The 144,179-nt window shown below is 34.9% G+C and overlaps 1 protein-coding gene and 1 long non-coding RNA gene across 51 annotated transcripts; one reads left to right on the forward strand and one right to left on the reverse strand.

Moving 5' to 3' along the window:
- Positions 1 to 14,314: 14,314 nt before the first annotated feature.
- On the reverse strand, positions 14,315 to 25,558 carry LOC144318068 (uncharacterized). Its single transcript, XR_013383923.1, has 4 exons — positions 25,353 to 25,558; positions 24,870 to 24,957; positions 15,513 to 15,597; positions 14,315 to 15,255 (listed from the first exon to the last, which is right to left on the reverse strand). It is a non-coding gene; the product is annotated as an uncharacterized LOC144318068 (long non-coding RNA).
- Positions 25,559 to 25,681: 123 nt separating this feature from the next.
- Positions 25,682 to 89,079, forward strand: LOC144318572 (uncharacterized). Of its 50 annotated transcripts, none has more exons than XR_013384582.1 (11): positions 25,682 to 25,849; positions 32,789 to 32,878; positions 34,716 to 34,943; positions 39,446 to 39,549; positions 40,524 to 40,620; positions 52,467 to 52,499; positions 56,794 to 56,837; positions 57,509 to 57,638; positions 63,402 to 63,508; positions 88,119 to 88,345; positions 88,701 to 88,813. XR_013384582.1 is itself a non-coding variant. In XM_077905657.1 (10 exons), exons 3-7 carry the CDS (start codon positions 34,738 to 34,740, stop codon positions 63,429 to 63,431), a joined length of 276 nt encoding a protein of 91 aa, XP_077761783.1. In that variant the 5' UTR covers positions 25,682 to 25,849; positions 32,789 to 32,878; positions 34,716 to 34,737; the 3' UTR covers positions 63,432 to 63,508; positions 65,754 to 65,930; positions 88,119 to 88,345; positions 88,701 to 89,079. The 50 variants fall into 50 exon arrangements, 6 of the variants coding, with proteins under 6 accessions (XP_077761783.1, XP_077761782.1, XP_077761781.1 ...); XR_013384577.1 differs by having other exon boundaries at positions 39,446 to 39,539; XR_013384578.1 differs by having other exon boundaries at positions 39,446 to 39,539; positions 57,513 to 57,638.
- The last annotated feature ends 55,100 nt before the right edge of the window (positions 89,080 to 144,179 follow it).

The following is a 144,179-nucleotide window of genomic DNA, read 5'->3' on the forward strand; positions in this document are numbered from 1 at the left end:
ATTATCCACATACTAACTGCCAGTGTAAGCACTGATAATTTACTAAAAATTTTATTATTTTATTCAGGATGTTACAATGGCATGCACAGATATATACATGTATACTTTACATGCACATATATTGGTATGTTATACTTAAAAATACTTAAACTATATTCAGTTCTATATCAACTTGTTTAGCTCTCCATGTTCCTTAAGGAGATGCTGTATTTCATTAAGTAGCCCCTCTGGGGCAGTCTATCCTTATATTTTTTCCTCGGAAGAATTGCAAGCCTGATAGCTCTGTAATAAGCGCAAGATGCTTCATATTATTTTAAATACTATCACAGGGAAGTACAACCTGTTCAAAATCCTTTGTGTCCTATTTCAGTCATTAATGAGGTTCTTTTTTAAAGAAACATTAAAACCAGAGGGAAAGAGTAGAAATACATTGACAGGGGAAATTTCTAAACTCTTAGGAATTTAGAGTTCGTTCTGTTTACACTAAAAGTCCATGAGTGTTATAAAAGCCTAGCTACCTTACAAAAAGTGTTTCATAACAGGCTATTTGAGATTTAAAGACCATAAAATAAAAAATGCAGAAGTTTTAAGTGACTTATAAATTTGACTCAACATATAGTGTTGTGTAGGCTACATCTGAAAGAAAAATAAAAAAAAGTATTTCTATGTTTGAATAAATTTGTAACACTCTCTGTGTCAAAAAAAATTCTAGATTCTATACAATGGGTTATTTAATATGCTATTTACCCCACTTGGGTTATAATGTCTCGTGGTATCTCGTGCTATTATTTAGTAGGTATAGGTAAAAGTGTTTTATTATAAATTTTCTTACACAAGCTGATGGCATTCCTATACTATATTTCATACTTTGCAAAATGTAAGCACATAAATAAATAAGCACCGTGATAAATCCTAAGTACTATATACAGAGGAAAACACACTTGAGAGGCAAAAGACAGATTATTAGTTACAAAAGGCCAAGAGGCTAACTCAGTTCATAACAGAAACAGTGCAAGTAACCAGTCATCATACCATAATTAAAGAAAATATAGCACATCATCAAGCTAGAAGGGAAAAAGGGATTGAAAACCAATCATGCTTGGCATTAATGGTTTCCATGCTCTCAAAGAGTATAAATCTCACTGCTGAAAATAAAAGATGCAACTTTAAACAAATAAATACTTAGGTGTGAGGTTGGGGTTGTTTTTTTCCTTTTGCCAAACATTTAGCCTCTTATTACTTAACGAATAAAACACACGTTTTTAAATCCTTGAACAGGATGATTGTAACATTGAAATTATTTTATAATAAGCTAATGCCAATAAGCAAATGACAAAAGAGAAATTTGCTTTTGATAAAATAATTAGTTTTGCTGGATTTTATAAAATATTTCTTTATGAAATGATGTCTACTGGAAAATGAATTCACTTAAGATTCAGAATTCTCTTAGTGTCAATGATCACATCACCAAATCTATCTTACATTCTGATATTTCTCCCAGTAGTCTGGCTTTCTCTACTACATTTTCAGTAAAATGGAGACCGCTCACAGTAAATGCTATAGAAACTTTTTCTACAAATGCTAATTTTGAAAGGGAAATTTAAAGACATATAAAACTATGAGGTGTTTAAAACCCATATTAAAAGTCAGATGCCACATTCAAGCTAAGTTATATTAATTTTCAGGATGCTTGCTTTATGGGAGGTGCAGGTTTGTAAGGGCTTGCCAGTCTAATCGAACTGTAGGAAAAAGAGCAACAATTGATATTTTTCTGAGAATGTGTCCATAAGCCTTACCAGAAAAAAGTATTTAGTAGAGTTGGATAAATATATTTAGTTATAAATTACCAATCTTTAATTATCTAATTCAATATTTTTATTTTCTCAAATATTCAAAATTGTGATACAAAGAATTATTTCAATAAAATATTTCTACTGAAATACACGGTCTCAATAAATAGGTGATGAAATTCCATCTATGATCAAAACAATAAATGTGCTTATTTGATAGTTATAGTCCAAGGACTGACCATGTGGTTCTAAAATCAGAGGTCTAACTTAACGGGATGAGCACTGGGTGATATGTTATATGTTGGCAAATTGAACTCCAATAAAAAAATAAAATAAAATAAAATAAAATCAGAGGTATTTTCTGAATAAGACTTTGTCAGTTTTAATTCATCATTAGAAACATAGTTTTGAATAACTTAGAATTTCAGAATGAATACTGTGTATAAAACATATTAAAATTTTCAAGCCTCACAACTAATTTGCTTCTTTATTTTGATACATTATAATGAAAGAAAGGCAATTTGGCTTATTTATTTAACAGGTGAAAAGTATGATTACCATGCATGCTAATTCCAGTTTTTCTGAATAGAGCTTTATCATTTATCTATCTATTAAAAGAATGTGTTGCAGATATTTTTGAGTGTTTGTTATTATGGAAGCAGTATGACCACACACACACACACACAAAAAGTGAAACTAGGGCTCAGATATAGTATTGTATGAATTCTGTATTTCCGAATGAGCTGATAGATGTCTGACATTAAGCAATATGCATCCACTAAAGCTAACATTTGTCTTAGTCACAAGGTCAAGAAGGATAGAAGCTTTATACATGGACTACAATAAACTATAACTCTAAGAAAGCATTGCTATGAAAGCATTAACAAAAAAGGAACCACTGAAAGGCATTCATGGTAAATTGGAATATATTGTCAAATATGTGGTTCTAATCCTGGTTGATTTCACATTTTCAATGCCGATCCATAAACTATTCTGACTGATTGCTTAACTGGTGTCTTCAATCATCACAATATTATTACCATATCTCCCCTAACTGAATACTGTCTTCCACAGTCTTCTTGGTGATGATTTCATGATGTTTCCATTATTATCCCATTCATCTGTTTTGTTTGAAACCAAAGATTGATAATTGATAATATAGTACAATTGGGACTCTGTACTATGCATAGCATTTTGTCATACTCTTTTCCTTTCTACTTCCTCAATCTACAAATGTCTTTCAATAGAGGAAATATGTTTTTTGCCATGATTACTCCACAGTGCCTATCAAAGTGCCTTGTATTATTAGGACAATAAAGATATGTCAAAAAAGATAACTAATGATTGTCCTAGAATATTTAGTGTGGATAGAAGTCATTTCTGCTTTCTTCCCTGTTTGTAATTGCTCATTTTAAACAAACTAGAATATCTTTTCAACATTAATATTCCAAACAAGAACAAGTAGGCCCTTGATGTTTTAAGTAATCACCACTCCAAGAGGTTGTATTAGCTAAAATAATAAATATTTTCAAGTAATGTTATACATTAGATGACTTATTGAAAAAAGTTGTAAGGTTTGCAAAATAGTTATCTAAGTATGAATTTGCTATAAAAATATCACTCCGAATAGGCTATGTTAAATCCATTGCAGACAATTGGATATTTGATGCTGCCATAACCTGAATTTAATAAATGCTATAGATTCTGGTCTCAGAATTAATATAAGAATATTAATTTCTAAGCTCAATAGTTAGTACTATTATTATGAAATCCACTGCTAGATTTCTATCGCACTACCACAGTATAAACAATGGCCACAGCAGGCAACTAATGACATTGAATGGGGACAGTACCTGGAATTAGGTAATTTGAGTCCACATCTAGTTCTACTGGCACTAGTTTGTTGTAACTGAAATTAATTTCTTTCTGTCTCTGTTTATTCATCTATAGAATGGCAGTTGTAATGCAACCTTTCTCCTCTCATCCCATAGAATTCCCATGAATTTTAAATTAAATAATTTTATGTGAAAACGTTTGGGATAATGCATAACAGATAACAAAAAATTACTGAATCTTGATTATGAACACTTCTCTTTATTTATTTTTAGCACATACATAAACTGGAAGTGGGGGGAACCCTGGGTGGCTCAACAGTTGAGTGCCTGCCTTTGACCCAGGGTGTGATCCTGTAGTCTTGGGATTGAGTCCCACATCAGGCTCCCTGCATGGAGCCTGCTTCTCCCTTTGCCTGTGTCTCTGACTCTCCTTCTGTGTCTCTCATGAATAAAAAAAAAATCTTTAAAAAAATAAACTGGAAGTGGATATCCTATTGTCACGTTACAAGTAAAGACTGATAATTCCCAAACCCCTATGTCAGTCTCTAAATTCTGGGTCCCAAACCCCTATGTCAGTCTCTAAGTTCTGGGCCTATCTATTCAACCACATATATCTTTACCTCCTTATATCCTACAGGCATTTCAAACTCAATATACCTAAATCGAATCCACCCTGTATTATCCACCATCTACTGGACATGTACGATGATCCTCCATTTGCAATCTGTCCTGTAAATGACGTCACCCTCTACTCATTTATTTGAGCCGGGTAATCATCCTTGATTTACCCTTTTCCATTATCTCTTACATCTCTATTTGATTGCTATTTTTAAGTTAATTTGCTTTGATTATTGCAATACTCTCTTAATTAACTACCTTGAGTCTAATATCCCTGCTTTTATACTTTCTACACAGTGCAACCAGAATAATCTTTCTTAACTTTACATCTGATTGTATCTCTTCCCCGATAAACTTTTATGTTTTCCCATTGTCTCCAAGATAAAATATAAATGGCTCAGCACAATATAAAAGAAACTTTCATGATTTTGAAGCATTTCCATTGTTACAGCTCTGCCATATTACAGTCACATAAATATTTTAAGTGCCTATGATTATTTTTGTCTTCTAGGTCTATTGTACATGTTTTTTTTTTCTAAATGAAATATTCTTTACCTCACTTATTTTCCCCATCTTTAAAGCTTTTACTAAGACTCAGTTCAAATATCAGCTTTGAAAAAGAAATGCTTATTGTCTCCAATTACCTCTCCCTCCTACTAACACTTGATTGATTAGGTATCTCTCCTCTTTGTTCCCAAAGCACTTCTATAATTTCCTTTAATTCTTATCTCTCTATATGGAAATCACTGATCTCCAGCATTAATCAATGACATCTTTGCATAGAACCATAATGTTTTCATATTTTCTTGTATTGCTGAATGATTAGAATGAATACATAAATAAATGTATCAAAGGGCAATACTTTAAAAATCTGAATTTCAGTCAGACCTATAAATAAATTGAGGGGTGAGCAATCAGAGTGCATTGGAATTTTAACACGGAACATGTAATAAGCATGTTCTTTGAATCTATTAATGTGCATTTATACATGCAAACAGAAGGAGTTGTCCTTTGTGGAGTGAAAATAAAGAGCAATTTGTGAATCTTTTTTTGCATACAATTAAGAAATAGGTGCATAAATGGAAGAATCAATCCTAACAATAATCCAAACTTGATTTGCCTTTGAACTTCATCTCCATTTGTGTGTTAATAGGTAATTCATACTTAACATGAATAGAAGAATTCTAGATTTTCTCTCAAAACTAGTAAGTTCATCTCTTAATTTCTCCTAACTCAGGAAATGGCACTATGACTCATTTAATTACTTAAGCAAAAGTACTGGCAGTTTTATAGGTAACTATTTTTTTCTTTAATCCCCATATGCAATTTCAATAAACAATTGTGGATTATGACCAATGTAACTTATCATGCTATGGCTGGAAATAGACAAAAAGATAAAATAACTCATCTAATATCAAGTTATTGGGTGCAGATGGCATGATAAGGATAAAGAGGAAGGTGCCAGGTGCTCCAGAAGTATAGAGGAAATCAAAGAATTGAATTGACGTGGTCAGATCCAATATGCATATTGCTTTGGAATGAATACAAACTAGAGAATGTAAAATTAGTGAGGAGCTAATCATAATTATTCAAGCGTGAGAGTAAAATAAATTAAGGAGGAAGGTCCTTTAAAATAGTTTGATTTAATGTCAAATTGAGACATTAGTCAATGCTAAGAAGATTTGTAATACTGAAGTAGAGTACCCATGTCCTTGAAGGTCTAGGTCAGGAAGACAAAAATCCTGAGCTGGACAACTCAAGTATTTTGTTTATTTAAGCAACCTAAAATAAACAGAATGCTGTGATTCTGAGTCTTCGGGGAAAGGGCCCAGGAATTCCCACTGAAGTCTAAGCTCTTTATGGTATACCAAAAAAAAAAAAAAAAAAGAGAGAGAGAGAGAGAAGAAAAACAAAACAAAACCAAACAAAAAGAATGCTCATCAGTCATGATTCAGGCCCTCTGATTAGAAAGAACAGAAGTTTGTATTATTATATACATAATCTACATACATATCATAAGTACCTATTGGGGCATACATAAGGGATCTTTGAATGTGCAGTGGATACAGTATAAATAATTAATAGGGGGCAGCCCCGGTGGCGCAGCGGTTTAGTACCGCCTGCAGCCCAGGGGATGATCCTGGAGACCCTGGATCAAGTCCCGCGTAGGGCTCTCTGCATGGAGCCTGCTTCTCCCTCTGCCTGTGTCTCTGCCTCTCTCTCTCTCTCTCTCTCTCTCTGTCTCTATGAATAAATAAATAAAATCTTAAAAAAATAATTAATAGGGAAGATATTCAAGCAACTGCTAACTTCACATGCTGGACTATGTTATTTGAGAAAAGATTACTATATTATGGAAAAAGTAAGATTCTGATTTCAAAGAATATGAGCACAGGTTAAATTTTTACTGCTCAACTTTACAAAACACAAAGGCAGGGTTTTAATTTCAATTCTGAATGAAAACATTCCAACTTCTTGCAGTGCATTGGATCTTTCCTTTGGAACTCTTTTATGATACATTACAGCTATACATTTTTACCAATTAGCTGAGATTCCTGGTTGACAGAAAGTTGATACACAGTTCTTTGAGTATGTATTTCATAATATGGGGCTAGCAGTTTCTACAAAATGGAGTTATTTAGGTCTGTGAGCATTTACATTGGCAATTTGCAGAAATTATATCATTGATCATGGAATAGACTTTTCCCATACCATCTGTTATTATTCAGAGAATTTAATTTCACAAATGAAAACTAGTTGATAAAATCATCAATGCTAAGACTGCTGAAAGGTATTTCTCCTCTAAACATTATGATTTATTTGCTTTCTCAACAATATGTTCTTGATTATCTCAGCTATAGAATAAGACACAATGTATTTTTCTGCCATTTCCTTACTGAGCCTAATTTACCATTTGCCATCACTTAGCAAAAAGGACATAACCAGCAAATCAACCTAATCGCTCACTAAGGAAATTTGCCTCATGGCACAGAAAGAAATGTCTTTCATTCCAATGATACAATAAGAAAGATAATTGTCATAAAACATACATAATGCAAGGAAAATGTACTCAAAATATTATTGGAAAAGATCCAGATTATATCTCTGAGTTGCTGCCAAATTGATTTTTTGCTATTTAATATTATTCCTCACTCATAATAACTCCTTTTATCATTATCAGTGTAATCAACTCTGTAGTTGATTTGATTCAAACACTAAGCCACACAAAGCAACAGATTGATGGTTCCTTTTGCAGTCGGTGTATTATGTCCTTTCAACATGGTTCTGATTGTATAATCATTTTCTTAGGGTGAAGAATTATTATTATTATTATTATTATTTAAAAATTTTATTTATTTTTTCATGAGAGACACACAGAGAGAGGCAGAGACACAGGCAGGGGGAGAAGCAGGCTCCCCACAGAGAACCCAATATGGCATTCAATCCCAGGACCCCAGTATCCTGCTGTCAGCCAAAGGCAGAAGTTCAACCACTGAGCCACCGAGGCGTCCCCCTAGGGTGTAGAATTAATACCCAGAGATAGAATGGTAGATTTTTAGTGAATGATTTAAGTACCATAGGTTATCTTGTCTATTTATTTTATATTGTGAGATGTAAAATGTCATAGTCAATATAACTTGGACTTTGAAATCAAATTGCTCTGCATACAAATCTGGATCCTATCACTAGTCAGAAGCTTTTTGAATCTTGGTGTCTTCATCTGTAAAATGGAGATAATAATCCCCATTTTCAGGGATATATTTTAAGATAAAGTGAAATAGCATCTGAAGAGTATTTCTTGCTAAAAGGATTACCCCAGCATCATGATTAAGAACTTGGTCCCCAGGGCACCTGTGTGGCTCATTGGTTGAGCATCTGGCTTTGGCTCAGGTCCTGATCCCAAGGTCCTGGGATTGAATTCCACATCAGGCTCCCTGGAGGGAGTCTGCTTCACTCTCTACCTGTGTCTCTGCCTTTCTCTTTATGCCTCTCATGAATAAATAAATAGAATATTTAAAAAAAAGAACTTGGTCTCCATAGACAAACAAGTTGTTTGTGTGCTTTGGCCAAATCAGTTTATACCATTAATCAAAAGTTTGCTCGTGTGCAAAATGAAAATTATTCCTTCAATATTTATTGGGCACTAGCAGTGCTCTCATGGAGTTTTTATTCTAGTAGGGACATAACAGTACCTAACATTTAGGGTTATTTTGAGTATTAAAAGAAATATACAATGCTTAGCCACTAATAATTATTTTATACAAATGTTGACTACTGTCATTATTATATGGGAGAGACCTTAATAGTGTGAAGATTTAAGAGATAAAAGTAGTGGATGAGAATTAGTGAAAGAAGATGCCTTAGTGAGGGAGGGAACTAGAAGACAAGGAAACAGGAGTGGGTAGGTCGTTGGGGTGTGATGGGTGATGTCTCTAATCGATTTCCTACAGCAGAAGGTCTGTGTAAGAAAGCAGTAAGGGAAAAAGTTTTGAAATATAGTGTGATTGCACTTTATGCAGGGTACTGAGGAGGTTATGCTTATTCTCTGGCCAACAGGAATTCCTGGTGCCTTCTGACGAGAACACTACTACTATGTGAAAAATAAAGTGAATGACCAGTGAGATTTCATTGCCCCCTTCCTATAGAATGTGAAATTCTTTAGACCCCATCAAGGACATATGATTGTAGGGGATCATATTTAAAAATATAACAAATTAGTCCTATAACCATGTTACATATTATAGATTTGTGGTCTTCTGATATATCCCTCTTAGAAGAAAATAGCCTTGAACAAAGTTAGACCCTTCCCGCATAGTAAACTGTTGTTTACTTCTCCCTGTCTCTTTTATCTTATCTGAAAATATAAAGCTGGAGCTTCAAAGTCATTAGGAATAGAGAGTCTGTCCTACACTTGAATATCCTTCATATGAAGTGCACTCCAGAGGAAGAATTTAATGATTATAGTAACAGACTGATGCTCTCAACACCCCTGAAATTCTGCAATGAAGGTCATTCTACAAGGAGTTCCTAGAAGCAGCAGCACACAGCTCTGCTCAAAACTCAGAGTAAGCTCCTCAATAGGTTACTTCCAGAGGTGAATCTGATCCTTAGTCTTCCTTCCTTGTCAGGCAAACATCTCCCTAGTTTTATTTTGAATTTAGGACTGTTGCAAACAACAAAAGAGAGACGTTTAGCTATAAACAATCTCTTCTTCCTAGAGGAAATACACCAAGGTTGCCTTACTGAGCTAGACACCAGATTTGTAATTTCAACCTAGCAACTAATTTGGGAAGTTAAATGCTCTCACCTCCATAAGTCACGTCCTTTTCTCCCCAGGGTAAGTACAAAAAAGCATAGTAACAGCTTACACAGAGGCATAGGATTAGTGCTTGTGTTGAAGACAAATATGTTCTTCCAAGCTTCACCAAAGACACAGTTATTATACTCTTATATTTTATACTTTCTCCTCAGACTACAAAGAGGCGATGAGTTGCCCTCTGGTATATTTTTTTAATCTTTCTAATAATAATGTTTTTAACCCATCATCTAACTCAGTTAAGTAGGAGAAGTATTCCCTTAGTGAAAAGAGATTAAAAAGAAATATGAGCATATTGGGAGACAAAGAATAGCAGACAATATTAATCAGGAGAGGCTAAATTTTACTGGAAAGATTAGAACACTATCCCAAGGTAGTCTGTGAATGATTTGAGGATATAAGAGTAAATATATCAAGAAAAATAAATCTTCCTAAAACCTGCCAACGTCAGTAACATTAAATTAATAACTACAAGAAAATTTGTAGTTTCGTGGTTTCATTCTGACTTGAAATGTTTGGATTTGTGAAGAACATACCCAGGTCCATAGTAAAGCAACTGTTAAATACTAGATACATAAGCTTCCAAAAAGTGGAATCTTTCCCAGTGTCTTCTGCAATGGACAATTACCCTGTAATTCTTTTCCTCAACCTGCATTTCAGCCTAAGTCATTACAGTTAGGCTCACAGAACTGGCTGGCCATGAAAATGGTAAGCTTAGGAGAGAATTTAACAAGGAAAACAATTCCATTTTCTTTCCAAAATATTATCTAGGTGATTTAGAAGGATATAGGAATCCATGTGTTAAAGCAGGAAATAGCCAAAATCCAATTTCTTCCCCATAATTATATACTAAAAATAGCAAGCAAATTTTTTTGTAATAAAAAAAAAACTGAGTGAATAATCTGAATCCTGGCTCTCAAAAATGTATAATAAATCAATGTACAAAAAAGGCTTATAAGATGTTAAATGGTATTTGAGAGGCATGCCTGGGTGGCTCAGCAGTTGAGCATCTGCCTTGGGCCCAGGGCATGATCCCGGAGTTCTGGGATCGAGTCCCATATCGGGCTCCCTGCATGGAGCCTGCTTCTCTCTCTGCCTGTGTCTCTGCCTCTCTTTCTCTGTGTCTCTCATGAATAAATAAATAAAATCTTTTAAAAAGTGGTATTTGAGAACATACATATATTTGGAGATGTGACAGGAACTATGTAATACCAGATTCAGCTAGTTGAGATCTTTAAGTGAGATCTTTGGATTTTGATTGCAAGAACACTACATACATTCACAATTCTTTTATATTTACTTCTATCCATTTGTTTTATAATCACTAATTAGCACCAAACCAGCTATTCCTGAACATTACTAATATGAGCATTTTTACTCAATCATTTAGCATTTTGCATATCCGTGTATTTACTGTGATCCTACTCTTCCCACTGACTCTGTCATTAAAATAAAAGCATGTAATCTCAGAATTTCCTGTACAGACTTCAACAACAAGGATACATTATTAATAAAATAAAAATGAGCTTACACACTTGTTTTTAGAGCCATTACCTGCTGGTCTTTACGACTATAATCATTTCTTTTAGCCTTTAAGCAGTGCTTGTTAACATTCAGGATGTCTGTAAACACACGTAAACATCTGCTTTTCAGGAGTCTGGAGTCTGTTTATTAATGAGTTAATCATCGAGACTTCAACTGAAATGAGATCATCTCTGTGTAATCTTTACCAAATTATTTTAACCTGCAAGAAACTCAGCTTCTTTATCTATAAAATGGAGAAATTGGTACTGATCTCTTAGGGAAAATCTGAGTATTTAATTGAGGTAATAAGCATGAGAAAAACTATTAGATTGCCAGCAAAGTAATAGGTGCTTAACAAATGCATATGTGTTTTCCGGAATTTACTTTTGTATCATTGTAGGTATGATCAACTTCCTTTAGTAGTGGTATATAGGGAGACGTTTCTAGTTCTGGTAGACTATGTCCATCAAAATATTATTTTTTTAAGATTTTATTTGTTTATTCATGAGAGACAGAGAGAGACAGTGAGAGAGAGAGAGAGAGAGAGAGGCAGAGACACAGGCAGAGGGAGAAGCAGATTCCCTGCAAGGAGCTCGATGTGGGACTCGATCCCGGATCCTTGGATCACACCCTGGGCTGAAGGCAGATGCTCAACCACTGAGCCACCCAAGCGTCCCATGTTCATCAAAATTTACCCATTGACTCCATTTTATCTTCTGCCATAGTTTATAAAACTATCTCTAAAGACTTATGTCAAAGCAGATTATATTTTACGTAGGTAATATAAAGTCATATATTACTCAATATTAATAGAGGAGAAAAGTATTTTACAAAGCCAGTAAAAGTTTGTATTTAAATAAAATTCTTTTTAGTCTCCTTAAAGGATAATCCTAAGCTCCCAGTTTTAAAATAGCTACCTATTTGTATTGTTGTTAAATGAGCTCTACTGGTGTCTTTAGATGATCTTGTGTTCAGAGTTTACATTGTAAGTTCCGATTAAGCAAAAATTCACTAAGAATACTCTTTATTGGGCAGCCTGGGTGGCTCAGCAGTTTGGCGCTGCCTGCAGCCCAGGGCCTGATCTTGGAGACCAGGGATCAAGTCCCACGTCAGGCTCCCTGCATGGAGCCTGCTTCTTCCTCTGCCTGTGTCTCTGCCTCTCTCTCTCTTTCTTTGTGTGTGTCTCTCATGAATAAATAAATAGAATCTTTTTTTTTTTTTATTATTTATTTATGATAGGCACACAGTGAGAGAGAGAGGCAGAGACACAGGCAGAGGGAGAAGCAGGCTCCATGCACCGGGAGCCCGACGTGGGACTCGATCCCGGGTCTCCAGGATCGCGCCCTGGGCCAAAGGCAGGCGCCAAACCGCTGCGCCACCCAGGGATCCCATAAATAGAATCTTTAAAAAAAGAATATTCTTTATTTTCTCTAATAGCTTACCTTGGCCTAGACACTAAAAACATGATTTCTGGGTCCAGACTTCCTGGTATGAATACTGGCATGGCCGATGCCTAGTTTCATGTTTCTGAGTAATTAATGTCCACCTTCCTTAATTTTTGTCTATTTAAAATAAAGATATTAATAACATGTACTGCATGAAATTATTTGAATATTAAATTATAAAATGTAATAAAATGCAATTAAATGATAAAATGTGTCATGGCAGTAAGCAAAATGTATTAGCTGCTATCATTATAGTTTTTCAGTGTCCAAAAGTGTCAAAAGAATCTTGAGAAAGTTCCAGCTTCTATTGTGTAATTTTATCCTGATCACTCTCACCCCCTAATTATGAAAAATTTATATATTTTATGCACTATTACTTAAGTATAAGTAATCAATAATATACAAATTATATATAAATATATAATAAATAAATAAATATATATATATATATATATATATATATATATATATATATATATAGAAGCAGCTCTTCATCAAAGGCTATCTAAGGGCATATCTTCTTGAGGGTTCTTTTTTTTTAATACTGATGAAAAGATTTTTGTTTTAATGAACACAAGTTAATAGACTTGGAATTTTGTTGGTTAAAACTCATCTCTGGCAACCAAATATATGGATTAGGATTAAATGATGCAAAAGGGTCCTGGCTCCTATCTTGGATGTAAGAGCCCTGAAAAGCTGTCACATCTAATCCAACAACAAGAACAAGTCAGAGGATATGCTAAATCATGAATCCAGAAAACAAGAGTCACAGAATAGCCAAGAAGACCAGAATTGAAAAAAAAAAAAAAAAAGAATAAAATTTCAAAGGAGATAAGGGATATTTAGCATTAACTACTCTGTGGCGATAGGAGGAATACAAAGACCTCTGTACAATTAGATAGGAAGAATTCAGCCAATTCTTTTACTCAATTACTAAAGGCCAAGTGTGAAATAGTATGAGGGTATAAAATCTCAGAATGTTGTAGACACAAATGGAGTTTGCACTCACTCACAGGCTCTTTTCGATAGAGCACACTAGGTCATCACAAAGACTGATAAAACAGTAGAAAAGACATCACTTTTCTTAACGCAGAACTAGATGAGTGGAGAGACCACTGCTACCCTACCTGGTCTCTTCTCCACTAAAGAATAAATTATTAAGTTACCAGCAAAAGGAAGAGAAGCAAATGCTTTTGAACACATGTGCAGACCCATTGCATCAAAAAAAAAAAAAAAAAAAAAAAAGGTAAAAGAAAAGGATCCTAAAAGAAAAGGATCTTTTACTCCTGGAGAAGGGGCAGGAAACTCTCCTGGGCCAGATCACTGAGGATCTCTTGCTGCAGTCCTATGTGTTGGCCTGAGATCAACCCCAAAAAGTACTCACTATGTTATATCCATTGTTTGTACATCAAAGGGATCCAGAAATATTCAGTCTCTGATGAATTTCCTTTTCCAATTTCAGGCCACCGAGGAACTGTGGAGGGAGGCTGTGCCTTTTTTTCTTCTGTTGCTACATTTATGCTACCAGTTATCTGCTAGTTGAAAAGTCTAAATGTCAGCAATATGTATTATGCTCATTCCCATTGAAGTTAGAGAGAAAACTAGAAATAGGATCAACTGTAAGCCTAGAAAGGTACCTGAGAGCTGTAAGCACTCAGACACATCTATGCTTCTCTTTTGCATTTGCCATGCATATCTTTTCTTAAAATGTATCATTGTTTTCGAATAAATTAATTCAAAGGAGTGAGCTTTTTTAAGAACATTATCATTGCCTTTATGGCCATTAGCAATATATAAATGTACTAACTTCATAACAAATTCACTAGGATTTAGTGCTCAAAAAAGTCAAATATTTTTAAAGTCTATATATATAACTGTGAGGAGTTTTTGTGGAAAATAATCTAAAATTCATACTGAAAATTAAGTTTTGTGAAGTTTTAAGGGAGAGATGCCAAAATGAATTCACAGTAAATCAGGTACATTAGACTATACTCACTCTTTCACTGCCCATCACTCTTTTCATATTTTCCCTTCCTTGCTTAGAGATGTTAGATTCTATAATGTGACACTCCCTTACAAAGATTATTAATACTTTCAACACTGGCTAATCAGTCATATCAAGTTGACAAAGCCCTAACTAGTTAAGCCCAGCAATTTACTCTTGAAAAGTTAATTTATTACCAGAAAACATCTCAAAGCAGTATTGACTGCTCTCTTTAAACTCATGACCATTAGTGTCATGTTGGTGTTCAACACTAACAAATTATAGCATCAAATTACAGATTTGGTTCAACATTTTCCATTCTCCAAACCACTTCTTAATAAATTCTCAACTCTGTTTTCTGATGATAGTATCATCTCTGATGAGAGACAAATCTAAATAATATTGGAGGATCATTTCCTTCCCCTTTTGGCAGCTCAACTGGGGGGATTTCTCAGAGGAACAGCAAAGAAGACCTTTGGCTCACGTCAGCATTCCTGAAATACCAGGTGTTTGTCATAACCTGGCAAAATGTGGACCTACTCCCTAATATTCTTCAAGTTCCTTTAAATATTTCTTGTCACTTAGAGGAAATACAGGTTCTGTAGCCCAGCTTTGGCTAACCCAGTTAGCCGGTATGGGACAGGCTTGTTCACGCTGTCATAGGTGTATCTGCAGTCTGCACAGGCTCCTCCTGCTGCAACCTTGGTCTCACTGGGTATGGGTCTACTTTGCCCAGGCTTTGCTGTGGAAAAATGAGGCTTCTGGAGATTGATTGCACTTTAATATGTTTTTGCTTATAAGATCTTCCCCCCCCATACATGTTAGATTATATCTGCTCTTTAAGGCAATGTGTTCATGACGCTCTTGAGTGACATTGAGACATTATATTATAGAGAAAATAAAAACAATCTTTCGGAAACTCACTTGTCTTTTCTCCACTAAATCTGCTCAGAGAGGCAGTTTAGCCTAATGCTTAAGAAAGTCTTTTCTGGAGCCCACCTGATGGAGTTGAATCCCGGCTCCCAGTCATCAGTTATGTGACCTTGAGCAAATTGTTTTTCTTTTCTGTGCTTCAACTTTTTATCTGTAAAATAGGAATGTTACAACTTGTTGGGTTGTAGTGAGGATTTAGTTAATATATGTATCCTATTTAAACAGGCTCTGACATATAATAAATGAGTATTAGTGTTTGTTCAGTGAATGAAGACTATCTGTAACTGAAGCAACATTCTCTGTTTTCTGCTATTACAATGGAAGATGGAAGAAGTGGCCTCTCAAAGGCCAGCTCCACTTGTTGATTCAGATCCTATTTAATTTATAAAAATTCATTCTTACATGCATTCTCTATTTCTGCTATAATCAATTTTTCTAACTTCTGGATCATTCTGACTAGCATGAAAATAATTTTTATTATCTCTCAAATTAATAAAAATGTTTCCTTACCCTTTATCTTCTCCATCTACCAATTCAATTATCTTTCCTCCTTGACAATAAACTCATAGAAAGAGGTTATTGTGGCAGAATATATATTCCAAAAATGTCTCTAGCAATATTTCTAGATCCACTCTAAAATGTTACTGATCCCAGTAAGAGATGGGTTTTTATCCCTTCTTCTTGAGAAAGATTTTGATACTATCTCTATAAATAGAATGTAAGAAGTGATGTTACTCCAGGCATAGGTAATAAAAGATAATATGCTTTCCCCAGATTCTCTTGGGGTCCAGCCATCCTGCAATGAAGAAGGCCCAGCCATATGGGGATGTCAAGTTTAGGGGCTCTGTAAACAGCTTCAACTAATATCAGTCTTCAACCAGCTTCATCCTCCAAACATTGAGTGAGCAAGCCTTCAGATAATTTTAGCACCAAACTTTGAATCTTCTGGTTTGATGTCCCAATCTTATAGAGCAGAGATGATCTATCCCTGTCATGATCTGTTCAAATTCCTGACCCACAAGATCCACGAGCACAATAAATAATTGTTTTATGCCACTGAGTGGTGGGGTAATTTGTTATGCAGCCATAATAACTGGATCATTTGTTTATAATAATTAGAGTGAATACCTCAGGGCCTGCCAATTTTCATAAGGAAATACCAAATTGCTGGAGATATGGAAATTATAAGAGAAAAGTTAAAATAAATGAAGATATCATTCTGAAATCCATCTGACAGAATTTCTAGGAAAAGGCTATGAAACATACAATTAAGAGATAAATAAATCAAAGAAGGAATCTTCTAAAGGTGAAGAAAGATTCTTCATTTTACTTGCATTGTGATCCCCCTAAATTATCCAACTTATATAATTGGAAAATATAGTAGTGGCAATTTTTTCCTTCTACTGTTCTGTTTAAAAGGTATTTCAAACTCTCAAGAATCAGAGTGTATTAAGTATATATTATAAATTAAAATAAAAATACAAAACAAGTATAATAATGTTTCAAAGAGTTAATGGTAGAGTTTTATATACAATTTCTTTTCTTAGCAACATTGCCTTTTTAAATTGTTACCTTATTTCTATGAGTCTAAAAGAAATAGAATAACACTTAACATCATTCCCTGGAGGATTCGTGACATTTGATATATGAATTATTGACATTGACAAGAAAATTAATTTTAGCTTTCAAAAAGTAGGACATTATCTATTAATAATATGAAAACACACTGTAATTCAAGTTTTTAAAGATTGCTTCCAAGCAAATGATGAATTTATATAATTTTCTACTTTCTTTAAATGATATCAAAATTTATATCAAAATTTCACTTCACATTCTGGATGGAATGGTAGGAATTACATACTTTTTTGCTAATTATAGATGTGATTAGTCATTACTTTTATCCACATAATTTTGTCATATCTCCAAAATTCTAAATCAAATATTTTTACATATAAATGAAAATAAATATATCTTTCTACCTTGATATATGAACCATTTCAAGATTTGGTATCATCCTAATTCTTATCAATATCAGTAACAGCACCATCTACAAATCAGTAATTTTTAATATTCCTGTTTGTACACAGCTACATTTTTTTCCTTCAGTTTCCTTTTGTTGGTAACTACATAACAGTGCCTTGACTTGCTACAGACACTGACTTTACTCATGTTTTTTTTTTTTTTCTCTTTCATCCCTTGATGCCCCTTTCTCCCTCATATATTCATGCTCCATGAATATTGTAATTTTCTTGCATATTTTTGACCCTCCAGCCTCTTTATTCTTCCATTAAACACATAAGGCAAATACCTCATGCTTGTTAATTTGAACTCTGTGCCAATCTTGTATCTACACATGAAGACCAAGCTCAGTACGCCTAGGAAAAAAATCACTCAAACATGATCTCATTTTAATGGCTGATTTCATTTTAAAATTTAAACATATCTCTCAGTAGCTCTCAGAAATTTTTACTAACTTTACCCCATTTCCCAGGATAATTTATCATCAAATACTATAGGCAACATTTTCACCTTTATTCAAACTTTAATGTCCCCTCTCTCCTTTTCATTTTCAACTATGATCCAATTTCTTTTTTTACTGAAAACTTTTTTCAAAGTGAATTATACACTTTATTATTTCCTTTTATAAAAGTAATATTGTAAGATGTATTAACTAGTTTACATTTAATCCATTCTTTTATGCTTTTGTATTTTCAAAATATATTAAAATTATCCAAATGTCTATATCAAGTGCTGTAGCAACTATGGTTCTTTGTGATTGAAGCAAGCATAACATTTTGCCAGATTTTGGATGTGAGTCCCTCTGTATTATCAATTTTGATATTCAAAAGATGTCTTGTTCATTTCGAATGTTGATGAAAAAGATAAATAGAATGATCTCAGCATTGATATTCTGAACCAATCACAAAGTAAGAAGGTAAATGAAATAATTGCCTTAACAGTGAAGAGGTTTTTTGAGAAACTACTTTAAGGCAGGAAATAAATTACTTGAATGCTCTCTAGTTTTTATTAAAAGAAGAGCTTGCTGCCTTCCTATCATGAGTCACCATCATGGGCACTGATGTGGCTTGTCGTCAGTTCTCTCTCTTGCCTTCTTCTCAGTCCTGGCACTTAGTATAGATTCTAGGCTTCCCACATCCCCACCAAGAAGCATATAACTCTCAGACTTAAGATTTTTCTCTATGATTCAAGGTTTGTTTAGTAATCAAGATGATTTTTAAAATAACTTTTGCTTATGTACTTTATTATTTTTTATTTTATTTAAATTCAATTTGCCAACATACCGTATAATACCCAATTCTCATCTCAGCTGTGCACTCCTTAATGCCCATCACCCAATCACCCCAGCCTTCCCACCTACCTCCCATTCTGCAACCCTTTGTTTACCACAGTTAAGAGTCTCTCATGGATTTTCTTCCTCTCTAATTTTTCACCACTCAGTTTCCCCCCTAACCTATAGTCCCTTTCACTTTTTCTTATATTCCACATATGGGTGAAGCCATATGATAATTGTCTTTCTCGATTGACTTATTTCACTCAGCATAATACCCTCCAATTCCATCCACATCAATGTAAATGGTAAGTATTCATCCTTTTTGATAGCTGAGTAATATTCCATTGTATATGTTTACCACATCTTCTTTATCCATTCATTTGTTGAAGGAAGGACATTGTGGTTCCTTCCATAATTTGGCTATTGTGCATATTGCTGCTATGGACATTGGAGTGTGGGTTTCCCAACATTTCACTGCATCTGTATGTTTGAGGTAAATACCCAGTAGTGCAATTGCTGGATTATAAGGTAGACGTAATTTTAACTTTTTGAGGAACCTACACACTGATTTCCAGAGTGGCTGCACTAGCTTGTATTCTCACCAACAGTGCAAGAGGGTTCCCCTTTCTCCACATCCTAGCTAACATTTGTTGTTTCCTGTCTTGTTAGTTTTAGCCATATCTCATTGGTGTAATGTGGTATCTCATTGTGGTTTTGATTTGTACTTTCCTGATGGCAGGTGATATGAAGCATTTTTTTTTCTTGTGCTTGTTGGCCATGTCTTCTTTGGAGAAATGTCTGTTCATGTCTTCTGCCCATTTCTTGACTGAATTATTTGGCTATTGTGAGTGTTTAGTTTGATAAGTTCCTTATAGATTTTGGATACTAGCCCTTTATCTGGTATGCCATTTGCAAATATCTTCTCCCATTCTGTAGGTTGTCTTTCAGTGGCACTTCCACAAAATGACCCTTCTCAAGATTACCAATAATGATTAGGAGAATTCTCATTACTCAAATAAGATGAGCAGCAGTTTTTGAAGAATTGATTATGTCCTCCTTTTGGACACACTTCTTTCACTTGATTGACAGGTTACTGCCTTCTCCAAATGTTCTGCTCACTTTGCATATACTCAACAGCTATATGTATAAAATAAAGATAAATTAGAGCAAAAAATACTTCCTATTAAAATAAAACATTTAAAATCACAGCTTTCCTTCTCATTTTATTTCAGCCTTCTCAAACTTTAAAACTATTTGCTAGATTATGAAATAATCTAATCTGCACAACACTATTCAAGAATATAAAATTTAATTATGCTCATGTATGAATATTTACAGTTTGGTATCTTACTTTTGTCCAGGCTTTATTTGGACTTTTTTGATAAATAGTACTAATGATAATGTGTCAAGCAGTTTGCTTTGTTATTGTTGTTGTTTTCATTGTTTATTTTTAAAAGAAAATTAGATGTAAAATGAAGAAAACATTGTAACAAGAGAATTTTTAAATATCCAAGTAAGATTTCTACTCAATCCCACTGTATCCAAATGATTTGGAGTCCACTTAACTCTCATCTTTAAAATGAAAGAGATTTTTTTTTCCCTATAATTCAAATAGATTTTGGAGAGCAGGCATGAGAGACACATTCTTAGATTGCTCCTACCTCTCCTTTTATTCTTCTGCAAGAATTCAGATAGCAAAAAAGCAATTCAATAGTAATTCAATAGTGTTCAATTATTTTAACAAGTCTTCTATTCAATAAATCCTGGCAAATTCTCTGGCAGATTCACTCTGTCTACTTACTTTGTGCATAGCCCTTATTCCTCCTCAGTGAAAATGTGGTACTGGGCAGGCAGACACAAATCTATTGTCTCTATATTTATTATAATAATAATAATTAAGATTATTATTATTTTAGTAGTAGTAGTAGTAGTAGTATTTTAGAATTGACTCATGAAAACATGTTGGAGATTTATATCCTTCTCTCAAGTTGTATTAGGTGCCTTGGCAGGAATAAGAACTATGAATGGGTGCTAAAACTATGAATATGTGATTAAACTGGTAAAGAGAATTCCACTTTAAGCACTTAGTATTTTAAAATAAGGAAAATCTGAATATAAGTGGGTTAATGATTCAACTTAAGAAAGATATCAAACAGGGATCCCTGGGTGGCGCAGCGGTTTGGCGCCTGCCTTTGGCCTAGGGCGCGATCCTGGAACCCAGGATCGAATCCCACATCGGGCTCCCAGTGCATGGAGCCTGCTTCTCCCTCTGCCTGTGTCTCTGCCTCTCTCTCTCTCTCTCTCTCTGTGACTATCATAAATAAATAAAAATTAAAAAAAAAAAAAAAAAAAAAGAAGCCGGCATTTAAAAAAAAAAAAAAAAAAAAAAAAAGAAAGATATCAAACAAAATGTACAAGTCAGGAATTGATAATAATCTGAAAATAATGAAGAAAAACAATAACAATCTTAGGGTAAAAAGAGCAAAGATTTTTTTTAATTTGTTTAAAACACTAAAACATAAAAAAAACCCTTGAAGATACAAAAATATATTTTACATAAAACATAAGAAAAACTCAGATACTGAAGATACTTAAGACACTTAGCATATCATTAAAATTACAGTCTGAACTTTGAAAATCTAGACAAATTAAAAAAAAGAAAATCTAGACAAATTAGATAATTTTTTAGTAAAGTACAAAATGTCAAAATTGACCCCGTTAAAAGCATTAAGTCTGAATAATAAAATTCTAGAGATATGGTAAAATGCAGAAAGCAGTAGATTTGGTTTCTAAACATTAAGTTAATGATATTTCCTCAGGCCTTAAAACAACTGTTGACTAAAACACATGCAAAGCTTCTCTTAATATTTTTATTAAAATCATTTAACCTTAGCAATGAAATCTGATCAAGATGGTAAAAAATACAAGTTCAAACAGTGGGATACTTTTATTTATGACTATAGAAGCTATAATTCTAAATAAAGTAATAGCTAAGTGAATTCAGCAGTATCAGAAGGATAATAATATATAGATGGTCAGAGAAATTATATTCCAATATTATAAAGATTTTTCCACATTTAGAATTCTATAAGTATAATTTACTTAGAAACTATAATTTAGTTCAGAATTTACTTAGAACCATAAATTCTATAGGAAGCAGTAATTTAAACTACAAATCTAATTAAATAGCTCCAGAAACTATAAAATTTCAATAAGAGAAATAAAGCAAAACCTGGATATGGATTTAAAAAAACCAATCAACTCATTAAAATAGCAATCACAAAGAAACATGATTCCAATGAAATTATTTAGATAAAATTATTTCAAATTTCTCATTGAAAGATGATTGCCTTAGTAGCTAAGAATTTGCAGCTGAATTCTGGGAAAGAGTGAGCTGCACCACATCAGTTCCTATATGCAGGGACAGCCATTAACAGCTATATAGTCTTGGTTTTCTTGACAAACATTTACCCATATCCTACTCCAACACAGCAGAAGGCGGATGGGCTTCCAAAAAATGGTGGATGCTATTTGGAAAAGGAAAAAAGGAAAACTGATGATTGATAAATAACTATTAATGTCCAATTTGCCATGTGAAATGTTACATTTCTAAAGGCTAAAAATCTACATACAAAATGTAAAATAAGAGTGTTATAAAGACTAGATCTAAATGTAAGAGAGTTGTTGAATAAACTTTTCTAGTGCTAGAAATCTTCCTAGGATTTATTTGCAGTCACTTTTTCACTGAAACTACACAAATGATTCTTTTTCGACCTGCTGATAATAAATTTCACATTTACATGTTTCAGCTGAATCATCATTTCTTTCATGATAACAAAGCGAAAGACGGTTTTTTTTTATCTGATACAGATTAATTCTGTTAATATTTTTCATAGTTTGTATTTGGATATCTGGCTAGAAATTTTGGTTACTGAAAATGAAATTAAAATAATTCTAAATAAAAAAGATAGCTCCTAAAATAAGTACATAAATATGCTGTATTTTATCAATTTTCTTTTAAATTTTTAGTATGTTTAAAATCAGAATGGGTTAATCAGTAATTTATCATATTTAAATTAGGATACTGGTGTTGTTTCATTAGAATAGCCTAAATGATGAGTCCTACAATTGATAACATCTTGACTGATATCTAAAATTTACATATTTTATAAAGCATCAAGAAGAACATCAGAAGTTCTACAGAATAGGGGCGACCGGGTGGCTCAGTTGGCTTAGCATCTTCCCTTCAAGTCAGGTCATGGGGTTCTGGGATCAAGCCCAGCATCAGTCTTCCTGCTCTGCAGGGAATCTGCTTCTCTTTCTCTCCCTCTAACCCTCCCCACTGCTTGTTCTCTCTCTCAAATAAAAAAAAAAAAAAAAAAAAGTTAAGTTTTATTGTTTCCATTGTATCCTACCAGTTTTATATATGGCATTCTCAATGCTATGGAGTTGTGTTTTTCTTTATTTTCATTTATTCTTCCTTCACCATGACTTATTTTCAGTATATGCTAAAATATTCAAATATATGGAATTTTCTTACAGCTTTTTGTTATTAACTTCTAATTTGTTTTTGTTACAAAAGAGAATGGGCTCTACGTGATACCAGTTCTCAGAGATAATTGAAATTTAATTTATGCCCAATCACATAATTATTTTTATACATATTATTCCCATGCTCTTTAGAAAATGGAATATTTTCCCATTGTTAGATACAGAATTTGATGCACATGCATTAGCTAAAGTTCATGGATTTTATTATCAATTTTTCTACAAATTTTCTGATTGTTTTCTATTCAATCTGTCTATAGCTAAAAAAGTATGTTGAAGTGTTATGCAATGATGTTGGATTTTTTAGTATTTTCTGTAATGCCATGAATCTTTAATTATTTTAATATTTTTAGATGTGTATACTTTAAAGTCATTAGAGCTTTTTGTCAAGTTCAGCTTTGTCTCAAAAGATTTTTACTATGTCCTCAATGATGCTTTTTATCTAAGGTTATTAGTCTGAAAGTAATTCAGTTTTATCAATATTTATTGCTCAGTGTTCATTACAATACTGAGCTAATCATAAAAACTCAAGACATTTTTGTCAAAGAAAAATTTGACATCATTATCTTTAAAAGACTGATTTTTAAGTGATTCTGGATTCAATATAGGATAACCATCCTTCAGGATGACATATGAAGATGTCATAGCACTGAAACAGCCATTAACAATTAGTCTGGATACCTTATTTTAAAACATGACTTTCTGCAATGTGGCGCACTATTATTACTGGATTTGTATCTCAGCCACAAATGAAATACAAACATAACAACAGAAATAAACTTTCCAGACTTTTTTTACAATAAAGGATATTTCATGTCTTACAGAATCTGTAGATATGTATCATATTTACAAATATATTTAGGTTTTATGTATTTAATCAAACTTTAAATAAACTTTAAATTAATGTTCAATTCATGCAAAATATGCTTGTAACCTGTGGAAGGATGGGAAATTGTGAATGTGGAGGTTCAGAAAATACTTAATTTTTTTCACTTAAATCTATTTTATTTATATATAATTTATGTATCATAAATAGCATACCTTTACATACTCTGCCTGAAGATTTTTATAAAATCTTTTATAAAATATTTTGTCTATGTCTATGAGGTCATTTTAGGCCAACCTAGGTTTTTATCAAAGATATAGATAGCACATTTCTTAAAAATGAAGATCTTCTGAAGAAAATTTAATTGAGTTTAGGATATACCTACTATATAATCATTTTCAAAAATCACACAGCTCCTTGAAAGATGATTTCTTTACTAAGAATTAAGAGCAGTGTGGCGACGGCTATACACTAGATATCAAAGTTTCATATTCAGCAGATCCAGGGCATTCCACAATAAGAAAATATAACTGATGGAATTATTTTACTTTTTAAATTAGAGTCTTCTTCATTTACCTTTAAGATATAGTAAAATGAATTAACAAGCAAATAACATTTGTACTACCTCACCAATTAAAGCTTGAAAGCAGTATGCTCTCAATGCAGAGCTGTTTAGTAGATAGGTTCTGAAATTGTATTTTATTTAAACATAAGTTGCAAACAGTGGTAAAAATATAGAATCCAAGATCTTCATTACCTGCTTTTGATTCAGGGAGATGAAGTACAGGTATCTTTAGACTAAATCTTCCCCAAGCAATAAGGTTGCAGTGGGTTCCAAGAATATTCTTGAGAAAGAATAGGTAGAATGTTTTTTTAAGGCGTATTATAAGTGGTCACATTTTACAGGTATATAAGTTAGGTAAAACCTTAAAATTAAAATAATAAAAATAATTAAAAGATATACACTAAGAAACTAGAAATAAATGACAATTTAACCAAGTGAGCTTGGTTTCTTAATGTCTTTAGAACATCATTGTGATCTTTAATTTGCTTCGCCAGGCAATGAGCTTTGAACAAAAGCTTGCTTATTCTGAACTGATAAGAGTACTTTACTTGAAAAATCTTTCAAAATCTTTCACATAAGCAATGATAACTAGTCAGTATTTGTACGAGTCTGAGACTGATTTGCAATACTCTCCTAAATGTGACCATCGCTTATGTCCACCATCAATCCTCTTACCTCTACAGGCCTTTGAGGAAATATTTTGCTTTTTCCAGTGCATGGTTAATAAGAAAAGGACAGCTATTGAATGTGTGTTTAACAGGATGATGAGGAGATCTGGTATTAGAGAAAGTGTAATTGAAATGCAAGTAATTGAAGCATAACAAAAATTCACCAGTAAAGGCTTTTTATCACTTCAGTGAAGAGTTCAGCCTAGCCTTCAATTGCTTCCTGTAATTTCTGTATATAAGACTTGGCTCACTCTCTTGCTCTCTCTCGGAAACATTTGTGATGTCAGAATTACAACCTGAGGTTACAGCACTGTGACACTTTCAGACTCTTCAAGGTTTGTCAAGCACAGTTAATTATATTTACTAGAAGTCTCTCACCTCTCATACTCATGCACCTTAATCATACACACAGTGGAAATCTATAAAGGCCTAGAATAAAAGGAGTGTGTTTAAATGCTGCCTTTAGGACAGACAAGAAGATATATCTGAGATTTTTAAAATAAGGTAATCTGAACATATAATTTTATGTTTTCAGTTTTTTTAAAAAGCTAGCATGAAAACTGATAATGGGGTTTTCTACATAGATTGCTATAGTTCAAAAAGTCTATTTGAAGACTATAATTACTCAACATACTTCAAGTGAATGATGAAAACTTTCTATATCTCATTTTGAAATAGTGTATATTTTCTGTAACTGAAACTATCAAAATTATTTTTAGAGTGGTGAGAAATAAAGCATTATAAGTGCTACGATTTGAAATTTCTGAAGCTTCCAATGAAAAAGGTGCTGTTTAGTAATATTCTGAGGTTATTATTCCTGAAATTTTGTTGTATTAACTAGAAAAACAATATTTAATGAAATCTTATTCAGTTATTTTATTAAAAACTATAATATCTGTTTTGAATGTTGTGTACATTGGGAATATAAAAATTTGAAGGCAATTTCGTTGGATATGAAGCTTCTGCTCATAACAAGAAAGATAACAGAATTTATAAAGCAAGAATCAATGAAGTGAGTTTTGTCATTTTGTAAACATTAGTTACAAAAATACAATAAAATCACATACAAAGATAAACACAAATATAATTTAGAACTGAAGTACATAGGAGACCAATTCCAAACATTTATTTTATGCTTTAAGTTAACAAAGGTAACACACACAATGAAGATAAGAATCCAACAATAAAGATTTTTAATTTAAAAATATTAATAATCTAAAAGCAAACATTTTCGCTCTGTGAAAGATTGTTCAGAAAATGAAAAGACAAAGCACAGACTGAGAGAAAATTGATAAAGGATTATATCCAAAATATGCAAAGAAGGCTTAAAACTCAACAATGAAAAAATACAATTAAATAACAGGTGATATGTCTGAATAGATACTTTACCAAAGAAGATATGAAGATAAACAGATGGAAGTTAGGCACATACAAAAACCTACTCAACATCATTTGTCATTACCAAGTTGTCCTTCACAAAGAATGGTGAACAAACTGGAAACTGTGGTACATCTATACCACAGTGGAATATTATCAATCAATAAAAAACGACAGATGATTAAGTGAAGAAGAAGGGGACATCAAAAACTAAAGTCTTGCTATTTGCAGTGATATGGATGGAACTAGAGGATATTACGCTAAGCGAAATAAATCAATCAAAGAAAGACAATTATTGGGCGCCCGGGTAGCTTGGTCGGTTAGTGTCTGCCTTTGGTCAGGTCATGATCCCAGGGTCCTGGGATTGAGCCCTATGTCGGCTCCCAGCTCAGCAGGCAGCCTGCTTCTCCCTCTCCTCCCGACTTGTGCTGTCTCTCTCTCACAGACAAGTAAACGAAGTCTTTAAAAATAGAAAAGACAATTATCATACTATCTCACTCATATGTGGAATTTAAGAAACAAAACTGAAGATCATAGAGAAAGAGAGGAAAATCTAAAACAAGATGAAATCAGAGAGGGAGATAAACCATAAGAGACTTTTAATCATAGGAAACAAACTGAGGGTCACTGGAGGAGAGAGGGGTGGGGATGGGTGATGGACATTAAGGAGGGCACATGATATAATGAGCACTGGGTGTTATATAAGACTGATGAGTCACTGAACTCTACCCCTGAAACCAGTAATATATTATATATCAATTAGTTGGATTTAAATTTTAAAAATAAAAAAAGAATAGAACACCCAAGCTACAAAAAGATATGTATGGATATATTTTAAAGGCATATTGCAAAGTAAAAGAAGCCATTATGAAAAGGCTACATACCATGTCATTCAATTTATATGACACTGTGGAAAAGATAAAATGATCAAGACAATAAATAGATCATAGCTGGAAGGAAACATGTTGGCCTTCTCTGCCACTTCCAGATGCCCTACTAATACCTAACCTGGGTTAGGAGACAGGCATTCTTGATGATTTATTTATATATTTATTTATTTGAGAGGGAGAGAGAGATAGAGAGAGAGAGAGAAAGAGGGGAGGGCAGAGAGACTCTACAAGCCAACTCAACTCCCTACTGAGTGTGGAACTCACTCTGGGTTCGATCCTAGAACCCTGAGATCATGACCTGAGCTGAAACCAAAAGTTGATCACTTAACAGACTAAGTCACCCAGGCACCCAGGAAATGCACCCTTAAATTTTTAAAGTTTCTTTTCTCCTGCAAAGTTTGGACCAAAGTTTTATTTTTTGTCAGCTTTTTTTTTTTTAATATTGTATTTATTTAATCATGAGAGACACAGAGAGGGAGAGAGAGGCAGAGACATGGGAGAAGGAGGAGCAGTCTCCACGCAGGGAGCCTGATGTGGGACTCCATCCCAGGACTCCAGGATCACGCCCTGGGCGGAAGGCAGGCGCTAAACCGCTGAGCCACCCAGGGATCCCTTTTTGTCAGCTTTTAAAGTTGGGGCTCCAGGAGGTGAGACAGTGACCTCACTCAACTGTCTTCCCCACAACATCCTGCACTCACAGGTCCAAGGGACTCCCCTGAGAGCAGCAGACCCCATGCTGGCCAGCCCCTCCCTTAGATATGGACCTTTTATTTTCCATGTTAAGGTGGAACAAAGGTATAAATATTTATAATTTTTTTGTATCTTTTGTAAAAGGAGGGGCACTAAGCGTGTTTTTTTTTTCTTTTTTTAAGGTTTTATTTCTTTGACACAGAGAGATCAGCATGTTTTTTAATGAAAGTGATACAGATGAATATTTTTATAATCACAAATACAGGCTCAGTATTGTGATGGGGGAGCATGGCATATTCCACTGCCCATCCCAGGGGTTATAATGCAGAGAACTGAATTAAAGTGATTTTGCAACAACAACAAAAAATAGGTCATAGTTGCCTAGGGTTGCAGGTGAGGTTTGAATAGATGAAACACACAGGATTTTTAGGGTGACAAAACTATTTTGTATTGCACTAGAATGGTGGATTCATGATACTTTGCATATCAAATCCATTAAACTTTACATCACAAAGAGTGAACCTTAATGTATGCAAATTTTAAAAAATCGTTTAGAAGGTCTGGGCACAGGATGGAAGGCAGACTGTGACAAGAGAATCTAAATGTATTATAAATGTATGAAATAATCAAACTTAAGGGAGTAGTAACTGAAAATGAATGGAGACCGTAAAACTTAAAATAAATGAAACTATGCATAGTCATTGTATTATATTTGGTAAAGTTGATTTACCCTGGGGATATCGGTTAACAGTTCTGAAACCGTTATACACATATAGTAGAATTCAACAATGAAATAAATGGATGGCAGATGTTAGGAGCCAGGTTTTTCACTGTTGGAGTGGGAAGTTTCAGACAGGCAAAGTGAGAAAGCTAGAATGATCCATATGTTAATGGATTGGAATTGAAGATAATGTGAACTCATGGTTAGCTTACTGCCGACACAGATGGATACATATAGAAATATTTATTTCTACCTTGGAAGCAATCCTGGCAGAGAAAAATGACATTAGGTAAAAACTAGGGGCATCTAAATAAAGTATGAAGGTTAGTTAATAATAAAGTGCCAATATTAATTCATTAGTTGTGCCAAATTATTATATTAGGGTAATATGTTAATATGGGGAAAACTATATGCGGGACTTATGGGGAATATTTGCACTATTATTATAACTTTCCCATTAAAATAAAACTTCTAAAACAAAAATTTATTCTTAAAAATTTCAATCTCTATTTCACCCCATAAATGTCACTTCCTATTAATAGCAAATGTTCAAATTTTGGTATACATTTTCACACATTGTTTTCCATTTTATAAATCTAAGCAAATATCAACAGTTCATTCTTTTGAGGAAAAAAATGCATTTTGTGACTACAAATTAATCAATTGTGAAGTCTGTATTTTCATATTCTAAGGAATCTCCAATTGTTTTCTTAAATATCCTTAGGCATAGAGTTTTAATGGGTGCATTTCAAGCAATCAAAATTTTATTTTGATTCAAAATTCAAAAATTTTAGTAATTTTCTATAAAAGTTACTCTGCTTTTGCATTATTTTCATTGACGTTTTGCACCAATTTGGCAATGCTGTACTCAATAATGTTCAAGAAAGGAAACAGAGATAACTCCCTCATTACTGCTTTATGCTCAAGAGCAGTAGAGTTCTGGTTACCAGTAAATTCTTTATCCCAGATACAATTAGTGAGAACACAAATCTAATATAACTGAGGGATTGTCTACCTCCTTGCAATAGTTGATGCCATCATTATATTTGAAATTAGTTTATATTTGGTGGTCGAATAATATGTGTTATGCTATCATTGGCTGATGGAGAATGTTGAGGTGAACTTTTTTGCTCAGTTATATATTATATATATATATATACACATATACATACATATATATATATGATTTATTTATTTATTTATTCATGAGAAGCAGAGAGAGAGAGGCAGAGTCACAGGCAGAGGGAGAAGCAGGCTCCATGCAGGGAGCCCGATGCAGGACTTGACCCCGGGGTCTCCAGGATCACGCCCTGGGCTGAAGGCAAGCGCTAAACCACTGAGCCACCCCGGCGCCCTGCTCAGTTATATTTAATCATTTATATAAGGACAGATAAGAAAACCAAAAAAATCAGAAGTCAAAGAAATTACGTTCATAAGAAACTGAAGAGGTCATGGCCAAAAGTATAAATAATAACCTGCTCCCAGACTAATAAGGGATAATGAAATTTAGGGACACATGTCTAAAAGTTATAGAGAGGCAGTTTGTGCTTAAAATTTCCTTACATGGGAAAATAAAAACAAAACAAGACAAAACAAAAACTATAAACAGCCTACATTTTTTAACAAAAAGAGAAGGGAGAGGTTATTTAATACTCAGGTAACTCTAGCATGCATAAATGCTTCATCTACTCATCCCCAATAAAAGAAACTTTAGTATACTCCTGCTTTCTTTCCCATTGAGTAAAATTTCTAAATTTCCTAGCCAAGTTTCTGATGTTTTAGCATGTGATTGATATTTTTTTTTTCTTGAAACTCTTTCTGCCTGGCTCTTGCCTTTCCAAGACATAAAGAGGAAAATATAATCTAAATGGAAGATTGTACGAAGTTACAGATTCCACTTTTAGATGAATTTTTAGTCTATGATAATGAAGAAATCATCTTCTCAAAAATCCTGATACTGATATCCTATGCAAGATTGTATAGAAATGTATATGACACTTTGCCAGTAATTGCATCACTTTATTTTTGTCATTGTAATAGATACAGACCATGGTTACATATGATTTATAGGCAGAACTTCATATCTAAAATCCTGTGTTCACTGTTTTTCTTTTTTTTTCCTAGTCAGTGATTAACTGGGACTAGGTTGTAAATGGGATTTATTTCATTAGGATACAAAGGACCTTTGGGATATTCTCTACTTGATTGTAGCAGTGGATCCCTTAATGTACACATATGTTAAAACTAGTCAGTGCATTTTTGTATGTGAATTTGCCTCAATAAAGTTGATAAAAAAATTCACAAAAATAGAACAATCATGCCATAAAATAATAATTATCATTAGCTATCTGATAATTACTCTTCCGTAAAACTGAGGAGTAGGAAAGAAATATCTGCTCTAGGTATTGCTGAAATTATTTCAAGTGGCTCTTTTAAATTGAATTGGAGTATAATCTAAGGATAGTCTAAAGCCTGTGAAATAAGGATCATCTATCATTTATTTCATGTATGCCTATTTTTAATTAATACCTGGGCCCCAGAAATAGTCATCACTATATTTATGAAGCCCTACTGTTTTGATATTATTTTTCTTCCAAAATATGTTCTAAGATAAACATCTAATGATGACACAAAATACTGTTTTTACTCGCTTCTAAAGCTGGATATGGATCATGTCTTCCACTGTCAAATAAGCTTGGGAAATAATTTTTTAAATAATTTATAACAGAATTCTTTACTGTAGAACTTAAGTCTTTTATATACTCATATATCTCATGATTCATTTAAAATATACTATGCAGTGTTTCACATTTTTAAAAATAATTGTTTTTTTGTATAGCATTTGTTTGGTGTTCTGTTTTGTGAAATAAGTTTGGGAAAAACTTATATGAATATTTCCATTCCCTGAAGGCACAGTCATATTTCTATATATTTTCCCTACTGCTGAGGAATGCAGTAAAACTCCCCAATGGCACTTGCTCTCTCCCACTTTAAACACTATTCTTTGGTTAAAAAGAACAAAATGTGGTAAGTGATTTATCAATCTTAGAAGAGTTTCCACTCTTGTTTCATAAATGATAGTTTATATAAGTTAAACTAGCTCACATGGAAAGCCCCAGGTATACTAACTATTCTTTAAAAAGTTATATATACTATAAATTTTGCTTCTCGGTGAATTTCTCCCTTTCCCAATGTATGCAAACAATAACTTCCTGTTTCCTCCTGCTTCCCATCTTTCTGTAGGCATGGTTATCTGTTTCCTCTGAACTAAGACACTGTTGTATTAGTTTCACATGATCAATAATTTTGTATGCTTTCTGGATACGTGTGTTTCTATCTATATTAGTAAATTATTATAAGTCCTTTCAAGAACATTACCAAAAGTAACAGCTCTTTGTTCTATTATCATTTGTTCCTCTATCATTAGCACTCTACCACAATGTCTAACTATATACCAAACACATTCCAAAACATTCTTGTATGGTTAGAGGCTGTTATTATCAATCCTTTTGTTTTTTAGTGAGTGTGGGGTACGTAGATCATTGAGAAAATATGACCACCAGTTGGTCCGGGAGCTAGACTCATTCCAGCTCATTTCATCTTTGTAAAATTCCTAAAAATCTGATATGTTGTGGTATAATGTTACCAGTTATAATTTAAAAATATGTGTTGCAGAAAGAGTCAAATTCCCTTGTCAATTGCATTACAATAAATTTTCATCATATCTTTAATGATGGCCATTTTTTACTATTTTGTCATTTGCAGATAGTTACTATTCTACTCTGATGTTTGACTAAAAGTATTTCTGCAAAAGTGGTTCACCTTCAAGGAGCATGATGGAAAAGACTTTGACAAGTACACGTTTCTAATAACTAAGATCAATCTGCCATCTTGTGGGAGGGACAATAATGAACCGTTCAAGTGATTCCCCAAGACTACCTGCAGAGTCTCACAATATGTCATGGGCTAGTAGCCCGAGACCTGTCCCTGTTCTTCCTCATAGGAAATGCATCCATTACATTGATGATATAATGTTAACATGTGAAGACTTGCATATGCTGCAGGACTTGGCTGGATCACTTGTGAGAAAAAAGATGGGCAGGGAACCCACAGGAAATTTAAGGCCCAAGGCACTGCCATAGGATTTTAGGAGTCATTCTGTCAGGCAAGACACATGTTTTCCCAGAAGCTCTGTTTGATAAATGCAAGCTCTTTGCACCACTAAAGTGCAAAGGAGATGCCAGCCTTTGTAGAGATTCTGGGGTCTTAGAGGATTTTTATTCCCCACCTGGCATGGTGCCTCTACCCTAATGTAACCTGGTGAAGAAAGGGCACATGTGGGACTGGGGATAAGAATAGCTGGCCATCTTTGAGAAGCCAAAAATGCTGGAGAAACAGATTCAAGCTCCAGACATCCCCCAAGCAGGGCTACCATTTGAATGAATTGTGTCTATGACTGTGGAAGGCATGGGTCAGGTACTGAGGCAGAGACTACAGAAGGGGAGTGTGATTCTAGTATTTTAGTATCAGTCCTGGAAGGGAGAAGAAATGTGATATGCTGTCATTGAACAACAGTTCCTGCCAATGCACAGTGTTCTTCTAGGTGGACCCTCTCAAGAAAGAATGAAACAGCAGCCAATGGGATGAACACAGAGAGGTTTGGCTAGGGATCACTTATGATCTCTGGCCTTTACGCTGATAGATGGGCTGCTCTAAAGGGATTAACTCTACAGCTTGTAAACTGGAAGCTGAGGGATAGATGATTCATGAGCGGGCCCTTGCAGGGTCAGGTTGAGTGAAAAGACCTTTGAGTTCACCTGTAAGAGCCTGAGGCAATCCTCACTGTGTCCCACATCCTGCCTCATAAGGCATTGACACCCCCTGACAATCAGGAAGCTGCTGTTCCAGCCCAGCCCTAGCAACTGCCCCTTCAAGGATACAGCAGATACACACAAAAGAGCAGCCACCACAGTACCCTGATGGGATGGTATATTGCCAAGGATGTTAGATTACCCTTGAAAAAAGCAATGTGGTTAATATAGTAATAGCATGTCACGTGCTTTCTAAACAATACCCAAAGCAAATGCCAAAGGAGTTTGGGGACATTCAATGGAGTTCCCAACCAGGAAGCGACTGGCAAATTGGTTATATGGGCCCTTTTCACTCAGAGTAAGCGTTCTAAATATGGATGGATACCTTTGTTAAATGGGTAGTGATTGAGGGTCACATTTCAAATGTCATGTTACATAAGACTAGACAAAAGAATGTGACATTTAAATGGAGGGTTCATCTTCCCTAATATCTACAAGTACCAAGATTGGTAAAAAGGAAAATATTAAATTATTAATAGATAAAATTGTCTTAGCCATGCGAACTAAAGTACTGCTCTAGGCTTTAATAAATTAAATTCTTAGCTGAATATCAGCTCATTGCCTGATATACCAAATGGGGATCCCTACCGAGTACCCAACACGATAAAGGTATGGAGGTTGCAGGAAACTGTGTTGCTTAGACTCTCATCAAGGATCGATATACTATGCTGCTGAGAACACCAAGCCCCCAAATGCCTGAGAAAGGCATTATCTACTGGAATTTGCAATGGGATGTTTCACTGGGATGGGTGAATTACTTCGCACCCCTCCTTGAGGAAGAACTACCCAATTTTCACTGGGATTCTATTATTCTGTTGCAGGTTTGACCTGTTAAAATGCACTATGCTGACAATGGAGTGTGGACCATCTAAAGAGGGGAGAAGGTGGAGGTTGGCATATCTTGGACCGGCATATCTTGTCCCATCTCCTCACACCTTCCAGTGTTGCCTTCCCTGGCCAACATGTATGGTATGCACAACTAGATCAAGTTCTTAAGGCTGCCAACCTCTCTCTACTCAAGGCCAGGTGGACATGTTCTATTCCCACAGGTATAATCATTTGGCTGCTCTTTCTGTTCCCTCCATTGACCTGGCGGGTCTTATTAAATTCACCTTACAAGCTTTGAATGACAGCCAACAGAGCCTATCCTTGCTGAACACTGAAAAGTCTTTAATTAGAAAAGCTGTCTTCTAAAATAGAACAGCCTTGGACATTATTACTGCTTCTCAAGGAGGCACCTGTGCCCCATCCAATCAGAAAGAAATCAATCCTTATGAGGCAGGATGTGTGTGTTCATACATGAGTCTGTTAATATGTCATTATTATTACATCACGTGTGGACATAAGTGAATGTCCTGAGTGATCTGACTTCCAGTCTAGGGGATGTAGTAAATGAACAGTTCCAATAGTTTTCCATTTTTGTGGGAAAACTTGTCACTAATCTGGCTAATATTGGGTGGATTTTCTTTTTTTGAGATTTTATTGATTTATTTGAGAGAGAGTGCAAGCGAGAGAGCACAAGCAGAGGGAGTGGCAGAAGCAGAAAGACAGAAGGAGACACCCTGCTGAGCATGGAGCCTGATGTGGGGCTCGATACCAGGACCCTAAGAGTTGAGCTGAAGGCAGCAACTTAACCAACTGAGCTACCCAGGCACCCCAGAAAGCAGGAAAGGGCAGAGCGGAGGAACAGAGGGAGAGGGAGAGAGAGAATTTTAAGCAAGGGCTCAATCTCATGACCCTGAGATCATGACCCGAGCTGAAACCAAGAGTCAGATGCTAATGAATTGTGCCACTCAGGCACTCCCCTGGCTAATTACTGTCTAATCTGTGTTTCCTCTTGCATGTGTCTATTTGTTGCTGGGCTATCTGCCTCTCGCCAAGTAGCGGCCAAAGTAGACCCCTCCATGCTAGTGAAAACCATTGCTGACTGCTCAGGGCACATTGCAGAAGGAAAGGAAACTGTGTGAGATTGTAAGAGCTGGTCACAATGGGCAGAGTGTTGGAAGAAGTCATCCAAGCTTATGACTGCCAGATGACCTGTGAGCTGAACCCAGGAAATAAGAGGCTCCTCACCTTCTCCCCTGTCCTTGGAATATGTGTTCTGTTTCCCTTCTCTACTCCTTGAGGGTGCCCAAAGACACATGGAAATGTGGTATTGAGACCCTCTGGACTGTATACATAACTGAACCCAGTTTAAGGCCTCTATATACCTCTATATAAGCTTTTAGGATTTGACAAGTAAGTGTGGAAATCTATGTGTCTTGCAGACAGACATCCAAGACAAGTCCTGTAAATTCTCTTGTTCATCATTACTGCCACCTACGGATCTGAGGTGTCCTCCCTCATTCTTCCTTTTCTCTGTCCTCTGCACACAGGAGCAGTTTTCAGATGATACCTGGGAAGCTCCTGAGGAGGTTGTGAACAAATAGTGAGGGAATTATATATGATTAATGAAGTTTTTCTCCTTATGCTCTTAGAGGACATTTTGATATTTGATGATAATAAAATCACATAATTGGGTTTGGAAAATGCTTGAAATTTAGCTATGCAGAGTAACACCTTTCATGATCTTAAATATATATATATATATATATGAAATATATATATATAATAAAAATGAAATGAAATGAAAAAATATATATCTCATATATATATAATGAGAAGATGAAAGCATTAAGTATTTTTGTCATAGGAGTGGGTCACAAGCAAGAAGTAACTGATCTGACAACATTTGATGGTGAGAGTCAAATGGTTCTATCATTTTTCTACATTAAAAAAGAAGATGAAGAAAAAAAGAAAAAGGATTCATCTTCTCACATGGCCAGTGACTCATTATTCTCCAGGTTCCTAAACCTACTGATTTAAAAAAAATAAGAAGAAAAAGTCTAACCAATGATCAAAACATAACTGTTTTAACTTAGCCTATTTTCAGTGATAAATATTCATTGGATGTTTGAGATTAACATATATGTGTAGTTGGATGGCACTGCTGCACACCTGGTAACAATATGACTTACACTTTTAAAAAAGAGGTCAAAGAATCTCATTGCTCTTTTGGGCATATTCAGGTAATACGTAGAAAGGTATTACTGTTTTAAATTAATATTTGTATTTCCATCTAATGAACTATGTGGAAAGTAAATGATACATGCCTTTTACCTATCTCCAAAAATTAATGTAAATTTGTCCTTTATCACCGTATGCACTTAGGAATAAACCCATTTATACCATATTAATTTTTTTCAATAAGAAGCTCTTTATATGCATTGTATAGAAATATTCTCAAAGTAATTTCTCTAGTTAAATATGTTCCCATGAGCTAAAGTAAAAATGTCTAGCTCTTATTTATGAGAAAAAATGGATCTCCTTAACAAGGTTAACTGATTATAATGTGAGTACAATTCTAAAATGTACAGTGATACATTTATACATATATGTGTATAGACATTTTTTCACTCAAAAAATTTCGTTCATGGACAAGCTAAATTTTAAAATAATACTAGCATATAACAACCAAGTTATACTGTTAGCGATTTGACTATATATTTAAGATAAAAATTTTTCCAAGGAAGGATGCCACAGGATATAGAATCTACTTTCAGTAAGTTAAATCAAATTTGTCCTATAATCCTATATTGTAATATTATTTATATTGTATATTTTAATAATATTTATATTCCCATTGATGCAAATATGTTTGTTTTTATATGTGTAATTGTCCATTAAGATCAATATTGTTAGCCTTGCTTTACAGACACAACGAAGTGGACTTTTAAAAGGGTAAGTAGTTGCCCAATGTCATCAAAATCATGCTGTTGCAAAGAAGCAAAAATATGAGGTATGCCTCACTCCTAAGTATATCTGGATTCTACTGTATCATGAGTTTTTTTCTATGTTTTCATTTCTGAAACCTACAGTGTTAATGCCATGATATAATATTGATGTTGGTTATTGTGTGCTTATTCTATTCCAGGCAATGTTCTAAATTCTCTTCGATGTAGCAAAATTATGACGTAGGACCTATTATGACTTCCATTTTATGGGTGAGATAATTGATGGCTAGAATGACTAAGTAATTTCCTGAAGTTCTCACAACAGTTAATGAATAGAATGGGGATTTCCCCCACACATCCTACACTTGAGTCTAGATAATATCACAATTCTGTTTCAGAATGATTTTGAGACTGGTATGAGGGGTAAAAGGTCTCCTTTGTTCACTTACCTCATACTCCAAGGTGATAATTTATACTTTAGGATGGTTAGTTTTATGTTTCAACTTGGCCCTTCCTATTGTTAACATCTTATGATGGCATGGGAGACTTGCCAAAACTAAGAAATTAAAATCGGTACACCCATCAACAATGTGGCAACTGAAAGACTTTGGCAATATCCTCTACCTGTATAAGCTCTAAATATGTATCCTATATATGGTACCCTTTGTCCCATAGCCAGCATTTTGTGATCCAGTACTCAAGAGGTGGAAGTGGGAGTGGTATTGCCCACTATTATTCTTTGTGATCCACTAGCAAAAATTTAGCACCTTTCATTCTGCTGTCTAGAGGTCTTAGTTCCAAAAGGAGAAATACTTCCCCCAAGAGATACACAATGATTCCACTGAATTAGTGATTAAGACAGCCACCTGGCCACTTGGGGTTTCTCATACCTCTGAATCAGGATTAGAAGAGAGTTACAGTATTGTCTCTAGTGATCCACCTTGAGTATCAAGAGGAAATTGAGCTGCCACTACCCAATTGATGTAAGGAAGAGTAAGTCCATATATAGGAGATCACTTAGGGCATCTCTTAGTACTACCATGTCTTCTAATGAAAGGCAATGGAAAATTATGGCAATCTAATCTAGGCAGGGCAACTAATGGCCCACACTCTTCAGTAATGAAGTTTTAAGTCCCTATACTAGGCAAAGAGCCACGACCAGCTAAGGGGCCTGTTGAGGACAAAATGAATATGGACACTAAAAAAAAAAAAAAAGATTATGGAATGGGTGATGGAAGAAGATAGTTAGATAGTTATAAATACCAGCTATAGGGATCCCTGGGTGGCACAGCGGTTTAGTGCCTGCCTTTGGCCCAGGGCGCGATCCTGGAGACCCGGGATCGAATCCCACGTCGGGCTCCCGGTGCATGGAGCCTGCTTCTCCCTCTGCCTATGTCTCTGCCTCTCTCTCTCTCTCTCTGTGTGTGACTATCATAAATAAATAAAAATTAAATAAATAAATAAATAAATAAATAAATAAATAAATACCAGCTATAATGTGATGAGCAATGGAGAAAATTCTGTTATCTGTAATTTTAATTCTGGGTGGCTCAGTTAGTTAAGTGTCTGCCTTTGGCTCAGGTCATGCATGATCTCGGGTCATGATCTCTGAGATCAAGTCCCACATTGGGCTCTCTGCTCAGTGAGGAGTCTGCTTTTCCCTCTGCCTCTGTCCACCCACTTGTGTTCTCTCTCTCTCTCTCAAATAAATAAATAAAATCTTTAATAAAAAAATAAACTGTATTAATAATACTTAACTTCATATAATACTATTTAAGTTACAGAATTATCAAGGAGAAGAGCAAACATCATCCAATGATTGTATCCTTTTCTGAAGAAAGAATCAACAAGTTCTGGTTGTATACAGGATTGGTATGTCATGGTAGGAGGAAATATGACTAGTATTGTTTTTATTTGGAGTTTAAGTATCTTTTAAGAATATGTGTATGAGGAATCCCTGGGTGGCTCAGCAGTTTAGTGCCTGCCTTTAGCCTGGGATGTGGTCCTGGAGTCCCAGGATCGAGTCCCACATTGGGCTTCCTGCATGGAGCCTGATTCTCCCTCTGCCTGTGTGTGTCTCTCATGAATCAATAAATAAAATCTTTTTTAAAAATGTGTATGAGTGCCAAGTCGACAAGAGGTGAACTGTAGTGGATAGTTTCATGCACAAACTTGGCTAACTTGTAGTATGAGGTTATTCAATTAAACATCAATCTAGTTGTTGAGAAGGTATTCTGTGGATGTGAATGACATCTACAATCAGTTAGCTTTAAGTAGATTTATATTTGATAAACCTAGTGGGCCTCATCTAATCAGTTGAAAGGCCTTTGAACAAAATAGGGCTTTTCCTGGGGAAGAACTAGAACTGATTTTCCTCACTGAAGAAGTGATCAGGGTGGGAAAATCTTCAGCTATTAGAATTCTTAAATCCTTGGTCAGATCTGTGACCCTTCCTGACCATTTCGGCTCATGGCAAATGAGAGATATGAAAGCGAAAGAGAAGGAATATGTGAGAAAACTACAAATGATGGAAATTTTGGCAACATTAATAAAGTTAACTGTACCACATTCATAATCTAGTAACACCCTGACCCAGCCCTGGGTCCTGAATATCCCTTTGGATGATTTTTTATTCTTGTTTTTTTTTTTTTTTTTTTTTTTTTTTTTTAATTTTACTTATTTAAATAATCTCTACACTCAAAATGGGCCTCAAACTCACAACCTGAGATGATGTGTCATAAGCTTCTCCCACTGAACCCATCCGGGTACCCTGGAAGGAATTGATAGATGTTTGAATTAAACTTAGAATTTTTAAAAATAAGCCCTAATTTAAAGAATAATTTCTTCTTCCTCAAGACTGCAAAATTAGCTCTTGGCCAAGAATTTCCAGCTTGCCCAGCAGATTGTGGACTTACCAATCCTGAATCCTCAACCCCCACAATTACATAAGCATGTATGTATATATATATATATGATATATCCCCAGCTACTCTGTTTTTCTGAATAATTGTAACTTCAAGTTTAATATGCACTTGAAGAGAAAAAAAAAGAATAAGAAGACTATTAATTTATTAGTTGGGTCTTATGGCAAAAATGGAGAAGAAAAATGATATACGTTGTCAGTTTGCCTTTCTTCCCAGCCCTATCACCTCTTAGGATATAATCATGTTTCAGATGTTCTTCCTCAGTATGCACTTCCATGTCTTGGACTATAGCATGACTATACCCATTTTTAGTTTATTTATAGGTTATTTCAAGGAAAGCCTCTAGGTACAGCTTGGTATCAAAAAGCAGTATCTCAATAAGCAAACTATGTGGCTGTCTGTCTGCAGGAGAGGTCTTAGATCTGGGTATGTGTCTGGATGTGTGTGTCTCTTCTACTGTGAATCAGAACCACAGTGTTTTTGACTGTTGCATGTCTGGTAAAGTTATTAATAGCAGATATGCAGCTTACTTTTCACTGACTCATTTACTCCCAGGTTGGAGAACAACTTAACTAATTATGTCTTTTATAAGAATCATATGTTCTTTTTGAGGAGGACACAGTGAACAACAGGATGGTATGTCAGCTATTGTACCATTTCACACTGAAGTGACGAAACAGCTTCTATTTTTCTTAGAGAATGAGTCATATCAATAATCTTTAGCAACTTTTTGACCACAGGCTAACACTTAGCTTCTTGTACTTATGCACCTTCTAGCAAACCAAAAAGTCTTTATTACAAGCTATAATTCTCAGGTTATTTACCTTAAGGGTTGCAATAATAATATTTCTGAAATTGACTGCTATTGATAACAATAATATTGTTTGTACAGTGCTCTAAAAGTACTTCCTTATGTGAGATGTTATGAGTTAATCTATACCAATAACTAGTATAAAGGGAAAGCATATAAACAAAGTATAACAATAGAGCACTATATGAAATAATATTTAATTCAATCATGATGATGAAGCATGATACATTTGAACTGTATTCAGCAAAGTTTAAAAGCAAATGGTCACAATAACAATAAAAAGACAAACTGTAAACTACTCCAAAACTGGGGGCACTTGAGTGACTCAGCTGGTTAAGACTCTGATGCTTTATTTCAGCTCAGGTCACGATATCCTGAATCCTGGGACCGAGCCACATCAAACCCGCCACTCAGTGGGGAGTCCACTTCTCTTTCTTGCCCCTCTGTGCTCTCTCTCTCTCTAAAAATAAATAAATAAATAAATCTTCTAAAAAATTTCTATATACAAAATTTTAAAAAAGACACTCCAAAAATATTTTATAAATAGAACCACACATTAGTAGTAAGTTAATTATTTAAAGCTGTGCAAGTGGATTAATTAGTAAGAAGACTATCAGGACATGAGTTAGTGTCAAAGAAACAAAGTGTGTTGAGTTGCCAAAAGACAACTGGTTAAAACTCAAAGGAGTAATTAAAATTTCAGCCCTAAATAAAAATGAGACTACAACAGAACATTAGTCAACCATAGTGAAACGCTCCACAAATAAACATAGATAAAGAAAAAAAATACAGTGCCCTTGCCCTCATTGTTCTTCACTTAACTAAGAACAAAATGTTCCCAAGAGAAATGTATTGACAAAACATGACCCAACCTTTTCACAAATCAGTCCTTTTAGGATGTTAATCTACCAGAACAAGGAAAAATAAGCATATGTATGTGTTTGTAAATGAACGTTAATGCTGATGAATATAGTGAAAATTGTAAGCTTTCCTCTCAAAGCAATTGTGCTTGTGAAAACAATACTCACCAATATTATTCCAGTATTATTTGAAACTGAAACAGGGCAGGTGGGCAACTTGTGGTTAACATGATACAGGTTACCTATCTAAAGAAAATGCAGTCTTTTGAAATACCATAAGTCAAATTAAGTATTTTTGAGGAGAGAGATGCCTGGGTGGCTCAGTGGTTGAGCTTCTGCCTTTGACTTAGGGCGTGATCCCGGAATCCTGGAATCGAGTCCCACATTGAGCTCTCCTGGAGGGAGCCTGCTTCTCTCTCTGCCTCCGTCTCTGCTTTGCTCTCTGTATCTATCATGAATAAATAAATAAATCTTTAAAAAATTTTTTGCGAAGAAAAAATGGGAAAAATGTGTTTGTAATGCACAGAATTACATAAACATGGCCAGAAACAATGACTATATTTTTGCATTTTATACAGCTTTCATGGCGCACATAATTCAAGGGATGAATACAATTCCTCAAAATAATCAATCCACAAACTTGTTTAGGAAGAATTTACATAAAGCTGATTTGTGGCTATGATTCTGGTGCTACCAGTTCACCAAGGGATTAAACATTGTGAAGTTTAATCAAGTTTAATAACGTTAGAATTTAAAAGGTAATTGGGGATTTAGGACCAAAAGAGAACAGGTATAAATAAGGCATTTAGAGGTTTTGGTTATGATCAATGACCATGCACCTGATTGATAGAAGGTTGTTTTCTATCAGATTATTATGTGACACACACATAGAGATTTCTAATTTCATATTCTCTGTTGAAAGAGTATGTCTCGTCCCTAAGAGTGTTAAAGGTCATCAAAATAAGCAGGGCAGGAAAGAATACAGATCTGACCTGAATAAGTACAGTTATACATTATGGTGACAAGGTTCAGCTTATGGTATGAGAGAAAACACTTTGTTATGTATCATGGATCTGCAACATTATCTACTTTAAGAGATTTTTAGTGTCACTAAAAAAGGAAAAATGTTTTCAATTATAATTATACATATTAATAAAGTTTTTTATGAATACGTATTCTAGAGAGAGAATGAATGGGACGGACAGAGGGAGAGGGATTGAGAATCTCAAGCAGACTCTGCACCGAGTGTGAGACGGTCATGGGGCTTCATCTCAGGACCTGGGGATTAGAACCTAAGCACAAACCAAGAGTCAGATGCATAACCGACTGTGCTGCTCAGGTGCCTGCATGTTCACAAGTTATTAATGTACATTATGATTTAAGACCTCTTAAAATGTGGAAAAAAGTGCATCTTAGAACTGATAAAATACAGCTTTTGCATCACAGATAAATTAGTAACAAATATTTATAAAGAAATTTGAGTCATTGGGGCACACAAGCCCCCTAAATCCAACTAGTATATTTGTGTTTCTTTTCCTTTTTATTTTCTTATACTTCAGACAAATTCACCTTTGTTAATGATGCTGAAGTCCCTACACGCTATGAGTTACATTGTGTCCCTCTAAAGACACTGAATGTTCCAGCCCGCCAGTATCTGTGAATGTGACCTTTATTTGAAATAAGGTCTTGGCAGATGACCAAGTTAGGATGATGTCACAAGGGCAAGCCCTAATCGAATATGTGTGTCCTTGTAAAACGAGGAAAGCTTGAAAACAAAAATAGAAGCACACAGGGAGAACACCAGGTGACGATGAAGGCAGAGATTGGGCGATGTATCTACATGTCAAGGAGTGACACGAATTGCCAGCAAACCCCAGAGCTAAGAGAAAGGCAGGGAAAAAATTCTGCCGCACAGCATTGAGAAGTAACCAACTGCTGGCACTTTGACTTCAGACATCTGTCCTCCAGGGCGCCCAGGCAATAAATTGTGTGTGCTACCCCCTCTGCGGTGCTCTGTTACGGCAGCCCTGGAAAATGAGCACATTAGGATAATTTACTAATACTTTAGCAAAATGTTTTTGTTTTGTTTTTTGGGTTTTTTTTAAGGTTTTATTTATTCATGAGCGACACACACAGAGAGAGAGAGAGAGAGAGAGAGAGAGAGGCAGAGACCCAGCCAGAGGGAGAAGCAGGCTCCCTGCAGGGAGCCTGACGTGGGACACGATCCTGGATCTGCAGGATCACGCCCTGGGCCGAAAGTGGCACTAAACTGCTGAGACACCCGGGCTTCCCAGCAAAATGTTTTTGGTGCTATTGTTTGAATACCAGAAATGATTACAATGTATTTTTCTATTATTCTTCAGTTAGGCAATTAACTTAATCAGAACCCTAATATTACTGGCGTTTTTACATATTACATTTCCAGCTATTGACCGGTACTCTCCTCCTGCAGTAAGATTTTGTATTTAAGAAGTTGTGAATAAAGGATCTGAGAAAGAAATGAAATGTTTATTGCTTGTGAGCAGGCAAATAAAAATCTAAAATCATATGTTTTCTTGAATTGACTAATACTTATTATATTGATGTAAGAATGAGTTAGGGGCAGACAGGGCTAGGCAGGGAAAGATAAGGGAAAGGCCCCAGAGTCAGGCTCCTGCCCAGCCCAAGGAAACAGAGATAAGACAGTAAAAGCAGAAAATAAACCTGACTCCCTAGCTCCAAAAGGTTCGGGACTATCCCCCTTTAATGGCTACTAGGTTCACAGAAACTCTGGATACAGAGGGATATAGTGCAGGAGATGTTAACCAGAGAGAAGGGAACTCCTTGTTGTGGCAAGTCCACCATGTTTGCTGTAACCAGAAACATGAATCTTACAAATCCACCCTGACATTGACAAATTCTCCAAGTTCCCTGCTCAGTTCCCTATAAAAGACAGACCATAAAAAGCCCTTAGTGGCAACCCTGTAGGGATCCCTCTCACTTTTGAGTGCTCTCTGTGCTTAATAAATTTATCATGTTGCTCACTCTTTGACTCTTGAGACAAGAACCAGGCTCTCCTGTATCAATATGATGTTTTCCGGAGGTACGTCATGCTATACGCTGCAAATAGTTTTGCTTCTTTTAATGCATACTTGTCTCTGTACACATGTGCCTGCATGCATGTGTGTGTTTATGCCTTTTGTGTGTGTTGAGGGAGGGGAGGGCTAGATTTTCCTATTTCCTTCTTCCAGTGTATCTTTTGGTTTGGGTTTGGGTTTCCTTCATAGGGTCTACTCTTCCCATCTTTCTTATACTCAGTGTTTAAGAAAATCCCGAGTTGATTGTTAGGTGCTTGTGCATCTAAAAAGAAGAGCTGTGGTTTAACCTTAGCTTTAATCTCCATACCCAGAGGATGTAGGGGGAGGAAAGACTTCCTCTACCTTCCTAGCTTCTGTAGGGAAGGGGAAATAATTTCCCTTTATTCTTCTGAGGTTTTGGCTGAGACTCCTTTAATAAAAGGTTAGCAAGAGGAACATGAACAGAAGTTCATCAGCATGTATACCTCAAGTATATGTCGGAGACACCCAGGGAAAAGTGAGTAACTCAGAGGTGGCTTAGAATTCCAGCTTATATAGCATCTTCAACAAAGAATAATACATTTGTGGAGAAATGACAAGATGCAGGAAAGCCATTTTAGGCCTCCAAGGAATGAGATAGAAGCCAATTAGTAAAGTCAAGTACTAGTAAAGTCAAGTAAAGTCTGTTACGTAGATTCCTTTGGTACCTTCTCCAAGTTCATAGTCTCTAACTTAAGTCATGATTAACTTTTTTTTTAAGTTTTATTTATTTATTAATGAGAGACACAGAGAGAGCCAGAGACCTAGGCAGAGGAAAAAGCAGGCTTCATGCAGGGAGCCCGATGTGGGAGTCAGTCCCAGGAACCTGGGACCATGCCGTGTGCTGAAGGCAGATGCTCAACCCCTGAGCCACCCAGGCGCTCCATGTGGTGGTTAACTTCAGTTCTTCCTAGGCAAGATGAGAAGAGGGACATCTTTGAAAAGGGGATGGCAGAGGGCTTTTCTTACATCTTCTCAATTACCTTCAGTGCAAATAATCCTTCCCTCAAAATCACATATTTTAGGGGTGCTGGGTGGTGGCTAAATTGGTTAAGCTACTGACACTCGTTGTGGGGCTCAGGTCATGATCTCTGTCCTGAGTTGGAGGTGGCATCGGCTCCGCTCTGCTGGCCTCTGCTTAAGATTCTGTCTCCTTCTGCCCCTCTCCCTGACTCAAAAAAAAAAAAAAAAAAAAAAAAAAAAATCACATATATTGGGGTATGTGGTATTCTGGTATCCTTCAGTTCAATTACTGGGTCTATGAAATAAGCAAAAAGCAAATTAGGAGAAAACATATACAAATTCATTAAATTTTAGGATTACATGCATGAAGGCATCCAGGAAAAACTTGTGAATATCCAAAATAAAGGTGAGATTTGGGAGCTTATACATCATCTTAATAAGGGAAGAGGAGGGGCCAGAGAGGCAACTTAAGAAAGAGTAAATGGCTTTTAGGTAAAATGAATGGGCCTTTACTAAGGCAGGCCTTCACCCTCAGAGGCTGCTACTCAGGCTGGGGGCGACCTCTCCCAGAGGGGGGCAGGCCGGCCTCAGTGCTGGTCCCGAGGCCGCCTCCTTGGGGGGAGTCTCACCTCCTGGTCTCGGGGCCCCCCGGGTCAGGGCCCTGCAGGTCCCGAGGGCGTGTGCAGGGCCAGGCCAGGCCGGCTTGGGGCCCCCCTTTGCGGGGAGGGGAAAGGAGGCCGAGGTCAGGGAGCCACCTACCCCTGCTGTCACACGCACCCACAGCATTAAATAAAAAAGCAGCTTCCCAGGATAGAGGCTGCGCAGGGCAGCTCTGGGGTCAGGCTGGGGCCTGTGGTTCAGACTCCTCTGTAGGCTGCTCCCCAACCCCGCAGGGTGGGAGGCTTTGAACAATAAACAGGGGGCAGCTCCTAGGCAGACAGGTCCACCTGGGGGGAGTGAGGGGGCACTCCTGAGGCCAAAAGATTTCTGTTCCTCTGAGATCTGGAGCTTTGGGCGTGGTAGTTTGTGACAGCTTGTCTGGGTGCTGTGTGGGCTTCTAGTCTCCCCTCCTGAGATAAAACTCCGTCTTCTCATGTTGATGAGATTCCTGGGGATGGGATTTAAGACAATTGAGTTCATTTTGGAGGATCTGTTTTTCAGGCAGATCGCAGGAGGTCAGAGAAAGTGTCTCCCTGCATCTACTGTTAATCAGGAGACTTCCACTCAGAATTATCAATACATCAAAGTGGCATATTTGATGATGGCATGTCAAACTCCTTCAAGGTGATACAGTTCTAGAGAAGTTACCTGATAAACTAGGTCAAAAATCAACATATGGAAAATAACAAGAATGTTATAGATGACCATTTATATATGACTACGGTCATAATGCCTACAGATTTTTTTAAAACATTAACATCGATATTTTCAGAACCCCTACTAAGAAAGATCAAGATTTTGGTGCAAATAGTTCATTTCAGAAATAAATTTGAAACAATAGAAATGCTTCCATGATGAATTGAGGGATTATGTTCCATTTTTTCTCAATAAGTGCAATCATGTATGTTTATAACATGCCTTCTAAATGTACCATGTCAAAAACATACTAATTTGAGCTATATTTTGAGCATTTCTTTTAGACTTTGTGGTATTTTTCAGAACTACAAGTAATTAGTGTCCTCTGCTAAAACTTACTCTGGAGGGAACTCTCTTCCAGGACAGCTATATGAGGAGCTCTACGGCCCTCATCTCAGCAGAATAACCGTAACAACTAAATATTATAAAATAAGACGCAATCTAAAGTTTCTGCAAGTTATCTTAAGAACAGACAGAAAATAAAGAAACTGTTTTTTAAAAAAATCTACTAGGCCTCATAGCATTTGGGGCCCATGTCTTCCCATGGCTCCTGGTTAAGGGCTGTGGTATCTCTGGGAGAGTCAGGCTGCCAGCGTATTTCATCCTTCCCTGCCTTTGGCTAACTGCAGGAGGGTAAAATTGCAGAGGCTACACTTCAGTCAAGTGTGACCAATAAATCAGGGACCTCTTTCTTCCATCCACCCCAATTTGAAGGGTGAGTGGCCTTACTACAAAGTGGCAGGGGCAAATACTTGGGCCTGTTTCCCCCCCACCTCCCACCCCCCGCCCCCACTAGCTCACTCATATTGTAGAGGTTCCGTCCTGACAGAAGCAGGTGGAAAAGACCAGGGTTAGCTACCTACGTTTAACACCCTGCTTAAAGCAAAACAGTCATTTCCCAAGAAGTGGGCCCCTGCCCGTAACCCAGCTACAGAACAGAACCTCCGAGAGTTTTGCTCAGGGAGAGAGGCAAAGCTGTAAGAACAGAGAACACCAAAGCTCTCCTCAAGGGAACTGTCTTTATTTGGGATATAGTTTGGGAAAGTACGAGCCTCGGGATGCTATAGAGAAAGAAAAAACAAAGGGGAGATTTTGATGATAAGCCATTAAGATAAAGCTGTATTTCCTTGACAGCAACAAATTAATCACAAGCCACCTACTTTACCAAAGAGAACTAGGGAAAGAGCTAAAAAGAAGCTGCCTGTGGTCAGAACAAAAACTGATCTCAAAATATGCATATAAAGGGACTTAATTTTAACTCAAGTCCAATAATTATGTAAAAACCAATAGGGTGCTCAGCTGGAAATTAGTGGAGGTTAGCAGTTGGATCTGATCCCAACAGAAACAGACGACATAACCGGGAGATCAAGGAAAGAGACAAAGCTGTGCTAAAACCACTGTCATATTCATGATTAGCGTGTATGTACACAAGACTCCTCTTTGACGATTGGTTTTACACTGTGGGGAAAATAAACTTCACTAAATTAGTTCATCAAAGTTAATAAATAAATTACAAGCGCCACCAACAGCAAACCCCAAAGAGAAAGGGATTGTTACGCAGAGTCAGAAAACCGTCACTGTGGGGCACCTGGGTGGCTCACAGGGTTTGGCCTCTGACTCTTGGTTTCAGCTCAGACCCTGATCTCAGAGTCATGAGATGAGCCCTGCTTCAGGCTCCATGCTCAGTGGGGAGTCGGCTTCAGATTCTCTGTCCTTCTCCCTGCCTCTCATTTAGGCGTGTGCTCTCTCTCCCTTTCTCTCTCTCAAACAAATAAATCTTAAAACAAAGCAATCCTTGCAACTGTTTGCATGAGACCTTTGACTCCTCCTTGCCTCTAGACCATCACTGCTAATGCCAATCCCTCAGTGATGTTGTTGCATTTAAATACCATTGCTTTCATTATCAATGGTTTCTGCATCCAGTCTTTACTTACTTGTATGCGAAAGGTACTGGATGTGGTTTAAATATTTGTGTAATATGTTTAAAATGTTTATTTCTCAAGTAATCTATTAGCTAAGATAAATTTATCAATTTGAGGGTGAAGAGAAACAAAACATTTCAATATATTAACCATTATTCCCTCACTTAAAGTTCTTTATAAGCACTATTGATGATGGAACATGTCTCTTTTCATTAAAAAAATATAACTTTGTTAAGTAGTTATAAACCCTAAAATGTTGGTAGCTGCTACATAACTCAGCAAAAAGATGGGATAGTACATACAAACTATGAAAAAAAAATTAAGAACACAATTGGAAACTTTGCATTTACATTCAGTATCTCAATACTGAGGACATTTATGAGAGTAGAAGACAGTGACTGCATATTGGAACTATAATTTGTAGCCTTAAGAGAACTGGGAGTATTTAAAGATATCAAATCTTTGGGAGAATCTTTTATTTTTTTTATCATTTTTTTGAAGCTCTTTCTCCAGGCACCAATACCAAAGGATAAAGAAACACAGTTCAAATGACAGCCACTTCACAAGCTTTGTAAAACTTGTGAAAAATACATTTCAAAAGAAAGAAAAACTCAAGTTTTTCCCATAAGTATATACCACTGGGTTCTGTTATTATTTTTTTGTTGTTTTCTCAAGTGCAAAGTTTAAGAAGGGAGACTGAACAAAATAGAGATACTAGTTTGGGTTATAATTCAAGGGGCTTTATGATAAAAATTAAATGAGATTAGAATGTTTAAGTACAAGTTATAAGGCTTTCAAGCAAATGCCTGTGCTATTAAAATAGAAATTTAAAAAATTATTTGTTTCTGACATTCAAAATGTAAACATCTTTTTCTTATTATGTCTTTCCATCATTTTTACCTCAAATATTTTGAGATTTTTTTATGTATATATATTTTTCATGTACAATTTTATTATTTGATAATTTTCTTTTTATTTTTTAAGTGTTGTCATATGTATCACATAGCAATATATACATTTTTTATTAGTCGTATTTTTTCTTGGGATGTCTGGGTGGTTCAGCGGTTGAGCTTCTGCCCTTAGCTCAGGGGGTGATCCTGGGGTCCTGGGATTGAGTCCCGTATTGGGTTCCCCACGGGAAGCCTGCTTCTCCCTTTGCATATGTCTCTGCCTCTCTCATGAATAAATAAACTCTTTAATAAATAAATAAATGTAGTTTTCTATTAATGTAAGCACTAAGACTCATATTCTCAGGATTATAATAAAACAGAAAATTTAGTCCTGGAACATTAAAAAGGACATCAACTTGATTAATTCATTTTATAAAATTGAAAATATCTGCTGAGATCAAATATTATCTTTCCTGAGTTGAATTTTTATTTCAACTCCCATTGTGGACTTTCCTTTATTAAATAGTGCTAGCTCTCAGATTTTTTTGGTTTTCTAATCATTATTTTAAAATCTTACAAACATGTCTTTATTAGCTAATTATAATTGGGAAGTCTAAAATGAGTAAAAGGGGATACTATTTTCAACTATATTTTCAACTATTTATAGCAAATACCCAGTAGATTCAATTTTAAGGGGACCTAAACCGATGATGAAAGATGTGTTCACTTCCTTGTAAATTTGGCTTAGTTTGGTGTCAAAAGCACTAGGACAGCAAATTCTCAAGCTTTAACATACCAAAAAGAGAGAAACAACTTTTGAAATAGTTTTCAGAAGTCAGAAAGGACACCTGTATAACCTTGCCCCGTGTACTTGTATGGCATACCAAACACTGAGTAAAAAATTTGATTTCTGGTGCTTCAATTCAATTGTTTTGCAATAACAGCCCTTGCCACTAGTAGTGTAGTGCAAACTTCCAAAGTGAATCTGTTTAAGCTACACGGTCTCACAATAGAAATAACTTTTAAAAAAGTCCAGTACATGATCTTTCTAATGGGTTTTCATAGGACCACTATATACCTTTGTTGTTTATTTTTCATTTATTTTTTAAAAGATTTTATTTATTCATGGGAGACACACACACAGAGAGGCAGAGACACAGGCAGAGGGAGAAGCAGGCTCCATGCAGGGAGCCCGACCTGGGACTGGATCCCAGAACTCCAGGACCACGCCCTGGGCCAAAGGCAGATGCTCAACCCCTGAGCCACCCAGGCATCCCTACCTTTGTTTTTTAAAGTAAAAGTTTCAAACTACTTTAAGTTTTTGGAAGTGACAATATATAACAGGTGTAGAAAGGTCATCAAAACGAATTGAGAGTTAAGTGTTAAAAAAAATCATTTCTGTTTCATTTATTCCTTTTCTTAGTTTTATTGAAATATAACTGACATAGAACATTGTGTAAATTTAAGGTGCACAACATAATTTGATATAGTTATATATTGTTAAATGATGACTCTAATAAGTTTAGTTAGCATCCATTTACCTAATATGGTTAACAATTTTTTTCTTGTGATGAGAACCTCAAGATCTACTATCTTAGCTAACTTTCAAATATGCAACACAGTATTGTTAACTATAGTAATTGTGTTGTACATTACATGCCCAGAACTAATTTATCTTATAACTAGAAGTTTGTACCTTTTCTCCACTTTCAACCAGTTCCCCAAAGCCCCTCACTCACCACCTGGCAACCACAAATCTGATCTTTGTTTCTATGATTTGGTTGGTGACTTTTTTTTCCAGATTTCACATAATTCCCTAAACTAATACTCAGGGAATGAGGTACCCCAAAACATTGATAAATTAGATAGAATCGGTCCTGGGAAAAAATCAGTAAATTAGTGTTTGTTTCTTCTTTCCTTTTACCTTTTTTTCAATTCATCTCTTCCTTGACACATGTTTTACCATTCTGCTCCATAGCTATTCAAGACTTTCCAGGCACTGCTCTGTCTGGTAGGTGACACATAAGTTTGCCTTTTTTGTAATCTCTCCCATAAATACATACCCATCTGGCATCTATTTCCACAGGTCTTTTAGAGTTTCTAAAGTAAAGTTCATTAATCTAAAAAAATAGTCTGGAAAAATGTGTTAATGTGTATTAATGGCTTACAGTTTGTTCTTTCAAAATAATACAGTTGCTTTTCAAATAGATTCTTCTATGAATATGCAGCATTAAGTATAAATAATTATAGCAGTAGAAATTTTACACAATTATATAATTTTTTTTTTTTTTGTAAGCTGAGCCTTTTAGTACCTACTCTGATGACACATACTTTGGAAAGTCCTATAAAATACACCTCTGGTGTTCAAAATGTAACATGATGACTTTTCAGTCACATCCCAAACTTTGAGAGAATATTTAAAACCTTTGGTCTATATCCAGTGGATATTCTGGGTACTAGAATCTCATCTGCATTCATTAGGGACCCAGAGATCTGTAGCAATATAATGAATGTTCTTTTCATATAGAATGTTTTTTTCCTATAGAAAGCAGAGAAAGACTTGAGATTTATTGCATACATATGAGAATTATGTACTATTTTTCCTACATCTTAAGCTTAAGACTATATTAATATTAATATTAATATCATATATAGATTTCTTATGTTTTATGTTTTCTAATTTATTCTCAACATTGTGCCAAAATAAGTTTATTTTCTTTTTCTACTTTTGTTTTCTTGTGCAGTTAAACTTGTTTCTAGTTTGTGCAGTTAAACTTGTTTCTAGTTTTTTTCTGCATTTTTGAAATAAATTAAAATGGTTCATTTTGCATGCCATATCCTTTTTGTTAGTTCACTTTAGACACATTCTCCTATTCTGAAATAAAGGTCAAACTTTTAAAATATAGTCATTGTTAATTTATTTGTATAATTTTCTTTAACTCTGCTCCAGAGATTTTCCCTGCTTCAAATGAAGTGATGAGAATGTCCACCCCTGTGCTTTTTCAGTGAGAATGACATACCCATACCCATGATATTTCCTCTGTCTCTGAGCTTCTCTGTGCTCTCATTAGCTGCCTCTGCCTGTTACCTTGCTGCTTCTGTGTTCTCCCATAAAGTTTTCCTGATAATGAATCAGTGGAGTGATTACTTTCTATCCTATACATCATTCTGAATTACTTCTTCATTTAAAATGGATTTCCCCTTGCAAGAAACATGAATGCAATGATGCCTTTTGTGTTACACTATTAAACATCTTCTCTGGAAGAAGCATCTCAGGAATCTGTAACATTTTCATGGTCACGGTACGCATGCTATCCCTGTATTTTAAAGATATAAATGTAATAATTATCAGTGAATTTTGAATTCCGTTTCTCCAGTTAAGATATATACATTTATACATACATAAAAATAATTAAAATATAACAAGAAGGCCCATATAGTAGATCATATGGCTATGAATTGTTCTTCCTTTTCACTATCTCGGTAATTTTCAAGATTTTCAAAAAGGCAACATGCTACAAATATTTCAAGATACTTAATATGAAATATATATAACCCATATATATATATAGATCTAGATGACACAGATAGAGTTCAGTCAAGGTTTCTTCAAGAATGCAGAAGCCTCTATATATTCCAAAAATAGCAAAGGTCAGAGGAGTCATTACCAACAATTTCAGCCAGCAGTATGAAGACAGATGGTTCTTAATAACTCTCTAGAAAGTTGCTGCAATTTATAAGGATCTTTGGGAAGTCTTCACAAATTTTGTGGTTTGGGCCACAAAAGGGAACAGTTATCCAGAAAGCCAACTGTGAATTTCATATCTGTACCTGCCATGGCCACCTCTTCTCTCCTTATATATAAATTTTGTGAGATTGCTTCTCATTGACAAATTTTGGAAGACAGTAAAGTGATGATGAACTTCCAAGAGACCACCCAGGACAAACACATATACAGAAAACTGAACAAAACTGAAATATCCATACAGCTGAGCAATAAATTATAAAGCAATCACCAATGTAAGTACCAATCAGGTAAAAAAAATAAAATAAAAGTAACATTGATGGCATCCATGAAGTTCATCTCATGCTACTTCCTATTCTCTTTTTCCCCAAGAAGTGATCACAATCACAATTTTTATACTTGTTTCCTTACATTTCTTTATTGCTTTAAATCTAGCACAATTTTTAAACATTAAGAGTTTACAAGGTCTAATTTGATCATTATATAATTTGAAACTTAAACTGTGTTGTTGTCTTGCTTCATTTACTAAGCAGTATGTTTGAGGGATTTATTTTTTTTAAAGGATTTTTTTTTTATTTATTCATGAGAGACACACAGAGAGTTAAACATAAACAGAGAAGCAGGCTCCCAAAGGGAGCCAGATGCGAGACTTGATCCCAGGACCCAGGATCACACCCTGAGTCAAAGGCAGATGTTCAACCACCAAGCCACCCAAGTGCCCCATTTGTGTGATGTATTCATGTTGCTTTGCGTAGAAGATATTTATTCATTTTTATCCAACTCTTTTTGTTGTGAAATGCACATAACATAAAATATGCCATCTCTACCATTTTTAAGTGTACAGTTTAATGGTATTAAATGCGTTCACAGTGTTGTGCTACCATCACCACCATCTCTTTCCATAATGTTTTTATCTTATAAAACTGAAACTCAAAAAAATAAAACTGAAACTCTATACCATTAAACAATAACTACTCATTTTCCTCTTCACAGCGCTGTCACCAACCATTATATTTTCTGTCTTTAATTTTGACTACTCTAAAAAAATAATAATAATTTTGACTACTCTTAAGTGCCTCACACAGTGGAACCATATAGTATTTGCCTATATGTAGTTATTTCCCTTAGCATTATGTCCTCAAGTTAATCCATGTTGTAATATATTGCAGAATTTCCTTCATTTTTAAAGCTGAATAATATTCCACTGTACACATACACAGCATTTTCTTATAGATTCATCCAACAATGGACCCTTCGGTCGCTTTACATTTTAGCTATTGTGAATAATGCTGCTATAAGCATGAGTATATTAATATCTCTTTGAAATCTTGTTTTACATTCTATTGGGTATATACTCTAACATGGAATTGCTGAATCATATAAATATTGCATTTTTTATTTTTGAGGCCATACTGTTTTCCACAGTGGCTATATCATTTTACCTCCTAACAACAGTGCACAAGGGTTTCAATTTCTACACACCCTCACCAACATTTGTTCTCTTTTTTTTCTTTTTTGACAGGAACCATCCTAATGGGTGTGAGGTGATAATCTCATTCTAGTTTTGATGTGCATTTCCTTAATATTGGTGATGTTGAACATCTTATTGTTGTGCTTATTGTCCTTTTGTAAGCCTTCTTTAAAGAAATTTCTATTCAATTCCATTGCCCATTTTTTAATAGGATGTTTCTGGGTTTGTTTTTGTTTTTCTGTTGTTGAGATTTTGTAGTTATATATATATACATATATATATTCTTATTTATATTTCTTATATATATATAAATAACTACAACTATATATATATGGATATTAATCCTTTACCAAATATATGATTTGCAAACATTTTCCACTATTGTGTGGTCTGCCTTTATATTTTATAGTGTCTTTTGATGCACAATTTTTAAGAAAAAAATTCATAAAGTTCTGTCTATCCGATTATTATTTTGATACCTGTGCCTTTTATGTCATATCTAAGAAAGCATTGCCAATACCAATATTATGAAATTTTGCCCTCTATTTTCTTCTAAGAGTTTATTTTAGGTCTCCCATTTAGGTCTTTGACCTGCTTGGAGTTTATTTTTGTAGATGCCATTAGGTAAGAGTCATACTTTATCCTCATGTGTGTGGATATCCAGTTTTTCCAGCATTTTTTATTGAAAAAAATGGTCCTTCCTTCATTGAGTGGTCTTGGCATCCTTGTCAAAACTCATTTGACTATGTGAGAGTTTATTTGCTGGGTGCTCTGTTCTGTGGTGTTGGTCTCTGTTAAAACCAGTATCACACTGTTTTGGTTACTGTAGCTTTGTAGTAAGTTTTGAAATCAGTAAGGGTGGGTTTGTTTTTCTCCAAGATAGTTTAGGCCATGCAGAGTCAACTTGAGATTCCATATGAATTTTATAATGGAGTATTTTATTTCTGCTGAAATCATCATTGGGATTTTAATAGGAGTTGTACTGAATCTGAAGATTGCTTTAAGTCATATTGATATCTTAGAAATATTGAATCCATTCTATGAACGTGAGATATGTTTCCATTTATTTGTGCCTTTAATTTCTTTCAGCAATTTTGTGTTGTTTTTCACTGTACAAGTCTTCTACATCCTTGGTAAGTTCCCAAGTATTTATTCTTTTTGGAACTATTCTGCATTGAGTAGTTTCCTTAATTACTTTTTCAAATTATTTATTATTGGTATATAGAAATGCAACCAGTTTTTGTGCGTTAATTTTGAATCCTGCTACTTTGCTGAATTCATTTGTTCTGACAGCTTTTTATTTTTGGAGGCATCTTTATGGTTTTTTATATAAAGATCTCATCATCTGCAAACAGAGATAATTGTATTTTTTTTTCTTTCCAATTTGGATACCTTTTATTTATTTTCCTTGCCAAATTCCTCTGGCAGAACTGTTAGTAATATATTGAATAGAAGTGGTGACAGTGACATCCTCGCCATATTCTTGTCTTATATAAAAACTTTCAGTTCGTCAACATTAAGAAGGATGTTAGTTGTGGGCTTTTCATGTATAGCTTTTATTATATGGACCTAGTCTTCTATTCCTTGTCTGTTGAGTGTTTTTATTATGGAAAGATGTTGAATTTTGTTAAATGCTTTTTCTGTGTCAATTGAGATGGCTTATTTGAAGATCATTGTAGGTTCACATGAAGTTGTAGGGAATAATAAGACATCCTGCATGTCTTTCACTTACTTTAACCTAACAGTAATATCTTGCAACTGGAATGATATTTTTAATATAATTTTATTTATTTTTTCATGAGAGACAGAGAGAGGCAGAGACACAGGCAGAGGGAGAGGCAGACTCCCTGCAAGGAGCCCGATATGGGACTCTATCCACACTCCAGGATCTTGTCCCGAGCCGAAGGCAGACAGTCAACTGCTGAGCCACCCAGGTATCCCTGGAATAATATTTTAAATATATCATTATGTTTTCATCTTCTACATTCTGTGTATACATTTCTGCCATTAATTCAAGAAGTCTACCTGCTTTAGAATCAAGGAGACAGAAATGGAAAGAGAGAGAAGCCAGGAGAACTATTAAGTGGGAATGAAATAAAAACCTCTGTAGGAAAAAGCAAACATTTTTTCTAGGTAAGAAAAAACTACAAAACTTTAGAAAGACATAGAAAAATACTTGAATACAGCAAGACATAAACATTTCTTTTATTCTAAATCATAAACCTTTTATTTTTTCCCAAAATAATGAGTAGATTTAATAATATTCCAATCACTAGCCATTCATCAATTTTTGGAAATTGACTAACATGATTCTAAAGTTCATCTGAAGAAATAAACTTGATGAAAACAAAGAGAAACACAACTGAGAAAACAAAGTGTAATATAAGATACTTATTAGACTTGACTTGAACATGCTCCATATATTTTAATAGAATTGTATAGGGATAGGTGATAGATAATCTTGTGAGCATGGCATAACTTACAGATTTGTAGAATCACTATTTTATACACCTGAAACTAATTTAACATTGTATGTCAACCATCTTTCAAAAAATTATTACAGCATAAAACTATAGTTAGAAAAAAAAAAGTGGTTATCGACTCAACACTAACATTATACAGAGAACTTTGAAGCAAGACATAATCTTTAAAGTTCTTACCTGAAAAATGGACTAAAATTACTAATTGTGACTAATATGTTAGGGTCAAATTTAATGACCTAACATGAAATTTATGTAAGAAAGTCCCCCAAAATACGGGAATTACGACGGAGTTACTGTGTCCTTTCTGTCCCAAGGAACTTTTGAGAAAAAAGAGAACTAGAAAGGCAGATTGATCTGTGTATTTCTTCTCTCCACTCTCTTGGTTTGGTTGAAAGAAAGTTTTAAGTGAAATGAACGAAACACAGAGGACCTGAGATTTTTGCATCAATGTAATCTAAATCTATGAAGAAATAGCATCTCATTCTTAATAGTAATCTGTTTTTTTTTAAGTTTATTTTATTTTTTTAATTTTTATTTATTCATGATAGTCACAGAGAGAGAGAGAGAGAGAGAGAGAGGGGGGCAGAGACATAGGCAGAGGGAGAAGCAGGCTCCACGCACCGGGAGCCCGATGTGGGATTCAATCCTGGGTCTCCAGGATCGCGCGCTGGGCTAAAGGCAGGCGCTAAACCGCTGCGCCACCCAGGGATCCCCTTAATAGTAATTTGGAATAGCTTCTTCATAGTTATCTCAAAGTTAATTTGGCAGGGTAAGATAATTATGTAGAGTGAAGACAACTATTAAATCATTTTCCGGAGTCACCATAAAATTCTCCTTTGGCTTGAATTAGACCCAAATTTGGGAAAAATTCTCAAATGCTTCCAATTAATAATACAGAAAATAGCAGAAATTAAAATCCCCAGAAGTGCATGAGGGCAGGTTAAAACAAGGATTGAATGAAAAAGCCTAAGCTAGGGGACTGGAAACAGTGATTACCTAGACATGGGCAAGAGCTGGTTAATGGCTAGAAGATGGTGATGGCTAAAGTCAGACATGGGCCAGTCAGACATGGATTACATTAGTTCTGCATAAAGACATAAGGCCACAGATTCCACCATTCACAGATTCAGCAGCAACCCCCTGCAAAGGGCTTGTGATCAAGACCATTTATGTCTTAGAGATTACTAGTTCACAGAGTAGATCAGACCGGTGACTCCACATCAGAGATCAGGCAACATGAGGACTCTGTGAGGTTTTGAGGTTCTCTTTCTCTTCTGCTGTCAATAAGGATGACATAGAGGTCAATATTCCACATCACCATGGAGAGCAACAGAGAGAGAGATAAACAACTCAGAGAATAAACATTACTTAGGCCAACCTTTGAAGTACATGCATTTAGTGGATTAGAGTAAAATTAAGTATTCCCAGCTGCCCCCTGAGTTGGCCTTGGAGATTAGATCAGTTACACATAAATAAAGGTATTTTCATCAGCAGATGTAGTGCATGATGAGTACATCTTTAATCCAGTTATGCACCTACTCATCTATATTTCCTGCCTACTCCATAGCTCATATGTCCCAACCTAGATCCTTCACTGACTTCCTCATGTAATCACTAATTATTTTTTACTTTTATTGGTATAGTACTTCCCTGATCTTTACTTATGCAAATCACCATATGTACTTCAAAATCAAGCACCTCTCTCCTTCAAAGACTTCACCAAAGACTTCACCATTGACTTCATAAAAAATACTCACTTCTCTAAGATACTGTTTGTGATTATTATCACTCAGTTTAACATAAAATTACAAAAAGTAACATATTTTACCTAATTCTTTCTTTTCTCCCATTTATCTCATATAAAGTATATATAGCCTAGGACCTTTTAGAAGGAAGTATTTTCTCATGAAAGGCAGTGTCCGTTGTCACATCTTAGAGATTTTCTGAGTTTTTCATTGTGTCTATTAGGCTCACTCTACCTAATTAAATACATATCTTTGTGTCTCATTTATTTTCATTTGCATTTTTTACATAATTTCACAGTGATTTGAAGAACTTTGACATGTATGAAATGTATGAAAAGTCTTTAAAACTAGGAGGTGCTACAAAAACCTGACATACTATTAGATTTATTTACTGTTTCAAATTAATATTGTTATTATGAACACTCAAAAGATTAATGCCATTTGATTACACAGCCATATCATAAAACTATTCTTTTAAAAATATTACAAATTAAGTGAAGGGAAAGGTAATTAACAAATAATTGAAAAATTCCATCAATTAATAATTTTACCTCATCAACTTGATACCAAAGTAGTTAACACAAGCTTTTTGCTTTATTGTCTGTCTGATATATTGTTGAAGTGTTTAAGTACCGTCTGATTTCTTCTTTATGTAACTGAAAAACCGACAACTGTGGTTAATTCACTGTCAATCTTGTGTGTTTCTGCACAATTAATCATAATAGCAGAGAAGATATGTCTGATTGAGAAGAGGCAGAAAATGAATATAATGAAGTTTATGATCCTTAAAATAATGCACATTTACCACATCAGTCTTTCTCCGATATGTCTTATATTCACCTTGAAGAAAAAAATATAAAAAGATACATATTACATCCTCATTCCATATATTCCCTTTTAACACATATGCACAATAATATTAGTTGAAGTCATTTTATAATTTTTGCAAATGATCTTACTACTATCACCCATCTTCTAAATCAGGTAATGTTTTGCAAATTAAAAACTAGAATATATGTCTTTTAAGTTCTACCTTAGTCACCTCAAATCATAACTATGAATTTAAGAAGGTAAAAAATTGATGGGCATGCTTTGATATGAATCCTATTCATTTTGATTTCATTTCTAAATAATTACACAAATTATCTTTTTTTCCCACTAAGTATTCATAAGAATGAATTATATATGCTTCCTTGGAAATATATTAAATTTCAACCTGCTCATATTATTATGCTGAAGAACATATTATTTAGTATCAAACTTAAAATGTCGATTTAGGACCCAAGTAGGGATTTTAAATAGATGCTATTATAAATGAAGATAATTTGCCTTCAATTAACGTTTTCTATTTTTTTGCCACTTTAAGTTTCAAAAGAGATAGATGCATTTATCATACATATATGTGTATAAAGGATATATTACATAGTATATGTCTATACAACATATACAAATATATATTATGCCATAGTTAAAAATACATGTATATGACTGTAGTTAGAAATTGCTCCCTCGGGCACCTGGGTGGCTCAATAGGTTGGATGTCTGCCTTTGGCTCAGCAGGGCATCTGGTTCTCCCTCTGCCCTCCCTCCCTGCTCAGAATACCTATCTCTCTCTCAAATAAATAAATAAGATCTTAAAAAAAATTGCTCCCTCAAAGTGATGCCCCATTACTACCCAAGAAAAAAAGATAAGATCTAAAAAAGATCTTTATATAGTCAAAAGGATGTATTCTTTTATGGTATATGCTAAACTTAGTATGTCTCTTACCATTATAACAGCAAAATAGAATGATAATGAAAATAATCTCACCTGATGAGTTCGTTTCTTTTTCCCCTTTTGGCAATGATATCAAAATATTTAAAATATGTTTTCTTACCTAAGTACTATAAATATTATTTTAAATAAAGCCTCAATATTTTATATACATCTGAGGCTGTTCTAGTTAAAAAGATTAGTTCATCATAGTAGTGCATGTTCATTTACCCACACAATAATTTTTAAGAAATATGATTAGAATTTACTCAACATAAATTATTTGTACTCATCTCATTACTTGCTGCTTTTGGTGGCTGACATATCTCAATAAATCAATAGTTATGTAGCTTTAAAATTTCTAGTGTTCTGATTGCATGCACCTGATTAATATATTTTGATTTATATACAATATTTAGATTAAATATAAAACATCTTGATTAGATATGTTTTATTAAAATGAGATGAGAAAAATTAATAAGGTTGCTTAAGTAAACGCATTTGGAAAGCATGCTCACTGACATTTAAAAAGGATGTTTCCTAATATAAACATAAATAGAAAATTTTAAATGCCGTTTTGGAAAGCAATACTAATAATCTGAGCTTTAATTTCTTACTCTTCACCTCTTGAGCTCATGCTTTCTGTGGAGAATACAGAGTTGATTTGAGAAAACAAGAATTAATCCAAGTGTAAAGTATGTAGTGCTGTTTTGTTGTTTTTATTTTTTTATTATGCAAAAGCCAACATCATGGAAAATTAGGAGAGGATGAGTCCCTGCATAATACTTTTCAGGAGTATAAAAAATTACCTGGCCAAATTTGAATTATGTATTAGAAATCTTTATTTAGCCCTTAACTACCCATTCAAGACTTTTCCCCCTCAAGTAATGCTAGAAATAATCCGAGATGCAAGCTAAGGTTTGTTTCAGAGGCTGTTCATCAGAGTGATATTTATGTGAATGAAAATTCTAAGGGAAACATAAAAGTAATAGTGAACAATGTGGAAATGTTTGACTAATGTGCGGCATAAATGAATAGTTACATAGTAAGTAGAAGTCAAATATTGGTTAGTATTTAATGATAAGTAAAATATTGAAGGCATAATCAGATGAAAATGCAAAGATATAAAACTATATATGTCATCTTATTCTCAATTACATAAATATAAATTTATGCATATAAGCATAAACACACATATATACACATGTATATTAATGAAAACAGTTCTTGAAAAGAAATACACAAAGTATTTAATAAGCACTTAATAGGAGAGTCAAAATTTCTTTTTAAATTTAAAATAATCAAATGTATTAAGCCAGTAAATAAATCCACATTGTTTAGAAATTTCTCCCATCCTGTCTATTCCTATAGCTAAATTTGCATTCTTTATATATATTTTAAGGGATGCTTTAATAATCTTAAATTCAAGTATTATTCAATTATACCACTGATCTAGAAATTGAGGTTAAGGAAACTTAAATATGAAAATATAATAAGACCTTTGTGATAGGGAGTTTTAATTTGAAAGTGAGATAGTCACTAATTGGATTCAGAGTTTGAGAAAAAATTATGTGACTAACTTGTCAGAAGTTAATTGATGAAGAAATCCATAGCAGAGTACTTACCATAAAAAATAGATGAACTGAGGCACAAACAAAACATTGGGCCTTGGGGAAAAATGATTCTGAGAATAGACTGTAACTTTTTTATTTGAAGATATGCAGTGGACCAGAGGGTGGAATGTAATGGTGCTCATCAGTGTGTAATGAAGCATATTTGAAGAGCTGACTTCCTGAATTGTTATGGAGAAGGTGTCAGATAAGGTAAGTTTCAGAAAAAAAACATTACTTATATTTAATTATTTTTAATATATTTAAAGGCTTAATATATCTACACATTACAATTTTGTGTTTTTTCCACTTTGTTTCTTATTTTCAATTATATGTCATCCTGATCTAAATTAAAGTGTCTAGAAACTATGGACTTATACAAATGTGTATAATATTTGATTATAGCACTATTCACAGCATAGAATGGCAAAAGAGTAAAAGAGTCATAGGAATAGTTTTGTGAAGGAGATTAAAGATTTTCTTTCTTCTGATTCTTTTAATGGTACACAAAAGGTAACTGAATACAGAAAAATGTGCCGAGAAAAAAAAATCCCTAAAATGGTTTAAAAAAGATTTCGCCACAAACACTCTACTCCTGTATCTCAGTCCTTAACATAGATAATTGTATGTTCATTTAGTCATCTCTGCAATCACTTTTAAGCTAAATATGTTTGCCTTTAAAAAACTATTCAGAGGAAGCCAAGATGTTAGACTTAGCAGGAAACCTAAGCACCTATTATAAATATGTTCAAAGTACAAGTAATAGAGTACTAATGTAGTACAAAGTTCTCTAAATATATTCAAAGAAAACCATGTTTAAGATTTAAAGGAAAGTTTGATGGCAGTGACTCAAGAAATCAATGAAATCAAGAAGGGACAAAAATTGTTAAAAAGAACCAAATGAAAATTCTAAAATTGAAAAGTTCAATACCTAAAGTAAAAAAAAAAAAAAATCACTGTAGGAGCTCAACAGCAGATTTCATCTGGAAGAAGAAGTAATGAGTAAACTTGAGAATAGCCCAGAAGCAGTTATATAGTCTGAAGAACAGAGAAAAAATGAAGATGGATAGTTCCTCAGAGTACAGTGGGACACCGGGAAGCATGGCAACACACCCATAATGGGTAAACTAGAAGAGAAGAGAGAAAGAGAAGTACAGAAAAATAGTTGAAGAAATAATGACTTAAAACTTTCTAAATTTGAAAAATAAAAACACTAAGAAAATCAGCAAACATCATAGAGGATACCATAACTGATCCTCAACGAGACAGTACAAACTGTTGCAAGACACAAAGAAAAAATCTTGGAAGCAACAAGAAAAACAATTTGTGCAGCAAACCACAGTAAGGTTAGCAACTGACTTATTAGAAATATCGCAGAACTTCCTTAAGGCCTCATATTAGTCGATTGTAAAGTAAGCAGACAGATCTTGTGGTCTTCATTTAGGGTGGTAAATATCATTGTTCTGAAGTTCAGTGTTCAAAAATATCTAACATTCTTGGTTTTTGAAACCAAGTCTATAGAAGAAGAGTGGCTTGTCTGGATCTGGGAGTGAGACAAAACTTGAGAAAATAATCAATATAAGAGTTAAGTGAGGATATCAAGGTTGGTAACCTAAATGGTATGGCTTGAAATGGAGCTGGTGAGCCAGTATACCAGAGCATGGAAGAGATAGGGAGCAGAAGCATATTCCAATGCTTGGAGCAAATGAATGATAAGATCACCTGGAAAGACTTGGAAAGAACACAAATGATCCAGGATTGGATATTTTTTTCTAAAAATATGCACAGATAAACTGGCTTATTCCCATGGTCAAAGTTGGCGTGGTAACAGTGACTCAGTCCCTTACGAATAATAAAGTGATTCAACCTAAGAGACTGGAGATTCCACATAATCTAGTGAAGATGTGGAAAGGCAAAATAAATATTATTTTTGAAAGACTGAGATGTGCCTGCAATGTCATTCTATGTCAAGAAAAAGCCAAAAAAAATTTAAGAAATCCTTTAAAATGTTAGGTATGACAAGGTAACTATCAAGGAAGCAATAAAAGTGCCAGGAATATAGTTTTTTAAGGGACAGTTTTGAAAGTATAGTGAGTAGATGTAGACTAAGAAACAGTATATATGTGTGTGTGTGTGTGTGTGTGTGTGTATATTTTTTTTAAGAATTTTAAAACTTAAAAAAAAGAATTTTAAAACTTACTTGAGAGGAGTGGAGGGGTAGAGAGAGGGAGAGGAAAAGCAGGAGCAGACTCCCCGCTGATCATGGAGTCCAAAATGGGGCTCTGTCTCAAGACCCTGAGATCATGACCTCAGCTGAAATCAACAGTCAGACGCTTAACCAACTGAGCCACCCAGGTGCCCCAAGAGTAGATAGATTTTATACTCAAGAAGTTTGGGAAGACCTAAATCAATTATAAAAGACGGAAGATCTCATGTTTATATGTAAGTATTTCTATAGGCTCTAAAGATGTGAGAGAATGAAGTAATTTGTTGGAAGAAAATCATAAGAGAAGTAGGAATAATTCAGAACAAGTGCAGGAAACACCTAGAACAACATGAGAGACATTTTTAATTCTTCTCAAGAAGGCAGCGGTGTGGACTACAGAGGACTTTGTTAAAGTTGTTTAAGAAACAAGTAAGTAAAGAAACAAGAAATATTTAGCCATTTAGTAAAAGAAGAAATGTTATGTACTCTCCAGCATAAAAATAGCTCTGTATTGATCTAAATATTTTTGGATTATATGGAAATGTGTTTCTTGAGAGTAAGAATCTGAGATAGTAAAAACCTGGTGTCTGGTATTATGATTTGTAATACCTCCAAAAATTTGCATTAATGGCTGAATTCTCCTCTGTGTCTTACTGTTATTTCAATTACATTGTCCCTTCAGTGAATTGTGATAATTTACTCCCAGTCCACATTCAGATAAATTGTATTCTTTGACCTAGAAGCTTTAAGTGTATCATTAGAGTAGACCTGTACTTTGGAAGTTGTGATGGGTAAGCAGGTGAAAGGCTTCTGTCAACCTCAAATCATTCCTTGGACGTAGACTCTCTGTGACACATTCAAAGTCCAAGTGCCAGACATGGGTCTTGAACGTTGAGATGCACACTTTGCATTTTCACCATCTCATTATTTTGACAGGGCGTCTGGAAGAGCTGGGATATACCAGCCGTAACAGGGGTTGTGAAGTTGGCAATGTAAGCACCCAAACACAGAACTCCAGAAAACTCTCTTGGATTGTATTAGTCTGAGAATCCTAGCAGGTTGTGACTCATCAATTAGAGTTTGCCTTATAAGTAAAGAAAACAAGGCCCTAGTATGACACTGCTATTTTGGGGTGGTTCTCATGGCTTTTCATAATTAAATATTTATGTGTAAAGGTGTGTGTAGATACTATATATATATATATATATGTCTATGTAATATTTATATGTTCATGTGCAGCATATGAATGTAAGGAACCACTAGAGCAAACTCGACACCGAATAACCGAACTCCTGTAAGCATGCCGTGACGCTTTTAGGTTTCAGCCCGGTAGCAACTGGCATTTTGCATCTATGTTGTTTGCTGCACACAGTGTGGAGACTATTAAAATTGTACGGTAATGAATAACCTTTGGTTTCTCTCTCCTCCCCATGTGTGCCTCTTATCCTTCCTTGCTTGCTTCCTGACTTTTCTCCGGATGTCAATGGCCAAGTGCTGGCTCCTTTCCCCTCTCCATCCAAGCTAGCTTTCTGCAGTCACCTAGCTTTACATCCAGATGCCCTCTTCTCCTCACTAGAATGTAATTTTGGTCCTTTATCTTAGCTCAACTAGCATTAATTTGATCAAGCATGTTGACACATTAAATACAATGAAGACCAATTACACACATTGTAGTTAGAACAACCTCCCTGAAATAATCGCAGTGAAGAACATTTGTATTCGTGGAAAGAGGATCTTTATATTTCAAGTCACAAGTCAGGCATTCCATGGAGACGGTGAAATCTGCGTTGGGCAGAAGACTGCATCTGACTTATTTACTACCCACATGTGACAGCGCCTGTTTCACATACGTGCAGAACATGCTGTGTGCAGAAGTAGCCAGGTCTGAATCACGAAACAACACTGTATTCCCTCTCTGTTCATCTGACTTTACTTTGTTACATTTTCTTGGAAAAATTGTCTCCAGGGTTTTTTTTTTTTTTAATTTTTTTCTTTTATTTATTTATGATAGTCACACACAGAGAGAGAGAGAGGGGCAGAGACATAGGCAGAGGGAGAAGCAGGCTCCATGCACCGGGAGCCGGCCGTGGGATTCGATCCCGGGTCTCCAGGATCGCTCCCTGGGCCAAAGGCAGGCGCCAAACTGCTGCACCACCCAGGGATCCTGTCTCCAGGTGTTTTTTTTGTTTGTTTGTTTTTTTTAATTTTTTTTTTCATTTATTTATGATAGTCACACACACAGAGAGAGAGAGGCAGAGACACAGGCAGAGGGAGAAGCAGGCTTCATGCACCAGGAGCCTGACATGGGATTCGATCCCGGGTCTCCAGGATCGCGCCCTGGGCCAAAGGCAGGCGCCAAACCGCTGCGCCACCCAGTGTCTCCAGGGTTTTTAAGCATCTCTTCATTTGTGAGGTCTTTTCTCCACTTTTCCAAGTAGGGAAACTGGCTTTTCTGATTCCCAAATAGGGACATTGGCTTCTTCTGTTTTGGGGTCGATCACTTTAGCAGAGTGCAGGCCATAGGGTGTGCTCTATAAATATCTGGTCAATGAAAACAGAATTCTTACACCAGTGACTTTTAGAAAGAGTTTTTAGGGATGCCTTTGGCCCAGGTCGTGATCCCAGGATCTGGGATGGAGTCCCTCATTGGGCTCCCTGCAGGGAGCCTGCTTCTCCCTCTGCCTGTGTCTCTACCTCTCTCTTTCTGTGTGTCTTTCATGAATACATAAATAAAATCTTAAAAAAAAAAAACGAAATAAATACTTTTAAAAACCTCTGAAAAACATAAATTTGTGAGGAGCTAAGCTGAGCTGGGAAGACCTGAATTCTCAAGTGTTCAAGTAGCTGGTCAAAGCAGCAAATCCGAAATGAAAGTAACAATGAAACCTTTAATAACTTACTGTGATTGCACAAACAAAAGCTAAAACCAGAGGTGGTGCCTACTTGCCCTGTTCCATCTCTCCCATCCCCGTGAACATGAACTAGTACACAGGTGAGGGTCCGGTGGATCAGCAGATGCCCAGGGAATTCTGAACAAAAGACTCCTGCAGTTTTATGGACCCTGGGGCCTGGGGATAAGGAGGTAGGAGAGGCTTAGAGAGTGAAAGTACCGAGTACTAGATCAGAGAGGAGAAAGGTCTTCAGTATTTCCTCTCTTCCCCCTACCTCCTAAGGTCCCAGATAATGAGATATAGGAACGAAAGTGCACAGGCAAAGAGTGCAAATATGTGGATATGCAAATTCATCGAAGGGCCTGTGTCCTTGATGGTGACTTTCTAAGAGACTCTAATGTGCTGGCTCTGCACCAGGTCTGGAGTGAGGATGCACAGCTTTCCCCCAGGAAGCCGGCTAGGACAGTCTCTGTACTAGTCTCTGGTCAGGCCTGAAAAATCACACACAGAGTTTTCAACTAGGTATCAGGCTTCTTAAATTCCAAGTGAACTGTTGAAATCTGCATACATTTTTCAAGGCCTGTTTGGGAGTATTCTCTGTTAGGGGCTCATTGAGTTTCACTTGTCTTTAACCTTTCTTCTGGGTAGAAAAACATTAAAATACACCGCGTGGACTGTGAACGTTTTTTCTACAAATACACAACGGTGAAGGCATACATCATTCTAAAAAAAACAGTATATATGCTTCTCCCTTATGAAACAGCTTACGTAAATAGAATCCTGAATCTTTTCAGTTGCTTTAAGGCAGCAGGAAAAACCTTGCTTAAGAGAATTGCAACATTCAGTGTTCTGTAGCAAGTCATATTCTCTTTCAATCCTCCTTATTTATACTAAACGCAAGCAAAGTATTTACTTACCTAGTTTTGACACTTCTCATAATAGTCTCTTCTTCCTAATTTTGAAAAGAAAATATAATATTTTCTCTTTACAGGTTTATTGTATAGAAAAATAGTACTGCAGCCCTGAAGACTAGAAGAAAGTAATTAGACATGTAGAGCTTTAAATATTTGGAGGCGCATCTGGGATAAGTGATGGCTTAGTCACTCTTCACACTTTCCTGACACTCAAGATGATGCTTAGTTTGCACCTAATAAATAGTCAAGAATGCATAAATGAATGGATGAGCTCCCTCGTTTTGCTGGGTTTTGTGCCCATCATGAATCTCTCCAGGGAACGACTTTGCTCTGACATCCAGTGCTGTTATCACATAACTCTGCATGTTCTTCTCCCACTTTCTATCCAGCTTGTAGTTGCAAATACAGTATCCTCTAAAAAGGTGGAAAAAAACTTGGCAGTTATACAAAAAGCTGAGACTGTTTCTACTTAGGAGGAAGCTATTTTATATTTGTTAAAAACATGTATATAGAGGAAGATAGCTCTAGATTTGAGTCTCAGCTGTACCGTTTCAGTTTTGCTACAAAAAATAAAAAGTAAACCATCTATTTTTCTCCTCAGATGTTTTTGAGATGATTAAATATATAACGAAAACAGAACTTCTGGTGAAGTCGGAATTATAACTACTAGAATTCGGCTTTAGACACACTCTAGTCAAAACCTCAATATGTACAGCATAGTGACTATAGCTAATAATACTCCACTTTGTACTTGAGATTTGCTAAGAGAGTCGACCTTAACTATGCACAGTAACTATGTGAGGTTGTGGATGTGTTAATTTACTTGCGGTAATCATTGTGAAATGGGAACTCCCATACCTCCACTTCTGTGCTGCCTCACCTGACCCTTGACTCATGCAAAGTTCCATGGGGGAAAATGGCACAGGATGAGTCTGTTCTTCCTTTGGTTTTAGGATATTGCTTATATCATTGCAGGAAGTGAGTTGAGGTGACCCTCTCCTTCTTGGCTTGTTGCTTTAACTGACTACTTTGATACCTGACAGCTCAACTGTTCCAGCTCAGCTGAGCTCCTGACGATAATCAGAAATTGAATTGAAAACCTCCTCTGTGCCAAGTCAAAAAATATTTAATCTCATATGACACTCATACCTTCCTACAGAATAAGCAAGATGATTTTACAGTTGAATCTATCCAACACCACAGGATGCACCCCAAATCCAGGGCACCTGACCAATATTGGTTTTCAGGCTGTGTCTGTGTCTCCCCTAAATTGGAACATTATAGACCCCATAATCCTAGGCAGTAGGCACAGCTTTGTTCAGCCTCATATCATTGGTAAGGAGTCCTGTCCCAATTTTTTGCAGTGAATTTCATCACATATTTGCTTTTCTTATTTCTTTACCATGAAGGCATCGAGCTCTTAGCGACCTGCTTTTGCTTCAAGATTCATTCTCCTCATTTTGTTTGTTTGCTTTGTTTTTAGTGAAGATCTTTTTCTTGATTTCTGAAAATGACTATGTCTTTTTATATTGTCTTTTATAGTTTGTTTTCTCTTGGGATATATTGATACTTATTTGTCAGTAATTATTTGTTTGCTTGTGTTTATCTTTTGATATTGAACAATGATGATTTTTGGGCTGTAGTTACCAGAACTACAACATCCACATAATTAAAGTGTTGCTGAATTAAGAATTAGAAGCAATCATGTATTTTACTCATAATTCTTAATGAAGAACAATTAACCAGTATTTTTTGGTCTAAAAAAATTGTGCCTTTTTTAAGTTGCAGAATAATTGATATAGAATATATTTAATTCAGGTGTATATCATAGTGATTCAATATATTTTTTTAAAGATTTTATTTATTTATCATGAGAGACACAGAGAGAGAGAGAGGCAGAGACACAGGCAGAGGGAGAAGCAGGCTCCATTCGGAGAGCCCGATATGGGACTCGATCCTGGGACTCCAGGAGTCAAAGGCAAGTGCTAAATCGCTGAGACACCCAGGCACGCCAATATTTTTTATTACAAAATGATCCCCATAAAAGTCTAGTTATCATCTGTCCCCATACAAAGTTATGATAATATTATTAGCTACAATCCTTGTGCTCTACATTATAACATCATGACTTATTTATTTTATAACTGGAAATTTGTACCTCTTAATCCTTTTCATCTATGTTGCCCACCTCAACCACTCCCCAATCTGGTAACCAAGAGTTTCCTGTATCTATGGATCTGTTTATGTTTTGTTTTATTTGTTTGTTTTCTTTATCCATTCATCTTTCAGTACACACTGAGCTTGCTTCCACATCTTGGCTATTGTAAATAATACTGCAGTGGACATAGGGGTGCATATTTATCCTCAAATTGATATTTTCATTCTTTGCTGAATACCCAGAGGTGGAATTGCTGGATCAAATGGTAACCCTATTTGTAATTTTTTGAAGGAACTCCATAATATTTTCCTAGCATTTGCACCAATTTACATTCTCACCAACAGTGCATGAGGGGTCCCTTTTATTCACATCTGGGCCTACACTTGTGATTTCTTATCATTTTGATAATACCATTCTGACAGGTGTGAGATGATATCTCATGGTGGTTTTGATTTCTATTTCCCTGTCTCTTTGGAAAAATGTTTATTGAAGTTGAGTTGTTTGGATTTTTTGATATTAAATTCTTTATAATTTTGGATGCTCACCCCTTGTTGTATATATGATTTGCAGGTATCTTCTGTTAAATAAGTTGCCTTTTCATTTTGTTGATGGTTTGCAAAAGCTTTTTAGTTTGATATAATTTCATTATTTTAGGTTTTGTCACCTTTGCTTGAGGAGACTAGCCCAAAAATTTTTTGCTAAGACCAATGTCAAAAGCTTATTGCTTATGTTTTTTTTTTCTAAGAATTGAATGGTTTCTGGCATATATGCAAGTCTTTAATTCATTTATTTTTCCATGTGGTATAAGAAAGTGGTCCAGTTTCATTTTTTTGCATGTAGCTGTTCAGTTTTCACAACAGCAATAACTGAAGAGACTTTTGCCCACCTTATTTTCTTGCCTCTTCTGTTGTAGATTAGATGAGCATGTATGTGTGGATTTATTCCTGGGCTCTCTAGTCCCTTCCATTGATCTGTGGGTCTGTTTCGTGCCAGTACCATACTGTTTTGATTACTGTATATTTGTAGTATAGTGTGAAATCAGAGAGTACGATACCTCCTACTTTGCTGTTCTTTTTCAAGATTGCTTTGGCACTTGTGCCCTTTTTCTTATTATATAACTATAAATGTCAATTTTCAATACCACACACATTTTCTTAGTCCCACTCCCATACATTTCAAATAAATTCATGTTAAAAGATACCTTTTTAGAATTTGTAACTTTAAATTTGATAATAAAAAAGAATCTTTGAGGAAATATGGAATTTCATAATTAGAAGGAAACTTTACATATGTTCTAGTTATAAGAACTACGTAAGGAATATTTTATCTAATTTCTACTCATTCTATCCTATTAATTCTCGTTTTCCTAGCATTCATTGGTCTCTAGTACATTTCAATCAAGTACATTGCCAATTAAATAAAACTATTGAAATGTAATTAGAAAAAAATATCACGTAACTTCTATCTTTAAATTTTAATGCTACACATTATTATAAATCCCTAGGGAGATTAAGCTGTATGTATAAACGATAGTAACTCTGATGTTTTTGAACTCAGTTTTTGAATATTGTTCTGTGAGATGTTTAATTAGAGATAATAAAAATAAGTTAACCTTCAAAAATTCTTAAGGCACTATGCTCAGTGAAGGAACTCAGACATGAAAGAACACTTATTGCATGCTTTTATTTATTTGGCTGACCAGGAAAGACAAATATGTAGAGATAGAAAGTACATGGCTACCTAGGAAGAGGAGTGGAAATGAAGAATGACAGTAACTGGCCACAAGATTTTTTAGGATGATGGAAATGTAAAATTTGATTTTGATAATATGTGGTGATGCCTTTCAAATTCTATAAATATGCCAAATTCATTGAATTGTCAAAACATGTGTATTTTGATAGAAAAAAATGATATAAGATAGTTTGGCAATAAAAAGAGAACACACACTTTATGGCTTTAGAGTGGAATGGACTTGGGTTCAAGTCACAGCTGCACCATCAATTGGTCATCTGACCTTGAACACTTTTTTTTAAAGATTTAGTTTATTTATTCATGAGAGACACAGAGAGGCAGAGACACAGGCAGAGGGAGAAGCAGGTGCCATGCAGGGAGCCCAACATGAGACTGGATCCTGGGCCTCCAGGATCAGGCCCCAAAGCTGAAGGCAGGCACTAAACCGCTGAGCCACGAAGGGCTGTCCAACCTTGAACAATTTATTTCACTTCTCTGCACCTTAGTTTTCTCATCTCTAAAATGGTAGTAAAAGTACCTACCCTGAAATGATGAATTAGAGCTCATGGAGATAAAGTAGATAAATATGTTGTATCTTTTCTAGCAAACAGTAAGGATTCAGTTAATGGTATAAGATCTGCTTGAGATACTTGGCATGTCTTTCTCTAGGAAGGTAAAACTGGTCTCTTGAATCCACATCGTTTTTTTGTTTGTTTGTTTTTTGTTTTTCTGTAATAAACATGAAGAGCTAGATCTAACTCTCCCTGTCAAATTTTACTTATTTTTCTCGCTCTACACTATTGAAAGTTGCCAGCATTGTTTTCTCAGTTAAAAAAGAAAAGAAAGAAAAGAAAAGAAAAGAAAAGAGAAAAGAAAAGAAAAGAAAGAAAAGAAAAGAAAAGAAAAGAAAAGAAAAGAAAAGAAAAGAAAAGAAAAGAAAAGAAAAGAAAAGAAAAGAAAAGTTCTTCTGCCCTGTGAGGATGGACATTGCATACCAGACTGAATATTAATACAAGAAGGGTGAGTTTTAAAAAAAAAAAAAAAAAAAAAAAAAGAAGGGTGAGTTTTAATGCTGCTGTCCTTGTTGGCATTGTTGGCACTGTTGAAATCTTACTTACAGAAAGGAGACAGCAGTAGTATCCCATTAAAACTTAACTACAATTTGAACTGCTCAATGTCTTCTGCTCGCATCTTTGTGAATACATTTGATATAAGGGCTCCATGAGAAATGAAAAGTGCTGAGGCTCTAATTTAAAAATGTTGTTTCTCTTGGGCTAACAGGCACTACAGTTAATTTCAACTATTGGCAGTAAACAACTCCAATGTGAGGACTATTAAGCTGCAATCATTTTAAGAAAGCTTCCAGGGTGACAGAGCCTATGGTGCCAGCAACACATTGAAAAGACTGAAGCCACAAATACTAAGAAAGCACAACGGAGATCCATGGATTAATGAGATATAATCATGCAGTTCAGAGGAACAAAACTTCATAGCCTGTTTTACTGGATGTGATTTTGTTAAGTGTGCCATTAAATTTGAAAGAAAGGCATTAGCTAGTCTTTGTCCCTGTATCTACGTGTTTCTGAATTAAAAATAAAGAACATACTCAGTTGTAAACTCTCAGGATGTTCTAATGTGAAAAAAGTGATAACTCTTTTCCCTTGATGTTTCCACTACTGTCTCTCTTATAAAAACCCAAAGAGATTTTGTAATACAGACACTAAATTGATTCAGATATGGTAATGCTGCATTTCAATACTTTTTATCTTTTGTGTACTCAGAAATATTAAAAATCAAACACTTCTAAGCACTTTTTCCCCCTACTCCCACAATGACACTTTAAACTGTTTGGTGGTTTCTAGGCAAGGTAATGCTGTGGCTGCTTCGTGCCATAGCCTTAGGCTGCAAATGCTCTGAGTCCTCCAATTCTATCCTTCAAAATCGTTTAAACGTCTCAGTGCTTTGTTGAGTAGCAGCACTGACTCTCGCATTAAGGCTCAACCATGTGAGCATCCCCAATAATTAGCAATCTTTCAGCTTTTAAATAGCACATTGCCAATGAAACTTATGAAATGCAGATCTTATTTTGTGTTAAGTACAAACACTGCTGCTTTTCCAAAGACTGTAATGAGTCAGAATCCAAAAGACAGATAGAAAGATAAAAAATAAAGTCGAGAATGAACTCATCCTCAGGGATTATGTATATTATTGATTACATATTCATATTATCCTAGCAATAACCGGCATCAATTTAATAAATTGAGATTGTTTATATTTCATTACTGTTGAACTATTTTTCTGAATATATTTTGCAGAGTTCACTTTTTAGAGTATGGTACCTGGAGTATTATCTTTTGAATTTTTCTGTTTCTGAGTTTGCATATATACCTTAGAATAAACACATAAGTTAGAGTTAGAAAGATTGCCCCTAACTATGGGTATGCCTATGATGGGGGCAATGAAGATGATAATGAAGATTTATGGTTTATTTTTAATTATGTTTTAAAAGCCTTTATTTTTTAGAGCAGTTTTAGGCTTATAACAAAATTAAGAGGAAGGTACAGAGATTTTCTTTATAACCTCTGCACAGCTTCTCCCATTACCAACATCACTCACTGGCATGGTACATTTTTTACCAAGGAGAATCCTACCTTGATACATCATAATCACACAAAGTCTATAGTTTACCTTAGGGTTCACTCTTGGTGTTGTATATTCTATGGATTGAACAAATGCATAATGAAAAGTCATTATAATTTTATAGAAAGTATTTTCACTGCCCTAAAAATCCTGTTCTCTGTCTATTCATTTTCTACCACCACAGCCAATGTGTACTTTTTACCAGACTGCAAACTATTAATTTTCCATGAACTATCTTATTTAGACCTTACAGCAAACTCCCTAGTTACAATTCAGTGGGCATGGAAGTCATCTCATCTGATCCAGTGCAATCAGATTCTTTCCTTTGCAAATTTGGCATTGATTTGGGGTAGATTGCAGAAATGGTTGATAAAAACTAGTAGGGCTATTACTAGACATTATGCTATGTTTATGTTTTTCCTGTGTGCAAAGAGAAGAATTAAATCATGCATACTGGGAAACATAATAAATTAGAAGCAAAAATATAATGCTTAAAGAGAAAAAAAAAACGCTGGGTTCTAGCTTTCTGATGATTTTCTAGTTTTTGACATTTGTGAGACTCTATTATATTTGAATTACAAGAGATATTTCAACATGTTTCCCTTCTTTACACTTGCTTGAATTCTGTTATTTGTGGTCCACAAAACCTTGCCTGAAGCTAGTATTTTGATTTTATGTATTCATATATCTATTATCTATCTACCATCTATCTATCTATCTATCTATCATCTATCTATCATCTATCATCTATCTATCATCTATCATCACCTATCTATCATCTATCTATCCACACATACATAAGTCCAACATTTCTACCATCATTTCAGATGACTGATATTTGTATTCCAAAGTAGACTGAAGTTAATTAGTCCAACCAAAAACTATATAATGACAGCAACGGCAACAAAATCAATGGTCAATATGCTTAGAATATACACGCCATTCATTTGTTATTGCATTTGGGATCTTAAATAAATAACTTACCACCATTTGTAGATTAGTTTCCTAAACCATCTCAGTAGATATCAAATTATATAAGTAGTTTCAATAGTGTTTAGACTTGTCAGAGTTATACAAAGGAATCTTAAGAATTGGCTGAAAGGGCCAAGTGGGTAAGAAGAGTAAATGGATGGGGCTCTTTTGTCACCTGAAGGGTCCTGTTTTTATACATACACACATACTCTCACAAGACTTATGATACTTACACATAAATATATGTATTTGTAAATTCTATGTGAAAATAAATGATTCCCCTGCTTCAAAATTACTGACCTTGTAATCTCTGAAATATGTTCTATTAATATTCTGTTTTTTTTTTTTTTAAATACAAGCAAGTGCAGCATTCACATAACCTATGTGATTGAGAAGAAAAGTTTTAAGGAACTAAACAGAGGCTAGTCCTCACCAGTGGGCATCTTTTAAGTCTAAATCTCTTTCCTGTAGTTAGGAGCAGGCTTTGAAATTAGAAAGAGAAATCCAGGAATAGCTGGAGGGCTTGTTCAGGTCTTGAAGAAGTGTAAACTATCTAAGACCTGTGCCCAGGAGTACTTCGGAAAATAAAAAGTGTTCTTTTTCTTTAGGCTTCAATTGGCTTCAATGAATTTTTTTCCAACTAAGACCCAGAGTTGTTTCTTAGCCATGAAAAGGTATAATTAATTTTTTTCATAGGTTTTAAAAGGCAATACAAACAGTGATAAAATAAAGAACAGTAGCTGCAGAGAGTATTTTGCAGTTAAGATAGCAAGTGTTCCTATAAAATAATTAGATACTGAACAAATAGCTAAGTGTCTTTTTTCCCTTTCAAACTTCATACAATTAAAAAATTAATTAATACAGCTAGAACAAGGAGAATGGTATAGGCCATTAAGAGAATGAGTTTTTTTTTATTAGCAAATAAAAAAAAAAAGATAATATGGGAGATAACATCATGAAAGACAAAAGATAGGATGCCCCAGCAATCAGTCCCTTCACCAAAACTACCGAGCTGGCAAGAACTGTCTAAAGAGAACTAAGAGAATGAAAAAATAAGCCACAGACTGGGAGAAAATATTTGCCAAAGACACATCTGATATTAAAATATACAAAGGTGTCTTACAACTCAACAATAAGAAGACAAAAAAAAAAAAAACTAATAAAAAAATGGGCCAAAGGTTCTCTATACCATATGCCATTAGAGAAATGAAAATTAAAACAAGAGCTGCCATTACATCCTGAGTAGAATGACCAAAATCTGGAACACTGACAACACCAAATGTCAGCAAGGATGTGAAGCAGCAGGAATTCTTGTGGAATGCAAAATGGTACAGCCACTTTGAAAGATGGTTTAGTAGTTTCTTAGAATACTAAATGTACTCTTACCATATGATCCAGCAATCATTGCCCTTGATATTTTTATCCAAAGATGTTTGATTTATTATTGCCAAAACTTGGCATCAACTAATGGATAAATAATCTCCAGAATCATCAGTATGTAGCCTTTTTGGATTCACTTTTTTCAGTTAACAGTATGCATTTAAGTTTCCACTCTATCTTTTTAGTCAATCTTAAGAGCTCTTTCTTTTTTTTTTTTTTTATTTTTTTAAGAGCTCTTTCTAATGCTATAGTTTTAGTTCAGTGGCTGTCTTCTGTACTTCAAATAATTATGTCCATATATTACTTATTTAATATTTATTGACTTTGTTTTAGTTATCTTTGGCCATCCAATATTTTTCAAAATATTTTTATTTATTTTTATTTTTTAAATTTATTTTTTAAGATTTTATTTATTTGAGAGAGACAGAGATAGTAAGGGAATGAGGAGGGAGGAGAAGGACTCCATCCCAGGACCCAGGGATCATGACCTGAGCCGAAGGCAGACGTTTAACCAACTGAGCCATCCATGCACCCCTCAATATATTTTGAGTCCATTAGGTCATGTTAATATCTAGCTTTGTCAACTTGATTAAGATTACCCAACAATTATTTGAATTTGAAATTCCTTGGGGTTTTCTAAAATTCTAAAACTTATTTTTTAACATTTGTGTAATCTAACTGAAAACTTATAAATATGGCAACACTATTGTTGAAATTTGTTTATTTTTCTAAATGTGGCACACTTATCTGCCACCTAATTTATCTTCTCATTGAATTATGCCTAGCATTGTCAAATACCAACTTTGTATATATGTGATAAAATTATTTCTATAATTTCAATAAAAGAAAAAGACTGAAAAATAACTGAAAAATATACGGGGATGATTAAAAATTGAAGAAAGGTAGAATTAGACAAACCATCAAGTAGGTAATTTTTAGGTAATCAATCCAGTGAGTGATTAATTCAAGTATTCTGCTTTTTTACTTTTTTTTTTTCTAAGATGTTATTTATTTATTCATGAGAGACAGAGAGAAGCAGAGACATAGCAGAGGGAGAAGCAGGCTCCCTGCAGGGAGCCCCATGCTGGACTCTATCTCAGGACCCGGGGATCCTGACCTGACCCAAAGGCAGAGGTTCAACCACTAAGACACCCAGGTGCCCCTATTTTTCACTTTTAAATACTGTGTATAATTGACCAGTTTCTCTTTGCTTTTACTAGAAAGCATTATAACTCCACATTATTTGTTGACACTGATCTCTAAATTGTAAAACGTCTAGGGCTATAAGTGGGAAAGACTGGTGAGAAGAAATGTGGAATCACAAAGCACAATATTATATCATTCTCATGAAGATATAAATGTACGTGCATTTATGAAAGTATCTTCCAGAATATAATTAATATGAAAACAATCTTATGATTATGTTTTGCTTATGATACGGTATGTGTTGAAGAACATTGTATCCAGCTTTGCTGCCCACTTCTTCAGCCCCTTCTCTCTAGCCCTTGGATCTTCAGGGGTAGTACCAAGAAAACACAGATGAACTGAACAGTCTTTTACATTCCATCATGAAGGAAAAATGGAAACTGCTTAACTGAAACCACACTGTTAGATGAAATAAGAAAGTTCAGAGAAACGTTCATTCAACTAATGGACCATTCAGCGAATGAGTACAAATTGACCACTTACTGAAGTGGCAAGAATGAAGTTGGATCGATGAAAGCTGGTCTAACAATCCCATAAACATAAACTCTTAGTACTTAAGTGGAAAGGAATTCATAGGGATGCAGAGGAGTACCGCAGAATAAGCCAATAAAAAAGATATTGCTGTTATAAACTTCTATTCACCTAAAAGAAAGATGTGAAATATATAAACCATAGCCCACAAACTGAAAGAACTACAAAAAGATAGGGCCAGAATTTAAAAGGGTTCAATAAGAAACTGATAGATAAAGCTGTCAAAGTTTTTCCAAGGACTCCGAGGATTTAAACAACATAATGAATAAAATTAGCCTAAAATGATTATAAAATCTGTCATCCAAAAAATAGTGTACATTGAAGATTAATATAATCAAGCCAGGAAATAGACTATAAAATAAGACACAATTGTAAAGACATATTCTCTGACTCAAAATGCAATATAATAAGAAAATATTGAAGTCTAAACACCTCATGGACTAATAGAAAATCAGGTTGGACACTGAAATATTTAGCAAAGAATGCCTGGAGAGACATTATATAATATGTAAACTTGTATATCACAACATAGAAGAACTTAAACGAAATTTTAAAATTATATTTTAAAAGAATTTTAATTAATTAAAAAAGAATAATATTTAAAATGAGCTCAGTTTTTAAATAACAATAGAATTAGTACTAACCTTATGTAAATAAGAAGTTAATAAAAATATTGGAATAGGGTCCTAAAATTTCAAAATATGATTTTAAGAAACACCTATAGCTCTATAGATAGCTCTATAAACAAGAATGATCAAAAATAAACGGGGAAGCAAAAATAACAAGATTATAAGTGATATCCCCACATATCAGGCTAAGGATTAACATCCACAATAAAAAAAAAAAAAAACATCTAATAAAAGTTGTTAGAAAAATCTACAATTCAATTGAAAACTGAGCAAAGGAAAAAAGTAGAAAACTTATATGGGCCCCCTTTTGAAAATAAGGCTTATTGAAAAGTATTTGTGGGAGGATAAATTTTTTGAAAAACCACCTTACCACCTAAGAGTGCTATTTTGCAACTATGCAACCTATATTCATTAATTCAAATTACAAATATATGCCAGGGACATTTGTGAATTTAAATAAGGAAACATAAGGATACTCATCCCAATTTTTTTGGAAATCAGAAAACTTTGAAAGAATCTAAATATCCATTAGTATGAGACTGGTTAAATAAATTTTGGATATTCACTTATTCACTGTAGATAGTTCAAAGTGAATAGGGTTATATGAAAAGTAAGTTGTGGGGAAAATTTATGAAAATTTAATTAAAAATTAAATATATCTCTTCATAGACGTGTATATATTTAAATAGTTTTATAATTCAAATTCATGGTTGTGGCTTTTAAGATAGATGCATAAAAGAATAGGATTATGAGCAGTGTAGGACCATTTTTTTTTATAAAAAATAGTCTATGATTCGTACTTTGCAACATTCTGTAAAAGGCAAAACTAAGTAGACAGGAATAAAGATCTTGGTTGCCAGGGCTGAATAGGCAAAGCACAGAGAAGATTTGCAGGGCTGTGGAAATACTCTGTACGATTCCATAACTATGTACTCTATGAATTTGGGTGGTAATGATGTGTCATTGCAGGTTCAAGTCTCTGTACCTTCCTGTGGTTGTACTGTGTACCTGGAACTAATCTAGAAAAGAAAATGAATTTTTTAAATGTTTTATTTCTTTGAGAAAGAGAGCAGGCGCACTAGAGTGAGCAAGAGTGCAAGGGCAGGGGGAAGGAGAAGCAGACTCCTCAATGGGCAGGGAGCCCCATTTTGGGGCTCTATCCCAGCACCACAGGATCAGGACCTGAGCCACAGGCAGATGCTTAACTGACTGAGCCACCCAGTTGCCCCTAAAAATGAAGTTCTTAAAAACACCTAAAAAATGAGAAACTCTGAAACAGTAGGTAGGGTGATGTATGGTTTGATTTATAATTATGAATAGGTATAATTGGTTTGACTGAAGTAGAGAGTAAATCAGCTGATGACTTCTGGTATTGACCATTACACTGATCAAACCTTATTAGGAGAAAAACTCTGGAGGATCTTGCTAATAATCCTATAGTCTCTGGTCTTGGTGATTACTAAGCTTGCTGCATGAGATGTTGTCTCTCCCAAAATCATAGGAGGCCTACACATGAGCATCTACCCTCACTTAGCAGATCCTGTAATGGACTATTGTTGATTCCAGCTCTTGCCAGATCGGCTAGGGCCTCCTTCCCTCACATCTGCATTCTGTGGCCAGATGATGAGCATATGGACATGTGTTTATTGTTGTGAAGCTAATTGGAGAACAACCTGGAATAAGCAGCCAAGTCTGAAAAATACAGTTCTTCATTGGAATAGACTTACTCTGATACTCACATTACAAATTGTACAAAGATTATAAAGAGTAGTCAGTATTTCTGATAATGGCTATTGCTCGTGTGAGTGTGTTTAACAGTTTTATTTATAGGCAAATTATAGGCTGTGTCCAAGAAAAGTAGTGATTGCATGTTTATTGATGTCTGTATTCTATTAGCCTGTTGAAGCAGTCTCTGCTTTACATTTGTATTCCCCTCCAGATGATGGTTATTAGGCTATTTGATCATATACAAACAAACCAAAATCAAACCAAAGCAAAGGGCATGATGTAAATAAAGATACAAGATGAAGATACCTAGGTTGTTTTCTTGACGGTTTATGGTCTTTCAGTAGTTTGTTAGTAAATATGCCAATCTCCAGCATGACCATAGGCTGCAGTCATGTGGGTAAATCTGGATGGAAGCAACAGGGGGTAAAACCAGAAACCCACAGTAGAGGATGGTACAGTCTATTGTTGGAAGTAGAATCAGAGGAAATTGCATGGTACTTTCTTCTCTTAACTGATACACTAGTCTACTATAAATGCATTATATATAAGTAACATTTTTGATAGTTTGCTATTTTAACATAGGTAATTTCATGTTTTCCTCTACCAGGTGCATACCTAATTTCTACATTACCATGAACTTTCCTGTTAAAAGCCAATTACTTTCTTTTTGCTTCATATAACATTCTTCATTTGCCCTTTTAATTATTTTAATGGTCCTATAGAGTAATGCAATTACAAGAAAAAATGAATGGTTTAAAATCTGAAGTTTGTCATTGGAAAACTAGCATGAGACACATAACAAGAGAATTCTCAGTAGGAGATCAGATGAACTGAGGAGGTTTCTGCTTAGCTGACAATATTTAGGTTGTTGCCTGTTTTGTAATTTAAATTCCTCCTGCAGTTCTCTAAAGGACAGTAATTTAGATGTATCATTTAAACTTTTACTGTCACACTGCCTTCCCACAATTATTCAAGCTGATGTAAAAAATTACTCCCCAGCTATTTGTAACCTGATATTTTATCAAATAAAGGGATATATGGATTGTTCTAGGGAGCATTTAAATAATAAATGAAAAGAATTCCAGATGAATACATTGTCCTTTAAAGTTAGAAGGGTTTCCTTCCTCTGAGGAGCAACTAAGATGCCAGGGCCTCTCCTGTTGACTTATTGGTGTCACCAAAAGGAACTAAATTGTTGTACAAATACAAAGAAAATAGACATATCGTTCTCATGTGAATTATTCATGCTCAGTAGATGTATCACACAGTTTCTGTTGAAATGTAAAGAACTATATGGAGAAACAGACACACACACACACACCACTACACTCACCACATTAACAAATATGCTTTACCTATAAAGTATTTCATCGTAATACAAATAAGAATAACTAAAAGTTTAAAAATTAGGAATCTTATGAAGGACCAGTCTGGTTCTCACTTGTAAGTATAGGAACTTGAAATAAAGGTACGTCATGCACTCATCTAATCTGTCAGCTTTGCAATTGATAGTTTCTGTAAGGTTTTCTCTCTTGTGCTTATTTTTTTCCCTCCTCCTTTAACATAGAATGGTTAGTAAATTAATAATAAGAACCAAAATAAACATCTTCAATTTTTAAAAATATGTATTATTAAGTTTTTACCTCTCATCTTACTCCCTCTGAAAATATTTATTTCTGAGAAACTTTGGAAAAGATAACAGCAATTTTTCATCAGACTCTACAGCTCATAACACCTGGTGATTAAATCCTACTTGGCCTTTTTTTTTTTAAGACATCAACTAAATTGTGTGTTATATTCATCATTAATTTCTTCAGTGATGTACCAGGTATCCTTGAAACAATTAGGGCTTTGAAATAAGTGTACATGAGAATCTTGGTTCCCTCAATTTCTCTCCCCATAATCACTGGCAATAAAGTCTTCCTTTAATTTCTTCAACTATATAATATGACAATTGCATTACTTATTTTGCATTAAAACTAATATAACCATTTCACCCAAAATATGATTGGCTAGCTCATCTGACTACTTTATTGAAAATATGTTAATATGTGATTATTTATGATGTCATCTCTTTTCTAGATACTTGAATTCTTCTGTTAAATTAGAGAATTTCTGGGTCATTTAAGTGCTAGGAATTTCAGGGGTTATTTCTTTGGAGCATATATTTAAATTCCCCTATATGTAATATAAGTCCTATCTAGTCATTTTATTTAAAATATACCATATTGCTGAAAATCATAGAGAAGCACTTGGCCAGTGGGGTTTGTATCTCTCACAATGACCTCTTCCAACCTGTGATTGATGATTCAAATGGGACATACAGGTGTTAGTACATTTGTATTACTACTAAAATGTCTTAAATTTTGTCTCAAAATCTATCTCATGGGCTCTATTCACACACTGACAGTTTGTTTGTTCATGCCCTAAGTTGTCCCTGAAAAGTTGAGTCTTACGTGTGGCAGGAATAAACACACTTAAAACACGACTACATTTACTTTTTTAAAAAAAGATATTTATTTATTTATTCATGAGAGACACAGAGAGGGGTGCAGAGACCCAAGTAGAGGGAGAAGCAACATCTCTGTGGGGACCCTGATGTAGGACTTGATCCAGGCATCCCAGGATCACAACCCAAGCCAAAGGCAGACACTCCACCACTGAGCCACCCTGGTGCCCCCTTTCTTTGCCTTTAAGAGTTGATAATGCAATCAATTATTTGAAGTAAGAAGATTGTGGGGTGCTATTGGATTATAAATATTCGGGCTTAAATTCAGAAATTAGTCTTAAGTAGATTCATTCAATTTTATTCTTCTTAAATTGTTTTCGTATATGAAAACTTGATACTAGTCTATGTTAAAATATTGGGTTGCTATAAATGTATCTGTAAGAAAATATATTTACTTCTCAATCCTATAAGGTGCAAGAAGTTCTTTATACATTTGACATCCCCATCACTGAATAGTACTGGGACTCAAGAGTAGTATTATTCATAATATTTCGAAATCTATTGAGGTAGGCATATGATAGCACTGAAATCATATCATACCGGTCTTTTATACACTAAAAAATTTTTGGCAAGGAAGAGTTTTTTTTCTATTACAATTGTGGAATTGTGAACATCTTATATCTGTGTAGGTTTTATCTGTATTTTTCTCTATAATTTGACTATATTTTAGCTAGTGTGTATTTATGACTCTTTTAAAATATTACTTTGTATAATCTTTTCTTAATATGAATTTTCCCACCTAACAATTTTGACTTGAGTTTATTTAATGTAGGTCTTGAAACATAAGACTTTTGGATGAGAGGGGATTGGTCTTTTGCGGGTGTATCATCTTCCATCCATTAATTCCCACTTACTCTGTGGAGCTGTATTTAGTTTCTATTACTTACCACAGTACATAATTTCAAGGGAAGCTTTCTTATTTTTAATAGATCAGCTTAACATGTGACTATAGTTATTATGGGGATTGGCAGTTCTTATCACTTCAAAAGGTACTTTTTATTTGCCATGTTTTTGTTACTTTTTTCAATTTCTTGATTTTGCAGAACGGATATAGTCCTTTTCATATACTTTTTCTTTAATGATGTATAAAATATGCACTCTATTCTTCCCATAGCATATTTAACGTTTTAGCAAAAATATGTTAATCTCTAGTCAAAATTAATTAGAATCTTTGGCATCTTGCAGAAAAAGAAAGAAAACCAAAATGGAATGATTTCTCTTTGAACTTACCTCTTCCTTTGCTATGTTATTTATATCTATGTTTTCAACTCCAGTTTGTTTTGAATAAGGAATTTGCATTTTTATTATTTATTTAATATTTGCTATAGACTATTATGCCTATCTTCTGATTTGCTGTGTGAATTTCTTTGTTTGTCATAGTGTCTTCTCCCTTTATTTTTTCTTCTCCCTTTTTTATTTCTGGATTGATTTTTGTACTGAAAAGAATTTAATGTTCTTTTCCACTTCACTTTGAAACTATGGCACCAATGTTTATTGGTTTGTTACTGTTTATAAAACATTCCTCCCTATTAATTTGATTGTCATACTTTTGCAGGAGATCTTTTTTTCTTTTTGATTGATTTTCATATTTGTCTGTGGATGTGATGTTCTGCAATTTCAGTAAGCCATGGCTAAGTGGTGATTTTTCTAAAATTTACTTAACTCGGCTAATATAACTTGGTAATGCTTTTAGCCAGGGAATTTGAACATTATTTGGGGCCAGAAGATACTCAATCATAATATTCCTTCTTCTTCACATTGTCTCCCACTATTCCTTTCCCTTCTCAGGACTCCCTCACTCAATTACTTTCTTCAGCTCTGTGGTAGAGCTATTCATTCTAACCACAGTATCTCTACATGGATTTGTTATATTTTCCATTTATTATCTCTACATGCTTCCTTCTAGACTATTTATATTTATTGTCCAATTTGCTAATTCTTTTTTCAACTGTGTTGTAGCTAATATTTATTCTGTTCACCAATTGTTTGCAGGTGAATTTTTATTTAAACATCTGAATGTTACCATTTCCTAAATTATTTTCTCATACCTATTATTTCTTATTCATATATTTTCTTTTGTTGTGTGATGAATAACCAAAGTTTACTGGCTTAAAACAGTAGACCAGTAGACATTTTTGTCTCACAGTTTCATAAACCAAGAGTCCAGGCATTGCTCAGCTGGACTCTGCTCCTGGTCTTGAAAGCCTGTATAGCCAAGGGCAGCCTGTATTTTCTTCTGATGACATGTCTGGGGAAGGGTAGGTTTCTATGTTCATTTAGGTTACTGTCAGGATTCATTTCCTTGTGACTCTATAACTGAGGTCCCTGGGTTCTCCCTACTGACATTGATTTGAGGTCACCATCATGTTCTGGAGGCTGCCTGTGGTTTCCTACCAGGCGGTCCTCCCACAAACCCTCTCACCACATGGAAGCTTGCATCTTCAGGGCCATCAGGAGAATCTGTCGCTCCAGTGGCTAAGAGTCTTATATAACACACATAGTCATGGGAGTGTCATCCCAAAATCTTTGTCAGGTTCCACCTGTACTCCAGAGAAAAGGAGTGAACTAAAGTGTGACTCACTGGGGGTCACCTTACAATGTTCTCAGTACATTGTCTAAAAAATGCCTTTATTCATTGCATTTTCATTTTAAATTTTAAAATCAGAAGAAAATGAATTTAACAATAATGGCTATATAACCATGATGCTAGCCTGTTATGTATTCATCTTTATAATGGCATAGGAAAAGAGGAAAGACTGAAGAAAAGACCCACAAAAAAATGATAAGAACTCATAAGTGTTTCACTGGCACTTTAACTTTGACAGAGAAAAAGAATGTTTCTTGATACTTGTAGATATGTTTGGTTGGACTAGTTTAGAAGCTGGTTCACTTGCTTGGTTCTCGGTCATGATTTCTCTCATTATTTAAGAAATCCAGATCTGACTCTCAGTCTATCGTGGGGCTTATGCTAATCCATTTGCTTGTATATACCTGTGTAGACTGATCCTTATTCTCTACTGTCTAGTGTCACTGGCTTTCACCTTTTGTCTGTGACTATTCATTGCTTCTCAGAGTCATTATGGTAGTTACTATCTCTCTCTCTCTCTCTCTCTCTCTCCTCTCTTTCTCTCTCTCTTTTATAAGTGTGGCTGTGTGCTTTACAGTATATTTTCAATGTCTTTTACCTAGTATTTCTTTGACTTAAGAGAAAATATGGGTAGCTATGTTTTTGCTCACTGTGCCATCATGACAAGTAATCTCACTTATCTTTATAAGGAAGTGGTGTTTTCTAGTGTTTCTTCTGACCAGCAGAGGCTCATCTTTGCAGGCAAGCAGGTGGAAGATGGCCGCGCCCTTTCTGAATACAACATCCAGAAAGAGTCAACTTTCCACCTCATCCTGTGCCTGAGGGGTTATATGCAGATCTTCCTGAAGACCCTGACCTGCAAGACCATTACCCTGGAGGTGGAGCCCAGTGACACTATTGAAAATGTGAAGGCCAAGATCCAGGATAAAGAGGGCACCCCCCTGACCAGCAGAGGCTCATCGTTGCAGGTAAGCAGCTGGAAGATGGCTGCACTCTTTCTGATTACAACATCCAGAAAGAGTCAACTCTCTACCTTGTCCTTCGCCTGAGGGGTGTCTGTTAATTCTTTAATCTTGAATTCTTAGTGCCCAATGATGGCATTGCTCTGGACTCTAGTCATTTGTCCCAATTTAAGTTTAGAAATTACCAGTTTCAGTAACAGCTGAATCACTGGTTTTCTCAATAGCTGTTCAAAATGTTAATACAAGTTTTGTTGCATGGTAGCATAAAAAAAAAGTTTTATTTTAAAACTTATTAGTGCCTTCCAAATTACCAAACTAAAAGACGTTTTCAAAGCCATTACCTTCACTGATTTTTTTACAGGTTTTTATTATTTTAATCTGTGTTTAGCACAGAGAAGATCCTGGATACATTTTTTTTTTTTTTTGGAATAAATAAATCATGAAATCTCACTCATAGACTTTTCTTGTTTGAGAAAGCATTTTCATGTTCTCTATTTTCCTCTCTTACCACTTTTTAAAAAAAGATTTTATTTATTCATGAGAGACACACAGATAGAGGCAGAGACACAGGCAGAGGGAGAAGTAGGCTTCTCGTGGGGAGCCTGATGCAGGACTTGATCCCAGGACCCCAGGATCACAACCTGAGCCAAAGGCAGACACTCAACCACAGAGCCACCGAGGTGCCTCCTCCCCACCTTACCGCTTTAATGTAGTGTGCTATATCCTCTACATTAGCCATCCATTCACTCCTCTTATTTTTCTGTTTTTGAGCCAGGAAGCTGTCCTGTGTACCAGTGACCTCATTGCTCCCCATCATCTGATTGGATTTATCCAATGATAGGTACCAGTAGAAGATTGAAGGGAGCAAGTGGTGAAAGCATTTATTATCTCATTGATTTCTCTACCCTATAAGGATTGTTGGTGGTCCTGTTTTAAGTTATCTATTACTTTACAGCAACTTTTGTCTCTAACTCCAGGTGTTGCTGTCTCCCTATCCTGGCAATGCCACCCTTCACTTGTCCTATCAGGTCCTAGAATGGTAAAGGCATTTCCCCCCAGAACTTCTCTCCTTTCACTGTTGGTAAATCCTTTTCCCATCCTTAGCTTTATAGATGGACTCTTCAGTAAACTTCCCCAATGATGCCATTTATATATTACATTGGTTTCCAGCTGGAACTCTGATTTGTATATGGAAGTTTCACTGAAGTTTTGTCCTTATACTTAGTATGTTTGGAAGTAACAGTAATCTTCTAAATATATCTGTGCTTCAACTGTTATGAAGTGAAAGACTTAATCTATCTTTACAGTTCAAATGACCATCTCTCTAGCACTTCATATTTAAAATTTCTGATACTAAATTCTCATCTATATCCATTTATATAAAGACTTAGTCTTCTTGAATTTCTTCCTCCTTTGCTGCTAATGCATTCCTCCAGAACTCTAAAATTATTATTTCTAGCTGGACATTATAATAAAAACTGAATAGTAATAAAAATTGAACTGTTTTAAATTATTTTTTTAATCTAAGCTTTTTTAATTTAAAGCTGTCAGACTAGCCTTTCTAGGGGGTACATGGCTGACTAGGTCAGTAGAGCATGTGACTCTTGATCTTGGGGATGTGAGTTCAAGACCCATATTGAGTGTGGAGTCTACTTAAAAAATAAAAATCAAAAAAAGATTAACCTTTCTAAATTGAGACTTAGATCTGTACTGTCTTGTATGGTAGTCACTAGCCTCATATGGCTACTAAAATGTCAATTAAATATTTTTTAATTTTAAAATTTAATTTCTCATTTATACTATCACTATTTGAACACTTGATAGTCAAATGTGATCAGTGCCTTCTGTTTTGGCTGTAAATATGAATATTTCCAACATTGCAGACAGTTTGATTGGCTTAGATCACCACAGTTCTCTTTTCAAAAATAATCTGTGTTTTTCGATTGCCCACTAATTAATTACAAATGCTTTTATCTGGCATTCAAGGCCACCACAGTCTTTTCATAATATGCTTAGCCTAGATGATTATTGAAAAATAAGTTTAGAATTTTATATTAAATTGAAGAGTATGGACCTTTTATAATCATATATAAGGAATAAATTATCTCTAAACCACCTTTAAAATTTTTTTCTTCTTTGGTATATACTATCTTTTTACATGTATTTGGCCTATTATATAATGGTTAATCTGTGAGGTGTTTGTGATTTAAAGTAGTATAATACAACCTTTCTCATAGAAATTATTTAATGTTGGAGTGAAGAGAGGTTTTGACAGGTGAACCCTTAAGCAAGCTATATACTAGTGATTCAATTAGAAGTTAATCACATATGTATTTAACATTGGTACAAAATTTGTTCACTTATTTTAAACTAGATCTTTGAGGGTTTATATGGTCTCTCTATCACCTAATTTTATAGGAGACAGCGTTTCTGGATTCCTTTAACAGGAAGTTTCATTACTATATACTTGCTGCTGAGTCGACCAATTTTCTTTGCTTCTCTGTGAAGATCAACGGTCAACAACTGGAAGCTAAGCCCATTTGTTTGATTGCTTGGTCTCATGTATAACTTTTTTCATGTTTATTTGCATATGTAGTAGTTCATAAAAGTTACGGTGAACAAAGACTGAATTTTAGCCTGTGATGAGTTTTACAGGGAAAGCCCTGTATGATCAGGTCCAGTTCCTTTTATGTAATCACCTGGATTGGCAGGTTATATACCTGTGGTTGAAATGGATGTAGGTTAGGGCTAAGAAAATGTTGAAGCCTCTGGATATTGAATGTGGAAATAAAAGCCCCTATCTTCTAGATAAGCCTAGAAATTGAGGTATGGACTGGCTTCCTAGAATGCATGCTCAGTTCCATGACCTATAATTTTAATAAGAGCTGAGTAAATGATGCTGTGAGAAAAAGGGTATACTTCTTAAAGTTTCTAACATAAAGTAGACTAGTTACAGAGCAGTCTATGGAGTTAATGAATGAAATTCTTCCCTACTAGAAGCTGATTTATTTTAGTACTAAGTCTGAATGTCAGATCAGAAAACTTTGGCTTTTTTAAAAAAAGGAACTTTGGCTTTAGACTAGTTAATATAAACTTGATCCAGAATCAAATTAAAACTAAATAATGGACAGTTAAACATGCTGAAGTGTTAAGCGGGTGGAGGGGGTGGGGATGAGTTTAAAATGAAGGGGTGGGAAAAATCACTTGTTTTAAAATATTTTATTTATTTATTTGAGAGAGAGAGCAAGCACAAGCAGGGAAGTAGCAGGTAGACGGAGAGGGAAAAGCAGGCTCCCCTCTCAGCAGGGAGCCCAACCAGAGGGCTAGATCCCAGGACCCTGAGATCATGACCTGAGCCAAAGGCAGACACAACATACTGAGCCACCCAGGCACCTCAAAATCATTGTTATTAAGTATCTTTTTTTCCCATTCTGATATTCAACATTACTAAGTCCACTTTGTTGGGGTTCTCAGATGATGTCTAGACAACCATGACTATTTCAGATAACTGTAAATCCATCCCAGTTTCTAAGATTTTTTTCAGAAGTCCTCTTGCAATTCAGTCTTTCTAAAGGGTGGTACTGCCAGTAGCATTAGAATGAGAATGTGGGAATCATTTCAGGCTCTCTGGCCATGTCAGTAATATTGTTATGGAAGATGGAACAGAGTGTATTCATTAATGATCTGCTCTATGATCCTTAGTAGTGAATGAATTGGAAGGCCCATCTTCTCTTACCTACAGAGGTGGCCATACGTGTAACGTTGGCTGCTGGGTAAATAGCCAACCTGTAATTTTGTTATCTAAGCAGGCAGAGGTTATTACTAATAGAGTATCAGAGAGAAAGAACAGATAGGATGATAAAAGTTGTATCTTCATTACAAATTTGCTGCAAGAGAGAATAACCCCTTAGCAACTACAGCAGGTATTCAGAATACCCCGGAGGACCTAATGTTGTCAGCAAAGGAAAATAAGATTATTTCAACCTTCCTGCCCTGAGGCTAGTCTTTGGTTATTAGGAGCATACTACCATTCCCATGAGATGCATGAATATAGACTGATGAGGGAGTCATTAAAATCTATGGTTGACATTAAACACCACTAGGTTAAAGTTGCCTCTGTGTGTTTGTGCAAATATATTGGACTCCAGTTTGTACATTTTGGTTTAATTAAATAGGAATCTAGTGTAGAATCAGAACAAATTTCATTGGATAGCGCTATCAAAATATTCCTATTTATTCAATAAAATAGAAAGTTATCTATGCTGAAAAATAATAGATGTGGAAAGTTGCACATAATTTTAGTTTTTGTTGATAAGAAAGGGAAATTATGAAGTTTGTCTTTAATTAGAATATTTCAAAACATAATTGACAAAATGTTTTTAAATGTCATATTGAATAACGTATACCCAAAAGGCAGTTCCTTAAAAGTTTTATCCTTTGGTTTTTAACTGATATATATTGAAAACTTTAATTGTCCTAGAAAACAATGCAGTTATGTTTAAAAGAATTTAGCTTTACCTAACTTCTCTGCCTTGACTGGTGAATGGAATTTTTTTCCAGCTAATGATCTAGCTAGCATAGGAATAAGTTTTAACACCAGCTGGTTGGGCCGGCGGGGGGGGGGGGACGGGGACTTACTTTAAAAAACATGGAGGGAAATAGCCATTTTTAGCATAAAATATTTCTCATAATGATGCTTTTCTGTCATGAGACTCTTTCTCATGAGAAATGCATTCTTTGACAATAAGCATGGAATAGAAGAGATCAATTCATTATGCAAAAATTAACATTATTCCTGCAGCAGCACTTCACCACTTAAGTCTAAATTCAATCTATTCCATCACGGGTCAAAATACCCTATTTCCATCCATCTACCCTTAACGAAATTTATGAGGCAGAAAAGACAAGTAGCTCTATGTTTTTAGATGCACTGATTAGTTTCTGAAGAAAATGTTCTGTTTGTTTGGTGCCCCAGAGATTTTCATATTCCAGGGCAATAGAGCACACGGAGATTTTGGATGAATGAAGAACATGTTTCTTTTGCATAATGAGAGGAAGTTTTCTGTTAGGGCAAGTCCAAAGATCTCAAACTCATTTCTCTAGAATTATCTTTGCCTGAATACTCTTTGAATTTATATTTTTTAGTTTCTCAATATATATTAGCATGTTTCACAGACAAAAGAATTCAATATCAGAACTTTGTTATACTTTGTTTTCCTGAAATTGAATAAAGTAGTGATTCATGATTTTTTTCATGTTTTTTTGCTTTAAATCAAAAGCTACTTGTTAGAGGCCTATTCATTCATTGTTTCTTCTCCTCCTCCTCCTTTTTCTTCTACTGCTACCTGCAGTAGAGTTAGATGTTGAATACCCTTATTCACTACCACACCTTATATTTCAGGAAAATGACAAATAAAGTGAAGAGGGAATGATAAACAATGCATTTATTCTTCTCTTTTTAATTTATTTTTATTTATTTTTACATATTTATTTTTTAAGTGATTAACAATCTTTTTTTTAAGATTTTATATATTTATTCATGAGAGAGAGAGAGAGGCAGAGACACAGGCAGAGGGAGAAGCAGGCTCAATGCAGGGAGCCCGACGTGGGACTCGATCCCGGGGTCTCCAGGATCATGCCCTGGGCTGCCCTCTTCTCTTTTTTTAGTAAAAAATTAAAAGCAAATAATATGACTAAAATAATAAATAACAATTCTTTAATTTCTTGGAACTAATAGATCCTAACAATTTTTGTTATATTTGCTTTATATTTTCAGTTAAAAATATAAAACATTACAGATAAAGTTGAAATGTTTCATTTTTTTCTCTTTCTAGGTTTAATTGTCTTCCCCTCTTAGGACTAACTATGATTGATTGTATTTAGGTGATAAATCCTTTATGTTAAATCTTAAAAATGTCTACACTTAGCTTCATTTTATTAGCTGAATCTTATTTTTTGCTGATTAATAGTTTTCTGTTATTCTAATTTGTTTGTTGATTTTTCCCAGCTTTTAAGATTTTTCTGTTTATTATTTTTTTAAAGACTTTATTTATTTATTTGAGAGAGAGCACAAGTCGTGGAGAGGGAGAAACAGGGTTCTTCTTGAACAGGGAGCCCACAGGGGGCTCGATCCGAGGACCCTGGGATCATGACCTGAGCCAAAAGCAGCCACTTAACTAAACCACGCAGGCGCCCCATTTTTCCTCTTTCTTTTTTTTTTTAAGATTTATTTATTTATTTGAGAGAGAGAAAGAGAGAGAGAATGCATGAGTGGGGAGTAAGCAGAGGGAGAGGGAAAGAAAATACTCAAGCAGACTCCCCACTAAGGTGGAGCCCAACACAGGCTTTAATCTCAGGACCTTAAGGTCATGACCTGAGACAAAATTAGAGTTGATGGCTTAAACAATGGAGCCACCCAGGTGCTCCTTTCTCTTTATTCTTGAAGCTTTGTTATTTCACTATGATATAACTGTGTGAAAAAAAAATATATATATATATGCCCCTCTTGCTTGGTATTTGGTGTGCTGTCCATCTGAAGAAAGACGAATGGAAAAACAATTTGTTTCTTGTCAATTTTTGGGAAAAAGCTCAGCTCTGATCATCTAGAATATTACTTACCTATAATTTCTGCTGTTCACTCTTGCTAGATTCCCGTGTATGGGTGATGGAACTTCTCAGCTGAACTATATCTCTGCACTACTCTGTTACATATGTCTATTTATGTGCTGCGGCTCTCTTGAAATACACCCTGTTTTGAAAATGTATATATTTTTATTTTTTTATTTTTTTGAAAATATATTTTAAAAATAGTTGTGTATGTATGTACACATAGAGATATCTATATATTTCAATCTCTACACTCACACACAATATCAGGTTCAGTATCCTTCATGCAAGAGTTTTTTAATAAAATCTGTTTCATCATTTCCTATTACTTATAAGCATTATCTGTGTGTGTGTGTACATACACATGCCTGTGTGTACATATATTCTACATATATTCTGTCTTTATTGTGAAGTAGCATTGGATTTCCACATGTGAACTCATAACATCATCTTAACTAAAAATTTGAAGTTTAAATATGGGGATGTTTTAGAGGCACCTGGTACTCAGTAAAGCATGTGATTTTTTTTTTTTAAGATTTTATTTATTTACTCATGAGAGACACAGAGAGAGAGAAAGGCAGAGACACAAGCAGAGGGAGAAGCAAGCTCCATGGAGGGATCCCGATGTAGGACTTGATCCCAGATCCTGGGGTCACGCCTTGGACTGAAGGTGGTGCTAAACCGCTAGGCCACCAGGGCTGCCCAAGCATGTGACTCTTGATCCCATATTCAGCATAGAGATTACTTACAAAAAAGACAGAAAGAAAAAAGAAAAAAAAATTAATTTATTCATTTGAGAGAGCACAAGCCAGGGGTAGGGTCAGAGGGAAAGGAGAAGCAGGCTCCCCTCTGAGCAGGGACCTCAACATGGGGTATAATTCCAGGACCCAGGATCATGACTTAAGCTTGAAGGCAGATACTTAGCCTACTGAGCCACCCAACAACCCCAAAAACACAAATATTTTTTAAAACGTGGGGATGTTTTCCCCAAGTGAAATTTGGAAACATTTTTTAAATATTTTATTTATTTTTCATGAGAGACTCAGAAAGGCAAAGACAAAGGCAGAGGGAGAAGCAGGCTCCCTGTGAACCCCTCGATCAGGACCCCGGGATCATGACTTGAGCCAAAGGCAGATGCTCAACCACTGAGTCACCCAGGCGCCACAGAAACATTTTAATAATACATGAGATAGTTTCTTTTAAATCTTGATAATCCTATTCCCCATTACATCTTTGATGTACTCTGAAATCCAGTGGAAAAACTGAAACAAATATTGTGCTTTGTGCTTATAGTAACTTAGTGAGAGGCAATAAAACATGATTGAGACCAAAGTTCCAAGAAAAACTTCCCAGATTCCCACTTGGTTCTGTGTGCCTTTGTGCAATCATTAAGTACTTTTTTGCCCTGGATTCCTCATCTGAAAAGTAAGGATATCAGTATTTTTCTACAGGGTTTTTCCAAGGGGTGATGACCCTATACATATGTAAGGCAATTCGAAGAGCTCCTGACATATAGTACATAGTGAATGTTCAGTACATTTTAATCCTTGCTAACATAGGGTTAATAATTGTAGTTCTAGGCTTATGGTAATTTAGACACTATTACCCCAATTTGGCTAGTTGGTAGGAGTATTTTCAAGAACCAGTAATTTTGTTGGTCTGAATTAAAGAAAAGCATTAAGACAAATGACATTTCTTTTTCATATTTCTCTTTGGAAAGATAAAATACAAAGATTTCACTGTAATACCAAACTGTTTAAACCATTCAAACAATGACTATAGTCATTACAGGAAAATGATATATAACATAACAAACCTGTGTTAAGTACGCTCTACCAATACATGATAACTAATATCAAACAAGATCTTCCCCTAACTCCAATTAATTTTGCATACACATTAAAATCCTGGTTTACACTAAAGACTAAAAACTTCCTGTCCTTACCTTTTAATTCTTTATTTGTAAGTGACTGCTCTCATTACTTCATACATGAAGCCAATAGATCTTTGGGACTATGCCTTTTAACCTACCCTGTAGGCATCCCATCATCAAAGTTTTTAAGTAGCAACTTTCCAAAACAATCTAGCTAGGATTCTGTTTTTGCCTAATTTGGTGATTTATCTTTCAAAGCCAAATATAGTCTAGGTCTTCTTCATGATTTAACTGTATTCAGACCCTGCCTGTGGTCTCTCTCCCTGTCCATATGGTTAAATATAGGAAGGGAGAGTAATGTGACATCATGATTCCTTTCAAGTCTTTTTACATTAATCAGGAAAAATTTTATGGCAACATGTCTTGAATACATTTATTCTTAAGTGTCTTCTATATACATGGCACTGTTCTAAGCCCTAAGGATCTCATATGAAAGACACAGTTTATTTTCTAGTGAGTGGGAGCAAGGATAAATAAATGAACTATTGCCTAAAAATTATGTTATGTGGTGATCTGTTTAAATTGTAAGTTATGCAAGATTACTATACAGTCAGGGAAATATTGAGGTTTTGTTCAGTTTCTTATATTTATATTAATATTAGAAAATTTAGCATTTTACACACTGCCATTGTGTCTAAAAAATTTCTTGCAAAAAACTGTACTTAAAATTTCACATATTAATATATAAATACTTGCTACTAAATTACTTTGTTAGTAATGCTTATGTAGAAATTACTGTAAAAATTCTATAGAAGGTTGAGAGAGAAGGTTAAATAAAATTTATGTCACACATGTAAATAAATATCCTGAGGAAATGACTACATAATAATCTATCCCCAAGTTCCTTTTAAAAGAGTTACCAGGAAATCTTGGAACCATATACAATAATGATAATTCTGTGACATTTCTCTTGCTAGATCTATAGTTATTTAATTCATTTATATAGTTAAAATGTTCTTATTCAGTATATTCACTATTCATTCATCACTTAAACTCTGCATATGATTATAAATTGGAATATGACCTGCATTTTACAATACTGATCAACTTTTTCTGAGAAGTATTAGCCAGTTAGGGTTTCTTGATACCCAAGTCATCAGAAACTTTTACCAGTTCCTTCACAAAACTTTAATAATATACCTAAATGACCTCAGTTCTTTATCTCCTTACTCAGCTGTCAGTTCAATGCCTGAGGCTGAAATAATATTCCTTGCCTAGAGCAACCCCATGCCACCTGCCCCAACTTGAACCACTTGCACTTTCTTCATCTCCCACTCTTCCATAGATTATATCACATTGTATTTGATTTTTTAGGTTGAATTTAAACTCCTGGTTAAGGTCATTCCTCCTTTTCTTAGATTTTTATTTTCTCTGCCTTTCTTCTTTTTTTAATATGTAGAAGCTAATATTTAAATTTGCAATGATTTTTTTTCTTCTCTGCTTTCTCATCACTATTCCCCTTAATGAAGAATTATTTAATGACTTCTAAGACTGATGTGCTGTGGTTTGTCCATTATTCCCCATAGGAGCATAAACCTCATATAGCTCAGTTACCTTTAATTTTAAATCTATTATAGTCCCACTGAAATAAAGTCAATAATACGTCCCTGACAGATAAGACATCTTAATGCCATTTTTGTCATCTGACTTAGTTATTACATTTAATATCTTATAGGTAATTCATGAAGTATTACCTACACTAAAATAACTTTTAGTAAAATAAGTCTAGCTCTAAATGATAACATTGCATCACTGCTTTTAAATAATAAAATTGACAGTCTTAATTTATCTAGAAAGGCTTCACAGTATTATAGGGGAATTATAGGAGTTATATGTGTCACTTCCATAACAGAATTCTCACTTACAGAGACACTGACCAAGAAACAAGGAAGCCCATTGAATTTATTTTTGGCTAATGTCAAAATGAGTAAAATAAATAGTAGACCCATACATACTAGGTCTTTTCATCCCCTTTGCAGAAACTCAAGCTACTCTTTTTTTCAAGATCCCATCAGTCCCCATAGACTAAAAAGAAGAAATATTGCTGTATTTTGATAGACAAAGTTGGAGGATTCTTTTTAAATTTACTGCTCTAAATATAAAACATTTCTAAATGAATACTCTCTAAATATAAAATGTGGAAATACCCTGCATTTCTCATGAAAAGGCCATATTATTCTTCACCCACACTAATTAAAAAGGATATAAATACAATCATTTCATAATGATATATATGTGACTTGTCCATTTGATGAATTGCCAAAATTATACAATTTTTAAAAAATCCAAATCAACCTATGTCTAATGTTATCATGTTTGATTCTCCCCAACATCTCATCAGTGTTTTCTAAGTGAACATTTTAAACAAATTCTCAGAAATTGCCTAAGAAATGAATATTAAGTTCACCTATATTTTGTATGCAAATCTTACAATTTAAATCATCAAGCATCTACTTATGCAAGGATATGTGCCAAACGTTTCTCAAAGACCACCTCTATAAGTGATCAAGGAAATATAAATCTTTTTTTTTTTAAAGATTTTATTTATTTATTCATGATAGTCACACACAGAGAGAGAGAGAGAGAGAGAGAGAGAGGCAGAGACACAGGCAGAGGGAGAAGCAGGCTCTATGCAGGGAGCCTGGCATGGGATTCGATCCTGCGTCTCCAGGATCGCACCCTGGGGCAAAGGCAGGCGCCAAACCGCTGCGCCACCCAGGGATCCCAGGAAATATAAATCTAAAAGAAGTAAAGACTGGCTTTTATGTGTGTGTGTTTAAATTCAACCTAAAATTTATAAAGAATTAGTAATATCATCCACAGAAACACTGAGAAAAGGAAGAAAGGGTTGGTTCAAGTTGAGGCAAGTGTAAGTGGGTTTCTGTAGACAAGGATCAGAAAGGAAACTTTTCTGACGTGGATTTATTTATTCAACACATGTTTATTGCATATCTACTGGGTACCAAACACAATTCCAGGTACAAAACTATTAATAATCCTTCTAGCACTGAGAGAAAAACACAATGAGTAGGTAAATAATATAGTATGCTAGAAAACAATAACTGCTATTTTTAAAAAAGGAAGGTGTAGGAATAAAGCAAAATAAGGATGAGAGTAGTAATTTGTTTCACTAAAAAGTTTGGGCCAGGGTGGACATTCCTGAAGGTCAGATTTGAGTCAAGTTACAAAGAAGAATTAGTTAGCCACCTAGATATCTATGGAAAGAGTGTTCAAAGCAGAAAGAACAACCAAAGCAAAGCAAAGCTTTAACGTCCAAATAGACCTAGTCAACGTGTTCAAAGACTGGAGCTGGTGATAGACAATGCTAGACCATATAGGTTTTGATAGTTATTACAAAGATGTTAGCTTCTACTCTGAGTGAAAAAAAAGGAAGTTCTGTAGAACTTTGAGCTTAGGAGTAACATGATCTATGTTTAGCGTCTGTGTTGAGGATCCATATATAGGTGTATGTGTAGAAGGACGTGGATGAGATTAGAAACAAAGAAACATATTATAAGGCTTTTTCAGTCCTCCAATTAAATAGTGATGATGGCTTAGCTCTGGTGGTGGTAGCAGTGGAAGTGGGAGAAGTTATTGGGATTTGAGAAATGTGGAGCTAACAATTTCCTAGCAAGTTGAATGTGGTGCATGAATAGATTAACTCTATAAGTTATTGTCATAGCTGAGACTCCTGTGAGAAAAAGGATACTAAAATAATCAAGAAGTATAACTGTATATTAATTATATTACATTATTGTTTGATTTTAATTAATTTATTAATTAAATTATTATTAATTTAATATATTTCCTAAATAATATGTTTGCTTTAGTTTTCTATTGTGTACAAATTACCACAAATTTAGCCACTTAAAACAATAAAATGTGTTAGCTCACCGTCAGGTCAGGAGTTTGGATATGGATTAATTGGGTTCTTTGCTCAGCAACTCACTAGGCTGATGTCAAGGTTTACATAGGCCACTATATCACCTGAGGCTTGGAGTCCTCTTCCAAGCCCACTGCTTGTGGGCAGAGTTCAAGTCCTCATGGCTGTATGACTGAAGTCCTACTTTCTTGAGAGTTATAAACTGGGGGATACTTTAGCAACTTGATTTGCCCTCAGGTCCTAACCAGGTTGCCTACTCCCAATGGCAGCTAAATTAGTTAAAGCCAACAAGAAAATCTCTCTCTGGTCCACGACAATAGAATTTTTTAACGTGTTTTTATTATTATTATTTTTTTAGTGTAGTTGGCACACAATGTTACATTAGTTTCAGGTGTACAACATATAAATTCAGCAGGTTTATACATTATGATATGCTTACCAGAAGTATACCTACAATCTTTCCATACAACACTATTACAATACCATTGACTATATTCCTTGTGCAGTCTTTAATTCCTGTGACTTTTTCACTCCATAATTAGAAGCCTATATCTCCCTCTCCCCTTCACCTGTTTTGTCCATTTCCAACCCCACCAGTTATCAGTTAATTCCCAACTATCTGTATTTACAGGTCTAATTCTGCTTTTTGTTTCTTTATTCTTTTTTTTTTTTTTAATTACACATGTGAGAAAAGTCATATGGTATTTATCTTTCTCAATCTGACTTAGCATAAGACTCTCTAGATCCCATCCATGCTGCTGCAAATGGCACATTCTCATCCTTTTTAGGAGTATGTGACATTTCAGTGTGTGTGTGTGTGTGTGTTTATATATATATACAACATTTGTATATCAGTGGATTCAGATTGCTTCCGTATCTTGGCTATTATAAACATTACTGCAGTAAATATATAAATATATATATTTATATATATATACTCTTTTTTAAAATAAATTTATTTTTATTGGTGTTCAATTTACCAACATACAGAATAACACCCAGTGCTCATCCCGTCAAGTGCCCCCCTCAGTGCCCATCACCCATTCACCCCCACCCTCCGCCCTCCTCCCCTTCCACCACCCCTAGTTCATTTCCCAGAGTTAGGAGTCTTTATGTTCTGTCTTCCTTTCTGATATTTTCCACACATTTCTTCTCCCTTCACTTATATTCCCTTTCACTATTATTTTCTCTCTCTCTCTCTCTCTCTCTCTCTCTATATATATATATATATATATAGAATATATATATATCTTTTCAAATTAGTGTTATCATTTTCTTTGAGGAAATACCTACTAGTGAAATTCCTAGATCTATGGTATTTCTGTTTTTTTTTTTTTAATTTCTTGAAGACCCTTCTTACTGGTTTCCACAGTGACTGCACTAATTTACCTTTCTACCAACAGTGCTTGAGGATTCCTTTTTCTCCACATCCTCACCATCACTTGTTATTTCTTATATTTTTCATTTTATCCATCACTACAATAAAATCTTATATAACCTCATATAACCACAGAAGTGATTATCCTGCCATATTCACAGGATGAGAGAATTATCCAGGATGCATGTAATAGAGGGCAAGCACCTTGGCAGTAATCTTAGAAATCTTTTTGCAATTCATTTTTCAATAGAGTTTTATTATTTTAATTTTGACAAAAATTCTAACAGTTTTCTTCTGTATTACATTTAATGAGAGTAAATTGTTGTTAATGTGCTTGGTTAGATCAGAGCAGTTTGTGATAAGTAAAGGATGTGATTATTTTTCTGATAATAGTTGAAAAAACAGTTTACATAGATGCACATGTTTCCAGGTAGGTATGTATGATAGTGTGACTCTGTGGAAGTTATAGAACTAATAATTAATGAGAATAGGTTAAACCAAGAAGGGGTCTTGCTTAGTGAGGGTTGATCATATTTGGGCTAAGTTTAATGGAACAATTAGCATTTGGGTGATGCAATATACTGGCCGTCACTTCTATCTCAAAGCCAAATTCCATTTCTAATTGTCTCTTAAAATCTAAGCCAGACCCAGAAAAGAATCGCAAGGTCTTTACACAATAATGCTGAATTTATTCTAAAGATTAAGTTACCTTAACAAGTGAAATAATTTTTCCTCAAATTAAAAGCTACTGCACTGTGTTTTTTCATGGAAGACACAGTGGCCACCCCACAGTCGTTTTGAAGGGTTTTAGGAATATAGGGACATGTGATCCTCACATCCCCAATTAGATTAGCAGTGGGTATGATTTCTTTTCAATAGTGGCAAAGAAAGATCTCTTCACCACCCCCACCAAACTCCCAGTTCCAATAAAGGAATTCTACAATTGTACTTCAAAATTAGCAAATAAACATAGGAACTTGCCACATCTGGGTGACTATTGCTTATGAGGGGGTAAATAAAAAGTAGATATCTGGAAAATATGTTATCAATGAAGCTGTAAGAAAGATGAGTTGGGAAATAAAGATTGATTTATTAACACCATTTTGTCAGTAAATTCTACATTTATAAATATGATGCTACAATAGCCAACCAATATACAATGTAATGTAGGATGAATTCAGAATTTGCATTCCTAGTTAAAATTTAGTCTTACTCAAATAGAGAAAAACAGAATGAAAATAAACAGGGAATTATTATAATTGTACATGCAATGATCAATATGTCAATGTACTGGTTTTCCAAGATGCCATTGAAAAGGGTGATGTTTCAAGTTAAACCTATCCAATTTCATTTGTTCTCATTAAGGTCATACATTGCCAAGTGGCATAAGGGCCCATCACTATTGTCCTGTTGACGATTATGCAGGCCATTGTAAGACATAAAAGGAAAAAAAAGTGGAAAAGAGGGAAGAGCACAAGGCTGAATTAGAAGATGTAGGTTTAAATCAAAGTACTATCTCAATCCAAGCACTTAATTCTGGGGAGGTGTTTTCCTCATTTGCAAAATGGACATTATAGAACTTACTCTGTGAATGTCGGTATGTTAAAAATCATATCAAAATGAGAACATCTGGCAGCCGGGGTGGCTCAGCAGTTTAGCGCTGCCTTCAGCCTAGGGCATGAACCTGGAGACCTGGAATCGAGTCCCACTTCGGGCTCCCTGCATGGAGCTTGCTTCTCCCTCTGCCTGTGTCTCTGCCTCTCTCTCTCCTCTCTGTGTATTCTCATGAATAAATAAATAAAATCTTAAAAAAAAAAACAAAAAAACAAAATGAGAACACGTAAATGTCAGTTATTTGAAAACTTTAAGTAAGACATTATTGTGATTATTTTCTACAGTCTATCTTAGTGAAAAAATGCTATGGTTAAATATTTTGTTTGTGGAATACCAGAAAAAGAAAGATTACCCAATTCATATACCTACGTAATTGTAACTCAAATGTTTAGTTTGATACTGTCACTCACAGAAGTATTAATAAATCTTAGACTTACTCACTAGTTCTAAATACCTCTCTTATAAAATAATATTTGAATGGGGGTTTTCCAAATTTCACAAGATTTCTGAGATCTTTGCCAAATAGCTGAAAAATTAGGGAGAAACATTTTAACTTACTGAGAATGTAATATAGAATTTTATACTTTGATCAGAATGATTTATTCACTATAAATTGAAAACATAGGTCATAGCTAAATTTTAGCATTTTAATTGTAATTCTCCATGTGAATTTTAGTTAAAACACAAGATTATATTAATTTATTATGTATTAGTAGATAAATTCACAAGGTTCAGAAATTATCTTGTATGGCTAATTTAGAAGCATGTCTTTCTCGGATTCATCTCTTTTCTTTTCTTTTCTTTTCTTTTCTTTTCTTTTCTTTTCTTTTCTTTTCTTTTTTCTTTTCTTTTCTTTTCTTTTCTTTTTTTTTTATCCAGGAGAGAGAAAGAAAGTGTGTGGGAATTGGGGGGAGAGGAAGGACAGAGGGAGAGGGGGAGAATGTTAAGCAGGCTCCACACTCAGCACAGAGCCCAACACGGGGCTCAATCTCACAGCTCTGAGATCCACCTGAGGTGAAATCAAGAGTTAGACGCTTAACTAACTGAGCCATCCAGATCCCTCTTATTTGTTTATTTTCTTGATAAACTTTGTTTTCAAAATACTTTTAGATTTACAGAAAAATTAAAGGTATAGGTTGAGAGTTCCCATGTATCCCACAATATTTCCTCTATCACCAATGTCTTATGTTAATATGGTACATTTGTCACAAATAAAGAATTACTATTACTAAAGTCATGCTCTATACAGATTTCCTTTAAATACCTACATCACCTCAGTGGCTCAGTGGTTGAGTGTCTGCCTTCAGCCCAGGGCGTGATCCTGGAGTCCTGGGATTGAGACCCACATCGGGCTTCCTGCATGGAGCCTGCTTCTCCCTCTGCCTGTGTCTCTGCCTCTCTCTCTCTGTGTGTCTCTCATGAATAAAAAAAAAAATCTTTAAGTAAAAAAAAAAAAGAATAAATATCTACATCTAGATACATAGCTTATGTTCTTTTTTGGTTCTAGGATCCAAGACAGGGTACCACATTACATTTAGTCCTGTTTCCTTAGGCTTTTCTTTTCTGAAGATTACCTTGAGAGCTGAAGACTACTAAGATATTTTGTAGGATGTCTCTCTATTGGAATTTGTCTGATCTTCTTTTCCCCTCATAATTAGAATAAGGTTATAGTTTTGGGTGAGGAAAACCAAAGAGGAAAGGTGAAAAGTCTCATCAATACACAACCTAGCATGATTTATCATGATATATCACTATTCATATTAACTTTGATCACCTGACTAAAGCAGTGTTTTTCAGCTTTCTCCTGGTGAGCCACCTGCTGCCCCCCTCCCACCCCGTGGCTTCTCCAGCCCACCTTTGGCAGGAGTTGTGCCTGGTAGCTACCTCTCCACTGTTTCCCCTAGTGTACCAGCCCTATAGCCTCACACCCTGGTCCTGCCAGACCCTACGATGAGGTGTCTTATGAACAGCCCACTGAGTTCCCCAGGGGCTGGGCCTCTTCTCCAGGGTCATGATGTGTGATTAAAAATAAATAAATAAAATAAAGCTTTGCAAAAACAAAAGACTTTTTTTCCTTTTCCATAATGTACCCTTTTTTTTATTAAAGATTTTGTTTATTTATTCATGAGAGAGAGAGAGAGAGAGAGAGAGAGAGACAGGCAGAAGGAGAAGCAGGCTCCATGCAGGGAGCCCAATGTGGGACTCAATCCCATGACTCCGGGATCACACCCTGAGCCAAAGACAGATGCCCAACCGGCGAGCCACCTGGGCATCCCCGTAATGCATTCTTTGAAAAGAAGTCACTATGCATGCCCTAAGAAATAGGAAATTATGATCTACCTTCTTGAGACTGGAGTTTACACCAAATTATTGGAATTCTTCTGCATTGGAGATTTATCTTTTCTTCTCCATTGATTTACTTATTTAATTCATTTATATCGGTAAAGACTTACAGAAGATTATTTTAGGTTTTGTATTACAGTCCAGTACTACTTTATGTTTTTGAGTTTGAATTATTTCAGCTTTGGCTATTGGGAACTTTTCCACTTGGCCCCTCCATCATTGTGTGTGTGTGTGTGTGTCTGTGTGTGAGTGTGTATATTTAAGTACTTCCTTACTTTCTGACATTATGAGATGCTCTAGGCTAATAGTCTATATTTTCTGCCTCAGCCCTGGAATCAACCAGGTAAATAGATCTGATTCCCTTTATTGAAGAATAACATTAGAGACCAGAATTTGGATCCAAGTATGCTTGTTGCTTCTGTAGTATCTTTGCAGGTAGGCACTGTGAACTGACAGAGAAAGGAATTATACATGAGTAGAGTAAGCTGTGGCTATAAACATATCTGTAAATATTTTTGCATGTAACCATCTGTATTAAAGTAAGCATCACTTCATACTAATGTCTCCAAACCAACTCATTACACATGGGTTTTCTAGCCTTACCCACCTTGATTATCTGTAACCTGCCACTCTAACAATGAGAAACCTGGTTCCCATCAGCTGACATCCTTTTACTTAATTGTTCAGTAAGTCTGAGGTAGAAATTATTAAGATGGAATGTTCAAAAATAAATTTGGCCATATTAAGTCTTATAAAGCTATACTTGCTCACTCAATGGAACCCTAAGAAATTTGGAATTCCTTTTTGGCATATGACAGCTTAGAACAGCATCGTTCAATAGTTACACAATGTGAGCCACAAATGTTAGTCACATATACAGTTTAAGATTTTCATGTAGAGGCATTAAAAAAATAAAGTAGCAAGTGAAAAACAATACATATAAAATAAAATAACTATATATAATAAAAATATATAGTGGTTTTAGAATTGTCAGTCTTTACTCCATGGATAACAACTTTATCAACTTAAAATAAAATGCTCATGAATGGTTTGTTTTGCCTTTAGTCTTATAGAATCCACTCATTTCCAGTACATTTTTTTCAGTGAGATGAATTTATACACATGCAAAAGTTATATTATTTTGTCATATTCTAGATTTCATCTTGGGATTCTTCTGTTCCTACATGATTTTTTTTATTTGAAACATTGAGATTGACTGTCAGTGCTGAAAACACTCTAAGCGTTTTTGACAAAAGGTTAATGTCATGTGTTCACCACTGCAGCTATCATTCAGAATAATTTTACTCAGGACAGTTAAAAATCCTTTATGCTTTACTCATTAACTCTCTACCTTAAACTCTTACCAACAACTGTTTCTGTAGTTTTTCCTAGTCCAGAGTGTCATATAAATGTAATTAAAAAGTATGTAGTCTTTCACTATTAATATTCATTTAAAATTCATTCATGCCTTTGCATGACTTACTACTTTGTTATTGCTGAATAATATTTCATATTTATCAACCTACCACAGTTTATTTATCCAGGAACCTATTGACGGATATCTTGGCTGCTTCTGTTTTGACAATAATGAATAAAGTTGTTACAAATATTCACACATAGGTTTTATTATTTTCAAATCAGTTAGCAAATACCTAATACAATTTCTGGAACACAAAGTAAGATTATGTTCAGTTTTCTAAGATGTTGAACTCTCTTCCAAACTGGCTGTATCATTACTGCTCAACATTCTCACTCTTTTCCATTTCTTTGGAATGAAGCCATTTAAATAGATATTTAGTGCTATCTCACAGTGTTTTAATATACATTTCTCTAATGACAGATGATGTTGAACATCTTTCCATATGCTATTTGCTTTCTGCATATCTCTTAGAAAAACATCCGGTCAGACTTTTTCCACATTACACAGTTAGATTGTTTGTTTTCTCATCATTGGGTTCTTTTTTTTCTTTAAAAGATTTTATTTATTTATTCATGAGAGACACACACACAGAGAGAGAGAGAGAGAGAGAGAGAGAGAGAGGCAGAAACACAGGCAGAGGGAGAAGCAGGCTCCATGCAGGGAGCCTGATGTGGGACTCGATCCCAGGTCTCCAGGATCACACCCTGGGCTGAAGGCGGCCCTTAAACCGCTGAGCCACCTGGGCTGCCCTCATCATTGGGTTCTGAGAGTTCTTTATACATTTTGGATATATGTTATTAATCAGATAAATGTTTGCATATATTTTCTCTCAGTATATAGCTCAACTTCATTTTCTTAAAAGTATCTTTTGCAGAATTAAAGTTTTTCATTTTAATAAATAGCCAACTAATTTTCTCCCTTTTATGAATCATGCTTTTGGTTGTGTTCTTCAGAGTAGTGGTGAATAATTGTAGACATCCATGCTTTGTTCATGATCTTAGATGAAAAGCATTTTGTCTTTCATCATAAAGTATAATGTTAGATAATTATTCACTGAGGGACGCTTCGGAGGCTCAGCAGTTGAGCGTCTGCCTTCAGCCCAGGGTGTAATCCTGGAGTCCTGGGATCGAGTCCCACATTAGGCTTCCTGCATAGAGCCTGCTTCTCTCTCTGCTTGTGGCTCTGCCTCTCTCTCTCTGTGGGTCTTTCATGAATAAATAAATAAAATCTTTTTTAAAAAAGTTGTTCTTGATATTCTTTACCAATTTGAGCAATTTCCCCTCTATTCTTATTTTGCTGAGAGTTTCTGTCATAAATAGATACTGGACTTTTATCCAGTGCTTTTCTGCATCAACTAATGGGATTCTATGATTTTTTTCTCTTTAACCTCGTGATATACTGGATTACACTGATGTATTCTTGAATGTTGAACCAACCTTGCATACCTGGAATAAATCCTACTTGGTCTTGATTCATTTCATTTTTAATATGATAAATAAAAAATATATATTTAGCAAAATTCAAGTAAGTGTAAAACCTATAATAATTTTTAAGTACAATTTTATTAAATTTTAGACAATCCCTCTAAGGGTCTCGTTTATTTTTTTATTATTATTTTTTAGGGTCTCGTTTAATATATGGATGTTTTAAAACTAAAAGGTAGTATTACTGGAGCACCTGGGTGGCTCAGTGGTTGAGCTCTGCCTTTGATTCAGGTTGTGATCCAGGGTCTTGGGATCTAGTCCCACATCAAGCTCCCTGCAGGGAGCCTGCTTCTCCCTCTGCCTATGTTTCTGCCTCTCTCTCTGTGTCTCATAAAATTAATAAATAATATCCCTAAAAAGATAAATAAAATAAATAAAAGGTAGTATTATCACCATAGAATTCCATTACTGTAATTAAATTGATTAAAAGCTTATTACCAGGGCACCTGGGTGGTGTAGTCAGTTAAGTGTCCCAACTCTTGATTTTAGCTTAGGTCATGATCTCAGGATCATGGGATCAGCCGCATCTCAGGCTCTGAGTCTGCTTGTCCCTCTTCCTCTGCTCCTTCCCCTACTCTCACTCACTCTTTCTCTCAGGTAAACAAACAAACAAAAAAACAAATAAATATTTTTAAAATTAAAAAGGTAATATTACTATTGTAGAATTACATTACTGTAATTAAATTGGTTAGGTTCATTTGAAAATTCAGAACCTTATATATTTTTTTTGTTACATGTATTGATATATTAGGCATTAAAAAAACTAGAAAATGATGGTTGTAAAAGTATTTGCTTTCCATGTATCTCCAACAGCTAGCATCTCTACTGTGGTATTTACAAGGAATTGCTTTAAAGAATTTTTTTGTTTTGTTTTGTTTTTCTCTTTTCCTTTGGGAGCAAAATACAATAGAACACCACGTAGAACATCAATTTTCCTTGGTTTGCTAATATTAACAAGTTTTTCCCGTATTTATCAAGAAAAATACAATTCCTTATACTTAGAGCCATTCAAACTAACAGTAGGAATTCTTAATGTTGATGGAACTATTGATCATACAAACATTAAAATTATGTCTCCTGTAGTAAATGCCAATAAAAGAGTTGTACATTAATCAGGAAATCAATAGATTTGTCTTTAAAAAGGCTACATTTTACAGGATGATGTTGTCAGAAGACGTAATGTTTGAGGGATCAGAAACTAAGTAACTCAGTTTTTGACCTATATTTGACTTCAGGCTACTCTCAAATTGTATATGAAGAAGTATAGTTGTTGAAACAAAATATAGTTGCTTATTTCTCATTCATTTAATTTGAGTAAAGGCTAGCTTATTATTGCAATAACCTTTACTTAGTTTCTAAAACACTTACCTTGTATTTAATTCTGCTAATTGTTTGAAACTGGTTGAATATTTATGAGATCATTAATTACAATTTTCTGCTTTTCTACAAACCCTGCTATTATTTATTTTAGACTACTCTCTTTAGCCATATATGTTTAAAAATCTGTATACTGAATTTAATCCAAACTAAATAAGGCATGTAGCTGAATTAAAGTATTTAAATATTTTGGGCTAACACAATCCAAAAATAATTTTAAAAAGGTAATTACTACATCAAAGAAAGCTTCACATTTTCCTTCTAAATTATTTTTAGATAATTAATCTATTTATTCATTTTAAAGAAAGTAAATATGAGAATATTATTATTATTATTATTATCATTGCATTTTGTTGTTTGGAATACTTGACTTTGTTTAATTTATAAGTCAATTAAGAACATTTAAAAAATATTTATTTATGTGAGAGGAAAAAAGAAAAAAAGAAAGCAAATCGAGAAAGAGCAGAGGGGTAGGGCAGCAGATTACCCTGAGTGCAGAGCCTGACTTGGAGCTCGATCCCACAACCCTGAGATCATGACCTGAGCAAGTCAGACACTCAACTGACTGAGCTACCCAGGTGCCCCAAGAGCATGTTTATGAGGCATAATGATCCAAACTGTAATAGTATATAATTATTCAAATGATGCTTTTTCCATAAAGGGAGGTATTCTATTAAGATTTATAGAAAGAAAAGTAAGAACAACAATAAAAACAGGGTCAAGTTTAGGTTCCCTTTAAGTTTTCCTAGAAATTTTTAGGTTCTGTAATTGAAATTCTTAGTGGTATTGATTTCAGTGTGTGTGTGTGTGTGTGTGTGTGTGTATACACAAATGTATATATTATATACATAACCATATAACAGAACTATACCATAACCAAGTGACAACATGTAAGAACTGTTTACAAATTTTGATTTTCAGCAAATATTTACAAGATAACCATTAGCTCACTCTTGCTAAAAATCTTGTTGTAATTTTGTAGGGTTTTTCTTTCCTCTACCTTTTTAGGTATTACTGGTAATAATTGAGTGAGACCAATATGAGTTTATATTGTTTCTTTTAAGAAATAGTTATTTACAAATGAGAATAATATAATATTAACAAATTATTTGTATCCCATGTATATCAATGTAGAACTCAAAATCAAAATTTATATCATGCCAAACAAAGGTTCTAAAAGATTGGTGGAAGTAAAGAAATAATTCCTTTGCAAAAGAACATCATAATTTGTTTTAAGCAAAGAAAAAAAAAATTAAACTCTATGTACCCAGAAATTAAACATTGCAAGGAAGCATGAGATTCTTTATTTTACTCACCTAAAGTAAGAAAAGGAAAGACTATTAACACTGATGTTGACATTATTATTACTAAAAGTTATATTTTATTAAAAGGAAATTACTTAAGGCAATTGTAATTTTATTAAGGAGATCTTTTCATGTGTTCACGATGATTTCTTGTGATTAGATCTCTTTATTCTCTTTCCAAAATGCTTTATAGTTTAAATGTCATAGAATGCAAATGGCACAAATTAAATAAAGAAAACATTTTTGTCTTATTTAATTCATATTAATTTTGAGAACTCTCTATATTAGAATGTAGACTTATTTTTAAAATAATATGTAAGAGGTCATAAACACTCTTTGAAAACTTTTGATGTTTCCAGTTCTGGATATTGCTAAAAGTACATTCTGAGAAAAAGTTAAAGCATAAGGAATCTGAGCAGCATTCACTTTTTAAAGAAAATACTTAAATACAAAATATTTTCATGTAATTAAAAAAATCATAGCATAGTCTCAATTTTTAATACTATCATTTACTTGCTTTTTACATAAGTGTGAAACTTTAAAGGTTTTCTTGATTTTTGCCCACCTAAAGGGTAATGGAAGGACACTGTTATTAGAACTTTTTTTTAAAGATTTTATTTATTCATGAGAGACACACAGAGAGAGAGAGAGAGAGAGAGGCAGAGACACAGGCAGAAGGAGAAGCAGGCTCCCTGCATAGAACTTTTTTTTAATATTACGATTAAAAAATACTTTTTGTGTTAAATATGACAAAAAGTAGAATGTGCTTTGTGTTTAATGGTGGGTAACAGTAAAGAAAGAAAATATTTCTAAATAAAAGAGTTGAAAAGGGGATAATGGTGAAGTCATTTGAATTAAATTGTAAATTAGTTTTAATTTTACCTAAGGGTAGAAAGACATAATTGGGAAGTTAAATCTACAGAAAAAAATGTACTTTGAAAAGCAACATATTAATTATTTGAAGAGTGTTTTTGGTTTAAATTATTAACCTTACAGTATTCAGCAATTAGCCTAGGTAATACAAACTGACGATAATTAGATTTTTAAAAATATATATTCTGCACATATTGGTTTATGTCCATTAAGTGCAAAAGCTGTCATTAAGTCATATAAGACAAGCAAAGTTAGAATCATTCACAGTGCTAATTATCTCTGTCAAAAATTTTAACAGTTTAATTATTCTCACGTTGGAGAATCTTTAATTCTGACAATATTCTTCCTTGGAGCAATTCTAATTATACGGAATTTGAAGTTGATTTTGTATATTGATTAATACCCCAGCAATCAAATCCAAGTGTTAAAAGAGTCTGAGTCCAACATCATTAAAATGTGTATTTTAATATAGGCTTATTTGAAAACCAGAGAGATTAAATCACAATGTTTTTGTTTATGGGAGAAGATATTTGCAAATGACATATCAGTTAAAGGGCTAGTTTCCAAGATCTATAAAGAACTTATTAAACTCAACACCAAAGAAACAAACAATCCAATCATGAAATGGGCAAAAGACATAAAGAGAAATCTCACAGAGGAAGACATAGACATGGCCAAGAAGCACATGAGAAAATGGTCCGCATCACTTGCCATCAGGGAAATACAAATCAAAACCACAATGAGATACCACCTCACACCGGTGAGAATGGGGCAAATTAACAAGGCAGGAATGTTGGAGGGGATGCGGAGCAAAGGGAACCCTCTTACACTGTTGGTGGGAATGTGAACTGGTGCAGCCACTCTGGAAAACTGTGTGGAGGTTCCTCAAAGAGTTAAAAATAGACCTGCCCTACGACCCAGCAATTGCAGTGATTGGGGATTTACCCCAAAGATACAGATGCAGTGAAACGCCAGGACACTTGCACCCCAATGTTTATAGCAGCAATGGCCACGATAGCCAAACTGTGGAAGGAGCCTCGGTGTCCAACGAAAGATGAATGGATAAAGAAGATGTGGTTTATGTATACAATGGAATATTACTCAGCTGTTAGAAATGACAAATACCCACCATTTGCTTCAACGTGGATGAAACTGGAGGGTATTATGCTGAGTGAAGTAAGTCAGTCGGAGAAGGACAAACATTATATGTTCTCATTCATTTGGGGAATATAAATAATAGTGAAAGGGAATATAAGGGAAGGGAGAAGAAATGTGTGGGAAATATCAGAAAGGGAGACAGAACGTAAAGACTGCTAACTCTGGGAAACGAACTAGGGGTGGTAGAAGGGGAGGAGGGCGGGGGATGGGAGTGAATGGGTGATGGGCACTGGGGGTTATTCTGTATGTTAGTAAATGGAACACCAATAAAAAATAAATTAAAAAAATGTTTTTGTTTAGAAAAACAATGAATGATGCAAGTCTTATGATTGCAAATTATTTATTTTACCTCCTATTTTAAAACATCTTCTCTTGAAACTTAATTTTTCAAATATCAGTTTATTATACTCAAATTTAAAAAGGTAAATTTGTCACATATACATGATTTTGACTCTTGAGAGGAGAAATGCTGTCTGCTTCCACTAAATATGATAAATCAGGCCTCTGTCTCTACATATGTTTATTTCCTACTCTCTGGAGAACCTTTGTCTTGCCAGAGCATCTACGATGATAGATATTTCTTGATTATTTATCTTAATTAATATGATCTAGTGGATCAATGTGATGTGTTAGAGTATCCAAATGGTTCAGATTTCCTTGTACTACTAAATGATGTAGGACAGAAGAAGAGATACAGCTGGGGGGAAAATTGTAAATGTATATTGTCACCTCTTCCATGTAAATATGAAACTGTTTCTAAACTATTTCTAAACTTTCTGTTCCTCTGTTCTGTTCACAATAAATAATAGAAAGCACTCACTAAATCTATCCTGCATTCTTGCATCCAAGGCCATAATAAGAACTAATAACAAGAACATAATAATTTGTTCTAGCATGGACTACACATCTAGCACTGTAATTGGGTCTGTTACTTATTTAGTTGATAATAGCATGTAGTCATCTTCCAGGATCCTTCTATTTTCTGCAAGAGCCAAACTGGTGAATGAAGTGGAGATATGATGGGGACTGTTGCCTCTGCATCCTTTACATCTTTATTAATTTTTATTAATTTATATTTGGTCCAAGATAGATTATTGTTTTCTATTTACTATCTCAGCAGAGTGGCAGTTTCAGTCTTTATTTTGCCTCCTGTGTTATGAGAGTCCTTATCTGACAAACCCAGTAACCCAGTTTGATGTGGGAGTTATGCCAAGTATTAAGTATGCCAATTGTAATTATACATTTAGGTACTGTAAAATGACCACTAAGATGATTTATGGGTCCTTGTAAATCCACAGTAAATCTGACCTTTGGTCAGGAGTCCCATTATACCAAAAGTAAACACAAAGCCAGACAAATAAATAAAAGCAAAATGAAACAAATAAGCCATTATTAACCTACACAGTCAACTGTGGAAAGGGTAGAGGTATAGATTACTTCAGCCAGCACAATTCCAATAGGACTCTTGATTTTTACTCCTTACATTCTATTTTATTTGTTTTTTAAAGATTTCATTTATTTATTCATGAGAGAGAGAGAGAGAGAGAGAGAGGCAGAGACACAGGCAGAGGGAGAAGCAGGCTCCAGGCAGGAAGCCCGATGTGGGACTGGATCCAGGGTCTCCAGGATCACGCCCTGGGCTGAAGGAGGCGCTAAACCGCTGAGCCACCCGGGCTGCCCCTTACTTTCTATTTTGTTCTGTGTTTTGCTTTCAATCTCTTATGTTGACTTTTCCAACTAAACTGGAATCATGAACACCAATGACTTCTAGACTTCTGTTTTCCCAGCTCCACTACCAGAGAGGATGCATTCCTTTTCTTTTAAGTTAAACTTGGAAGTAGTGGACAAGAATTCTGACTGGCCCCAGTCAGATCATATAGCTAATCAGGTATCCAGAGATGCAATGGCTTCCAATTAGTAGCCTCTACTGGAGCACTGTAGTTAGAGGTGGACAAAAATAATCCCCCTAAAAGGTTTTGTGCATAGAAGTACAGAGGAGTCCCAAAAATGATAAAGTATATATCTGCTAAAATGTGGAGTAGGTTCTAAATAGTTCCCTACAATTGATTAAATGATGGAGTTCATTAACATTATTAGAGTTATAATTTTAGGGTAGATTTAAGTTAATGAAAATGAGATAAAATATAGATAACATACTTGAAGAAAACCTTTCATTTCTCTAATAGAAGTGCAAAGAGCTTCTTAATCTCTTCCACTTTTTAAATGTTGTAGAACCATGTAACCTACTTAAGAACGATAAAAACTAGTGATTTTTTTTCAGCAAATAAATTATTCCTTAAATGTTCAACTAGTAATTGTAATAGTTTTTGGAGTATGTTTTTCACAAATCTTCTTTCATGTAAACCCTACAGGAAATTTAACTTCAGATCACATTACTGCTTATAAGAATAACTGAAATATTTCCTCACTAGTGGCAATAATATTGAAAAATATTGTGTATTTTCCCAAATTTGAATAAATCTATTGTACAGGGAGACTTTGGAAATTTTTTTCATAACTTATTTTCAACACTTATATTTTATATAAAACTATTATTGTGAGAATTAAGTATCAAAATCTAAACGATTCAGAAATGTATAATATAGTTAAATGGCTTGATCTCTTAAGAGACTTTAAAGTCCTTTCTCTCTGAGTTACTAACATTTCATCTTTATTTAACTCTCCAAACTACCCTTATTTCTCAAGTGATTTTTTTTACTGCCATTACTCTCGCAATAATGACTATTACCGCTGGTTAGCAAACTTTCAGCTAAAAAATACATTTTCTTTTAAATTTCAAGTAGATAATAAAATGCATAATGAATAATGAGAGTTATATATCTGCATCATCAGTTTCCAAAAATATTATTTTTCCTCTTGAGAAGTGATAATTGATATTAAATATAATGTCCTTTTAAAAATGTACTCATAACAAATGCATTTGAGAATATCATTACAGTAATATAATTCACATTCTCTAACAATTTTCAACCTTCTTCATTCTCCATTCATTTTAGAAATATTTAGAGAGTGGGAATGGGAAACTATTGCATATTCTCTCAAATAGCTCTAATTTGCTTCATTTCACAATCTTGTGTTAACAGAATATAGTACTTACGAATAGGATATGTTATATTTTCCACTGATTTTCATTTTCCTTCCTAGTAAATTAGACACATATGCAAGCAATTGAGATAGTGGACTCAAATACTTTAAGTTCCAGGAGAGCAAATGCCATGTCTTCCAATTCTCCTTTCTATATCTAGTGCCTTGTACAATGGAGGTTCATATATACTGAATTAATAGGATCAGATTTAATAATATTAGTGCAAAACATTTACTGAGACAAAGGGGACTGTATATATTCAGTTTAACACCTATAGTTAAATTACATTTATCTGTTAAAGTTGCCCTGAGCTGTAACCAGGTCATGAATGAAACAGAAATTTTAAAAAGGAAATAAAGAAAGGATTAAGAAGACACAGTATAAGCAATGCATGATTATGTTAGTCATAATCATTAGGTATTCAACATACAATGCTTCCTTTTTTTTTTCAAGATATTTTTGTAGCCATCATGGCAGGTAATTTTGAGATAAAGAAGTATATCATGGAAAATATCTATGCAACATAACTTTAAGACACATAACCTCTAAGCCAAGCGAACTTTATGACACATTCACATAAGAAAATCTTCCTGGAGTCTCCTTTCCCATTTATTTGTATAACAGGTGGAAAAGAGAAAGTTAAGTAAATTATAGCAGATCATTTGAATCCTGAAAATCAGAGAAATATATCAAATTTGAAGCTATGATATCAAAATACAGTATAATTTTTTAAGTCTAAAAACATTATAATAATCTGAGAGAGAACCTTGGAATCTGGCTCAAATGTAAGTATTGAGGAATTAGTATTCATTATGAATGGGCATAGTAATTTGGGATGGTGCCAGCCAGGGCTGGTTTCCTATCAAGGGGCTTGGCTGGGGAAGGGTAGACTACCAAGTTCACCCAAGCTGTTGGCAGATTCATTTCCTTTTGGCTGTAGGACTCATAGCAACTTGCTTATTCAGACTTACTAGTAATTCTATTGGTAAGAGCATGTCTTATCTAACAGAATTACCTCCCATCTGTGTTCCAATATAATGTAATCTAATCATGGGAGCGGTATCTCATCATCTTTGCCATATATTTCTTAGAAGCAAGTCACAAGTTTCACCCATTCTCAAGTGGTTGAGATTGTACAAGAGAATGAATACAAAATGTGTGGATCATGGGGAGATCTTCAAGTCAGCCCAAAAACACACATCTGCAAATAAAAGACACCAAAAACAATAGGATAAAGATAATATAAAGGTAATAATATAAAGATAATATAAAGGTAATAATTCAAAAATGTTGCTGAAATATAGAAATAAGGTGAAATCTGAGCACCTGTGGTACAGGCAAATTTATACATAAAATTGACCATTAAAACTCCACTTCTTCCCAACTTGGTATTCATACATAGCTCCGTAAGCCATATTTAATTTTCAAATAAAAATAATAACAAGGTCTAAAGTCCACCTAATGTGATCTAACTATCCTGCATACAACCAAAAATGGGTCTATACCTTCCGAAAGACAAAAGATAAAGCCCTTGAGTGATAAATACCTTAAATAGTATGATGTATAATTAGCAGCATTAAAATACCATGATATCTAGTGAATAGATCTTATGTTACATGATAAGGGAATAAGAGAGCAAAGAAAACAAATACATACACATATACACATATATATCTCATTATATGTCATATATATAAAGATGTGCATCTGCATACATATTTATAGCAAAATAAAGAGGAAATACTTGTGGAAATTTCAGACCTCTTTTCTGTAACTGAAAACATGGTTGTAGCTGCTATTTATAACTACTTTTTTTCTACTAATTCTGTAGTCTCTATGTCTTCGGCTAGCACTTCAGCTGGTCATGGTTCTTTACCTGTGAGGTCTTTTAGACCTTCATTCCTAGAGTCTGGGCCATTAGTAGTCCTGCCTGGATTGGGTCATTGAGGTTTCCATCAACATTAATCAAAGGGCCTAGTAATACTATAAAATGCCCTAAGGGATCTCCTGTATTCCAGACATATTACTTTGTTGTAGAGTAACTGTCCAATTTACCCTTGGTAATCAGATTCAGTTACCAAAGCCAGAACCTAATGCCCTTCTTTTGCTTGTTGATTCAGAGGTATGAGGAGACCGAAGTAGCTGGGTTGCAACCTTAACTTCCAGTTCAATGGAGTCACTTTGAGTTACCTCAAATAAATATGTAAATATGTTTTTTACTGAGTAGAAAATTAATTCTACCTGCAGGCCAGTAAAGCTTAAAGTTTAAAGAAAAATTTGGCTAGTGAGTCACTAGGAGTAATAGTGAGGAATGCCATTCCCTTTTATATCCCTTGACTCCTGGATCTGTGAATTTTGGCTATGGAAAACAATACCAAATATTGGATGCTAACTCAGAGCATATACAGCCTTCTGGAAAACCTGGCCCCAACCCTACAAGGTATTGTCACCTAAATGACACTGTAACTGAGTTTTCAAAAGGACATTCCATCCTTTAATCAAGCCAGATGCTTCAGGATGGTGGAGAATAGGAAAGACTAGTGAATTCCTTGAGCATAGGTGGCCCAATGCCACACTTCTTTGCAGTCAGGTGAATTCCTTGATTGGAAGCAGACAATGTGGAAAACCATGACTGTGGATAGGCCATTCTGTAAATCCATGGATGGTAGTTTTGGCATAAGCACTGTTTTCAGGGAAGGCAAATTATCCAGAGTAAACACCTTTGCCATGATGAAAGAGGTCCAGTGTAATCAAACTGCTACCAGAGTGCTTGCTGATCACCATGAGGAATAGTGCCAATAGGGGTCTTAGCGTTGGTCTATGCTGCTGACAGTCTGGGCATTCAGTGGGTGGCTGTAGCTAACTCAGCCTTGGAAATGGAATTCTGTGTTGCTGCATCTATGCATAACCTCCCTTACTGACACAATGGCCACTTTGTATATGAGTCCATTTGATGAGAACAGGGGTGGTTGGGGAAAGAGCTGACTAATACTTACTCCATGGTTTATCCTCTTCACTTGATTATTAAAATCCTCCTCTGTGATGTTACTCTGGTAAGTATTCGTAAGTCCCTGACCATCCAGTCAAATTATTGGCCACAGGGAAGTTGGTAATAAGCCCATAAAATAGGAGTAGCATTTGCAAATTATGTAGCTAATTAGGGACTTATATCCAGCATATATAGAGAATTCTCCAAGTGAATAATAAATGGAAGTGAATAATAACCGAGTAATAAAAGGCCAAAAGTGCAGTTTAAAAATGGTCAAATTTGAATAGTCATACCTACAAAGAATATCTACAAACAGCTGACCAGCATGTGTACCTGAAAGATGCTCAAAATCATTAGTCACTAGGGAGATGTAAATCAAACTTATAATGCCTTACCATTTTATAACCAATACCATAACCATAATCCCAAGATGAGATAATCAGTGAGAATGTGGACTTTTGGAACTCTCAAAGGCTTCTGGTAAGATTGTAGAATGGTGCAGCTTCTTTGGAAAACAATCTGGACTTCCTCAAAATGTTAAATAATAGAATTATTATATAACCCAGCAATTCCACTCCTAGGTATACCCAAGTAATGTGAAAACATAGAACCACACAACACCTTTTGACATACTTTAATAATTATGTCAATATTTTTATTAAATGACAGTGTTTAGTGCATTCTTTGGTTTTGTTTTGTTTTAGAGAGGAGGGGAGAAGGGAGGAGCAGAGGAAGAGGAAGAGAGAGAATCTTAAGCAGGCTCCACATGCAGTGCAGAGCTACCCCAGGGCTTGTCTCATAACCTTGAGATGGTGACCTGAGCCCAAATCAAGAGTTGGACACTTAACTGAACCACCCAGGTGCCCTGTATTCTCTGTTTTAATAAAGTCTATATTCTACATTTTGGTAGCACCTTAAATTGCTAATTGGTTCTGAAAAGGACACCATTCTTTTTTATCTGTTAACTAAATAAATAAAACTAAATAAATTAAACGCTACTTGTAACTTGTTTAACTCTGAATAAAATCTATGATATTTTATAAGAATAATTATAATTAATTATAAGAATAATTGTTATCCAGTGACTTTTTTTTTTGCTAATATTCAGGTACACTTTGTCTCTGGAAGAGAAAAGTTACTTCCACTATAAAATGGTCAGGATGATAAATATATTTTTTACTGAGTTCTAATTCTCAGTACCAATTAGCATAGTTTATGACTTTATTTGTCACTACACTTCATAATTACTTTAAATGGGTTATATCAGACCCTTGCTACTCAGGGTTGGTCTGCTATCAACTTCTGGAATTACTACATATATTAAGCAGGTATCAACACTACAGATTTTTAACTAGTTAAAAGTATTTGTATCATTTCCTCATATTTCCAAGGACTGTATTCATTCATTGCCAGACCTCCATGTCACTATTCAAATCAAACAGAAAACACTTTAGGGAAAGTGGCCGCCAAGGCCAGACATATGTTGCCACCACTCTCCCTTTGACTAATAATTTGCCAATAAACATAGGTGTCCATAAAAGAAAGAAATAGAGAATCTATAAATGTATGCATTCTTCTCTCATTCCCATTGTAGACAATTTCAACTGTGCTCCAATTCTCAAAAATTGTCTCTCATTTTACACTCAACTGCCCCAGTGGAGAGAGTCTCACTAAATGGTACTATGTGAGTAGGTGTAAGTAAAGTTTTGTATCATAAGAGAGCATGGAAATGGCCAGGAAAATTGAGACAGACAGTTAGGACCTATATAAAAGAACTTACAAGAAGAATTTAAGATGATTCTCATATTTGAAACCCAAGAATCTCAATTACAAAATATGTAGGCAAAACGATTTTGTATAATGATGAAGAAAGCAGCTCTTGCAGTGAGGCAGGCTTGGCTTGCAATCCCTGCTCTGTCCATTGGCAGTTGTAGGATCATGGAGAAGTTACTTAACACTGCTGGGTCTCATTTATATATTAATGCATTTGAAAAATGCTAGTAAGCAGTTACTGGACCAACAGAATGATGGGGATAAAATCTTGTAAAAGTCAAATAAAAATTTCTCTTTTTAGAACACATATTCTCTTAGGAAAGGTATATCATGCCCAATTAAAAATCAATCATTAATTAATTCATGACAGACTTTGATAAGACCTTGCAAAGGAAAAAAAAGAGTACTGATATAGAGAACAATATTGGAAACAATATAAGAGGATGTTCAGGTAAAGCCTCCTGAGAGGTGAAAATTTGGATCCAACCTAAAGAGTAAAAACTACAGTATTGGGGCGACTGGATGGCTCAAGTGGGTAAGCACCTGCCTTTGGCCCAGGTCATGATCCCAGGGTTCTGGAATAAGCCAAACATGGGCCCTCTACCTGCCACCCACCACCCCCCACTTGTGCTCTCTCTCTGTCAAATAAATAAATTTTAAAAACCTTTTTAAAAAAACAAACTATAGTATTTCTAGATTAGAGAATTTGTTGTACACAATGATTTTTAAAAATTCTATAAAGATTTTAGCGTAGTTTCTGGCACAGTATAAACATCAAAATTGGAGTATAGTAATATTTTTTTCATTGCTATTATTATCATGTTCTACTTGAAAGTTGCACCAGAAAATATGTATTAAGGACCTCTTGGGGTATGTGTCTGACCTATATGTGGTTGACTACCTTGGAGTTTGGAATTTTAACTCATTATTTTAAATGTAAAGGAAAATCATCAACCCCTTAGTACCTCATTAGAACCCTTTTTGAAATGCACTTATTTACCATTTAAGGAATTTATTCCACTCCTCAAGTTTTAGGCGAGGGGGGGGGGGACTATATATATATACATATATATATATATATATATATGTATATATATATAGTAAAGGATATGAAAGGTCTTCTTCAGTGCCTGGCACTCAAATTATAATTCCATTTCTTGAAATTACTTACCTTCTTTATTCATTAATTGTAAACAGTTAAATTGTTTTATAAATTTTCATGTTTATCGTTTTTATTCCAAATGGGCACATGACCTTTTCTGCATCAGAGATAAGAGTTCTTATTAAATACCTCACAGTAGGGGATCCCTGGGTAGCTCAGCAATTTAGTGCCTGCCTTCCACTCAGGACATGATCCTGGAGACCCGGGATCCGGTTCCCATACTGGGCTCCCTGCATGGAGCCTGCTTCTCCCTCTGCCTGTGTCCCTTTCTCTCTCTCTCTCTCTCTCTCTCTTTCTGTGTCTCTCATGAATAAATAATCTTAAAAATAACTAACTAACTAACTAACTAAATACCTCACAGTAAATAATGAGTACCTCCATTCCCCTTTGCTCTAGACCTTATCACCATGGCCATGTAAAAAAAGATAGGTCAGTGGTCTAAGTGTAGTTCCAGATACTCCACAGTAAGAGAAGCAGAAACAATTTTTCTCTGCTCATAAATGGCATAGGAGGGTAACTGTCCCCCTTCCTCTCCTGAAAGGATTTCTTCCTTATTTCAGTCCTTTTGTATGTAAATAATATATTTTTAGGAGTCAGATAGCCCTAGGAGTTTTGGCTTTCACAATACAATGATGTCTCCTTGAAATGTAAATAGCTAGAAAAATAATGCTCCAGTCTCCCTGGTACCTTCTGACCTAGGGGCCTTTCCCACAATGTAATTGTTATACTATTAGAGAGATGAAAGAAGTTTTAAACACACGACTACAGATTTAACCTTATGGTGTGTGAAAACATTTCTAGCAGAAGTGAAAGTAAACATTCTCTAACTGTATAGCATATGTTTCCGTATCTTAGGAGGCTAAAGCTCTATAAAAAAAAAAACACTGAGAAACCACAGAAGCCTTTATTTCTCCAAAATTTGTATAAGAGAAACCAATAGCATATGTAGAAAACATTTCTACTCCTTTCACTGATTTTGCTAAAAAAAAAAAAAAAAAAAAACCCACAACATTATCACATCAAAACACAGTAAAATGTATTCTTACTTCTTGATGTTTTATAGTGTACTCTGTATATGATATTTAAAGCTCAATTGTCTTACCAACTTTCTACGGAATTATGCTGAGACTCAACAGAATCCACTTCATCTCCTAAACAAAATTAAGTTTCTAAGCCTTGTTTTGCAATCACAGAACTTAAGATCAAATTTATTAAGAAAATATTACTCAAGTGAGTTTGACTACTATTTTTATGTCATTGGTTCTGGAATTTCCTTTATTTTATAAAGTGTTGATTGCTTTTATACCAATGGTTGGCAGTATTGTACTATATTTAATTTTAGTTCAAATTTGTGTTTAATCTAATTAAAATCAGATTTTCAAATTAGTAAATGTCTCCAAATGTGTAAGAACTGTGAAATGTGCTCTCAAAGGAGCATGTGGCTCCTAGACTACAACACATGGTTCACCTTCCCCTTCACCCACACCCACATGTGCATCCATATGGGGAGAGATGAAGTTACATTTGTGACCCTTTATAGTTCAGTATACTCCATAGAGTTAAATATTGAAGACGAAAGACAAAACTTGCTGAAAATGTATGTTAATAAAAGCAATTTTCAATAATAGGCAATTGTACAGTATTAAAAATATCACCGATCATCTTTCCATGAATGCTTGTATTTTAGAGTGACCATTTTAGACATATGGCCAAAGTATGTGAATATTTAAGTGATCTATATATCAACATCAGTATTATTAATCATCATGTGTATAACAAAAAGGAGAAAGTGTGCAATGTGTATAAATATACATACATATACACACATGTATATGTATGTGTTTTAAATGCAGATTTTAATTTTAAAGCATTGTTTTGATATATAGTGAACTTTATTGTTTTTTAAACTGACAGTGTCTTACATAAAAAAAAATTACCTTCTTATGAATTTTTAAAATATGTCCCCTCTTGAAACAGCAAAAAATTTCTAGGAAGGAAGGGCAGAGGATGATTCCAACAGAAAGAATATTTATAGGACTCTAGAGGCTTGAGTATTTGAATTTTTGCCACTCTCCCGATCAACTAGATTTGTGGAAGAACCTTATCTTAAAAAAGAATAATAAAGTAGTGTCATAATTTAGATTAAGACCATATATCTAATATAATTTGAAACATATATCACATAATGCATAAATGACTCATTGTACTGTTAGAAAAGGTTGCCTAGAGATCCTAATTCAGAAAACAAAACCAAAAGTTAACCAGATATCAGGCCAATAAAAAAAAAAAAAGAACTGCTGACTAGATTAGAAGCTCAATAATGAGATTTATGTCATCCTTGCTATGCGACCACAGGCATTTCATGACTGAACCACGACTGTGTTCATCACAATTTAAAATTTGATGATGTTAAGAAGTCCTGTTTTCAGTTCTTAAAATTATTTTTAATTTTATGAAAGCGATATATGTTTATATTTAAAACAGGTATAGTCCATTTCCATATATCAAGATAAACAGAAGAATTTAACAAGTAAGTTTTAAAGATACATTAAGATAAGTAGGAATAAATGTAATTAAGGATATGAAAGATTTGGAATGCCTGGGTTGCTCAGCGATTGAGTGTCTGCCTTTGGCTCAGGGTGTCATCCTGGAGTACTGGGATTGAGTCCTGCTTCAGGCTTACTGCATGGAGCCTGCTTCTCCCTCTGCCTGTCTTTGCCTCTCTCTCTCTCTCTCTCTCTGTGTGTCTTTCATGAATAAATAAATAAATAATCTTAAAAAAGATATGAAAGATTTTATGGATAATAAGACAAAACTTTATTGTAAGATTTTAAAGACATCTTTAAGAAATGATAATCTATGCTCATGCCATAGAGATCAAATATTGTAAACATTTTGGTTTTCCTCAAAATAATATATAAATTCAAAGCAATGTCAATTTCAAGATCTCATTTTTGGTGGAAAGTGAGATGCTGTTATCTAAAAGCTATGTGAGAACACATAGGTCAAAAATAACTCATTAATGTTAAAGTAGAATAAAATATGGAAATAATTGCCCCTAGGATATATTAATTTATATCTTAAAACTATAGTTCTAAAAAAGGGCAATAATTTTGCTGAGACAGAACAATATAATAGAATAAAGAGAAGAATAACTATTAACACACATTTTTGGTAGCAAGCTAAATGAAATGAGTGGCATTGCAGAGTGACATGGAAGGAATGAACTGGGAATGGTGCTAGGCAAATTGGTTATTTCTTATATAATACATATAGTTGGGAGTCTTTTTTTTTTTATAGTTGGGAGTCTTATTTTTTACCCATATAGTAGAAATCTGTAACAAGTAAATATATCTAAGTATGAAAATAAAATAAAACAAATATCAGATTACACTTAAAGTATACTTTCTTTAAGAAGTATAAGTATGAATTTTTAAAATATTTATGTATTTATTTATTTATTTGAGAGAGAGAACATGAAAGAGGGGGAAGGGCAGAGGGAGAGAGAGAATCTCAAGCAGACTGAGCACAGATCCCAACATAAGGCCCAATCCCAGGATCCCAAGATCATGACCAGGGCTGAAACCAAGAGGGAGCCACCCAAATGAGACTCCCAGGCTTCCCTCAGTGGGCAGCTTTAAGACCTTCAAATAAGCAAAGATTTTATGGATAGCATACAAAAAAGATGCAGAGCAAAAATTCTAAAAATTCTAATACATATTGATGTATTTCCTTATATTAACTTTCAAATATTATACATCTAGAAATACTACAGTATTCTTAAAAGTGTAATAAATTTACAAACTGAGGATGCATGTGCAATGCAGAAACATTAGAGGGCTATTATATTAATACATATATTGAAAAACAAGACAATAACATGTAAAGCAGTGTGATAGGGAAAAAAAAGCAAAAATATCTTTTTTTTTATTAAAGATTTTGTTTATTCATGAGAGACTCAGAGAGACAGAGAGGCAGAGACATAGGCAGAGGGAGAAGCAGGCTCCATGCAGGTAGCCCGATGTGGGATTCAATCCTGGGACTCCAGGATCACGCCCTGGGCCTAAGGCAAGTGCTCAACCACTGAGGCACCCAGGCATCCCAAGGCAAAATATCTTAGTAGGTAATTCTGATAAAACGAAATTTCACTTAATATGAAGGTAGCAGGATCACGACAACGTTGAAATAAGTGTTATCCTTTTATCTGTTCATTTTCAAAGTGTCACATTGTATATCAGCCAGCCCTCTGATTGGTATTCAAGTGACTATTCATTGAGTTAACAGCTTCAAAGTGTTAAAAATAGTTATGACTCTTTGCTGTCTTCCTCATTACCTCATTGGTTCTTTCTCCAATCACTGTTGCACATGTAACTGGCTGAGTTTACCTCTAGATAAAGCTAACCCTACCTGGTTTAACTTGTGTGGACATTTTTTTTTTTTTCCCTTTCAGTTGGTTTCATGAAGATCAGGGCTGTTGATGTGTAAAATTGCAGTGGAAGAATGAAAAGAACCCCCACCCCAACATCACATATACATACACACTCATAATTGTGTAGAAAGATTAGACAAATTCAGCGCTGTACATTGATTTAGTAAAATGGTGAAGTATACTTCCTTACGTTAGATACACAATGTCTCAAGTTAGCTTGAAACTTTTTTTTTCTTTATTTCTAATTGATCAATTTTATCTCCTATAAAGAAGATTGAATTATATATAATTATTCTAATACCAAAATAATATTCTAAGAAAATGATCAATTTCAAACTATTCCAAAGGCCCAGTATGCCTAGTGAAATGGCTCAACCCATAATAGTCTCAGTTGACCAGTTAGATTTGATGGTGGACGTAATCTGATATCCACTTCCAATCTATGTTAGTTTCCCTAATTCTTTGCTCCTAACACAAACTATTACATCTTTCTCACAGAACTGGTTGGCTTTGAGTCTTACCACCCCATAGACTGAGGCTTGGGAGAGTATCCTCTAATTTCAATCAAGAAGAAATTCAGTAGAATCTCTTAGGGAATTTGATACCTGTTACGTAGAAATTGAAGCATGCAAAACTGGTGCATAATTCAAATAATTATCATGGGGAGAGGGAAGTGTTTCATTATGACAGTCTGTGCTTACAGTGTTTGATGGGAGACGATGTCTGGATAAATTATACCATGTATCTCCAGCTTGGGTTTAAATCCCCATCCCAAAGAGTTACTTAGAAAAGCAAGTTGACTCTAACCTTGAAGAGCTGGTGATATAGCACTGGATGCTTAGGCACTCAAAATGCTACAATCTAGATGAAACTCATTTGCCAACATTAAACAAACACGCTGCAAGTGAGAGGGACCTATGTATGAGGCTTTTTCAAAGAACTCAGAGAAGTGTCCCATGAGATGAAGAATCAGCTTTAAAGCTGATAGATTTGGGATAATAGATCAATATATAATTGATATAATATTTGTAATTGATAAAATATCAATGCATCAGAGCTAAACATTTGCCAATTCTTGAAATCAATACATCAGCTCGTGGAACTAGAAAATATGCAGTATATTTTCATCCCCTTTATCTGTTGTCCAACCTCCAAATTCAATCCTAGGCAAATTAGGTGCAGCCTGCTAGCAAAATAGGGGACTGCAAGCCAAATATCAGGACCAGAGACCTAGAGCTTTGTTGCCCTTTCCCAGGCTTAAGTTAGGAGTAGAAAGAAGATTTTTTTAATTGAAATATATACATAAACATGCAAAGACATGAAAATCATAACCACATAGTTCAATGATTTTTTTAAAGAAATGACTACACTATACATGTAAAAAATATAAACAATGCACCAGACATACCTTTCTCATGATCCCTTCCAATCATGCCATGTTTCATCCTTCTTAAATTTAACATTTAACCATTATCTTGATGTCTAAATCTGCATTTCAGGAGATTTTGATAATTTTGTGATTTAGATTAATCAAATCATTAAGTATGTGGTTTTTATGTTTTCATTATATCCCTCAGCAATATATTCATAATATAAATCCATGCAATTGTGAGTCAAAAAATGCACTTTTAAATTTTCATTGTTGTGTAACATTCCTCGGTTTAAATATGCAAAAATGAATTTATCAGCTCTTCTTTTTTTTTAATAAATTTATTTTTTATTGGTGTTCAGTCTACCAACATACAGAATAACACTCAGTGCTCATCCCATCAAGTGCCCCCCTCAGTGCCCGTCACACATTCATCCCCACCCCCCGCCCTCATCCCCTTCCACCACCCCTAGTTTGTTTCCCAGAGTTAGGAGTCTTTATGTTCTGTCTCCCTTTCTGATATTTCCCACACATTTCTTCTCCCTTCCCTTATATTCCCTTTCACTATTATTTATATTCCCCAAATGAATGAGAACATATAATGTTTGTCCTTCTCCGATTGACTTACTTCACTCAGCATAATACCCTCCAGTTTCATCCACGTTGAAGCAAATGGTGGGTATTTGTCATTTCTAATGGCTGAGGAATATTCCATTGTATACATAAACCACATCTTCTTTATCCACTCATCTTTCGATGGACACCGAGGCTCCTTCCACAGTTTGGCTATTGTGGCCATTGCTGCTATAAACATTGGGATGCAGGTGTCCCGGCGTTTCATTGCATCTGTATCTTTGGGGTTAATCCCCAACAGTGCAATTGCTGGGTCGTAGGGCAGGTCTATTTTTAACTCTTTGAGGAACCTCCACACAGTTTTCCAGAGTGGCTGCACCAGTTCACATTCCCACCAACAGTGTAAGAGGGTTCCCTTTTCTCCACATCCTCTCCAACATTTGTGGTTTCCTGCCTTGTTAATTTTCCTCATTCTCACTGGTGTGAGGTGGGATCTCATTGTGGTTTTGATTTGTATTTCCCTGATGGCAAGTAATGCAGAGCATTTTCTCATGTGCATATTGGCCATGTCTATGTCTTCCTCTGTGAGATTTCTGTTCATGTCTTTTGCCCATTTCATGATTGGATTGTTTGTTTCTTTGGTGTTGAGTTTAATAAGTTCTTTATAGATCTTGAAAATTAGCCCTTTATCAGATACACCATTTGCAAATATCTTCTCTGTAGGTTGTCTTTTAGTTTTGTTGACTGTATCCTTTGCTGTGCAAAAGCTTCTTATCTTGATGAAGTCCCAATAGTTCATTTTTGCTTTTGTTTCTTTTGCCTTCGTGGATGTATCTTGCAAGAAGTTACTGTGGCTGAGTTCAAAAAGGGTGTTGCCTGTGTTCTCCTCTAGGATTTTGATGGAATCTTGTCTCACATTTAGATCTTTCATCCATTTTGAGTTTATCTTTGTGTATGGTGAAAGGGAGTGGTCTAGTTTCATTCTTCTGCATGTGGATGTCCAATTTTCCCAGCACCATTTATTGAAGAGACTGTCTTTCTTCCAATGGATAGTCTTTCCTCCTTTATCGAATATTAGTTGCCCATAAAGTTCAGGGTCCACTTCTGGATTCTCTATTCTGTTCCACTGATCTATGTGTCTGTTTTTGTGCCAGTACCACACTGTCTTGATGACCACAGCTTTGTAGTACAACCTGAAATCTGGCATTGTGATGCCCCCAGATATGGTTTTCTTTTTTAAAATTCCCCTGGCTATTCGGGGTCTTTTCTGATTCCACACAAATCTTAAAATAATTTGTTCTAACTCTCTGAAGAAAGTCCATGGTATTTTGATAGGGATTGCATTAAATGTGTATATTGCCCTGGGTAACATTGACATTTTCACAATATTAATTCTTCCAATCCATTAGCATGGAATATTTTTCCATCTCTTTGTGTCTTCCTCAATTTCTTTCAGAAGGGTTCTATAGTTTTTAGGGTATAGATCCTTTACCTCTTTGGTTAGGTTTATTCCTAGGTATCTTATTCTTTTGGGTGCAATTGTAAATGAGATTGACTCCTTAATTTCTCTTTCTTCAGTCTCATTGTTAGTGTATAGAAATGCCACTGATTTCTGGGCATTGATTTTGTATCCTGCCACGCTACCAAATTGCTGTATGAGTTCTAGCAATCTTGGGGTGGAGGCTTTTGGGTTTTCTATGTAGAGTATCATGTCATCGGCGAAGAGGGAGAGTTTGACTTCTTCTTTGCCAATTTGAATGCCTTTAACGTCTTTTTGTTGTCTGATTGCTGAGGCTGGGACTTCCAGTACTATGTTGAATAGCAGTGGGGAGAGTGGACATTCCTGTCTTGTTCCTGATCTTAGGGGAAAGGCTCCCAGTGCTTCCCCATTGAGAATGATATTTGCTGTGGGCTTTTCGTAGATGGCTTTTAAGATGTCGAGGAATGTTCCCTCTATCCCTACACTCTGAAGAGTTTTGATCAGAAATGGATGCTGTATTTTGTCAAATGCTTTCTCTGCATCTAATGAGAAGATCACATCGTTCTTGGTTTTTCTCTTGCTGATATGATGAATCACATTGATTGTTTTACGGGTGTTGAACCAGCCTTGTGTCCCAGGGATAAATCCTACTTGGTCATGGTGAATAATTTTCTTAATGTATTGTTGGATCCTATTGGCTAGTATCTTGTTGAGAATTTTTGCATCCATGTTCATCAGGGACATTGGTCTGTAATTCTCCTTTTAGGTGGGGTCTTTGTCTGGTTTTGGAATTAAGGTGATGCTGGCCTCATAGAACGAATTTGGAAGTACTCCATCTCTTTCTATCTTTCCAAACAGCTTTAGGAGAATAGGTATGGTTTCTTCTTTAAACGTTTGATAGAATTCCCTTGGGAAGCCATCTGGCCCTGGACTCTTGTGTCTTGGGAGGTTTTTGATGACTGCTTCAATTTCCTCCCTGGTTATTGGCCTGTTCAGGTTTTCTATTTCTTCCTGTTCCAGTTTTGGTAGTTTGTGGCTTTCCAGGAATGCGGCCATTTCTTCTAGATTGCCTAATTTATTGGCGTATAGCTGTTCATAGTATGTTTTTAAAATCGTTTGTATTTCCTTGGTGTTGGTAGTGATCTCTCCTTTCTCATTCATGATTTTATTAATTTGAGTCTTCTCTCTCTTCTTTTTAATAAGGCTGGCTAATGGTTTATCTATCTTATTAATTCTTTCAAAGAACCAACTCCTGGTTCTGTTGATCTGTTCCACAGTTTTTCTGGTCTCGATTTTGTTGAGTTCTGCTAGAATCTTTATTAACTCTCTTCTTCTGCTGGGTGTAGGATTTATTTGTTGTTTTTTCTATAGCTCCTTTGTGTGTAAGGTTAGCTTTTGTATTTGAGTTCTTTCCAGTTTTTGAATGGATGCTTGTATTGCGATGTATTTCCCCCTTAGGACTGCTTTTGCTGCATCCCAAAGATTTTGAATGGTTGTATCTTCATTCTCATTAGTTTCATGAATCTTTTTAATTCTTCCTCAATTTCCTGGTTGACCCTTTCATCTTTTAGCAGGATGGTCCTTAACCTCCACGTGTTTGAGGTCCTTCCAAACTTCTTGTTGTGATTTAGTTCTAATTTCAAGGCATTATGGTCTGAGAATATGCAGGGGATGATCCCAACCTTTTGGTATCAGTTCAGACCCAATTTGTGAACAAGTATGTGGTCTATTCTGGAGAAAGTTCCATGTGCACTTGAGAAGAATGTGTATTCAGTTGAGTTTGGATGTAAAGTTCTGTAGATATCTGTGAAATCCATCTGGTCCAGTGTATCATTTAAAGCTCTCATTTCTTTTGAGATGTTGTGCTTAGAAGACCTATCGAGTATAGAAAGAACTAGATTGAAGTCACCAAGTATAAATGTATTATTATCTAAGTATTTCTTCACTTTGGTTATTAATTGATTGATATATTTGGCAGCTCCCACATTCGGGGCATATATATTGAAGATTGTTAAGTTCCTCTTGTTGGGTAGATCCTTTAAGTATGATATAGTGTCCCTCTTTATCTCTCACTACAGTCTTCGGGGTAAATTTTAGTTTATCTGATATAAGGATGGCTACCCCTGCTTTCTTTTGAGGACCATTTGAATGGTAAATGGTTCTCCAACCTTTTAGTTTCAGGCTGTAGGTGTCCTTCTGTCTAAAATGAGTCTCTTGTAGACAGCAAATAGATGGGTCCTGCTTTTTTATCCAGTCTGAAAGCCTGCACCTTTTGTTGGGGTCATTAAGTTCGTTCACGTTCAGAGTTACTATTGAAAGGTATGAGTTTAGTGTCATCATGATATCTATTCAGTCCTTGTTTTTGTGGATTGTTCCACTGAACTTCTTCTTCAAGGGGAATTTTAAGAGTCCCCCTTAAAATTTCTTGCAGAGCTCGTTTGGAGGTCACATATTCTTTCAGTTCCTGCCTGTCTTGGAAGTTCTTTATCTCTCCTTCCATTTTGAATTAGAGCCTTGCTGGATAAAGTATTCTTGGTTGCATGTTCTTCTCATTTAGGACCCTGAGTATATCCTGCCAGCCCTTTCTGCCCTGCCAGGTCTCTGTGGAAAGGTCTGCTGTTACCCTAATATTCCTTCCCATTAAAGTCAGGGATTTCTTGTCTCTTGTTGCTTTAAGGATCTTCTCTTTATCTTTGGAATTTGCAAGCTTAACTATTAAATGTCGAGGTGTTGAACGGTTTTTATTGATTTTAGGGGGGTCTCTCTATTTCCTGGATCTGAATGCCTGTTTCCCTTCCCAGATTAGGAAAGTTTTCAGCTATGATTTGTTCAAATACATATTCTGGCCCTCTGTCTCTTTCGGCGCCCTCGGGAACCCCAATTAAACGTAGGTTTTTCTTCCTCAGGCTGTCGTTTATTTCCCTTAATCTATCTTCATGGTCTTTTAATTGTTTGTCTCTTTTTTCCTCAGTTTCCCTCTTTGCCATCAACTTGTCTTCTATGTCACTCACTCGTTCTTCCACCTTGTTAACCCTCGTCGTTAAGACTTCTAGTTTGGATTGCATCTCATTCAATTGATTTTTAATTTCTGCCTGATTAGCTCTAAATTCTGCAGTCATGAAGTCTCTTGAGTCCTTTATGCTTTTTTTCTAGAGCCACCAGTAGCTGTATAATAGTGCTTCTGAATTGGCTTTCTGACATTGACTTGTAATCCAGAATTTGTAACTCTGTGGGAGAGAGGACTGTTTCTGATTCTTTCTTTTGAGGTGAGGTTTTCCTTCTAGTCATTTTGCTCAGTGCAGAGTGGCCAAAAACAAGTTGTATTGGGAAAAGGAGAAAAAGAGAGGAGAGAAAGAAGGAAAGAAAAAAGGAAGAAAAAAGAAAAAAGATAAGAAAAATAGAGGGATCCCTGGGTGGCGCAGCGGTTTGGTGCCTGCCTTTGGCCCAGGGCGCGATCCTGGAGACCCGGGATCGAATCCCACATCGGGCTTCCGGTGCATGGAGCCTGCTTCTCCCTCTGCCTATGTCTCTGCCTCTCTCTCTTTCTCTCTCTGTGACTATCATAAATAAATAAAAATTAAAAAAAAAAGAAAAGAAAAATAGAAAGAAAAAGAAAGAAAGGAAAAAAAAGGGTTGGGGGAAGCAAAAAAAAAAAAAAAAAAAAAACACGGGGGAGTATCTTCTGATTCTGTGTACTTTAAGTCCCTTGGCTTCCCCTGGAACTTGTCCGTCTAGCTGGTCTTCTGGGGGAGGGGCCTGTTGTGCTGATTTTCAGGTGTTAGCACTTGGGGGAGCTGCTCTGCCCCTGCCTGGTGCAGGGCTCAGTGGGGGTTGTTTACCCCGTGAGGCCGCAGGAGGAACAGCCCCAGTGGCGGGGCCAGCTCTGGAGCCCTGGATTCAGCCCCCGCAGTGACTCCGGAGCTCTCCTCTGCAGGGCCTGGAGGCTCCGGGGCGGGGCCACTGATCTGCTCAGCTGGGGCAGGAACGTCCTCGCTGTCCTGGGCCCTCCCGGCCTCTGCCTGTCCCGGGGGGAGGCCGGATCCTGGTCTGTGTCCCGGAGTCCTGTGCACCCGGCCCACAGCCCCCTCCGCGGAGCCACCCCCGAGCCCCCCGAGCTGCTCCCGCCCCGCAGCCCCCTCCGCGGAGCCGCCCCCGCCCCCCACGAGCTGCTCCGGGTCCCGCCGTGCGCGCTGCAGCCCTTAGGGAGCTCGGCGCACTCTCCTGGGCGCGCAGTTGCTGTTACTGTCCCAGGGAAGCCGAGGGCATCCCCTCCCTCCTGGGTCCTGCTCCACCTCCCCGCGAGCCCCTTTCCGCCGGGAAGGTCGGTGCAGCTCCTGCTCCTCCGGGACGGGGCTCTCCTGTCCTGGGGACACTCGCCCCCGCCTCAGCCCGGCTCCTCGCGGGGCCCCTCCCCCTTGGAGGCCTTTTGTGTCTTTATTTCTTTTTCCCCGTCTTCCTACCTTGATAGAAGCACGAACTCTTCTCACTGTAGCACTCCAGGTGTTCTCTCTTTAAATCTCAGGCCGAATTTGTAGATTTTCAGGATGATTTGAAGGTTACCTGGGTAATTTGGTGGGGACAGGTGATTTGGGGACCCTACTCTTCCACCATCTTGCCCCTTCTCTTATCAGCTCTTCTTTAAATGAACATCTTGGATTCTTATGAGATTGAGCTATTATAAATAATGATGCTATAGACTGTTTTGTACCATTTTTGCTATGTATATGCATGCATTTCTATTGATTGTATTCCAATAGATAAAATTCCATAGTTAAATTTATTACAAAATGCTTAAGAGATTCTCAAAGTATGTGTAGGAATGACACTCCCACCATCTCTGTGTGAGAGTAACAGATGTCCTATATTCTTGTCAACTGTTCGTATTTTACTCATTTTTAACTTTTAAATCAACTTGTTTTTGTATACGGATACATCACTGGCTTGAAATTTCCATTTCATTTAGTTAAATACCTTCTTATATATTTATTAACCTTTGGATATTATCTTTGATGGAATACCTGCAAATAAATCTTAGAAAAAATAAAACGAATCTCTCTTGATGTTGCTGGAAGTAGTAGTTTGTTCATTCCATCATTGTGTAATATTCTATCTGAATACACCATTAAGTATCTATACTAGTGTCTATGGACATGTGAATTGTTTCCAGATTTGGGATATTTTGAGTAATACTGCCAAATATAAAGGTATTTTGGTGTATTTATGGATGCTTCTCCCTTGAGTGTGTGCCTAGAACTAGAATTGCTATGTCATAAAGTATGCTGATGCCCAACTTTAGTAGATACTACCATATAATTTCAAAGCATTTATACCAATTTATGCCTCCATCTGCAGTGTATGAAAATTTTATTTTATTTATTTTTTTTAAATTTTTATTTATTTATGATAGTCACAGACACACACAGAGAGAGAGAGAGAGGCAGAGACATAGGCAGAGGGAGAAGCAGGCTCCATGCACCGGGAGCCCGACGTGGGATTCGATCCCGGGTCTCCAGGATCACGCCCTGGGCCAAAGGCAGGCGCCAAACCGCTGCGCCACCCAGGGATCCCGAAAGTTTTAGTTACTATATAGCCTTGGAAACACTCAGGATTGTTTTTCTCATGAACTGTTTTTATTTTCTCAGAAATCTCTCTTAGAAGGTAAGTTGTATTATGATATTAAGGTAGTGTATGTTAACCTAATTATAAACTTTTGAGCATATTTTTTGAGCATCTTTTCTTAGGATTTTTTTTTCTGCCATTTGCATATCTTTTATATGAAGTACTTTTAAGAATTTTTCTCATTTAAATTTTTTATGTCTTTTTCACACATTTTTGTATTGGCCTTTGTACATATCCTTTGAGATATGTATTATATATTTTGATACTCTTTTATCAATCTCTTAATGGGGTATTTTAATTATTAGAAGTTTCTAATTTTAATGTAGCCCAAATTGTCAATATTGTCTTAATGGTGGGGCTTTTTGTGTTCTATTTAAGAGATCTTTGCCTACAAAGAGGACATTTTCTATTGTCCTACTTGTTTTTTTGAAGCCTGTTGGTTTGTGTGTGTGTGTGTGTTTTTGTTTGTTTGTTTGTTTGTTTGTTTGTTTTGAAATAAATGATTAACTGACAGGCCATTATGTTTTCTGTTGCTACAGCAATACATGAGGGTCTGACTCTTGTTTGAACTACTTTCTGTTACAATTAAAATGATGGTCTTACTGAGTTAACTGTACTGTATTCGTTTACAAGAATGACTATATGGATGTATAAGTGGTTGTTGGAAATTTATGTTATATGTAAGTACATGTATCTTTTGTATTTTAGCAACACTGTCTAGTGTATTTACTAGTAATTAACAAGGAGTAGCTGAACCAAAGAGAGCAAACTAGTCACATAACTCTGGCAGGGGCTACATGACCAGCAAGATAGCAAACCTGGAGAGATCCAGAACTCAGTTACCCTGTGTTAAGATGATCTGCACCCATTTAGGTCTCTAATGGCTCTGTGGTGTATGCACCTGTGTGTACATGAGCAGATGTAAGTGTATCTGTCTGTCTCTCTGAGAGTTTTGGAAGCTATGCCTGGGAACTGGGAGAATTCTGCTATGATGTTGGCCTGTACCTTTTCTTAAGCTTCCGTAAACTTGGTGCTAGATGAAGCCTAGGATGTCTTTTGAGTTTGATTGTCATTCCAATCTTATATCTCACCCTTTTTAGTGGACAAACAGATATTTAGTTCTAAAATCCACTAGAAATCAATTTACCTGTATATTAGATAATGATAAAAAATTCAATTGTCTTTAATAAAGATAACCGAAGACCCTATGGGATTCACTAAAAAGATTATCTTTTTCACTCTGCTCTGCAGTGCCTACTTTTTCAAAAATAAATGGCAGATATAGATATAGATATAGATATAGATCTGTTTCAGGATTCTTTGTTATTTCATTGCTTTGCTTTCTTCTTTTTAAAAGATTTATGTATTTATTTTAGAGAGAGAGAGAGACATCATGCATGAGCAGGGAGAGGGCTGAGGGAGAGAGAGAATCTCCAGTAGACTCCTCACTGAGCATGGAGACTAAGGCCTGGCCAGATCCCATGACCTGAAAGATCAGGACTTAACCAATACTCCAGTCTGGCACTTAATCAAATGAACTACCCAGGCACCCCTCACTGTTTTACTTTAATTCTTTCACTAATGATATGTTTTCTTAATAGTAGAGCTTAGTGCTAGATTTTTACATGTAATTATATTATCTTTAACTTTAATCTTTATTTTCCAGTATTTTCTTGTCTAATCATAGACCTTCAAGCTCCACATAAAGTCTAGAATGAACTTGTCAAATGCCATTAGAAATATAGTACATCAAGGATTGAACTAAATCTATAGGTCAATTTTGGAAAAGTTTATCTCTTAACAATGTTTGAAGTTACATTACATTAACTTGTTATACCTTCTAATCTAGGTTAAGTAAAACTATAAACTGAACTAATAAGGAAATATGTTTTAAATTTCTGTTCTATTTAAAGTCCTATGCTATGCTCTTTAAAATCATTATTTAATTGTATTTTAACACTAATCTTGTTACAATAATTTTATTATCTTTGCTTTGTAGCTGGTAATTTCTGGAGCTGAATTAGTTCTCTCTTTTTCTTCTAATGTAGCCTAAAGCTGTTTTCAGAAAAGTTTTAGTTACTTTTAGTTATTATTTTAGTTTTATGTTTGTCAATAATTTTTCTTATTAAAATATCTACTTGTTTCCTATTTCATTTCATTTCATTTCATTTCATTTCATTTCATTTCATTTCATTTCATTTCATTATTTCTCTATTTTAACTACATGTAATAAAACCTGTTCTTATCACTATTATTTGTATAGTTTTTATTTTATCAACCTATTTCACATCTGTAATGCTTTCATTTCACTGGACTGTACAGTTGAAAGGACTCACAAGATTCCATAGACTACACTTACCAGTACTTTAATCAAGGTAAAGGATACAGTAAAGTGGGAGAATTCAGAGGCAAACATGAGGGGCCTCGATAGACCCACATGCAGCTCCCAGGGCTCTCCTTAGCCACATGAACTGTGCGTCTTTGGATTATGAACCACTAAAAATAAGTGCATGGAATCTTCATTTCAGGACAACTTACAAAAGTTTCCAGTAGGACCTTTTATGACACTAGTTATTTGCCAAACCATTTATTTAACCAGTTAAAACAAGTATAAGGCATCATCTACATAACTTTAAAATTATTAAAGCAAAACAAAACAGTAAGACCCTGAGTTCCTCCAGGGGAATCTCAAACTTTAAATTACATAATATAAGTTTACTAATTAGCCCATCTCATTCTTAACTTGGGCAGGCAAGAGTCAATACCCAAGTTTTAGGCATTTTTGGAGATATAAATAGATATGTTCCAATCTGGCTGTAAGATAACTCTATGTTATAACATACTCCCAAACTTAGGTTTTTAAATTTATGTTTATTAGGTACAGGGGTTAGATTTCAATTTCTGTTGTATCTTCAACTCTTTGGTTATTGCATTATTTGGTGTGCTGCACCAAATAATGCATATATAATACATATATCTGACAGAAGTTTCGTATCAACATCATTTAAATACATATTATGAGTCAATTAAGAAAAATAACCACAAATGAAATAGAAGCTTAAAAAATTTGAAAGATTGTGCAGACATTTCAGAAGAGAGCATTTATAAAAGGCCAATAATATATATGGTACATACAGATATGATAGAGATCACCATTGTCACTACACAGGTCTATCTATTCCAAAACAAAATTAAATTGAAGATTTTATTATTGCCATAGTCATTTATCCAAATAACTTGTGAGAATGAATTCCAATGTAGGTCATATATCACATATTTACATACAAATAAAACTTTTGCATAGGCATAAACCATTTTTTTTAAAGATTTATCTATTAATTTTAGGAGAGAAAGAGAGAAAGAGAGCATGAGGGGGAGGGGAAAAAGAATAGGAAGAGAGAGTCTTAAGCAGCTTCTTAAGTTCAATTTAGGGCTTGATCTCATGACCCTGAGATTACAACCCTGAGATCACAACCTGAGCCACCAAGAATCCGTTGCTTAACTGTACCACCTAGGTGCCTCACATAAACAGAATTTTTAACTTTATAATTTATTCAATGAATGAGTAATGATTTGTTTTAGAATTAATAAGTATTTTTCAACAAGGACATTATATTTGCTTAACAATTTTGAGAATAGGAAGCAGAAAAGAAAAGCACACTGAAATTGTTAAATAAGTAACCAAACATTGACATGAGATTAGAAGAATATTTTTCAAATTATCAACTTAAAAGGAAAAATAAAAAAAACTCAATATGACTTCAATTAACCACTTTAAATATTACAATTTTGGATCTTTTAAGATGGAGATTCAGGAAATTTTATATTGGAAAATTCTGAATTTATAGTATCAAATTTTTGGAATGGACTAAATTTTGCAACTTCAAAAAATCTACTAAGCACATTATATCTATTTATAGCTACTCATTAGAACATATTCCTAAACCAGAACATTAGGAAGATTTAGAGGAATAAAGCAAATATCAAAGTAAGGCAAGGGGCACCCAGGTGGCTTAGTGTTTGAGCATCTGCTTTTGGCTCTGGTTGTGATCCTGGCGTCCTGGGATCTAGCACTGCATCAGGCTCCTTGCAAGGAGTCTGCTTCTACCTCTGCCTATGTCTCTGCCCCTCTCTCTGTTCCTCTCATGAATAAATAAATAAAATCTTTTAAAAAAAATTAAAGTAGGGCCTAAAATGTTTGTAGAACTTACCAGGCAGACAGAAATGCTCATGCTGAAGAGTAGTATCTCTATGGCTGATAAGAAAATAGACTCTTTTTGGGAAAAAGATACTAATTTTGGACAAAGAATCGGGCCACATATGAATTTATAGAAACCATGGAATATCAACAGACCCTCTTAGGGTTGGAGAGAAGGCATAAACAGGTATAAAGGGGAACAAAGTTTTGGAAGGACTGTAAGTGGTACATTATTATTCACACAGTTGTGAAATACAAACACAATAAGCTTTAACATGTAGTTGAAGAATCAGGATATTAGAAACTTTGAATATAATAAATATTGGCTACAGATATCAGAATATGGAATTTTGATTGGAATTGCATTAAATCTGTAAATCTGTAGTCAAAAGTCAGAAAAACAGACATTTTGGCAATATAGTCTATCCATTAACATGGAGTTTCTATATTTATTTAGTGCCTCTTTGGTTTCTTTTATTAGAGTCTGCAGTTTACTTATGAAAATATATACATATTTTGTTAGCTTTATACTTCATTTGGGGAGTGATAATATAAATGATATTGTGTGCTTATTTCAAATCCCATTTGTTGTTGCTACTATAGAAGAAAGTGGTTTTTTGTATATTAACTTTTTATCCTGCAACATTACTATAACACTAGTTCCAGGAAGATAGACTTTTAAGTAACTATTTAATTTTTTCCTTTGGTATAATCACTTGACAAAAGACCAACTACAGACCTTTTCTAAATTATTAATTTAATTATTTTCCATGCTGTGATACCTATTAAGTAAATGTTTGACTACAAGTATACTCACTAGTTTACAAGGAATGTTAAACATATTTTCATTAGAAAATTACAGATGTGCCTTGTCATTGTATGATTTGATGTATCTTTTTTTACTCTTAGAAGAAATAAGCAGGGACGCCTCTGGATGTCTCAGTGGTTGAGCATATGCCTTTGGCTCAGAGCATGATCTCAGGGTCCTGGGATCAAGTCCCATATTGGGTTCCCTGCAGGGAGCCTGCTTCTTCCTTTGCCTGTGTCTTTACCTCTCTCTGTGTTTCTCATGAATAAATAAATAAGGGCAACTCCAGTGGCTCAGCAGTTTAGCGCCGCCTTCAGCCCAGGGCGTCATCCTGGAGACCCACGTTAGAGTCTTACATCAGGCTACATGGAGCCTGCTTCTTCCTCCGCCTGTGTCTCTGCCTCTCTCTTTTTGTGTTGCTCATGAATAAATAAATAAAATCTTAAAAAAGTAACATAAAAAAAAATCTTGAGAAAAAGAAATAAGCAACTAATCACTGATGTCAGGGAGAGGAAAATTTTATGAAAAATAATAAGCATTAAATCAAAACTGCTGAAATTTAGACAAAATCTATTTCGTGGTATTCTGTATCTGCTTAGTAGTCTTTATGAAAGGTATGAACTGTTCTCCATGGATATTTAAAAAGGGCACCAAAGTGATCATAGTATTATCATCTAATAAAAGAGATGGCTCATTCATCTTAAAGGAAATATTAAACTACTAAGCCACTAACTAATAAAAATTTGACTCATTGATCTGGCTTGCTCCTACAATAAATATAATCATTTATGTCACTGAAGGGAAGAATTTATCAAGTAAAAGAAACACAAGGATTATTGCAAACATCCCAATAATTATTATGACAAGTATATCATTGATTCTATCCACCTGTAAAATTGTAATAATAAATTAGAATAATCAGGTAGGTTTACATGTCCTCTGTCAGAGTAAAATTTAAAATTTCTGACTTAAATGAATGCTAAATGAGATAAAATGAATGTTATAATCAGTATTGGAAAAAAATTCTCACATCATCTAAAGACAAAACTACTACTAATTTTAGAAGCATTTCGGGTAAAACATACGTGGATATTGGAAAAATACAATAATGAAACAAAACAACAAAAATCTTCACGATAGACAGAGTTGACAGATGTATAGAAAATAATATGGGGCTTGCACATTTCCTTTTCTCTTTCTTTTCACATTAGGCAGAGTTGAGCTGACTACTAGTTGTTACTTCATCTTGATATAAAATGTTTAAATACTTTGGATGTTATTATTACATAATAAATAAAGAATACAATTGGAAATCAGAAGACATTTTGTTTTCTGGGAGCCCAAGCATTAACTTTCAGGTTTAGGAGAAAATTTCAAATGTGTATTTATAAAAATTAAAAATCTCATGGAAATTCTTCAGAAAATGCCTAGTATACGTTCATCTTAGTATTATGTGGAAGCTTAAAATACCTTAAAATAAAACTGGAGTTTGAAAACTCTGCTGTTAATTATAATAACAGAAAAAGATAAGATCCTAGAAAATCCACAAAACAGCAGCCTATCCTGATAGAAATGTACATGACCAAGTTCTGATTAATATATAAGAATATTTTATTGTGGTTTTAATTAGCAATCTTCTGATAACTAATGAATCTGAATATATTTTCATAAGATTTTTGGCCTTTTATATATTTTCTCCTGAAATGTCTAGACAGTCTTTTTAATTTTTTTGAGATTCTATTTCATTTGTGTTTTTTTTTTTTTTCTTGATTGATTCACAACATGATTTAAGGGATGCCTGGGTGGCTCAGCGGTTGAGCATCTGCCTTTGCCTCAGGGCATGGTCCCAGGTCTGGGATTGAGTCCTGCACTGGCTCCCTTCGAGAAGCCTGCTTCTCCCTCTGTCTATGTCTCTGCTTCTCTCTGTGTCTTTCATGAATAAATAAATAAAATCTTTAAAATATATAATATATATTTAAATAATGTGGATATGAAACCTCTGTCAGATATATGTATTATATGTAACTCCTCTCATTTTGGCTTCCTTTTTAAATCTCTTAAAATGAGCTTATTGATAAATAGAGGTCATTAAATTTATCATTTTACTTTCCATACTCTAACTTCCAAGGTCATGGAAATACATTTTTTTCTGTTTATCTTTTTGTTTTCAATGCACATTATCATTTTACTTTCACTGTTAGATCTGAAATAGATCTAAACTTATTTTTGTGTACTGTAGGGCAAGGGTCCAAATATGTTCTTCTCCATATGGATAACCAGTGATTCCGTACTGGTTTCATTTATTGAAAACATGATCATTTCTTTATTGCAACACTGTTTTTCATAAATCAGATAAACATATATGTATGTCACTTTAGGTTATTTGTTCTGTCCCATTGTTTATTTATCTAATTTTGTACCAGTACCATACTATTAGATTGCTATGGCTTCATAATAAATTTGGTCATCCTTTTTTCATGTTCTTGGCCTTTGACATTAATATTTAAACTTGAACATTATACATTTTATAAACTATTTGTACAAATTGAAAGTAATTTTCAGCACATAACTACTAGAACAATTGTAACAGCTATCTATAGTACTACTGAGCAGAAAAGAAAAAAAAAGAAAATGAAAATAATCAAAATAGCCACTGATGTAAGAACTGATCAATAAATTGTGGTATATTCACAAAATGCAATACTATATCATTAAAAAGAATGAACCTCAACTATAAGCTGCAACAAAGATAAATCTTAACATTATATATACTATTATAGTGTTCCATAAAGTTAAAGAAATAAAACTACTTAATAGATATATAGATAGAAATAGATAAGATAAAACCTCTAGGTGCATGTGTGTGTATAATTAAATATTTTTAAAGAAAGAATAATAAAATAATAAACAAAACCAAAAATATGATGGGGGAAAATGTGAGAAATACATAGTAAGAGGCTA

The sequence above is a fragment of the Canis aureus genome, chromosome 8 (genome assembly GCF_053574225.1).
Source record: "Canis aureus isolate CA01 chromosome 8, VMU_Caureus_v.1.0, whole genome shotgun sequence".
Taxonomy (NCBI): Eukaryota; Metazoa; Chordata; class Mammalia; order Carnivora; family Canidae; genus Canis; species Canis aureus.

Bases quoted from the DNA above. Each gene is read 5' to 3' on its own strand.
- LOC144318572 (XM_077905657.1), top strand. From the start codon at position 34,738: ATGCTGACAATGGAGTGTGGACCATCTAAAGAGGGGAGAAGGTGGAGG. The intron at 34,864-39,445 runs GTATGCACAACT...ATACTATTTAAG, and splicing joins TTCCCTGGCCAACATGTATG to TTACAGAATTATCAAGGAGA. The intron at 39,489-52,466 runs GTATCCTTTTCT...TCTGCTCCATAG, and splicing joins GCAAACATCATCCAATGATT to CTATTCAAGACTTTCCAGGC.